Source organism: Gordionus sp. m RMFG-2023, chromosome 3 (genome assembly GCF_954871325.1).
Source record: "Gordionus sp. m RMFG-2023 chromosome 3, tfGorSpeb1-WG-v2, whole genome shotgun sequence".
NCBI lineage: Eukaryota > Metazoa > Nematomorpha > Gordioida > Chordodea > Parachordodidae > Gordionus > Gordionus sp. m RMFG-2023.
Window position 1 is genome coordinate 41,674,745 of NC_088777.1, and position 144,179 is coordinate 41,818,923.

At 26.6% G+C, this 144,179-nt stretch overlaps 4 protein-coding genes and 1 long non-coding RNA gene across 6 annotated transcripts; 1 reads left to right on the forward strand and 4 right to left on the reverse strand.

Annotated features, from left to right (window-relative positions):
- Positions 1–5,564: 5,564 nt before the first annotated feature.
- LOC135927339 (uncharacterized) lies at positions 5,565–6,150 on the reverse strand. The gene is made up of 4 exons (XR_010572047.1): positions 6,094–6,150; positions 5,918–5,989; positions 5,778–5,873; positions 5,565–5,657 (listed from the first exon to the last, which is right to left on the reverse strand). It is a non-coding gene; the product is annotated as an uncharacterized LOC135927339 (long non-coding RNA).
- A 33,392-nt stretch (positions 6,151–39,542) lies between these two features.
- Positions 39,543–56,991, forward strand: LOC135926981 (putative uncharacterized protein DDB_G0282133). Its single transcript, XM_065462914.1, has 13 exons — positions 39,543–40,078; positions 40,439–40,519; positions 41,403–41,468; positions 43,715–43,883; positions 44,041–44,197; positions 48,427–48,724; positions 49,291–49,595; positions 50,172–50,263; positions 51,979–52,753; positions 52,977–53,092; positions 54,598–55,322; positions 55,403–55,482; positions 56,577–56,991. The coding sequence occupies exons 3-13, from the start codon at positions 41,409–41,411 to the stop codon at positions 56,989–56,991; spliced, it is 3,192 nt and encodes a 1,063-aa protein (XP_065318986.1). The 5' UTR covers positions 39,543–40,078; positions 40,439–40,519; positions 41,403–41,408.
- Positions 56,992–59,622: 2,631 nt separating this feature from the next.
- Positions 59,623–92,089, reverse strand: LOC135926167 (AAC-rich mRNA clone AAC11 protein-like). Of its 2 annotated transcripts, none has more exons than XM_065461910.1 (4): positions 72,093–72,481; positions 71,801–71,988; positions 60,965–61,090; positions 59,623–60,378 (listed from the first exon to the last, which is right to left on the reverse strand). In XM_065461910.1, the coding sequence occupies exons 1-4, from the start codon at positions 72,371–72,373 to the stop codon at positions 59,918–59,920; spliced, it is 1,056 nt and encodes a 351-aa protein (XP_065317982.1). In that variant the 5' UTR covers positions 72,374–72,481; the 3' UTR covers positions 59,623–59,917. The 2 variants fall into 2 exon arrangements, with proteins under 2 accessions (XP_065317982.1, XP_065317983.1); XM_065461911.1 differs by lacking the exon at positions 72,093–72,481 and adding an exon at positions 91,966–92,089 and having other exon boundaries at positions 59,682–60,378.
- A 33,302-nt stretch (positions 92,090–125,391) lies between these two features.
- Positions 125,392–126,143, reverse strand: LOC135927303 (histone H2A.V). The gene is made up of 5 exons (XM_065463270.1): positions 126,047–126,143; positions 125,922–125,999; positions 125,764–125,877; positions 125,592–125,721; positions 125,392–125,550 (listed from the first exon to the last, which is right to left on the reverse strand). Exons 1-5 carry the CDS (start codon positions 126,047–126,049, stop codon positions 125,489–125,491), a joined length of 387 nt encoding a protein of 128 aa, XP_065319342.1. The 5' UTR covers positions 126,050–126,143; the 3' UTR covers positions 125,392–125,488.
- Positions 126,144–131,092: 4,949 nt separating this feature from the next.
- Positions 131,093–131,943, reverse strand: LOC135926982 (uncharacterized). The gene is made up of 2 exons (XM_065462915.1): positions 131,736–131,943; positions 131,093–131,538 (listed from the first exon to the last, which is right to left on the reverse strand). Exons 1-2 carry the CDS (start codon positions 131,941–131,943, stop codon positions 131,093–131,095), a joined length of 654 nt encoding a protein of 217 aa, XP_065318987.1.
- Positions 131,944–144,179: the final 12,236 nt, after the last annotated feature.

Here is a 144,179-nt window from a genome sequence, read left to right on the forward strand (position 1 = left end):
CAGCTTTCTGATCTGATAATGCCTCAGTGAATTTGGTAAAACAGACTGTATTTACAGAATTGAATCAGCACAATGTTGGTTGCGATATGTTCCTAATACCCGCCTTAGATAGAATTTTAAAATTTTAAAAACCTTTGAAAAAATATTTTTTAAATAAAGATTATAAAAGCTGTCCTAACATTTTGAAAATTTTTTTAAATAATGAATGGCAGAGGTATATTTAGAAATGATTTCACATGTAGGAAATCTACTACATGCTGTTAATGTGTAGTTGCAATCAGAAGAATCTTAACAAAGATTCACAAAATTATGCTGCAAATGTGTACATCTTTACAGTTAAAAATTGACAATAAATTTTATGGCGCCATTGCTAAAACTTAATTATATTTTATTTGAGATTTAAATAATAGAACTAAATGTTTACCGTCGTAATTGAGATATTTATAAAATTCCTGGCATGACATATTATATATTTGTTTAACCATTAGCTCGACCTCAAATGTTTTTAAAGCAATCCGATTTCTCTCCTTTTTCCAGGCAGTCCTCATCAGGCTAAAAATGCGCTCGGATGAGGCATTAGAATGAGGTAAGGAGAAGACATACTCGCATATTTTTCCCAATCATGGGGATTTATCGTTATTACGAAAAAATTCTAAAATTTTACTCATTTATCCTCTGCTTTTAGACCATCTAACTTTAAGTATTTTGGCGAATCATAAAAAATAGAGAGAATTACTATTTCCTCAAACAAGACATCAATGTCTTTCGGTATTTTTAATATATTTATTAAATTATAAAAACCAATTGATGGTTTCTGTTCCAAGATCATAATATTTATACATTTGCAAATAGAGTTATTAAAATCAAATTTTGATTGTAAATATTCTAAAATTGTCTTAATAAAAATATCTGCTTCATTTAAAAATGTATTAATTAGAGTATTATTTGAACATTTGAATATAATATTTTTAGCAATTGCACCATAAAATTTATTATCAATTTTTAACTGTAGAGATGAACATAGCTGTAGCATGATTTTGTGAATCTTTTTTAATAAAGAATATTCTGATTGTAACTGAATATTAACAGCAGGAAGTAGATTTCCTACATGTGAAACTAATCCCAAATATGCTGCCATTTCATACTCGAAAAAATTTTTCAAAATTTTAGGACAGCTTTTAAAATCTATTTAAGAAGTATTTTTTTAATGGTTCGTAAAATTTTAAAATTCTATCGATGGCAGGTACTAATGACAACCACCTGATAGGTATATATCGCAACAACTCACACCATTCCAAGTCAGACCACTTCACCAAATCTTTTAATTCAATAACTCTTTTAGTTGATGAATTCGTTAAAACATTTCATCACAATTATTTCGACATCCATAGATACTACATTTATTGCCTTCTTGCAAGAATTATGTAGTATATGTCATATACAGCCAATTGGTATTAATTCATTATTGTGCTGCCTCAATTAGGTAACTTTGGTTTTTGCCAAAATTTACAGAGGTATTATCAGCGCAGAAAGCTGACATGCAAATCATTGATAACCCTAAATCAGCTATATTTACCATTATGTGGCTAGCTACATCGTTGTATTTTTCACTATCCGAGGAAAAAATTTTAACAGTTTTATTGAAATGTTCTTAATCTTGTTGAAATAGCGAAGGATCAAGGGAAATGTTTTAATATTTCCCTTATTAGGTGCATCTGTTAGAATTGCATATGGATGCCCATCTTTCAAATCGTCTAGAATTGACCTCTAGGATTCAGGTACTAAAACACTTGTGATAGCCTTGCTCATTTTTGTTCTACCACAAGTAAGGTTTGCACTTATATTGAAATCGTTAAATATCATAAGAAAAAGATTCGACCCACATTGTGATGATATAGCTCTGTGAATGTTAAACTACATGATAGATGTATACGATTTCCGAAAATGTAGTTGCAACTGTATTATTTATTATTTTTGAGAATTTGTATTGCAATCGATGTTGATATACTCCCCTGTACTGACTTATATGAATGAAATGATGTTGATTTATTATTGGATAAAAATAAAACAGGATAGAAATAAATTTACAAACTAGACATGTTTTTCAAATAAATATTTCAAATTTATTTTAAAAATATAAAAATAATCAATTAATGTCTCTCAAAATTATTATTTATATATTAAAAACGTTAAAATACTATAAGAAAAAATTGCGGGAGAAATTAAAAAATTGCGGTAGATTTCCAATTGCGGTAGTTTTGCGGGAGAGATGTCTGCGTGTAAACTAAAAAATTGGGGGAGTCTCCCACTGATGGGGAGAGACATGGCAACCCTGGTCACGAATACCTTTTTTGAACACTCTGATGATAAAGAAATATATACATATTATAGCCAATCATACAATACATGGTGTCAAATTGTCTATTTCATTTGTTCTAGGCCGATCGGTTGGATAAAAAATATTAAAGTACTTCACCAAGTTATGTTCAATTCAGATCACAAACTCCGAATTTGTTATATGATATAGACCCTAAAATCTGGTATTAGAGAAAAAAAAGTATTGAAAGTTAAATAGAAAACGTCCCAAGTTAGATATCATGGCCTTAGAGGATCAAAATATAAAGGAGGAATATATAGAACAAATTAGAGAAAAGTTCGTAAGTTTAAAGGACTCAGTCGACACCTTACCCTACAACACACTGTAGGAAAATACTCGAGATATTTTCATTATTCCTTTCCGTTAAAGTTATTTACCCGGATTGAATCTCAACTGAATCAAAAAAGTTGATTACAAACCTTGTGGGGACAGGACATTATAGGAAGAATAGAGCTAAGTATATTCTCGAAGATATTAGCCACAAACTTCGAAGAGATAAGAGGAAGTATCTCAAAGATCGGGCTACAGAAATAAATAATTCTTTTAATACAATTGATTTATATAAAGCTTTCAAATTATTGAAATCCTTTACGTCATTCAAGAAAGAGCATTATTTCAAACTCAGGCATGATACCAAAACAATTACAGACCCCATAGAGCAAATAGAAATTTGGATATCCCACTATATCAAATTCTATAATGTAAAGAAAATTTCTCATTCATCAAATAATATTTCAACTGATTTAAAAACAATGTCTCCTCCTGACTATTCTAATCCATCAACTTATCAACTCTCTCTGCAATACCAACCTCAACGACCCTCTAAATTTTGGCCTCCAAAATCAGCACTCCCATATAGTGTTGCGACCTCATACACATCATATAACCAAGTTTCCTCTTACCAACATTCCCCTACATCCAACTTCTGGCTCCCTCAATCTTCTTCCGATCAACTACCTTCTACCTCAAACTTCTGACCTCTTAAATCAACAATTGTTTATCTAAAATATGCTCTCAGCAGCTGTAGTAATAATCTTAAATTACATAGCAACACAAATAATAGATACTGGTTAATTTGCAGTAATCGCCATGACACTCACAGTGTAAACTAACATCAGAATTTATTATGTTGAATAAATGGATAAAATAAAAACACTAAAAATCTTTGGTAGAAATAATTATGCAAATATATTGAAGCCTGGAGTTATTTATATGGCAAGGGCCATATTATAAATAAAATATTTTCTAACTATAAAATAAGGACCAGAAGGATATAATGAAACTATTAATATTTTATATATTGTCGCACCACCTCTAGTTGGTATATTATATCTTAAAATAATAGTAGTTTGTAATAATATCAAAAATATACTTGTATTAAAAATTTTACTCAAAACTGTTTTTCGGAAAAGAAAAAAATAGCTTTCCTAAGAGAAGAAAATATATTAAATTTATAACATCTAATGTAGGATGAATAAAAAATGTTTAATTTTTAAAATTATTTAAAACTAAATAGATTGCATTAAATACTTAAATGCAAATTATTACTATATTTATTATTAAAAGCATTTATTAGTATAATTTATGATAATATTAACTGAAATATATTATATAACTGTCAAATACGTCTATAAAAGTGGCATTTTATCTAATATTTTATAAACAACTGTATATAATAGAGGATTATAGACTACTAGTAGATAGCCCGTCAAAAATGACGGAGAATGAGAATTTTATTCGTTTTTTTAAGAAAGATGTTACCTTTTATTTAAAAATCATATCCAATTTATATAATTTTTAAATCCCCCCTCCCCATTTAGGTCAAGTCCAAGCAATGTCATTGAGTCCAACCCATTAGGACTAAGAGTGGAAACTATTATTTGAGTCAAAATATATTAAAATGAGCTTGTACCCAATACCAAAATTCTTTGTAAATATATTACTGGTTACATAAGACTAACATTTAACATTAAAAAATTTCAAGCCAGGTCCAAGCTCATAATATTTGAAAAAAATTTCCACGCGTTCAAGACCTTATAATTAATAAAAAAAATTCTCAAATCTAGCTCAACCCATAAAAATTTTGAAAATTTTTTCCTAGCCCGGCCCATAATAATTTGTATAAGATATTCCCAAGTCAGGTGCAAACAAATATTAATCTTGAGGAATATTTTTCAAGCCCAGTCCATCACATATTAAGTTTCAAAACTATTTCCCAAACCCGGAGGTAGTTAAATTTCTAAATAATTTATCAACACATGAAGGGGAAATCTCGGATTTACCAATTAGTGGGTTAACTCCTTTTATCAAAAAATTTGATAAGGGCTATCTATATCTTTTGTTAAGTACAAAAAAATGCTATCTATTTAAATTACAAAAATGCCATTCAATACTAATGAAACTTATATGCAATTTATTTATATATTTTTTAAGAAATTTGTTTTTCTTGCCATATAAATTTAGGTATTTTTTTTAAAAAATGCTGAGGATTAATTATTACTCTGTGTGTCTGGTAAAAATAAGAGCAAATCCTTTATGACATTTTAATTTTTGATGGAAAAAGCGACAAAATAAATCTGGGCAGTCGTCTGCAGAAGAAAAAAATAATGTATAATATCATCTTATTTAGGGTTGTAGGTGAAAGTAATGAATAATGACGGATTACCAAAGCAGTGTACAACACCCATTGCATCCTGATAAAGCTGAGGAGAAGAAAGCGAAATGATATTTCTGCCAAAGTGTCAATTTTGGTATACCCCTCTAAAATAGAATCATGAACGACATTGTCAACTCAACCATAAAACGGTCGTAAGTATTGTTATAAAGGCCATGACAAAACTATCGCATATTTTCCCAATAATGTTAATGAAATTGGCTGCACTACACATTCACGTTTGAACATCTCTCTAAATATTCATGAAAGTTCCTCAGGGAATCGGATAAAGTATTATTTATAATAACTCCTAATGAGGTGAATGATAGTGGAATTAAATGCTTATATTTGTTAAAAATTAGGCAGAGGTGGCATAGGGATTGTGGTAGTGGTGATAGAAATATCATTTGGAGAACTGGGTAAAAATAAAATAAACATAGATATAAAACATAAGATAAAAAAAACCTCCAGATGAGTTCATTTCAAGCGTAGTTCTTTATTATTTTGTCTACCAGTAACTCTAGAACGGGTAAGGCGTTTGTTTATTCGTCATTATTTTCTTTGCTTATCTTTAATAATAGAATCATCATGTTTTGTAGCAATGTGAGGGAATAAGGTTGGGTTAGCCTAGACAAATAAAAAAATCAGGCAAAAATATAAATAAACATTATTATTGAAATAAAATGAAGATTTTTTGGAATAGATATAAAATAATATATAATACTATTTATAATAAAAATAATATACTATGTATATTTTTTGTGCGTTATACAAAATAATCAGCAGGGATAATAGAGCAATGGTGGATCCGACAAAATGGTAAGCTTTTAAAAAAGTAGGATCCTTAAAAATTGTTATATTCATTTAGTTAAATTTTAAAAATGTACTTTGATATAATTTTCAATTAGACAAAATATTCATCAGAGATAAAAGGGCATATTGAGCGGCCTGACAAATATCTAAAATAAAAACAAAGAATAATATAAAGAATATAAATGCAATGAACATGATCTAAAATAAAAACAAAAGAATAAATAAAAAATAGAGTCAATATTAGGTTAACCTCTCTAGAAATAGTGGGAATACAATCATTAACTGAGGTTAGGACATGGCTTGTTATCTAAAATAGAAACAAAAGAATAAATAAAAAAAATAAATGCATTGAACTTGATGAGGAGTCAATATACCACTTGTACAAGCCTATTTGACTATCTTCAATATCTTATATTTTTTATTAAATTTATTTTTATTTAAAACCCAGATTTTTTTTATATAAAATAAGTTTTCATCTAAAAATTGAAAGGATGTGTTCGTCTTTTTTTTTTGAAATGGGCTTAACAGATTTTGGACTAAGAAACGAAACCCTATTTTGGTTTATTTTATTTGTACCATTTAATAAATATTATTTGTTATTTATATATTTCTTCACAAAAACGCGTTATCCTTTACGTAAATCTAAATATCTTCTTTCGTTTTTAAGCTGTTTAGAGGAAGCTATATACCTAGCTAAACAGACTAATGTTTAAGTTAAAGTTTTAAAAAAATTCAATTCACACCTTCCTTTGGTGAATTAATTATTCAAATATTGATGATTTTTTATTTATATTTTTGGTTTATTTTATAGTAAATTTTTTTTTACATGGATAGTTTTGAAAATGATACTGTGAAACCCTTAAATGTATATTGTATATTTATATCAAAGATGAAAAGAAGATACATTTATTATTCTTATTAATTGAAATGAAATATGATGGTAGATAATAAGGATCAAATATCGTGGTGATTCATAAAAAAAATTTTACCCTTTAAATATAGCCCGTTGTTTGGTATTAGATAATATAAAAAATTTTAACTTTTATATATTTATAGTGTACGTAGGAATAATTTTTGTTAGTCAGAATATCAAAAGTCGCTATCTTATTATACAATTTTGATTTTGACAAACAATCCTAAAATTTTGTGTCTTTTTAATTAGGAGGTATATATTATATGTCTATCTTAATTTTAAGGAAAAATATTATTCAAGCGCATAGCTCAGAATTATCTTCGAGGTGAAACAATTTTTAAAATAGTATTTAAAAAAATTCTAAAATTTATATCAGAGAGGTAATATTAAATTTATGATGGTGAAAATTTTTTTAAAAATAATATTTAAAAAATCTGACAAAAATAAAAAGTTTTTATATTTCAAAGTTAATATAATAATGAAATGAAAGAATTTAAGAATTTATTTTTGCTTTTACTTTTTATCAAATTTTTTTAATAAATTATACTTTTATATAAATTGTTTTAAAAGATTTTTTTTATAAAAGATGAAAATTAGATAAATTAATCTTTGAAAACTATCTCTTATCATTATTTCACATTACTACTTTTTAAAGAAACCTTTTATCGTAATTTATTTTATTTTATAATATTAAAAAGAGTTAAAGGCAAAATAATTGCATTGCAAAACAATATTATCATGTTTTTGTGAACCTGAGCATTATTATAAAACTTAATACTTTTAAGAAATTATTTATGCAATTTGGAAAAATCTCTTAATCTTTCATATTTCGTAGTAATTATATTTATAAAATTCTGAGGTCGATAGTTTATATCTTCTAGACCCCTTCTTTAAACGTGCTTAACAAAAAGTAAATTATACAATTTAATTTATATATCAACACTTATGGCCATGATATGTGTTAATTATCCTTAAGGTGAATTTATATTTGATATTGGCGCGATTCGTGGTTATAGCTTAAAGAAATGGTATTTTGCCTTTTGCAATGAATTATATATATACGGTCTTAAAATAATATTATTGGATAACCTAATCATTAAACTAGAAATTTTTTTTAAAAGTTAGAATTTCTTACCAATAATAGTGTAGTTCCTAGTTAAAATTTTGTATAAGATAATCTTACCCCATCCCCTGGGTTAAATGCAGTGTTGTTAAACGCTATTTTAAAAGTATGCCATCGATAAAGCTATTTGGCCAAAAAAAGTAGCGTGCTACTAGCTACTTTTTACGCTATTTTATTTTTTTTTAAAAATTAATTTTTTTTATATATCTTGCATATGTCCATAAAATTACATTTTAATTTCAAACATGTATAAAAAATTTATATAAATATAAATCTTATGATAATTATATAATTATCTCTGGGGTGATCAGAAATTATAAGCTTTGTCTTACTTAATAAGTGCTCAATAGTTTCCCACTAGGACAATGTAGTACTTAATTTTCTAAACTTTTTATATAAGAAAAACTTTCAAATGTTCATTTGAGTATTTTTAAATTTGAAATGCGCCAAGATTATAATTAATGTATCTTCGTTGAGTACAATATTAGTATAAGATCAGAACATAGACTTTATTTTATTATAGGTCCCAATAATCTCGTTGCATATATGAGACATCTGACAGATCTAATATTGAAGACTTTCTTGAAGATTATTCCTAATTCTTGCAATCATTTCTGCCAGCAGGATATCCTGGCACGAAGTGATAGTTTAACCAGACTGATAAATGAGGGATTATCCACCAAGGAAATTGGCTGAACTCTATCAGTTATAAGATTAATTATGACTTTATTACCTAATTTGAGAAATACTTAGTTCTGATGGTGCAGGATTAATCAATTTAGTTTGGATTAATTTGATTTATTGTAGTAGTATACATCAAAATTATCTAGAGTTACAACTCTCTAAAATTTTATGTGTAGACATTTTAAATTTAAAACGTAGATAATTATTTTATTTTTACGAATAATATCTTCAGATATTTTTTAGTTTGAAGCTGCTTGATTTATTGAACGATACTCTCCTCCAATATTTAATGCATCTAAATTTAAATCCTGTATTAATTTTTTTAGTTCAAATTATTTTGCAAATATGGGCTAAGATAATTCCAGAATATCATTTCCTAGTAAAATTTTATGGTTATCATCCATCTCAAGATTTGCTTCATTCACTATCTATATTGACAACATTTTTTAATTATATGATAAAAATTGGATTTAATTAAAGCATATTTTAAATATAAGTTTCAAAATTAAATTTTAAAGATTATAATATTAATCTTAGAAGTATTATGAAATTTTAAATAAATCTTAGTCTTTTTTTTACAGTATATATAGCATTTTAATACAGCGAAGTAACGCGCTTCTTACCTACTCTCTAAAAAACCTATCGCTATTTTTTTTAAAATATCGCGCTACTTGAGTCGACTTGAATTCACTAAGTCGATTTGAGTTCACGACTTGAGTTAGTCGACTCTAACAACTACAGACTCTGAGTCGGAGTCCGGCGAATTCGACTTTTTAACAACACTAGCTACCATTATTAAAGAAAATAGCGCATTACTTTAACAACTCTGATAAAATGCCATTACACTCAAGATTTTAAATGCCTAAATTTTTAACCCTTAAATTTAATATTTAACTTGTTATTACAAGTGATCAGCGGCCTTTTTAAAATATAATAGTAAAGCATTCCTCCTCCAAAATATATACATAAAACTTGAATATACATAACACATTAATATATTTGAGAATTTAATGTTTAAGGTAATAAGAAATCCTTAAAATAATTTAAATCCTTTATATAATACATTTTTTAAAGTTTTTGAAGACCTTATTTTACCTGAATTATATTTTAGCATGAGCATCGCATCTACCCTATAAATTTCAGACATTTTTGTCATAAAATTTTGAAGCAATTTTAATTTATATCAATTTTTTCCCTATAGATTTTTATCTATTAATTAAAGCGAACCCAATATTTTATTGCAAAATGGCTGAAAATCGGTCTTGCCTACTATTTTAATTTTTTTGAGATTAGTCAGCAAAGGGATCGCATTTCTTTTAAATCAAAAATTTTATGGATCTATCTCAATATAATGTTAATAGTAGTAAACCTGATGAATATAACTAAATTTTTTTCAAAAAAACAACAAAAGATATAAAGCATTCAAATTTTGTTAAAACGAACTTTACCTTTACTCTAAAAAGGTGCTATAAAAACTTTATTTAAACATAAAAATGAGATTAAAATGATAAATAATACCATTGCAATTATATTTTTTCTTGCCCTCCCAATTTTTATTATTGAGGAGCAAACTTATGTTATAGGAAAGAAAAAAAAAGAGAGACATGGACTTTATTTGGTTATTAATTTAAGGTAATATAATATCTTGGGCTGATTGAGTATTATAGGGTTCTATATCCAATTTTTAAAATCAGGTAAAAAAGTATATTTCTTCCATTTTAAATAGGAGATTACAATGTGATAATAGAAATGAAGGATTATTTACAATTACATTTTAACATCTTTATTCTGAATATATAAGAATATGGTACTAAAGAATTCATCTATAAAAAAATAAATTATTTGAAAAAGTTAGTATAGAAATAAATACTAACATAGAAATTTAGTAACCACCCCTATCTTTTATTAAAATGCAGTACCTTTAACACCCATTTTTAATATATATACTACCCAGCCCCAACTCGTATCACTGCTACCTAAATTTAAATTTTACTTAAGGAAGATGATTCGTTTCAAGCGTCCCCGTTTTAAAAACCAACTAGATCGATGCTGCCGCATCTCAGTCAAGTAATATATCTAACCTCTGAGCCACTCCAAAAAATGTATATATATAAGATTAATTATCATAAATATTTTTTAAAACCAATGGTATTACATATTGTTAATATCACAGGTTGTTAAAAATATCGAAAACTTTACTTAAAACGTGTAAATGATAATGACAAAATCCTTCTTGAATAAAAGTGGAAATTAAGGAAGAAAAAAGGGCTACAATAATTTTCTTTCTTTTAAAAATAATGTTTTTCCATTTACATATTTTGGCCAGAAATTTGCAGGCACAAAATTATGGTTAAATGTTAATTAAGCACTAAATACTAGCAACCTATTTTTTGATGGAATATAAATCATAAAAATAATTTTATATGATTAATTTTTTAATTGAAACCTTATAATCATTGAGTTTTTTAAAATTTTAAACAAATTCGTCTTGGCAAGACGAATTTTTATCGTTCAGGATTCCAATTATAGATCACTAATCGCTTATTAGAGTAATTACTTAAAAAATCGGGGTCAATCGGGCATGTATATAGTTAATTAGGTTCCTAACTCTTGTCATTTTGCCGCCGGCTAGGTTCAAATATTTAAATTTAGGATAACACCATACAATAAATTTGGACTAATTGAATAATTTGCATATTAGATTATCAACGACCGACAAAGGAATAAATGGGATTATTCGATTTAAAAAAAGCATTTGAGGGAATGATTAGTAATAATAGTAGTGAGTTGATAATTGATGTAAAACTTTAATTTATAAACTAGAACTGAATTAATTTGTAAAGTAAAAAAAAAATATAAAAAAATAAGTAACACTTTGAACAAGCACCTGGGTTTTAAATGTATAATTAATTTTTATGAATATTTACATTATCCGATTTTGATTGCCTTGGAATATAGGTTACTTAAATAATATATTTTTTTATTAAATGATTATAGATTATATAATAATTTAAATAAAAATATTTATTAAATATCTTTTTGAGTTGTAAAATACTTTTCAATATTTTTTCCAAACTAATTTTTTTTTCTCTCATCAATTTTCAAATCATAATTAATCAACTGTCGCTAATCTTTTGTGACATATTTGACCCACAAATCAATAAAAATAATATAGAAATTTATAGGTTTTGGTTATTTTTGATTATTACAAAGCATAAACAATACTAAAGAGCGGTAAAAATTGATGATAAAATCAAAAATTTATAGTCTTTATTTCACAAGCAGTATATAACTGATTAAATTTGATGATTTTTTTAAAATTTATAAGCCTTTTTTTTTATCGAAAAAAAAATAAAATTTGAAATTATAAATCAAATCAATAATCAATCACACCAATAAATTTTTAATCGAAATTATTTTTAAAAAATCTCACAGTCACACCTTTATTATTATACCTACCCAGGCAATTATGTTTATTGTTTATATGTAAAATTAGGAATTTTTATTTATTTTATTAATAAGATAAAATATTTTTCTAAAATAAAATATTGCCGCTCCATGCTAATTTTTAAAGTCATAGATAATAATAACTAATAATTAATATATTTTTCTATTAATCATAATACAAACATTATACTATATTAAAAATAATATAAACAAATCCATTATTTTATTAATTTTTTCAGAAAAAAAAGAAGACAATTTGAAACTTTGGGCTTGGAGTATGAATGACTTGAAGGCAATTCAACAAAATACACGAAATAAAATTATGAAATATATTATATCTACCATCAATGTTAACACTAAAAATATCAAATTAACTTCTCAGTTTGTGTGAAAATTAAATTTAAAATTATTTTCATCATTCAATTATAAATAATTAGGAGATCAGAAATAATTTTTTCTGCTTTATATCGTTCTTTTATTTGGGGAAGAAAAGTAATCATATTCGTTTATAATATTGTTCTCAATTACAATACTTGGGATTGCTTTATAAAGTCAGGATATATTTTTAATTCAATTTTTTTTAAATACAACATATATATTCAAAAATCGTCGATTAAAATTATTAAAATATAAATCGATTTTTTTTGCTAACTTTAAAAGGTGTCGACGTCTAAAGGAAGGTTAACTTTTTTTGAGGATTTCCGAAATATCTCATTTTCTAATAATAATTATGAAGATATAGATAATAAAAATGAAATCCAAATTGAAATTATATGCAAAAATATATTTTTCTAAATTAAAAATTATAATGTAATATAGAAGTAACATCATTGCAAAAAATAACTGCAAATAGGTAAAAAATTTTGCGATGCAACGACAAAAATTAGATACTTTTCAAGTTACTTTTTTAACATCATTGCAAAAAATAACTGCAAATAGTTAAATTTTTTTGAGATGCAACGACAAAAATTAGATACTTTTCAAGTTACTTTTTTAAAATTTGTCAAATATATTTATATCGGATAATTTTCCAAAATTAAAATTATTCTTTTTTAGATAATGCCTCATTTATATTAGGCTCCCAAATTTTTGGGAAAAAAACAAATCATGCGAGTAATATTATAATGTGGTATATTTTTTTTATTTAAATCTTTATTTTTTGAATAAAATTTGGATTATTTTGTATAATAAATTTTTTTATTAAAAATAATGAGTTATACAAATAATTTATAAATTAACTTTCAATCTAACTAATTACTTTTGAAATGTAACTGTAACTTTACCTTAAGAATATAACTGTAACAAGATACTTTCCAAAGTAACTTTTAACAACACTATAAATAACCAACATGAAGAATAAAATCATCAAACATATATAAAAAAAAAATTAGTAATAAAAATTGACAATGCTATTATTTATAGAAATCAAAATTTTCAACCTTGATTTTGAGATAGGAAAATAAAAATACTATTTTTAAATTTGTATAATTAAAGCCCAATTTTATAATGTTTTTAGGACAAACCCATTAGCGATTTTTATTTTATTTAACTGTATAAAAATGCGTTTGATTTGTTATCAATTAAAATTTTCGGCCCCGGCCAAACTCGAGTCTAAAAGAATAATTTTGAAAAATCGGTCCGGTAAAAAAAAATTAATTTGAGGCTCTAAAAGGTCATATTTTTGAAAAGGATTAAATTATATTAAAAATCTACAATTAAAATATACTGTCTCCAAAAAAAAATAGAATCTGACAAATTATTGTTCGTACTTCAGGCCGGACCTGTAAGGGGTAAAAATTTCCTTTGAGACGGGTGGCCCTTAAAAGGCATCTCTATTGTTTCGACCAGGCCTAAACCTATCCATTACAGACCTCTAATATAAGAATTTTTTAAAGCACGGAAAGCTTTAATAATGTTTTTTAATTTTAAATTATAATATTATAAAAAAAATAGTTTGTGAATTTAAAAAAAGTACATGGTTTAAAAAAGGTAATATTGTGAATAGAACCTATCATATAAAATATGCGTTAGTGATGCGCTATTAAAAAAACTGTTTAAAAAATATTATAAAAATTTATCATGTTTTTTAAGTGTTTTATTAAAATATTATATTACCTATTATATTTTAGTTTTACATAGGTTATGAAAATTATGACATATCCCCGTTAATGTGTTTTGTTCAGATGGAAAATAGAAGAAAGTATAAAAAATATTTAACATTTTTTTAGAGATTATGAAATTGTCTGAAAATGCAAAAAAAAAATATTAAAATTTGTCAAATAACATGGAGACTTTAAAAGATTTACCAGAAGTTCCAATATCGTCGTTTTATAATATAGTATATAATAAATTCCCTTCTCGGAATAATCCCCCTATCATCAATCTGCTCAAAAACCATTGCTATTCATTATCCTTTGATGAAAAATGCTATTACAATCAGTCAAATTGTCAACATTATAAGAGTTCTGAATCTCCTAGCTTTGAAAGAGAAGGATCCAATCGAGCTATTAAATCTCAATTGAATTCCAAAAAAAAATACGCGTTTTATGCCCACAACCCAATTACCAGGAAAAATTGGAAGTTTCCTTTCCCCCAACGGAAATGTGATTTGACTAAGAAGAATCAGGATCAAGTTCCTAATGAAAATAAAGAGAAAGAAGGTATATTTTTTTTAAAAAAACTTCACTTCTTTATATGAACTTTAAGTTCCTGCTAGATCAGAGATATATTATTGTGATTTCTCTCAGTTCTAAATCATTTACTAAGGACAATTTTTATTTTTAAAAAATCTCTGATAACATTTGTAATTTAAGATAATTTTATTTTTTCCTAAAACTCATTGTGTATTTTAATAATTTGTATGTAAAATATAATATTAAATTAAATATAAATTTGGCCTCCATATCTCAATACGACATATGCATCGGTTAGCATAAAATTCAAAATTTATTAATTAAGATATTTAGCAGAGACTTGGGCCAGGCCGTATTTTAATTTTTTTTAATTTACCCGGGCCGGGCCTGAAAATTTTTTTAAAAAAAATCCGGGCCGCCGTGCCATACCATACAAATGGTACCTCTGCAGGTCTCTGATATTTAGTCAAAATTTAAGAGTTCATTTTTCATATTTTATCTTATTATTAGAATATAATTTCAAATAATTCGCATATTTTAAACTAAAGATAACTTCATATTACAAACCCGACTTTTTGACATTTGTTCTGGTGCTACCTCGTTAGACACCTTTAACCAATACGACCCAAGACTGACTAATTTTCGGTTATTTGATAAAAATCACACTATAAACCAAAATTTGTACGAGAGTTTGAATAACCTGTTAAACCCTGCAAGGCCGTCGCTTAGACCTAAATTACCTACATTTAAAGAAGTTGAGTTGAGGTACACGCGAGCTTGGCCCAACGTTACTCCTCCGATATCTTTTGAACCCTTTAGGGAAGAAGCTTCGATTGTAGAGAATAAAAATTTAGACGAAACTATATCTATCGATAACAAGGAAATGGCAAAGCAAAGTTCCAATAAATCTTTTATGGCCAATATACATTTTAACTCGAAAAAGGATAATAATATTAATAAGGCAGCTATGAAACTACCAGTTAAAAATATCGTTAACAAATCCAGTGCTCCATCCTCTTTCAGTCAAAAGAGGCTATCTTTTATAAATTTATCATGTACTAAGGGCCCCGAAGATATTTTGCAAATTGATCAAGATCATGTAAAATCTGCTAAGAGCAAAGCTCAAAGACCTCATTCATATCATTTCAACGACCTTTACGAAAATTTTCAACTTACCCCGATACAGGAAAATGATAGAAATGCAGAAGAAAACCTGAAATCTTTTACCAAGTATTATATAAAAGTTTTTTATTAACTCGTAGATTATAGTTATTACTTGCTTATTCAAATCATAGATATAAAGATAATGACATTATTAAATTTATCGCTCATTTCTTGATTATCTTAGAAAAGGTATTTTATTTTATTTTACATAAGATAATATTAAATTTTCTCCTTTGCATTTGATATTTTTGCTGATGAAAATATATATTCCTTTTTGGTTTAAATGAGAGGGGAATAACTTAAAATTTTCTTTTAAATTCGTTTCATTTTTTAAATAGAGTTTAAGCTAGTTATCAAAGTTAGCTGGAAGGGGAATCTTTTTAAAACATAAATCTTGGCCTTAATTTAATCTGGCCAATTATATAAAGGTATATATCATCACAGGATATGGAATCTATAGGGATTCAGATTTTCTGTAAATTCTAATAATTTTTTGAGCGTTTTAAATTTAAAATTTTTGATTTGACTGGAAATGTACCCAGCATGTGTAGGACACCCAAACTGTAAATTTCAAATAATTTTGCAGGGCAATTTTGAACAAACTCTTAATTTATTTTAATTATGATATTTACAAATCAAAAAATACACAAATATTTATGCCGAAAATTATCTGAAATTCAGAGTAAATATTCTGCACATGCCCAGAATACATTTCTGGTCAAATCAGGTTTTTAAAAATTTAAATATAGCTCTCTTTGAAGCATTTAAAGTTAAAAAATTCATAATTCCTATGGATTCCATATCCTGTTCGACATTCTATAGTATAGTATGGTTTTAAAATAACTTTTCAAAGGCAAGATCATTACAAATGATAAGTAAAAAATAAATCAAAGATATATAACTAAACACAAATAAAATATCTATAGGTCCTAAACCCGGGTCGTAACTTACTGGAAAATAATTATTAAAAAAAGAGGGACCCGGGCCATGTCATGTTCCTTTTTATTTATTTATTATAGCAAATTAAAATTATGTATAAAATATATTTAAAAAAATATTACAAGAAAATTAGATGGATCTTTAAATGGGTGTAGCCAACTGGGAAAAAATTTTAGAACTTTATGTGAATATCGCGATGATTTCAATTCGGAAAGATCCAAAGGTATATATTTTTATATTAATCAAAGACTTTTATGCTAGAATTTAATTTTTTTTAAAAATATATCCGGGCGCGCCCTAAAAATTTTTTTTTTTAAATACCCGGGCTGGGCTTAAAATATATTTTTTTAAATATCCGGGCCTTGCCTAAAAATATAAAACCGGGCCGAATTATAAAAAGTACATTGTATGTGGGTTGGGATATGTTGCTTAATTAGTTATTTCTGATAATAACCCCAATGAAGTTTTTTTATTTGATGAAATATATTCTAAACTAGTATGTATGTAGTAGTAAAGGTTAGAGAGATATGGGTTAGGGTCTATTAAAGGTTTGAGATATATAGGTTAAATTAAAAATAGTTTTTAATAAAATTGAATTATTTTTATTATTAACTTGTAAAATTTGACAAGTCATGTGATTAAAAATGATTTCCTTGAGTTGGGCTATAATCGTTCTTATTCTAAATATTTTTTAAAAATTAGAGAAATTCAACATATTTCCTATAATTTTTTGTTTGGCTTTTATTTTTGAAAAAAATATTTTTATTAGAAAATTATAGAACAATTAAAGAAAATATCATCTATATAATGATTAATTTAAAGTATAAGAACCTTAAACACTAAAACGAACTTAAAAGAACAGATATGAATTTCTAAACAGGAACGAACCGATATAAACTTGTTTGAAAATAACCCGAAAGGCACAAAACCATTTCAAAATTTAGACCAAGAACCGGAATGGAACTTAAACAAACATTATGCTTCGACAACTGCTCTTATTTGCCTTTTTTATGATCTAAGCGTGTAGAATGATATTTTACAAATTTGAAAAGTAAAGCACTGTAGAGCTTTATTTTATGTAGATATTATATTGGGAAATGGAATTTGATGGGGATTCGGAATCTATTAATTTTAAATCAATTACCAAGGTCGATTTTAAAATTTATTAAATATGATCTAACCGGAAATGTATTTTAGCATGCGTATAGTACTGGGAATTTTAGACAATTCGCCATAACATTTAAACTACCTATTTATTTATTCTTTTATAGATTTTTAATATAAATTTTAAAATATATACAAAAAGTTTAAAAATTGTATGAAATAATAATAATGTATAATCCATTGATCGCCTGTTTGCTCTCTCACTCTGTTTCACAAAGAGCAAAACTCGTTGGCATATCGTCTCACAGGGCATAGTGATTCAAAAGCCATCGGGATTAGGGAGAATAAATATTTAATCGGCATCTTTTTTTTAAAATCGTTTGTCCATGTAGCATCACGTATTGAGTGAATTAATTGTGGTTAGATAGGTAATAAGTGAAAATGAATAATGTGTAACTATATAATATATATCTAAAAAAGGGGGACTAATAACAGGCACTGAGAAGGCTAACAAGCACCCCGGGCCTTTTTCATAATTCTTAAATTTTCATCCCCGTTCTCCCCTACTCTTTTATATTATAGTGCGCACAAATTCAACGTTGCAACGCAGCGTTTCAAAATGTAAACAATGCATTTTAAATGCATTCGTTCAAATTGAGCACATTTACGTTTTTAATTTTAAATTATTTTTTAAAAGACAAACTTGCTTTTTAAATTTTGAAGTGATAAAATTCTTCTAAATTGTAAGAATAATATTTATTAAATGATATAACAATATTTTTAGGACATGCAACGATGAAATTACCGAAAGGTTTGCAGAAATGCTGAATTCTTTTTCATGAGAAACCTGAATAAGGAGATAATAGGAAAACCTACTTAATTAAATATTCATGTTATTTATTTTATTGGTAAGTTGATAATAACTACTTGGAAAATAAAGAGTAGGTTTGTGCCAATCCTTAAATTCTGTTCTGATGTTACTACAAAGCCTATCCAATATTGATCCAAAATTTATATTGATCTTACTTACCATCTATATTTGAATAAATCCCAAAAAATATTTTACTATTCTTAAAAAATTATTTATTCTCAAAAAGTTAATTACCTTGTATAAAATATTAGAAATGTTAATTTTCATGTGGAACTCTAAACAACAAAAAAAACCTAAAATACTGAATGAATTTAATAGGTTAATAAATGTTTTGGAAGAAAGCCCATCTGGGATGCTGTAAAGCTAATTTATATTTTAAATTTATTTATATTTTATTTAGGCATTTTTTGAATAGCCCTGTAGAGGAGGCTGAATTCTTAAGCTATGAGAAGCAATTTCTGTTTAAAACAGAGGGTATGAAATATTTATATTATCTCAAGACAAATGATATATCATCAGAACCTATATCATCACAACCTGACATGATTCTCCATTAGACATTTTTAATAGCATTATATAAATTATTTATTTTTTATAAAAATGTATTGTATGTATTTTGTATATTTATAATAATTTTTTAATAAATGATGTTGTAAGATATTAGAATTGTTATTATTTTATGTTTGAGGTTCATTCCTCAAGATTTTAAATAGCTCAAGAGGCTACACCTAGAATAGTGTCCATATTAAGATTTAATATATTAAATAAATTTTTCTTAATATTCAATCTATTTATTTATATCATTTAATAACATAATTGTCTATAAAAATTAAATATGTAACACAATTTAGTATACAATATTTTCATAAATAAATTTAATACAATATAAATATAAAAATTTAATAATTTATAAAATTTTTATATTTGTCTCTAATAATTTTTGATTCCATTGAAGTAAATTTATTTTCTCTGCTAGGTAAAAAAGGTCTTGTAGTGAGGTTTATCATTATTATATCTAATTTGGATGTTTACATAAATAAGGCAGATCTGGTTCACCAACTATTAATATATTTTTAAGATATAATAAAATTAATATAATGTAACCTCTATATTTCTAAATACTCTACCATCATTCTGCTTCCCATATGCTCCCACATCTATAGGTATAAATTTCCTGTTAATGTCTGTTAGGGCTAACAGGTTAATTGAAAATTTATGCTTGCAGTTAAAAAATTGTGAGCCACTATTAAGAGGGCTCTTGATATAGATATGTTTTCCAACTATAGCCCCAAGACAATTTGGAAACTGATTGAAACAGGAATTCCTGGGAAAACTAAAGATAAGTAAATATTAATCTTGATTTATTATAATAAATTTACTCTTTCCCAATCATTTTTATTAGGCCTAGGCATCTAAATATGTACAGCAGCATTCCAAATTGCTGTGCACACTGATTTCACAATATAAGCTATACAGGATTTTAAAATCCTTGAGCTATAAGCAAGTTGTGCAAATTATACACCATAACTACCTATTATATAATTAATAATATTAAATTTATTTTACCTCATCTTGTATAATTATAAAATTGAGAATGTGTTAAATCGCCTTTATTATTAATATATTCAGAAAAAAGATTTCTTTTAACATATATTTGAGATGTCTTGCTCCTCTTCCTTTCTTTATTTTTTTTAAAGGATATAAGGCAAGTAATTTTTTTTGTTTTAAATTTATAGGTTTCATATTAAAATTAAATTTAACGCATAAATTTAAACAAGGCTGCGTTTACGTTTTTATATATGCGTTTTGAAACGCTGCGTTGCAACGTTCAATTTGTGCGCACTAAAACTTTTCATATATCTATTCTTCATAAAAATTGAAAAAAAACACAAAGATTCATGGTAAGCCTGTTTGAAATATATAAGGTAGATCATGCTAGAATAAGATTCCGGTAAAACTATGCTATAAATAATTTGTGCTTTAAAAATGGCTAAAACCCAGGATGAAGGAAACTTAGTCCTCAATCCACTTCCCGTAATGTTTTAAGTATCGAAAGACATTTGATTATAGATTAATAATCCTGAATAATTCTTTTTAAAATTATATAATTTATTTATCAATTATACATAGTCCCAATTAAAGATACCCATATTCCTATGATGGGCAGTAATGCCTTGATGCACAGAAGAAATACCAATCAAAATTACATTGGCGCTGGAAAATACAGGTTATTTTTACATATTTTTTTTCTATCCAACAAAAAATGATTAGTGAAGGTCTGCTATAAAATAAAATGTAAATAGGATATAAGAATCAGTAATTCCTTCAACAACTGTAATAAGAAGCAAATGCTTCATTAAATTTGCAAGGTGATACATATACAGTTTAAACAATTGTTTCAATTTGAAAATCTTGTAATCCAATGATAGTACCACCTCCCTCCCTCTCTCAGAGTATAAATCATTTTAATTTTATTTTTTTTTAAATTTGTATTTTTATTTCTTCATTCACATTATTTATAAAAAATATACGTAAGTGGGAATCATTTTCTAATTTACCCAAAAATGTATAACAAAAGTATAAATTTGTAATCAGTCTTTTCGCATTCCTATTTCACATTTCCCATAATAAAAAGAAGCGACAAAAATGGATGGATCATATCCGGGAAAAAAATTGGAAACAATTTTCAATTATTTTACCCTACCGGTTACTTTGTAACTTTTCCCGCTTTCCATTTATTAATCCTGTAAAAATATTAATTAACAATTCTCATAATCTCTAGATAATGATTTATAAATGGTTGTAAGCTTAAGGAGCAGTAGAATAATCAAGATGCGCATTTTTTAAAATAATTAGTCACACATAATTTTAAAATGATTTTCCGCGTTGTTTCATCGAAAATGTGCACTACTTTTAAAATTATGTCACACAATTTTTTTTCATTTAAAATAGAAAGTAAGACCTCATTTATAGTAAACGCGTTATATTCAAGCGTTGCGTTATTTAAGGCAGAATTAGGTATAAATTTATAAATTTAACACGTTATGATGAAAACCTTATGATAAAATTTAAACATCTGTTGCGATGGTTTTATAAAAATTATGCCATATAATTATAAAAATAATAGCCAATTCGGTAAAAAGGTTTATGATTTTTCTTAAATATTATATAAAATAATTATCTCTATTATAGCTTCATCTTAAATTAGTTTTTAAAACTGAATCAGCTCTAATAAGGCAACGCTTGAAGATAACGCTTACTATAAATGCGACGTAACCCATTAAAATACAAATATTTAAAGCCCATTTTTCAATATAAACCTACCATACCTTTTTTATAATATATAATATAAATAATTATATTTGCATTACGCGTAAACAGCGGGAGGGGGACTAAATTCGACTAAATAATTTACCAAAAATATTACTGTTTTATTATTATTAATTTCATCATTTCTACCTCTTATCGCAAATAAATTCCAATTTACATTTATTTATCACATTCACAGCAGATATACTAAATACGCTACCAATTTATTACATGAATTAATATTGATTTCAAAATTTCAAATCCTTGGCAGCTATATTTACCTATTATTTTAAGATTTCCCACCAAATCATTTGAAACTTTTTCACTGCAAAACTAAAGTAAAATATTTTAACAAAATTGAATGCTGAAAGCATAATATTGGAACTTAAGGAAAGTAGGGCAAATGTAGATGGAAATTTACTAAATCATATGTTATTAAGCAGAGCTCTATGAATATATTTTTCTACCTCTATTCTCAGAGCAAGCCCATCGTCCCAATATTAATATAATGTCGGTCAAAAAATAATAAAAATAAATCTCTTTAACCCTCTCTTGGATTTATTACTTCAAATGAATTAAAGGTTGTTGATTAAAGTAGCACTTACAAATCTGCAAATATTATTATCCCATAATTTTTTTACTAAATATTTCATGCCACTCTTGTTTTAAATTGCAATGAATTAGCTAGTATTTTTCATTGAGGGAAAGGGGGGGTAGTAAAAATTGGGGGGGGGGGGGCTTCGCTCTCAAACCTCCTTTCACCCGGCCTTCGGTCGGGTCCCTTTTATAATTTTTTTTAATATATTATTGATTTTTCGGTGGTCTTTATATAATCTCCATTAAAGTTGGCTGAACAAGCCCTAATTCCAAAATATGGCAATGTTTTGTGCTTTATTATGATCTGATTTTAATTAGTATAGTAACCAGTATAAAAGTAAAAATTATTAGTGACGATTTTGGCCTACCTTTTAAGATTAAAAAGCTACTGAAAGCATTTATTATGCAAATTTATCAATGTTTAGAGCTAAATTGTATATTAATTTAATCCGTAGACAGTATAAAGAAAACATTTAAATCATTAATTGAGCGAGTTTTATTAAATTAAAAGATCTGATTAACCGGAAATGCATTCCAATATGTGTCTAATACCCACCCTATAATTTTCAGATAATTTTATAATTAACTTTTAATATTTTTTTTAATTTACATTAAAAATAGCGTAAAATTATGAAAAAATCAATATAAATTAAGATTTCTTCAAAGGCTCGTCATAAAATTGTCTGAGATTTATAAACTAGGTATTCTACACATATTGAAATGCATTTCATGCATCTCTTTAAATTTAATAAAATGATCTTAATTAATTATTTAAAATGCAAAACCTAGCTTACATGTCGAGAAAACTTATTAAACTACCGCCTTACCAAAAAACTATATACCTGGCTGCACTAATATTTAATGCCTGACTAGTATAATTGGATAATAGATAAATGTCGGTTAATTCGCTCAATCTACAGGCGTGTGTAATCCGTTAACATAAAGGCGTTTACAATTTATAATTGTTTCTGAGCTGCTATATTTTTAAGAAAAACTCCGAGACCACTAATAGTTTTTGACTAACAACTAAGGTGAGCCGATTTGTGAGCCAAGCTTTTGGAAAAACACCGATCCTGAAACTTAAAACTTACACTAAACCTTAAGTAGAGCTTTATTAGTATATTTTATTGCATTGTTCTGTTTGGTATTTAGTTTAAAATGAAAAAGAATAATTGATAAAAATAAAAAAATTAGCATCATGCTAGTATAGAGAATATAGAATTTCTAACATATGGTTTTAGTTAATATTTAGTGCCTTATTAATGAATTTCGCCAGCTATTAAAAAAGTAACCGAATTATGAACCAAAACTGGGATATCGCGTCTTAAGCGGTTAGCCAAACATCTGGAAGCAATATCTCGAAAATTTAAGTCAATAATGTGCGTATTTCATACTTCTTTAGTGCTTCAACTCGTTTTAGGTAGTTTAAAAGAAAATCATTTTTAGCAAAATAAAAAATAGTTAAAATTGGTATGCTAGAAGGAAAATTAGAAGCAATGTATAATATGTGATGCATGATTAGTACTTACTAGTTCATCGATTAGTTTTTTCAGCCAATAAATAAAAACTAGTTATAAGCGAATAAATATTACGCCATAGGCTGAATCTTAAATATCGAATTTTAAATTAGGATTCAAAAATCAATTTCTAATGAATACATAAAGGTTTCTCTTTCCCCGATTCATGATATTTTTGAATCTTAGGATTCTAATGTTCATATATGTTATTTTTTCTTTTCAGTTTGTTCAATAAATATAGAAGTAATTTAAATCTTATTAAATTTTAAATAGATATATTTTCAAAAATCTGATATAAATCTTATATTAAGGCGCAGTTCTAAGCATGAAGTTGGCGGAACATATGATAGCATTAATTCGAAAGCTTAGGCTAAAATGTAATACTTAGTTATGTAATCTGTAAACAGTATAAATAAAAAAGTTATTAGCAAAATAAGAAAATTACTAAGATTGATACCAAGATTAAAGATAGAACGATTCTAGAATCTCAATAGCAATCAATTTAAAAAGTTAAAAAAACGAAATACCTAAAATAAGTTTTACTATTATCCTCATTATAAAAATTCTATCATTTTTTAAAATATGAGACTCGATATGGTTGAATGTTTTGGAAAAAACCCTCAAAATTTATAAATTTTCACAAATTTATAAAATTATGAAACATGTCCGAAATCTGGGGATTTGAACCGAACCCGGGTTCAGGGCTTTTTTCCGTCAAACCTGGACCCAAAAATATTTAGGAATGAATCCGGATCCGAACCCATTTCCTCTACCCGGGTCCAGATCGGGTTCAGGAATTTTTTTTTATACCTTATGAATAATTTAATTCCTCAAAAAAATTAAAAATATTAAGTAATATAAAATTTGCAAATTAATTATTTCGATTTACCTGGAGTGTGCATAAAATTTTTTAGTTATTTCAAATTCAATTATATATCAAAAATTTTACTTATAAATTTGAACAAAATAAAAAATAAATTTAATTTATATATTATTATTTTTAATATACAAAACGTAAAATAAAATTATATCAAAGATACCGATACTTTTTATTCTATCTGGATACAGATGCAGGCATCTCATTTTTGTATCTAGATACTTCCATAACTCTGATATTAATAACAAAAACATCTAATGATAAATAGGTTACTATAAAAAACGAAAGAATAGATATCGTTAAGTTCAAAAACATCTATGGGAATTTTACATGAAGAATAAAATTAATTTTAAAATAGTGGTTCCAAAAAGCATCATGGGGGGGGGGGTGAAAGGGTTAAGATATTCTAAAATAACTCCTATAATAATTCTAAATTTTTTTAAATTATACCCCTTCTCATATCGAATTCCTTCATAAGCCCCTGATTTGATTAGATATTTACAGATTCTAAAATAAAGAGTAGGATAAAAGGTTAGAGAGATATGGGTTAAGGTTATTAATTCATCCAGGATTTTATCTCCTATCCTCATCTATCTTATCGACCATTTGCTTGTAGATTCTAAGCATTCAGACTCTTACCTTTCAGATCAGATTAACTGTCATATCATTATCATCTTTTTCTAACCTTCTATTTTTCCTATATCTTATTTTAATACATGAATGTATACATATACAATTAATTATTTTAAACTAATCAGCCATTTTTTCCTTATAGTTTTATTACTATTTCATCAACAGGCACCATTGTTCAAGGTGAGTCATTTCTTAAATCCCTCACTCATTATGCTTTCATTTATTTTTATAAGAAAACTAATTGATGTTCTTATAGGCTTGTTGCTATACGTTTTAAAATCTTACATATCTTTGAAAGGTCTGATATAAGCTTAATGTACATTATAGGACGTGTAGAGATCGAAATTTGAGGACCGGGCCAGTTTAAAAAAATTTTTATTTGCAACCAGGCCAGAAATTTTTGGCCTTGCCTATATTTTTATTCTTGATCATTTTTCGACCAGGCCCAGAATTTTCAAAATTTTGTTTATTTTGGCATATTTTGAGCGTCCATAGAAGCAAGGGAAGTATTGCTTTATGAAATTTATATACTCTTTATGCTATGTTAAAAAAAAATTGATACTATTCTTACTACAGTAAAAATAATTTATACTATTTAGGATTATGGTTTGTGAGTCATAATTACCATTGGTTATCTTTTACTTATTTATCTATCATATGATTTGTTGAATTTTATTTATTTCTTCATTTAAATATTTTTTGTTGAATGATATTTTTATTATCGAAAACCATTGGTTGTTAATTTTTACACATATTTTTTTTATGAATTTTTTAAATTTTTATTTTTTTTAAATGAATTTTTTTAAATTTTAATATTTTTTTTTAAAATAAATTTTAATAATTTTATAATTAGTAAGAATCAATCTTTAAAATATTTATTTGAAAATAATATTTTTTTTGAATCTGGTTAATAAAAGCATAAATACCCAGTCCATAGAGGGTTCTTGGCATTGGCGTACGCAGCGCCCCCCCCCCCCCCAAAGCCAAAAAATGCAGATGCCAGATATATTTTTCAAAAATATTAATGTTATATTAATTTATATTTGTTAATATTTATTCCTATCTCATATTAAATATATATTTAATTACATTTATTTATCACATTCATTTATTAAGTTATTTTATCAATTAATTTCGATTACAAGTTTTCATTGGCGTAATATTTACCGATTATTTTTAAATTTCTAGTGGCATAATATTTATCTACCATTTTCATATTTCTAGTCAAATAATAATTTTCTGAAACTCCTTATCCAACAGGGAGAAAGAAAGTGCAAGCTTGTCCACGTGTTTAATATTTGTCTCACTCGATTTGCAGCAAGGCAAGCTCATCGTCAAAACATTAGTATAAGATCAAAAGTATTATATAACTATAATCCAAATAAATGAATGGTTTTTTCATCATGCAGCACTTACCAATCTGCAGATATTACTTCCACAAAAGCCTTTCCAATCTTTTTCAGATGGTGATAGAAAAAAAATTATATTTGTTTGATGCCTTATTAGCTGAATAACTATGTTTAAAAGATTAAACTAAGATATAGTCCCAAAAAATGTTATGGATGCTTTGTATAATTTCAAACACATTTTAGATTTTATTCCCAATGTATTAAAATGATTATATATATTATATATATATTAGCAACTCTTCCCATTAGTAAACTGAGAACATTCTCTTTTTTAAGAATAATAACAGAGACCGGCAGAGATACAATTTGCAGGGCACTGGATTTTTTTTCAAAATTTTTTTCGGCCCGGCCCGGGTTTTTTTTAAAAAAATTTTCAGGCTTGGCCCGGCTTTTTTTAAATTAAATTTTTCAGGTCCGGCCCGGATATTTTTAAATAAATTATAAATATTTTTGATTTTTATAGCTAATTTCAAATATTTGGTTTTAAAAATATAGCCGGGCCCGGATATTTTTTTAAAAAATTCGGGCCCTGCCCAGATGTATTTAAAAAATTAAAATGGGCCTGCAGTTCTCTGAAAACATACCTAAGAAGTACAACTTCTGAAAGTGGATTGAATGGTTTGGATCTTTTAAATATTTATAGGCATTTGATGCCAAGCAAGGATGAGTAATTGAAAAATTAGCTCAATCCCAACGAAGATTGATTTTACATTGTAAATATAATACAAAATACAATTATTCCTAAGAAACTTTTTGTGTATTAATATTTATATTTCCAACAATTTTTTACTTTATATATAAATTTTAAAAGCTCAAAAAATTCAAATTTCTATTTTGGGTCATTTAAGTGATTCATATGGTGGTTATATTCACTTTATATTTTTTTTAATTTCACATTTATTTTATAGTTTTTTATGTGCCGGTTTATATATATAATTTTTTTATAATTCACATTAATTTAAAATTGTGTATTAGAAATAGTTATTAGTCCTAATAAATTTATGCTTGATATTTTTAAATAACAATAATATTTCTTAAAAAAATTTATTATCCCCCCCCCCTTCCCAGACCAAATTCCTGCGTACGCGCCTGGTTTTTGGCACGACCTCAAAACAAAATATGTTAAATCTGGGAGATCTCAGTTAATGGAAGATTGCATTGCTTAATATATATATATTTAAAGAAGAGAGAAAATATAAATCTATTGAATATCTTTAAAAATGTTTAGATATTTCAAGAATTTCCTATTATATTTTAAATAAAGAGCCAAATATTTAATTGTATGCTCAGGTAATATGTAATTAGGAAAAGCTTATAAGTAATGATATAAGTGACCATTGAGGAACAATCATTAGGGAATCTAAGTATGAAAGCAATAGGAAAATGTATCTAAATTAAAAATCTAATCGACATCTTTATAATCTATAAAGATTTTTACCAAATTTACCCTTCCCTCTATTTAAATTTTATGTTTTCCATCTCATTTTTATTTATCTTTTTACAAAAAAATGGCTAAATAATTTTTTATAATAAAAAATATCATTCAACAAAAATATTAATAATTAAAATTCAACCAATCATATGACAGATAAATAAATACAACATAACCAATAGCAAATATGTCTCACAAACCTTTTACTACGTTATTATTTTACTACATTTAATAAAAATTATATTATTTTTACTACGCTAAAAAATACTTGCGGGAAGCTAATTTAAAATTGCTTATTTTTCAAAAATAAATAAAAGAGACAAAGAAAACCGTGCGAATTTTTTGTGTAAATTGTATTTGTACGTTTAAAAAATAAACGTTGGGGAAGCAAATAAAAAAATGCTAATTTTTTTAAAATAAATTAAAGAGAAAGAAAAAAAAATTTTCTTCTTTTTGAAAACAATCATAAATTTTACTGAATTGTGTTGTTGAAGATTTATTAAAAATATCTTTTTCGTTCAAGATATTTGATGTAAATTATGAAAAAATTGATTTTCGAAAAAGATCATCAACTTTACAAAATTTGAAAAATAAATCATTTCAATCCTCCAACAACCGCAAGTTCAGAGCCGGGATTTCAATATTTAAAAAGAATAAACATTTTATCGATTATCCTAATCTATCACAATTGAAAAAAAAATTTTTTTAAAGTTTAAAATCTAACAATTTTAGTTTTTACAAATTTTACTCAAAGACAAACTCTATTCATTTATAAATCTTAATATTTTGTATGGTTTGCATAAATTTTCTAGGGTATTTCAGCCCAGCTCTGCCGTGAATATTTTTATGCAGTTCTAATACTTTTTTGTTTATATTTAAAAAATTAAATACCATTTAAATAAAATTTTTTAAGATCACTTCGTTAATCCACCTTTCAAATTTCTCACATATAGTTTATATTTCCATATAAATCAAATTGTAACCGTCATAATATATCAATCTTGTTTTACAAACTTTCAATTACTTTTTTTTTGAAATAAGGATTTTTTAAAAAGTTTAGGATTTTATTAAAATTGGTTTAGATGGAAAACTAAATATCTTATATAACTACGATTGGATTCAATTATACACCAGAGATCTGAACGATCCAGATTCGGACCGATCCGCTTGTAATTTCTTTCATTAATTTAAACCCTGTAAAATTTATCAATTTCCCATCGCAAAATAAAACAATTACGCCCCGGGCTTAAAAACCTCAAATAATATCAAATGTATATATGTGGTCAGTGTTTCCTCCTAAAATTTTACAGCTATACTTCCTTACTCAAATGTCGATTCTTCCATCCTTTTAACAATCTGTTCCGTTCTCTTTTAAAAGAAATTAGTTATTTCTTTTTATAAATTAAAAAATGTTTAATAATTCAAACAAAAAAAATGTTTATTTTCACTCACTTCTTCTATTATACTATGAATGAATAATTAATAATCATATTTTTCTTATTCATAATTTAGATATAATAGTACTTTAGTAGTAGTTTGCAAAAAAAGGAGTATATAATGCTTGAATAAATTATCATCATACATAAACCATTCTTATTAATATCATGTATACAAAAAAAATGATCCATAATAGAAAAACTAAGACATTATAGTTAATAACAAATCAGAATTGAGAAGTTATAAAAAAAAATTGTTGCTAAAAGGACTGGAATCGAAATCGTTTTACTATAAAAAAAATATATATAATAAAATAACAAGACGAACAACAAGGTAATACTCATTTTTTTGACAATGCCTGTCTAAACAGGGCAAATATTATCTTTACTCCTAATTTCAAAATTTGATCATTTTTTGCATCCTGATTTTTTCATTTAATTAGAAGATTTTATTAAAAGAGGTGTCGAATTTAAAAGGTTAATCGCGATTATGAATATTTTGTGGGATGGTAAATTTTTTGAACTAACAACAATATTTTTTTTAAAGCTCTAATATCGATATACATATAGGTCAATTAGGTATTTTATTCAATAATATGATAAGTAATAAACCTTTATACCAGTATAGCAATGAATAGTATTGCCATTCAATTTCCTTGTTTTTTTTTATTCCTTTTGTGTTATATCAAACTAACCTTTAACACTGTTTAGGATTTGTAAAAGTTTTAATTATAATCTATACATTCTTTTTTAAGTAATATAAAACAGAAATTTTTGAAAATATATTAAATTACTTAAAGGTTATTTAAAAATGAATATTATATTAAATTATATTCATCATGTTTATATTTTGGTTCCGATAGTATTATATATCTTTTTATAAATGTTATCGAAAGGGTATTTAAATTTATATGATTTCCCTTTTATCAAAATAATATTATGTTATCATTAAGTTGTATTATTGAAATAGCCAAAATTTATAAGTGGGAGGGGGGGGGTTGATTATTAAAGGAAATGAGTCTAATGGAATTATTTATTCGTAAATTTTTAAGATTTTTTAACCTACTATTTTTAAATAGTAGAAGAAATTTATGAGATGATTATAGAATTAGAAAATTAAAAGGGGATTTTATCAATTTAGAAATAGAACATATTTTCGTCTAAATAAATATGACAATATAATAGAAACACAAAATTTTACCTAATCATATTTTCCATGGGGTCGTCGGGGGTTTCAACCTCAAACTCCCCCTGTTACAAAACTGAGGGCCCTATATTTATATTAACCTGTCATCTGTCCGGTTCGACAGAACTCGACAGGTCTAGATCAAACATTCTGTTCGAACTCGGACTCGGTCAGGTAAACATTGATTTATAAAATAAAATTTGAATAGGACAATTTTTCTCAGCTGGACTAAGATATCGGCTAATTCTTATTCTTTCCTCGTGACACTTATACTTTTTCCTCTTTCCTTGAAAAAAATTAATAAATCAGATTTTCTAAAAAATTAGGAAAGAATCAGACCTTATTTGTCGAACTCGTATAAGACCTATTTCTAAAAATCTAGGCAGGTTCGAACTCGAAAATTATAGATCGGAAGTCAGGCGAAAAAATTATTGTAAAGTCCTCAAATTTAGATTAGGACTCCAAGTAACCAATATTATAGCTTAGTTATACAAGTAAAGGTGTTTATTCAAATTATGGCACATAATTGGTTCCTTAGTGATTTGTATACTTTTCCAACATATTTTTTTTTTGAGTTTTTTTATATATAGGAATATAAACCGACGTTTTTTAGGATAATTATCTTAAGGGAATTGAAAAATTTCTTAACCAAGTTTTAAGCCTCAGAATAAAGATTATTAGTTATGGCTCCATTGATATAGGCATTGGAAACAGGAAATACCCTGGATGAGTAACTTTTAAAAAATCAAAGTTGATTACCATTCTCACTTCTTTCTCGCCTAAAGGGGGTGTGGCTTCCCCATTTAAAAAATTCTGGTGAAACCCATGAATTAGTGCTCTGCAGGGTCGGTTTCAATTCAGACTGATGGTAATATAATCAACAAAATATTGGTCCAGCCCGTGGCCATAAAAATATAAAATACCAATCGAATATCGAATCGAATAAATTGTTTAAGTTATAATATGGAATAGGAATTAATCCGAAATACTCTTGTGGTAAATCAAAGGCTTCCAATTTTAAACCATATATTGAGGGTGATTTTTAAATTTAAAAATCTGATTTTACCGGATATGAATGCTAGCATGTATAGATTACCTACCCTGCAAATTTCGGAAAAAATTATCTGAAATGTCTATTCATGGTGGAATTCATTTCCGGTAAAATTCAAATTTGAAAATGGTCTTCCGTTAACATTTTAAAATTGAGAGATTGCGATTCACATCATAGTAGAATTCCAGATATGTCTTATTACAGATGAGATACACTTACCGCATGAAAAAACTTTTGTTTTTCTAAATAAAGAATTTGATAATCATGTTTTTTTACAACCAGTGAGATTAGAGATCTGCAAAGTTAGGCCCGAGTCCGGCCCGAACGGGCTTCGGGCCGGTCACGGGCCTAATTCTATTTAAAATAATCGGGTTCGAGCCGAGCCGGGCCTAATATTTTTTAAAAAAATTCGGGTTGGATATCGGACCTTGGAAATTTTTTTAAATATATCTAAATTTATCAATTTTATATTGAATTTTTTATGTAAAATAAAAATATTTGATTTTATTTATTGAAACTAAACGACATATAACATATATCTTTTATTTTGGGTAATTATAAAAATTAATTTCTATATTTAGATAACGGGACGGGCCGGTAAATTTTTTTTAAAAAAATTTCGGGCCGGGCTTGAAAATTAGGCCCGATGCAGATCACTAGTTGAGATTAACGTTGTCTTTGTTAAAAATTTTAAGTATTCTACTATATTTAAACTAATAGATCGAGGATTAATTTTGTCAAGTTTTTAGTACGGATAATTATGTTTAATTTGATGTTTTATATAAATAAGCTTAAAAAATTTAATTACTTTTTTAATAAAAAATAGGATTAAAGTAAAATTATACTACAAAAAGTGAAAAGAAGGGTAGACGAGGAAATTTAAGGAAAAAAAACTTTATAAACTCAAGGCTATTTTAATGGAATTTAGTAAGTCATTATTTTCACATTGTAACTCAAATCGTAATAATATTAATTATAGATTTTTTTTTGTAAATTTAAAGTTTTTTTTCTTTTTGACGGTTAAATTTTTGTATATTCTTTTATTGATTTTAACTTTTTTTAAATAAAAAAAAAAATAATTTGACCAGGCAATTTTAAAATTAGTTTTATTTTTTTCCTAATTTTACACTTAGAATTCGTGAATCCCATTAAGGGAAGAAATAATAATTCGCACCCGCCTGGTAAAAATTTGAAGCCAACGTTTTCATTCTCCACTTATGATCTTATTTTTTGTAATTATTCCCTCAGGGTCACTTTATTTTATCTGAGGAAATCGCCTTTAAAAATAATTTTTTATTTCTTATAACTATACAAAAATTATTATTTAAATATTTTATTACGTAATTTTCCTTTATTGACTGCCTTCTATCCAAAAAAAACTATCAATTAGCTAAGGTTTTATTTTTACGGTATCATTAGGAGGTGCTTAAGTGTACTCAACACCCCAGGACCTGCCTAGATCAAAAAAGAATTATTTAGCTTGCACGTCTTTATGAAAAAGTTATCGATTTTACTGCTTTTAGTTCGGCCAGTTTTTATAAAATGTAAAAATATTCTTTATTAATTTATTTTTTTACTTTCATTTACCATTCTTTTAAACTAATCATGGCAGGGCCTAAATATATATTTTTTTTTAAATACTCGGGCCGATTATTTTAAAACCAAATATTTTAAATCACCATTATTAGCTGTAAAAATTATAAAATATAAATAAATTTTTAAAAATTTGGGCCGGGCCGGGTTTGGAAATATAAAACCCGGGCCGGGCCTAAATTCTCTGCAGTCTCTGATTTAGTTAGTTGTTAACCCTTACATTTTTTATTGTTTATTAAATGGAAAACGTGTTTATCAATCAGGTGAATTGTTAGCGTGCAGCTATGCTTATGGGGTTGCTGAAACGACTGCTTTAAACAATAAGTCCCAATTTCGCATAATATATACAGGAACCCTATTTTTGCATAAACCACGAATAAGCGGATTTGCCTAATATGAACGGAATAATAGTTGTTTTTAATGATATAAAACATTAGAAGACATTACGATTTTGGTTGTGTATAAGCAATTTAAACATTTCGCCCTTGAGTTGGGAAGACCGGGGTAAAAAGATAGGCATTTTGCATATTTGCCATAAAAATTTTAAACAAAAGTTAAATACAACAAATAAATCAATGCGTAGCCCAATCCCACATCTACAAGATAAAAAAAAGTGTAGCCCTCTACTTATAAAATTTTAGTAGCTATGATTAGTTATGTCAAACTACTCATTTTAGCCATTTTACCTGGATCCAGGGTAAAGTGGTTAAAATATATTTAACAAATATTTATTGTTGTATTTAGCAAATATTACAAATTTATGATTTTTATTTATAAACTAATCAATAAAATAAGGACATGTAAGTTAACTATCATAATTAAAGCAATCTAGAATGTGCCCACTCAAGGCACATTGTAATATTCTATAGCTAGCTGATATGCAAATGCTATTTCTTATCTTCTTTATTTATAAAATAAAACAATTTCATTTTAATAATTATTAATACCAGTTCTATAGATTATTAAAATGATATAATTAAATAAATTCAATTAAATTTATAATTTTAATAATGCTCAATTCAAATATCATTTAGTAACTTTATTAGTAATGCTAAATTGAAATATTTAATATATCTAATAAATAATACTCAATTCAAATATCACTTGGTAACTTTATTAGTAATGCTAAATTGAAATATATAATATATCTAATAAATAACACTCAATTCAAATACTAACAATGTAAACTTGTTTAGTCCCCATAAATGACTTACTGGTTTCTAATATGTATTCACACAATCTAGATTCTTCTTCATTAGTAAATATTTATTTATGATTCTTAGCATCACCTAAACTTTTAACACCATTTTTATATCTTCCTCTCAACGTTGTATAATGTATGTAATATTTTTTAGCAGATAAATTCAATGTATTTGTTATTTTGTATTTTATGGCTGCATCAATTATACTTACATCTCTAATTATGGTTTTTCTCTTATAATTTCTTTTAATACAATAAGAATTATAGTAAATGAATAGTTGAAAACTATAATGTGATTTTAACCGTTTGACCAACCGCTCTACCCCAAGGTGACATATAATATAAATATCGTTATAGCGTGACAGTATCGCCATAAACGTCTGATAAATTTTATTTTATAGCTAATACATTAAGGAACAAAAGTGTCAATTAAATATACTAGAGAATGATTTTTTATAATTTTTGGGGAAAAAACAGTTTAAGACAAAATATATAAAACCAGGTAAATTTTTTAGAAGATGAACATAGTAAGAAATTAGATATAAAAATACATCTTCGCGTTAACATTGTTACCCCGTCAATCGCTTTATCCTGGTCTCCCCTACATTTGGGTAACACCTTAAACTACATGCGCGTTTCAGAGAAAAGCTGTTAACATGAAGATGTCTTAATTTATATAGGTTACTTTTAAATTTTAACTCTTGTATATTTTTTTTTTAAAACCCCGAAGTTAAGATAATAGTTTTCGGCTAAAAACTAGCGTAAATGATTAAAAATATAGTAATTGCCCAACTATACATTTGAATAAAAAAATTAATAATTTTTATTTAGATATTCAATTCAATTTCTATCGATCACTCTAGGCTAACGATCATTTATTTATTATTTAATCTGATAATTTGTAAACGACTTTTACTTTTTTTTAGTGTTGTTAAATTACCCTTGGCCATCTCAATCGTGGCTTAGTCAAGCCTTTAGACAAAAAATTGAATTAGCCTCTAAGTTGAGTCTCAACTTGAAGATTGATTGGAATATTTTTAAAAAACAACATGGCTAGGGCTACGCTGTTTTATAGTTAACTAAAGTTAGATAGTTTAACAACATTACCTTTTTTTTATCATTGTAACAAAAACTTTTACTTCTCTTATAAATTTAAAAAATCAGAAAAACCATCATTAGACATCTAATATGTCCAAACATAAATCCAAAATAAAAACAAAAAAAATTATGGCCATATACACGAATCTTTCACAAGCAGAAAAAAAAAATGGTAAATAGAATTTGTCATCCAATTTCATCCACAAGGGATTATTATAATTTTTTTTTTTAAAAAAAATTAAATTAAAAAAGATTAGAATCATTATATTTTTTTTATCAAAAAAATATATAAATTTTTCAAGGGGAATAGAATATAAAGATGTTTTTTGAATAAAAGAATAATTATTATTAAAAAAAATAACTGGGGAAAAATTATTTTTAATAAGGAATTAAAGTTTTCTATAAATAATTCAGTGGAATATAAAACCTTAACCCATAAAAAAAATGTCTATTTTGAGGAAAAATCATCGTTAAAGTATTTTTATGTTACTTTTTTAAAAAATTAGAAAATAAAAAGGGGGTTTTATAATATTAGAAATTGCGGGGAGGTGCAAATGGAACCGAAATGCCAGATATATTTTGTAGGAACCCACATGAAACAGGAGATTAGGGTCCAACTCAGGGAAATTGTCGTTACAACAGCTGATTTATTTAAATTTCTATTCGTCTATTTAGGTTCACATGGCCAGTCAGATTTGACAGGTAACTGATTACATTTTATTTAAAAATCATTTTTAATATATCTTAATCTTAATTATTACTTCATTTCCTCCGATAATTGTGTGATTTTAATTATATCTCATCCAATTAAAAAAATTTCTCCAGTTGAACATTCCTTGAGCTATTGTGAAAACAGTAAATACCATATTTTTTACAAAAAATTCTTCATAAACGTTTTAACCCTGATGAAACTCTGAATGAGCATAATATTGTTAATAAACAAGCAATCAAAGGAAGAAAAGTTCAGACTCATATAGAAAATCCAGCACTTTCTAAAAATTTATGAGCGTCAGAAAGGGAATCGGAACTAAAAATATGTATTGTTTCTTCCTGATTTTATAGAAGCATTAAAAATATTAGCGCTTTGTTTCTTGCAAGAATTTTAAAATATCCCAGGCCCGAAATTTTTTTAAAATATTGGTCCCGACACACCTGAAACAAAATTATTTGGACCGGGCCATGATTTGCAGATATCTAATATAAATCGTGATTTAAACTCTGAAGGTCAAAATCTCATAATAGTAAAGTAAAATTCGCAGTCGATAGTCCTCATATATATGATCAATTGATTATTGCAGTGGTTAAATCACCGTATAAAAAAAATGTTTCTCCTTTAAAGATTTCGATGATCAAATAATGGACTTGAATGGTCATTTATTAGAAGCCTATTTATCATGTTGAAGTGGTCACTATTCTAGGTTTCACTATTTTTTTTGTTACAAGACGAAGACAACGGCAAGACACAACTTCATAATCGATTTTTTGATTAATTCTTATTAAATATTATGACTTAAATCTTATATAATATATAAAAATTTTAACTTTTATTTTTTCCTTTATTTTTTTACAATAACAAAAAAATGCGAATGAAATTTACTAATATTTATTTATATTATAGAAGATTAAATTTAAAAAAATATATATTATAAATATTATACAAACAAAAAGTATGATATTGGATGGTTATATTTTGTCAAATAAAACTATTTAAGAAGGTCATTTTTAATCAGGAGTTTGACTGGAGCCACACTATTGGAATCAATAGAAATTTCACTGTATAATTAAAAAGATTTGATTCATTTATTATAAAATTATTCTTTGTTAATTTATCTATGCTTGTAATTGTGTAATGTAAAATAAAATGATAAACTTCTATTTTTTTAAAGTAAAAAAACTGGCACAATAACTGTATTTTAAAATTTCTACCTTTATTTTCTTGATTTTAAAGAAGGAAGAACTTTTCAGGTTTGATAAGGGCGCTGATTTTAATGTGAATAAAAATTGGTCTAACAATTGATTAATTAGCAGTGATATTCTAGATGTTTCCAATGGGAAGCTGGGAACTTTTAAAAAATAGAAATTAAATTAGTTTTAAAAAATAGGAATTCTTAAATTAGTTTTAAAAAAGGGAAATTTTATCTTAAATTATCAAAAGGAAATTTATATCGAAAAAGATATATATATAAATTTTCAAGGGGCTCTTCAAAATTAGAGGTATTAAGCCCTCTGGGTCTTCTCTATATGACGCCGATGGGAAAACGACGAATAATATAAAGATATAAAACAATATATAATTTTTATGTAGAAGACTCATTCAAGTAAAGTCATAAATCAAGGATTTGCCCTAATGTAATGGTTCTAAAATTAAACCATTAGGGGTAAAGCCATTAACTGACTATAAATTTGCTGGTTCTAGAATGTTTAGCATTGGAGGCATAGTGAGATCATCTATAATTATTAAATTAATTGCTGCAATATGCAATTTAAGGCATAGCTCCCTTTCAATTAATTCAATTTATTGCATTTTATACTATAAGTATGTATGGACTTAACCAAGTCCCTCCAATTAGGTTGCCTATAACAACCCTTTATTGGGTTCATCCTGAAAATAGTAATTTTATAATTTAATAACAAAATCTATTGAATAAAATTCACTACTGTGTGAATTGGAACAATTAATTTGTTTTTTGTACATATCATTAGCAAAAAAAAGTATTTAGTACTTAGGTTTAGACTTTTATTCTACAATTTGAAACTTCTTATTTTTATAAATATATAATAAAATATTTATTTTTAAATTTTTTTTTTAAATGTCAAAATCACAAACCATTTTCAATAATCATGATTATATTAATATTTTATCTCACACATAATTGAACATTATATTTATGTATTTCAATCATTATTATTTAAATAAATGGTAAAAGGGGAATAAAATTGCATAGTTTTTATTTAAATAAAAAGAAAAATTATTTTTTGAAAAATTTTAATTTAAAATTTTTGTTTTATCTTTTACCCTGTGCTCTAGATCCGAAATTAACTTAAAGCTCTTGAATAATAATAACTTAGATGATAACAGCTTCGATTTCCTTCGATTAGATTCTTTTTCCGCACCTGATTCATCAACCTTCGCCAATAATGATAAAGTAAATTCGATCTATCTAATAACTTGGAAGAAAAAAAAACTTTTACTTTTAACAAAAAAAATTAAATTAAATATATAAAAAATATTAACACACATCTCATCTCCGCAAAAAGTAATACGATATTTTATATTTCTTTAATTTTGGTGCGAAACATCAAAACACACAAAATAAAATTATGATTATCATACATACTACTGAAAAGATAGAATTTTAAAAAAAAGAAAATTATTTTAAAAAAAAAATAATAGCAATATAAGAAGAAGTGATCTAATTTTTATTTCACGATATAAATATTTAAGTTTTGATTTTCATATTATTACTTTAATTCGAAAAATGATTCCTTTTATTTTAAGGGGACACATATCGTAGAACCTTCCGACGCATTAATTACTAGTAAAAAATTTATCGAATCCGAAAATTTTATTGATCATTCTCGTTCCGCAACAAGTCACCACCCGCAGAATCATCATTTAAAGAACCACGCGATTCATTTGCGATCTGTCTCAGACGGAGTGGATGACCAACAATTCGATTACAATGAATATCTTTTCAAAATAAACAAACAGGATAATTCAAATAATTTAACTAATAATTCGCTGAAATACGTATCAAATACCGATAACGGAATTCCTTTGCGTGATTCGAAATGTGTTCAATACCTAACGCCCGATAATGCGCCCCGAATAAAAGGCTATCTTTGTTCTGTTCCAATTACTACAGCATCCACAAGTCGATATAAAAATTCTTTGACCAATATTTCCTCCTCCAAAGCGTCTTTATCCGATAATTCATTAGTTGTCGACAATAATTTGTTACTGCCCCGAACTTCGAGAACCGCCATTCTGGATTTTAAACAATCCCTAAATTATCAAGTATAAACTTTTCTTCTTCTATTTTTTTTACTCCTCTTTTAATTTAGATCTCCATTCATCATAACCCTTTTCGACATATCAATAAATCTTAATTGAAGGGTGAAATATTGTATGATTTTATTTGTTAATTTTTTTCTCTGAGTTTAAGTTATATTTATATTTTAATAAAAACATTTTAGGTTTTTTTTTGGAATATTTTTTTAGTTTAACCATGAAATTGTCATTATTAAATTGAGTTATAGAATCGCAAAAAAAAATATAACAATTATGCGGGGACAAAATTTTTTTACTATATTTTAAACCTAAAGTCGATCTTTTAATATCGATTTTTTAATTTTTAATTTTGACACCATGTTTAAGGATTCAATCGGGCCCGAGTTCATATTGAAAAGCGTTCAAAAACCAATCTATTTAACCCTATTCGAATCCGATTTCAATGAGGTAAGGATTAATTTTACCTTTTCACTTTTTAATTATCATTATGGGTGTACGTTTTTCAAAAGAATTTTTTAAAAAAAAATGTCTATTGATTACCGTTTTTTAAATATTTCACATGTACCTAATTAGAATTATAAGTTTAGATTCTATAAATTATTTTCTACTTACACATCATTGATTGTAGTGATCGTCATCGAGTCCCTTGGTCTCTGTCTGGTTTTGTTTATTTTTTTAAATACCGAAATGTCTTTAAAGGTGAGAGGATGGAGTGCTTGTTAGAGTTAAAGAAACGATAGGACTCTCCCTAAAGTCTTCCGAATGATCAGAGGAGACTATTTTTGCTTCATCATAAATTGATTTAAAGATATAAAATTATATTAGGGCTATTACTTAAGTTTAATCCACGCTTTTATTCAACAAAGAATGTAAATAGATAATGTTTTAATTTTTTTTTATTACGTCTTTAATATTTAAAAAAAAATTATAACTATACTAAATTAGTATAAGTCACTAGCTATATTTTTAAGTCAAATAGAAAAGCAACATATTTTAATTCAGTAAATCCGCTTGATTTTTATATTACGCTGACCATTCATTCACAAATTTTCATTTATAATCAGTTTTGAAAGTACAAAGCAAAATCATTTTTACTTTATTTTTAAAAAAACCCAGTTATACTAAGGTGAAATAAAAATTTCTCAACATTATCATTCATTAAGGCAAAAATGGAATTTGAATTAGATTAACTTGTCAATTCAAATTCATGAATAATTAATTTTATAGATATAATTAACATTTTATATTAAAATCTAATTTTATGTGTATATTATAATTAATTATTTATTAAATATAAATTGCTGATTTAAATTATTAATATACTCCCTAGTACAACATGAATAGGCTCAAGAATGGCAGCGGAAATATAGAAGACTACATATGCTTCCCCCACAAAGTTAGTTTTTTTCAAATATATGCAATAAAAAATTCAGTAAAACTAGTTAACTTTCATTTTAATTCTATATTGAAACCGTTATTTAACATTAATTATTTTTTAATCCATCCTTATATTCGACTATTATGTTGAATTGAAATATTATATGATTCCCAATAATCAATCACATCACATTATAACTAAAAAAAGTAAAATAAGAAATAGATTTCATAATTTATATTAGCCTTATTACTCATTTTAAATCGGGAAGAGGAAAAAACTAAAAGTAGCAATTTTATTTATAATCTATGAATATATGTGTAACAAGAAGATTTATATTAAAATTTATATTTGCTGTTGCTCTGTTGTTTTTTAGTTATACTTATATAATATTTATTATTATAATAAAAAATAATTATATTAATGAGTAAAGTCATGATTCATTTTTTTACTATTCTGGAGCTAAATTTTTAATTGATAATTATTATAGGAATAAGGGAAAGTAGGTAATTGATATTAATTAAATATCCATATGCTACATATCTATCTATCTTACTATTATTATTGTATTAGTTAAAAAAAAATACATTACGAACATTATTTATCTAAACATTTTATATTCTGTGTAAAAACCCTTAAAATGTGACCTATCAAAGTTCGTAGTCTTATTTGTCGATGGTAATTACTATAAGGAACAGTTTTATGATTTATTTGGTTGACAATTATTTAATCATGATGGGTAACATTTTTTATTAAACTTTTTATTTTTTTTAACTCATACTTTTCTTTCTTTTTCTTCTCCCATTTCGTTTCCTTTTCCTCCTTTTCTCCTTTTTTAAAAAAATAAAATTATAATACTTTTTATATATTGTATTTTTTTTTTATATTTACTTTAAGTTTAAACCTTTTTAACAATATTTAATTATAGGTTTATTTTAAAAAAAAAATCAAAATTTACATAAAATATATATAAAAGTAAATATTGATTCATTTAAGTGGAATTTTTATTTTAGTTTAATTAGTTTAAATTCTAAAGGAAAGGAACAAATAGTAGCTTATTCACATTTATATGTTTTATTATTCTTTCTTAAACAATGTTCCTAAATTTTATAAGTGGCTACACCCCCCCCCCTCATTTTGTTATAATTTCAACTTTTTGTTAATTATAATATTAAATAGAACATTGATTTTTTTAAACAACTTAATTTTTTTTTTTTTATAATTTTCATATTATTTTGGTGATTTTTTAAGTCCTTCAATCAATATTATAACAATACACTATTGTATAATGTTGTAAACTATGCAAAAAAAATCATGATTTTATATATTAAAACTTTAGAGGATACACTCATCTTGCATTTTTATTAAGACATGCCGGCCCGGAACCCCGTCCGGAACGGGTCGATAAATGTTGCGATTTTAAGAATCCAGGCCGGACTCAAAATAATTATATATTAATTAATTTAATTATTTTGAAAATCATATAATGGAACTGTTAATGTGCATTTCCTACTTATATTTCAATTTCCCTTTGGAACAATTTGCATAATACAGCCCAAATTATCCAAAATAAGTGAAATTTTAAATTCCGGGCCGGGCCGTAAAATGATAGAAAAAAAAATCAGGCAGGGCATAAAAATGAGAAAAAAAAACATTTCAAATTCGGGTCGAGACCAATATTTAGACCTCTGCTTCTTTATTTCTTTACATTTCCGGTAAAATCAGATTATAAGAAAAAAATTTAAAACGTGCTAAATATCTAAAATTGGCAAATAGCACGATCTTTGTTCGTTTTTAAATTTGAAGATTTGATTATGCCATAAAAATGTATTCTAGTATACAGGTAAAATAGTGTCTATCTAGACATTTCAGACAATCTGGTCAGGAACTTTTAAGTAAATTTAACTTATATATACTGGCAAGTGGCAACACACCCATTGACTAAAGTATTAATCAGTTAAATACCAAGGACTTCTACCACAGGGAGGGTTTGGGGAAGGGGGGGGGTCAAGATATGAAAAAGATTTTCATTGAAATTGAAGAGAAGATAGGAGAAGGTTGTTAATATTTTAGGTTTTGATAATTGTGATTTCTTTCTTTCGCTAATTTTTATTTGATATAGGGGAAATAAATTGTCATTGGCTTAGGGGAGGGGGGGGGGTGTACTGTTATGCACATTTAGCATAATATATAACTATAATACGAGTATATAGTAATTAAACAATTTTTTGTTTTTAATATTTAAAAATTTTTATAAAATTTAAAAGCCCAAAAATAGGAATGCGGAAGTCAAAAAAGTTTTAATTATCCTTCTAAATGGACAAGCCTTGGAAATATCTTGTCAGCTTAATACAGCGATAAAAGATCTGTTAAACCTGGTCATGGAGTATATGAATATAGTGGAAAGAGAATACTTTAGCCTATCGTATATAAAAGGTTTACATGAATAAAAAATGTATTATAAACATAATATAATATTCTAGTATTTATTCATTCTAAAGAGAGGTCTGATGGGTTTATATTTCTATCAAAAATGTTTTGAATTACTGTATTTTTTGTCTTTTTTCTTATAGTTAATTTTTTATATTAACAGATTCTGAACACATATTTTTGGAGCCCGAAGAAAAATTGAGCAAAATATCTCCCCCAGCGTGGAAAGCGGACAAAGACAAGCACCATATTCATATACCGCTGACTTTCAACCTTTTTCTCAGGATAAAATTTTACACTGACGACATTAACATAATAACGTAAACAACAAACAAATATTTTTTATATAAATGTCCCATTTTTTTAAAAAAAAGTCTTTATAAGGGTATTTAGAACCTAAAAAATGATACATTGGTAATGTACTAGATTCATTTATTTTTCTAATATAAAAAAATTTCCTGTTTAGTATCTACTAACGGATTACAAAATTATACAAATAAAGTAGCTTATATAGCCCGTAAGTATGATGGGAAATCAGAAATTTCCCTTTTGTTTGATGATGATCTTATGAGGTTTGAATCAGAAATTTACCTTTGTTTTGGAGGGTTTATAATAAGTGTACAAAAGATTGTTTTTAAACAAATTTATTTAATATTGTGTGAGCCAACTCCAACTATTTATGCTTTAATACAATCTATCTGAAATTTTTGGTGAAAGACAATTTTTTGGACACATAACTAATCTTGACTGACCATTTTTATTATAAATTATGATATGGGTAATATCAGGCGCGTACGCAGCGGGGGAAGATCAGGGGGACAAATCCCCCCCCCCCCCTCCAAAGCCAAAAAATGCAGATGCCGGATTATATTTTTCAAAAATATTATTGTTAATTTATATTTGTTAATATTTATTCCTATCTCATATATATATATTTAATTACATTTATTTATCACATTCATCTACTAAGTTATTTTATCAGTTTTAATTTCGATTTCAAGTTTTCCTTGGCATAATTTGCCTATTATTTTCAAATTTTAGTGGCGTATTATTTATCTAAATTTCTAGTCAAATAATAATTATCTCTGAAACTCCTCCAACAGGGAGAAAGAAATTGTAAGCTTGTCCAGCGTGATCGAGTCTCTGCCATCAAGCATAACAGCTTTTATGGAGTTAGAAGAGCCGATTATTAATGCTATTACTGAAATATCACAATGGCTTGAAAGAAATATTTCCTCAGAAGCAAGAAAATTATTGGATTCAATACTTATTCCAAATTTTTTTTCTCATTAGAATGTATTATTTAATTATACAACTACTTTATGTAATATTTTTCAAAAACATGACATTGACTTGATTAAGATGAGAATAGCGGAGAGCATTTTATTAGAACTCAAGAAAATTAGAGCTAATGTTGATGAAGAACATATTTTATATGTTATTGTTGAGTCAAAAGCAGAGCTATAGGTGTTTAATATTTGTCCCCATCGTCAAAACATTAATATAGGATCTGTATAAGAGTATTATAAAACAAATGTCCCCTCTCTTAGATACATTTATAACACAAATAAATGAATGGTTTTTAATTCATCATGAATCCGCAGATATTACTTCCACAAAAGCCTTTCCAACCTTTTTCAGATGGTGATAGAAAAAAAAATATTTGTTAGATTTTTGTCATGAAGATTTTAAAGTATCTTATGATGCCTTATTAGCTGAATAACTATGATTAAAAGATTAACCATGGTTGATACAGTCTCAAAAAATGCTATGGATGCTTTGTATTATTTCAAACACATTTAGATTATATTCCCAATGTATTTAAATGGCTATATATATTGGCAACTCTTCCCATTAGTAAACTAATGAGAGAACATTCTCTATTTTAAGAAGAATAACAGAGCCCTGCAGAGGTACCATTTGCAGGGCACGGCCCGGATTTTTTTTTAAAAATTTTTTCGGCCCGGATTTTTTTTTTTTTAAATTTTTAGGCCCGGCCAGTATTTTTTTAAAATAAATTATATTTATTTTTGATTTTTATAGCTAACTAATAATGGCGATTTCAAATATTTGGTTTTAAAATATGCAGCTCGGCCCGGATATCTTTTTAAAAAAAATTTTTAGGCCCAGCCCGGTTATGTTTAAAAAATTAAAATACGGTCCGGTCCGGGGGCCGGGCCTGCAAGTCTCTGAAAAACATACCTATGAAATACAACCTCTGAAAGTAGATTGAATGATTTGGATCTTTTGAATATTCATAGGCATTTAACGCCAAGCAAGGACAGATAATTGAAAAATTAGCTCAAAACATACAAAATACAATTAATCCTAAGAAACTTTTTGTGTATTAATTTATATTTCCAACATTTAAATTTTTTATACTTTATTTATAAATTTTAAAGGCTCAAAAAATTCAAATTTCAATTTTGGGTCATTTAAGTGATTCATATCGTGGTTATATTCACTTTATATTTTATAATTCACATTTATTTTATAGTTTTACAATGCCGGTTTATAGTATATATAATTTTTTTGTAATTCACATTAATTTAAAATTGTGTATTAGAAAAGTTATTAGTCCTAATAAATTTATGCTTAATATTTTTAAATAACAATATTTCTTAAAAAATTTCATTATCCCCCCCCCCCCCCCAGACCAAATTCTTGCGTACGCGCCGCGCCTGGGTAATATGTAGTATAAATATCAGAATATATATTTATATATTTAAATAACCAACTTTTCAAATATTTGATACCCATATTCAATTTATATATTATGGAATTTTTTTTTACAAATTCTGATCTCCTAAGGTCTAGCTCTAGGCCCTCCCACTTAAGGTGATAAAAAACATTATTGTCAAAAAATATTTTAATTACCTTTTATTTGATACTCATATTGAATTATTATTATTTAATCCCCCCCCCCTCTATTGGACCTAATCTAACGCATCAAGACCAAGAGTGTATGTTTAGTCAAAAGATATTTTAATTAGCTTCTATTTGATACCCCATATCAAATTTTTAACCTCCACCCCCAGACCAAGTTTAACCTATGAACCCTAAGAGTAAATATTATTATTTCAGTCAAAAAATATTTTGATTAGCTTTTATTTGATACCCATATTATTATTTTATGTTTATAAAAATATTCTATCCTCCCCCAATACACCCGACCATTTAAAGTGATATCTAACATTATATTTGTGTTGATAAAAATTATGCTGTTAAAAGGCTCGATTTTTAAAACGGCTAACCCAATCTAGCCAAGAATATTAGGGCATGGAGATTTTGCTTATAATAGAAATGATTTGACATCTATTAATGAAATATCGAGGTGTCTTATTTTTTAACTGAAATATTGGGTTAGCCGTTTTTAAATCGAGCCATTTAACAATACAAATTTCTGACCCCCAAGATCTAAACCCCACCACTTAAAGTAATATTTAACAACATATTCAAAACAAAATATGTTTTAATTTGATACTAATATCAATTTTCTATTTTTAACCCCCCCCTCCCGTCTGGACCAAGTTCAACCCATTTTTAGTTAATACTATCATTTCAGTCAAAAGATATTTTAATTAGCTTCTATTTGATACTCATATCAAATTTTTATTACTACCCTCCCCCCCCCCCCACCCCCAGACCAAGATAATCTGAACACTAAAAGTAAATATTATTGTTTAAGTCAAAAAATATTTTCATTAGCTTTTATTTAATACCCATATCTACATTTTGTGTTGGTAGAAAACTGGCCCGTAAGGCCTAGCCTCACCCATTAAGGGGAAGAGTTGGATAGATCTTTTGATTAGCTATCGATTGATACCTCTGTTAGACATATCTACTCTTATAAAGCCAAGAAAAATTAACTAAGCTAACTGATTAATATATAGTTATATGTTGAAAAATAATTACTATTAAATTCATATTGGTATGTAATAATTGCTATTTTTTGTCTAAGGTAACATTTGTATTTTAGGTTTTCGATGTAATGCGATGTTTTAGATTTTTGAAGATAATAGATATCATTGGAAAAATATCAGTAGATTTTTTTAATGGCAAGGTTGTCTAAAATTTTGATGTGAATATTTTTTTTTCCTTTATGCTATTTAAAGCATTTATAGTCACTAACAAAGCATGAAACATTGGCATAAATCTTAAAATTAGCTCTTAACGGAGATGATATAAAGAAATTACATATTAAATAGCAAACTGCCGATGGTCTGGCAAATGGGAATCGATGCCATTCACCCCCCCCCCCCCAAGTTCCTAACCCCCCTTCCTTAAATGAATTCTGACTACGTCACTGAAGACTTGCTAAATATTATAAGAAAAGACATTAGAACTTTTAAGCGTATGTATATAACTTATATCTGCAGCATCCATCTTGATTAGTGCAAAGAATTTTAGCCATTTATTTGAGGAAGGGGGAGGAGGGGGTTGGATAGGCCCTTTATTCTTACAGTATCCGAAAAATATGCGCAATAAAATTATTTTTACATATATAATAATTATAATCTTCTTCACAAAATTTAAATTATTGTAAAAGGGATCCTAAGGCATTACACCAACATTATCTACAAGTGAGAAAAGATGTGCTAGAACAAAGGTTAGTTTGTTCAGACGACGAAATATTTTCACTGGCATCTTTCGCTCTTCAGTCAGAATTTGGGGATTTTGAAGCCTTAAATTTCGGTCCAACCTCGGCTTATTTCATAGTAGAACATTACGTTCCTCGGAGAACTATAAACAAGTATGGCATTAAAGCATTGAAGGATAAATTGGTTGACGGTCATCGCAAATTAAAAGGGTTATCTAGAGATCAGGCCGAAATCAGCTTTCTAAGGGTAATTTGTTATGTCCTTATTGTTTTTTTTTATAAGATCTGTTTTAAAGTCTATATAAAGAATCCTTAAGTTAGATATTTGCCTTTTGATATTTATTTATTTAAAGAGCGCCGTCTTGAGCCTCTCTAGCCTTGGTAAATATAATTATGGAGATTTGAGAACAAATTTTTCGGCTGGTCACAAATTAAAATCATTTTCACTATTTTGTACCTAAATCCGCATTTATAGTAAACGCGTTATGTTATTAAAAATTAAACTAATAAATAGATATATTTATAAATATTTATGATAAAATTTGAAAAACATGTTGCGATGCGCTGATAAAATATATGCGATAGATTATAAAAATAATAGCGAATTCGATAAAAAGGTATATAATTTTTCTTAAATATTATATAAAATAATTATCCTTATTTTAGCTTTATCTTAAATTAGTTTTTAAAACTGAATCAGCTGTACTGCGTTAAATAACACAACGCTTGAAGATAGCGCGTTTACTATAAATGCAGGGTAAGGGACATTTCAATTAATTATGTCCTAAATTTTTTTTGGCTTTTTAATCATAGGAAGCCCAAACATTAAGAGAATACGGGATTCATTTTTACAAAGTGTTTAAATGCCGCCATAAAACGTTCATGCCTGTTCATATGGGCATCAGCTCTAACGGTATAATCATTATCGAAGATTTTGACGTTGACATGGCAGAATTTAGGACACCCATTGCCTCGGTGCCCTGGGCTAACGTCGATAAAATATCATTCGATCAAAACAGGTTCAGAATACAGAAAAAGTTTTTCGTCAACAAAAATTCCAGTATCTCGCAAAGTAAATTACTCAATCGAGAGGAGTTCTATACAGAAAATTGCAAAAAGTAATCGAATTATTATATATTTAAAAAAAAAATTATTTTAATAGTTTTGTAATTTTGATCTAAAGAGTCAGTTTATTAAACAATGAAATGAAATTTAGTGCTCATGGGCATTAAATAATTGCTCAAAGACGCAGGTCATTAAGTCAACGGAATTTGTTCAATGTCCACAGGGATTTTAGTAAATATGAGTTGTTGTTTTTTTTTGAGAAAATTTAAATAATTTATAGTGCGGGTCAGTCTGGTCAGCGAGCTGAACCCTACTTGTGCAAAATCATTTACTGGCTGCGTCAGGCCGAAAAACCAGATCAAAAATTTCATAGGTTGGTAGATTATACCTACCCTGTCAATTTCAGTTTAAAGTGTAAAAAAATAAATCATAAGAAATTTATCAAACTATCGATTATTGAAAATCATAAGGAATTTATCAAACTATCGATTATTGATAATGGTGGTCTGTCTCTCTGTTATAGATGTTTCGTTTTATTTTGTTGGTTTGTTTGTTTATACAATAATTTTGTAGATTGTTCACAATTATATCTTAATTGTAATTCTAATTTTAAACTTCGGAAATATAAGGGGTCGATATTTACTCAAGCTATGCGAAATGCATCACAAATTTTATCTAAATCTGAAAATGCGTAAACAATACTCCGAAATTTATTCTCAAAGTAAAAAAAGAAGTTCTTTTTAATATATAAATATAAATATAGATATATTATATTAAATATTATATAAACTTCTGCAACCCAAGCCGGTGCGGGAAAATTAAAAGAAAATTGAAACACGCCGTTTAACGGGCCGGGAAATGCGTTCATAAATTAAAGAGTGGGTAGATAATTTATACATAAAATATCAGGCAGGTCCTCGCAAATCTCTGATTTTTCGTAAAATTTTAATAGGCCATTAACACTATTTGAAAAAAATACAATATGGGTATTTATTTATTTAAGAGCAGTCTAACTAAAATACTAAATCTATAAATAATATGGTATTCTCAAAAAATTAAACAATTTATTTATGATTCAATTACAAATGCACAATACAGATAAAGATATAATTGATTATAAAACGATTGTTGTAGAAATAGATAGCCCTAGAGGAAATATATTAGATAATTTACATTAGAAATGTGATGGCCGGGAAATTATTTAAAAAATTTAACAGGCCGGAGCGGACTTTCCTAAAACTTTAACGGACCGGGCCTGACTTTTCGCGAATTTTTACCGGCTATACCAGGTAAATAAAAATGATAATAGATTGGACCGAGTATTCTAATTTTTTTACAACTATAGCGTACCGGGCCTGGCAAATTTTTTTGGTCGGGCCGAACAACTTGTGCAAAATCTCAACGGCCTGAAGCATGCTGGGCTTTGCCGACTTCTTATATATACTACCAGGACTGTGCCCCTGAATACTCATGATCTTACTGAACCCAAGCTAGAGTCTTGCGCGGTAAGCTCGGACATTGACGACTTATTTTCTCGGGCTCAGGCTCCGAAGCCCGATCTAATCCTCGAAAATTAAATATTATAAATAGCCTCAATAGTTTCATAGAAGTATCAATCAGAATCACATGCCATTTTTCATCTAACACATTTCACTTTTAAATAATTTCAGCACTGAGAGAAGGGGGCGCAGGGGTTCGACCCCCCTGAAAAATATAAAGAGCACCCTCAAAATTAAGAATTTTTTGTATGTTAGCTTAAAAGAAGAAGGTAATCTAAGATAATGTTAGCCAGAAAAAAAGGTTAATTTTAGTTAATGTTAGCTTTAAAAAAAGTGTTGATTCTGAAAATAATTTTAAAAAATTTTTTTGAGCCCCCTGAAATTTTCAAAGCCCTGTTTAGTTTCTATTTCCGAAATTAACAATTTTCTGTGATTTTTATTGTAACTAGGTTAAATAAAATACATATTATATTTTACATTTAACCAAAATAAAATCTAGAATATTAATCTGAAATATTTTCATTTGTTTTATCTAAGATCTATTCAATTTAAAAAGCCTCAGATATATATATTAATAAAATTGTTTATAGAATGAATCCGAATTTAAAAATAATTTTTGAAAAGATTAAAACTCAACAATTTGAGACCCAAAGGCAATATAAATGGGAAATCTGGAGTATAGGACCCACTTATATTTAATAGACATGGTGAAAAATTCCTCGGGCTCAGGGCTGGAAAGAAAAATAAATTTGAGCGATTATTACTTGCAATGTCCAAGTTGGGTATCCCCCTAAACCAATCTAAAATATCATTCACCGTTTATGAAATGAATGAACTGATATTGAAATTTAAAATAATGACTTGAAAATTATTTTTTGGCATATATTTCTTTACATTTGATTTCAAGAATTATATTACATAATTATAATTCTTACAGAATCTCCCGCCAGATTTCAAGACTATTCTCTTTATACGGATATAAATGAACGACTTCAATTAATAAAAAATCGAGATGACGTGATTAGTCAGATGGCTGCGTCCCCAGATTATCATAGAGGAGTTAATGAGGCGTATTTCGAAAGTCACACTTTGCCAGCTCCTTTGTCAAGCCCTAGACACCATCTCTATTCCCCGATGCATTGCACCTTTCATCCCCTATCTTACGATAATAGAAATAGTAATAATAGACCGTCTACGAATTTCGGCGATAATGATGCATTATTAAAAAATATACCACCGATTGGTATGAACTCTCTGAGGAGTAACGGTCATGTTAGTTCTAATCAACTCAGATGCACATTAAATCATTACTTACCGAGTAATAACGTTGAAACCGCAGTATTAACCAACTGCAGCTGCCAGTATTGTAGGCATCATAATCAAAATACTATTGAGGCCACATTTTACGAATCCAGTATGGGAAGAGATCAGTGTGGCAAAATGATGGATAGAAGACTTTTCAAGAACTCTAGATCCCTAAACGACTTAACAGCCGTTAGAAGAATGCCGATATTTTGTGAGTCGATTAAGGAAAGGAACAAGGAAACTACTATCAATGCAGCCAACGAAAGAAATGTGATTCATGACAGAAATAATAGTATAATTAACTCGCACAATGTTAACTCTGATAACGTTAGTAATATTTGTAATATCAATAATTCTTCTATAGAACGAGAAAGTAAACAGCAATCCTCGGGATATGGATCTCAAAGGTGATAAATAATTGTATTTTCATTGAAATTTAATTATAAAATGGTGCAGATAAGTTTGGTAACTTTTAGTAGCAGAAGCAAAATCAATTTTAGAAAAGTGAATAATTTAAAAAAAATATCTTGTTGAAGTCAATTTTAGACAAAATGTATTTACAAATATTTTTTAATATAATAATAATAATTGACTTTGACGCTGTTTGTTTATAATAATATATTCCTGTAGATCAAATTATAGCTTGGACTTTAATTTACAAGATGACGCATATCCTATTACACCTAATATCGAAAAATCTAATCAGACCTTGGAATCCAAAATGCATCCAAAAATTATTCAAAACGGTATTAGAAAAAAAACCAGCTGTTTTATAAATATAATTCTTTTTTATCGAAATTTTACAACCAATTTTATAAATTCTTTAATAAAATAAAAAAATATGTTTTTATACGAATACGCTTTTAATTTTTGTAGCAAGGAATTTCTAATTTTGAATAAGATTATTGACTTGCAACTAAAATTAGTAAAATAACAAATAAATGAAGAAATTTTTTGGCCTTTTGAAAAAGAAATAGGATTGTTTTACAGAATCATAATGCTAAACAGGGACTTATACCCCTCCTTAGAGGTCTGCATTGGGCGTTTTTTTGACCAAAAGCCCGCCCATCCAATGTTTTAAAAAAAATTTAACCCGCCTGCCCAGCCCACCCATAGTTTTCAAAAAATATATACCCACCCGCCCCACCCATTTGTCTAAAATTCCTTACCCGCCCGCCCGCCCATTAGTCTAAAATTTTTTACCCGCCTTCCATTATTTATAAAAAAAATTTAACCCAAGCCCGCTTATAAAATTTAATTATGGTCATTCTTTCATTTTTTTAAGCATCTAATAAAAATATTTCAGCATTACACCTTTAAAAGTTTATAATTTAGGAAATTAATATAAGTATTAAAATAATCAATGTAAATTATGGACAATTTATTTGATCAAATTGAATATTTATGAAAAATATAAATATAAAATTAATATTATATCTAATTATAATGCAAAAATAATAATGAATTGACATTTTCTGGATTCAAACACGTTCTTTTTTGTTCTAAAAATCTTTTCAATGCTAAATCCGCGTTCGGAAGAAGCACTAGAAAGTTTTATCACATTCCCATAAAAGGAAATTTTTAATAGACAAAAATGTTTATTTATTCTAAGAAAAAAGTTTTATTGTTGTGTTTATTACATAATATAGTTAGTTAAATGTTATTCACTTAAAAAAAAACGATTGGTACAATAAGAAAAGAAATATTGTTATAGATCATTTAAACAATTATTTTTTTTAGTTTGTTTTTGAACAAAATTTTTTAATTTCCTTAACCCGCCCGCCCATTGTTTAAATTTCATAACCCGCCCGCCCAGCCCACACATAGTTTCAATTTTTTTCTAATCCGCCCGCCTGCCCATTCTCGAAAAAATTTTTTACCCACCCATCCGCCCGCCCACTTAGAAGGGCGGGCGTGGGGGGCGGGCGGGCCGAAACCCCGCCCAATGCAGACCTCTACCTCTCTTCCCCTCTCCCAGCCAATTAACCTTTAATAAAATTTAGCACAAAGCTATCCTTAATTTCCTTGCCCTCCACCCCCCCCCTTCGATTTCAATAATGATTTCGCGTCATACAACTCCCCCCCCCCTTCCCGTTAGTAGTTCCTGGTGCTATCTAACGTACTTTTAGCAAGTATTTATCATAAGATGAGGCGAGGAAGTTGAGATTTTGGTTTGAAATATATTTTGAATTTACTTTATATCTAAATTGTCTCACTCATCACTTAAGAAATTTAATTTAATAAATAAAAGCCCATTTGATGTGTCATTCATTCGACGATGACAATAATTGCAAAAATATAGAAGATGCTCAGAGAACATTACTTTCGAATCACCGTCATGATAGATTAGAGAGCTTAGATGGTCTAGTAGAAAGTCAAAATTTGTATAATTCTCAACTATCAAAATTTCTGGCCGACAATAATTTACCGGATAGCTTGAAAGATTATCACAGAATCATTCACAGCTATCAAAATCGCCTTAATAGACTCGATTGCAATATACAAAATGTTAATAATAATTATAACAATGGTAGTAACCTATATCAATACTCTAACAGTAACCACCAATGTAATAATAACACTGTCATAGGCAACGGGCTCGATGAAGGCGTAACCCCTACTAAAAATAAACTCACGAAAACACTGATTAAAAGCGTTAACGTTACCCATTCATGTGTTCAGACCGACGCGGTACAAGATAGCAAAAAATGCGTTTACGGTAACCCTAACACCAATTCCCCATTATCGTCTCCCATGATATTGAACGAAAATTTTCCCATTATTTCTTATTCGTGCGACAAATTAGATAATATCTTATCATCTTTCGCTACCACCTATCCGTTTTACCTAAACCATCGAAACCCTGAAGATATAGATGTTAAATCAAATAGTGGAGATAATATTTGTAAATCGGTAATCAACGTGGAAAGCCCTAATAGTGAGATAACAGAACACATTTCCGGGCTGGATACAAAAGTAAAAAAAAAAAATATTATACTATTATAATTAAATTTAAATAAACGTTAAATCTAATATTTTAATGTTAAATAAAATAGGAAATGAAAGGACTCGTGTCTAGTATGTACAATATGCATTCATCAAAGGCTAACATCTCAAATAAGCTTGCCTATAACCAGTTTTAAAAATACATATATCACACATAGACATAACCAAAATTTCCGTAAATAATATTTTAAGCAACTAATAAAGGATACCCTTTACACTCCCCACCCCTCCATACTCCCAGCTATCTCTCCCTCATAAATGAATACAATAATAATTAATTTTGAAATGATAAGTAAAGAGTCCTGCATGACTATTTTTTTAGGTCCCATCCAATCCGAGAAAAAAATAAAAAATGTTTCTCGGACCGATCCGATCCGGGAATTTTTTCCTAAAGATCTGAATCCGATAAGAATTTTTTTTATTCAACTTCCGAATTCGACCGAGTTTGAGAATGTTCTGCCAGACCATCGCCAAAATCTGTTGAATACGCATAGATTCTTGCAGGGATTTAATAGGTATTAAGTTAGCAACTTATTAAATTTTTATAACACTAACTTTATAGGATTTAAAAAAAGGTTATTTATATATGCAGTACCAGCAGTAGAATAATAAAAATGCGAAATGATTAGTTTCTTAGTTTTAAAATTAATTGATTCTTAAATTTCATATTTTTTTAAAATCAAAATTAACCCATTTTAGTATTTCCCATATTTGTGATAAATGTTAACTCTAACCTATACATGTCTAAATTTTTACCCTGCCCTCTTTACTAAAATACATCCTTAAGGAAAGTAGGTTTCAGAAAAAATTATACCTACTGACCCTTAAAAGCTTACTAAACTATAATATTAACTTATCAAATTGGAAAAGTAAAATACTTTTTAGAAAAAAAACCGCGCCTTTTAATTAAAAACTGTAAAAATAATTCTAAAATACTGTGCATTTCAATTGAAAAACTTGACACTTTATTTTCCATAAAAAAATTAATATTATGTAAATGGGAAATGCATCCATGATAAAAGCCGGTAAAACAAGTCTAAGACCCTGCAAAAAATTTATGGAGAGTGAGGGATGGGGGGGGGGGGTAATTTTGCTAAACCTATATGATATGATATTAAATCATATTCTACTAAAACAATTATTAGTAATTTATTCTTTTTACATTATATTTAAGAAAATATTTGAAATAATTAAAATTTGTTTTTAATTATGTATTAAATAAAGGGAAGTTCCTGAAATCCACTCTCAAAAATTTAAGAATAACAACCTAACCAATTCCCTAAATCTTCCTAAAATTCATGAACAGGTAGAAAATAGCACATTGCGAATAAGAGAAGCCTTTGATTTTTTAGATAATCAAGCTGAAGAGGTGAACCAAGTAATAGAAAATTGCGAAACTTTTAACAATCTTCCTCAGGATGATGAAAACAATAATTTACCTATTACTGAATATCAACACTATTCTTCCATCCATGTAGATTCCGTTATTAATAAAAATGTTAACCTTAATAAAGAGATGATTCTGAAGGGCAACTATTTGTACAAAAATGTAAATGAGGCAAATAATGACACTAAAAATGAGAAATTTGACAATACGAGATACGTAACATTTTTCAGTAAAACTTCCTTGGATATTTAAAAAGAAAATTCTTTTTATCATAGTTAAGTAAAATAATAAACGATGTTATTAACGCCATCTATAACATATAATTTTATGTTTTAATCAATTTTTTTTATAAAAGGCCAAAGTTTTATTATATAAATATTTTTGATTATTATAAATTATAAAAGGCGTGAAATTTGTCGTTTATAAATCAATTTTAAAAATTTTTTTGTATCAATTATAAACCATCAGGGAATTCGTTTTATTATACCAATTAGTAATTGTAAATTTAATGTTTTTATATATAATAAAAAAATTATATTAAATATGAAAAAAATGGAAAAATTAAATTATCTTATCTGAATTAATAGGTTCATCATCTCTTTCCCTCTAATTTTCAAGAATTTTAAGATTGGTAAATTTGTTATCTAAAATCAGATTTTTTTAAAAAATTAGTTTTAGATTTATATTATTTATACTATGTTTTTCTTAGTTTTATAAATATAATTAGGTCGAATTTTAGTTGAATTGACATTTTATAGGTTGTTGGAGGGGGGTATAAATTTGGATAAGGGCTTATATAAGGGATATTTGGAAAATATATATAATTTTTGTTCGAATATTTTAAAACTATAAAATTCTATTTTCTTACCCCCTACCCTGCAAGATAAAACAGGAGTCAATTTTTTTTAAATCAATTGAATCTAATGTTGTTTAAAACGGCTCGATTTCGTCGATTTTAAATTAAGAATTTAATCGAAATAATATTACGTAAGCCTCGAGATTTCGCTAATAGATGTCCAAACCTATTTGCCATCTATGAGCAAAATATCCAGGCTTGCTTAATTTTTTTGGCTAAAATCTTGGGTTAACCGTTTATAGCCGTCACTAATTGAATCTAAGGAACACTTTAATTAAATTATTTTTTCTTAAATCAATGCCTAAAAGAATTTTAAAGAAACATTTATTAAAAAAACATAAGTTTTTTTTCTTTAAACTGTTAAAATTCTATAACCAAAATTATTTCTTTTTCCGAAGTGTCGAGTCGAACCACTAAACCCTAATGAAACTTTAATATTTTCAAAATCGTTTTAATAAAATTTGAAAGGGAGAGAACTGAACCGTTTTAAATAATACTTATAACCCAGTTCATAACGGAATATAGTACATGTTAGCATTCTTATTAATATTTTATAGTATTGTTAAAGGCCTCTTTTAAAATAGCTAATTATCTCTTGATTCATAAAAAGATAGCTTACAGTTATATTTATATTATATAATTCGTCATTTATAATATAAATTTAATTATACAAAATAATATTGTGATTTACAAATTTCAATCAAAGTAATTTAAATAAAAAAAACAATTAAATAAATAATTGTACCGAAATTTTTTTTTAATGTAATAAGCACTGAAAAATAAAATCACATTATAATATTTATTTGCACCGAGAAAATATATAACACAATATATTTTTTTTTAAATTGGGCTTAATAAATTTTTAGACTATAAGCTATGTTCAAAATTGGTGTCTAATAGACGCCCTATCCGAAAAATAAATCTCTAGTCTAGTCTCTAAACAACCTTCTACAGAAGTCACAAATTTGAAACATTATATTTAATAATTAGTAATTTTAAATTTGGGAAATCATTATATATACTGAATGAGATAATATAAATATATATTTCAAATATTCTTTTTATTACTACTATCAAATAAAATTATATTTAAATTAACATATCAAATATAAAAAAAAATAAAACATTATTTTATAAAAACTATATTTAACATATTTTAAAGTAACTAGCTACTTCTTCTGTCCTCAGACTCCATAAAATGTTACTGTTTACTTCAACAGGAATATTTTGAAATTTCCAATACTTTATTGTGTTCAAAATTTTTATATGATTAGTTCTAAAAAAATTTGTGTATAATTAATTCTATGTATTTATTTCTAAATTACCATTTCGATCTTAAATTCAACCCCCAGCCCTGGTCTAAAAAGGCCCCATAAATCCCAGTTCGAACAGATCTATTTTGATTCACAATCCATATATTATTATATCGTCGGTCTAGAATTGGAGTGCTCCACTCGACATTTTCAAAATTTTTGAGTTAGAAGTGGATAATAACTTATTTATTCCCAATATATATATAAATAAAAACTAGATTAAAAAAATATTAATTTTTGCCGTTATAGCTCTGTCAAAATTGATCAATAAGCTTTTCCTATATATGATTTTAAACTTTAATGTTGATTTTCTCATTTTAAACATTTGCGCAAGTGAAGCACTCCAATTCTAGCCCGACGATATCTATATTGAAAATACCTTTTTACAAATTATTATCTAACAATATTATCTCTTGCGAGTAAAGATCAACAAGGGCAAGAACTTATCGATACAATAATTTAAAAGAGTGAAAAGATCCGCCACAAGACATCTCAGTTGTATATGATAATTGCATATTCATAATTGTGTTCAAATTAAATCTATTACATAAATTAATTAATTGTTTTAAGAATATCTTAAAAATTTTTACACATCAAAATAAATTTATATTAGACTAAATATCATTTATTAATATCTATTAATTTAAACCAATAATAATATAATAAAAATATATATTATGATGTGGTAAATAATATCGGCAAATTCAATAATCACTATATATTTATGCAATAATATAAAATGTATGAATATTATTATAAATTATGTTATCCTAAAAAATAACATATTAGTTGATCCCATGCATAAAATCGAAGTATTATAAATTTTATCCAAAGTCAATAATAAAAAAATTTAATGGTTTTTATATATTAAGTGTGGTTAATTATGAAACATATGAAGGTAACATAAATTTTTCATCATTTCTTGGTTTATTTTAAATCTAAATATAAAAAAAATGCTGGAATCAGTGAGGAAATCGAATGTTGCATATGAACAGATCAAAACAAAATTTTAAGTTCTAGCACATTTTTCAGCCTCTAACAGACATTCTCTAACCAATATGCGCGAATGAACTATACCCCTTTTTAGTCTCTCGGCAGCGACTTTACTCCCGGAGTAAGCTGGTCTTATGTCCCTGCCCATATCCTCGATAACAGCTAATAGCTGCGAGTATTTACTTGGAGTTGAATGGTTCGCGCCAGTAGAATTTGAAGGGTTAAGTTTAGTAAGGTTAGTACCGTTAGCACTCGAATTATTTGCGTTGGGCAGTTTGTTTAAGGGTCCGAAATTGTTCATGCTACCGCTTCCTAGATTAATATTTTGGAATATATTCTGGTTGTTGTGGGTTGAAGAGTGAAGGTGGCTAGTCTGGGTCTGAGGGGAAGGGGTGTAGAGATTAGGATGGTTACTGTATTTGTTATGAGGGGCCGAGTGAGCTGGATAATAATTGATTTGATTGGTGTGAGACGGAGCTTTATGTAAATTTTATAATTTATATTATAATAAAAAAAATAGTACAAGTTTTAAATTTTACTATGTATATGCAATTGCTAAATTAATATTTCTAAATGTTAATAAATTATCAGTATTTTAATTTACTTTTAATTACTCGCTTATAGTGTGGGAAAAGAACTTAAAATATATAAAATGATGTTTACCTAATATCTCTCTAACCTTTTAACCTTACCTGCCCTGACCTCATTTAACGGTTACAAATTTATAACCCTCTGATCATTAATCGGTATGATAAATTTTTTAAAAAAGGAATTGTTCTTAGGATCGATCACTAGCCAATTTCATTATTATTTAAAAAGAAATTGCGTGATTTTTTTATTAACCAAATTATATTTTTACTGGTCCAAAACTATTGCCCAATTTTTTATTCAATAGTGATATTCTTATACTGATAAAAAAAATACTAAAGAGGGAAAAATTATTTCTAGGAAGGCCTGGTCACAAAATGTCACCTGGTAGTTAGGGCCTAAGAATACCAAATCAAAGTTGAAACTAAAAATAAAATATAAAATATTATTATAACATATGTCTTTTTATAAAAACTTGGAATGCTAGAATTTGATTTAAGCATCTTGGAATTTTGAGGATAGGGGAGTTCGTCTCCGGCTTTCATTTTAAAATTTCCGGGGTCTCTGTTCACATTAGAGTCCGATTTTATCATGGTACTATCTAATATTGTTATTATGTAAATAATAGCTTTAAAAGGAAAAATTAAACTAAAATTTTTTTAAATAAGCCTTTGATTTAATTCATATCGCTAGTATAATGGCTGACCCTTTTGAATATATTCAAAATTTTCGGTATGTGGGGCATTCCATATCAAATCGATCACGATTCGGTTGACCCCTTTTAAAATTGTTAAAAATTTCTGGAATTATTTAGATTGGTAAAAAATGAGAAATATTTATTAGCTAGTTAGCACACCTGATTCTCGAGATATAGGGGCTCATAGGTGAAAAAAAGAGACACTTTGGAATCTGTAAAATGATTATATATCAAAAACAGTTTATAATAAAAAAAATACCATATTGTAGGTAAAAAAAAATCTCTGGAGGTCTATCAAAAAATAAAAAAGTTTGGCGCCAATTCGAGTCTTTAACTTTCGGACCTAAATTATACTTATGTTCTTAAGCAATAAAGTGAGTTTGTTTCAGAAAATATTTTGCCTTTTATTTAGATATAGACATACGATGTCAAAACCTTGGCGACGCTATTGGCTCTTCCGAAATATAAATTTTTACCTTAAAAAAAATAGATGACGCTTTATAAAACTACGGATTATTATTAAATTGTGTTGCTAATGTTGTTAAACGGCTAGATTTGAGCCGATTTTTAAAAAAGGCTAACTCAATATTATAGCCAGGAAAATATTGCCTAAGCGTCGAGATTTTGCCAATAAGATGTTCAATACTATGTGCCATCTATGAGCAAAATCTTTAGGCTTGCATAATATTTTTCTGGATAAAATATTGAGTTAGCCTTTTAACAAGATTAGTTGCTAATAACTTTCCAATAAAAAGATATTTTTACTTTAAATTTCATCAAATATATCAATTAAATTGAGGGGCAGTGGGGACAAATGCCCCTTAGACACTTATCATGTATGAAATTTCCAATAATAAATAATATCTTTCATATAATTTTTTTTATTATTCATTTTTATTAATGATATAGAAATATAGATAGATAATCAAATTCATTTCATAATTTAAAATATTTGAAACAAGTTAGATATAATAAATAATTATATATTTTAAGAAAATTAATTAAAAGTTTTAATTGTCTCATCCTTATGTAAAGAATATTTTTGTCCGGTGCTCATTTGTCATGAGATGTGGCTGCCACTCAGCTTTTTTTCCGAAATCATCTTCATGATTCTTATATTGATGCTGCTCCATCTGAATTTTTTGGTCGGCATTGAAATCTCTCTGTTAATTAGCGAACTAAATATTTTTGGAATAAATGAACGGCAATTGTATTATAAATGAGAGATTCAGATATTATTAGGTATACATGATTTAACTTATTAAGTGACTTGTAATAAATCACAAAAGGATGAATGGTAACTTGCGTTTTATTTCAGTGAAACCGCTGTACTTCATCTTGAACCCCAAGGGCATTATTTTCAGCAAAATCCGCCTTAACGATGTATTCTCCATCATTTTTAATTTTCAAGAATATTGTTTGCTGCCTTGTTAGAGTATAACAGTTAAATATTTAGCTTTTCGAAAACAGTACTATAAAAATAGAGGTTGATGAAGTTATAATTACAAAATTTCAACGCTCTGTAGTTACCCATTGCTTGTAGATAATATATTCGGTATCACTTGAATATAATATTTCACTTATCATGGCCTTTAAAAAAAGATCCAGGGCATTGAGCACAATTATCAAAAAAGCAATTTGGTAATGTTGGATTACAAATTTTTTTTGGCAATATATTTTTGTATGTAATTTTAATTAAATCTTTAGGTAAACTCATCAGCATTAATTCTGTGTTCAGATTGGAGCAAACACATATTGAATGGGTACCATTTCTGCCAACAAATACACAATTCTAGAAATAATAATCACAAAATTTAGAGAATCCAATCATAATAATTTAAAATATAGCACCTTATAATTTAAGATATAGCACTAATAAATTAATTAAAATGAATCTTTTTTGGACTTAACATTTTTTATTATAGAAACAAAATCCTTTTTCCCAGGCATCGATCTTCTAAATTCATCATAGCTATAAAATGTTTTGACAATAGCTACGGTGGCGGCATTTATTGTCTAGCCGGGTTTAGGATTCGGTGTTAAAAAACCCCTTTTTTTATCAAACCTTTTGATTTAATGCCATATGACATGATTTATATATTAAATTCTTTTACAATTTTTCTTACTGTCTAATTTAATGGTAATTAATAATAATCTATACTTATTTGTAATCGATAGATTTTTAAGGTATCTAGATATTCATCGAAGTTTGCTCATCATTTGATAAAGATAATAGTATAATTTTAGTCGTTAAAACTTTCTTTTACTCTAGATATTTTTTTGTTTGGATATTTCCATAAGTAATTCTTTTAATGGGAGATTCCCCTATTGATTGTAGAGATACATTAATGATATCAATAGCCTCTTGATTTCTTGATTAATGTATAAGGGGGGGGGGGTATCTATATCTACATTGTCATTTGAAGTATCAGGAATTTTTGCTAATTTTTGTCGGGATGAAGAGCATATTAAAATGTCTAAAATGAGTGGTAAATTTTTTGGGTCATGAAAGGTAAAATCTTTCTAAGATTCTTGCGATAATATACATGTCTTTATAGATTAAATAGGTTGCAACATTCTGATATTTTAACATTTGGTACGTCCATCTGTGATATAGAATAAAATTTTAATTGATCTGCACCTAAGGTTAAATGTTTTTGCACTCTCAAAATCCCGAATGTTATTGGTAGACAGACAAAGCGTGCAGACAAGTTGAATTATTTAAAATTAATCAGAATGGGCATGTTAAAAATATTATGCATAGAGAGATCGTTTTGAACAGTTTATTTTTGCTCGTAAAATTATAAAAATTATTCTTTTTTAATGCAACTGTTATACATAATCGAGCTAATAGTCATACGCTATATTAGCAAAGTAGAGATCTAAAAAAAATTTAAAACTTTTTAAGGATGGTGGAGGGGGGGGGGGCAGAACTGGAAAATTTTATCACAAAAATCCTAAGTTTCGTAGAGCGCCATCTATTTTCTTTCTTTTTTAGTAAAAATGTATAGTTCGGAAGAATCGATAGCGTAGCTAATGTTTTGACATCGTATATATATATTTATAAAATGTGTCTAAATAAGAGGTAAAAAAAAATTTCGAAAAACTCCCCTTTTTGTTTAAAAACACAGGTAAACTGGAAGTTAAAGACTCAAATTGGCGCCAATTTTTTAGACCTTTTAGAGATTTTTTTTACCTACAATAGGAAGTATTATATTATTTTTACTACTATAAGTAGTTTTTGAGATATAAAATTTTAAAAATTTAACAGATTCCAAAGTGGCTCTTTTTGGTATGAGCCTCCATATCTGGGAAACTAGGTGTACTAGCAAGCTAAAATAAACGGTTTTCTCATTTTTTTTTACCTATCTATATAATTCCAGAAATTTTTAACAATTTTAATTTGACATGGAATGGCCCAAGTATTTTTAGCCCTTCAGTTATGGAGTTGTAGATAAAGGTGGGAATAATTCCATTTTGGGTTTTAAGCTTTCGTTAATATTATTTTAAACTTATAAAAAACTTCCTATACATTCCCTTCTACACAAAAAAAAATGAATGCAGCATGTCATAAATAAAAATTGCAAAAAAAATTAAAATAAATATAAGCTCTTCTCTCCACAGATCTTTGCTAGACTTATCCTTCCTTGTTCCTAATATTTTATGCTATATTCCACCTTTATATTATTTAATTTATGAATTTTCGTTTTCGTATATAAATTCTGTGTTGTATTCAAAAGTTGTCATATAAAATGCAATATTACCAATAAATTATATTTAATAATAAAAATAAATATCATATATATTATTATACAAAATTTAAAAAAAAACCAATATTACTTTTTTTAAAAAGTATAACACTGCCAAATTTATGGGAGAAAAAAAAGCTTATACTCAGGAAAATCCTGGCTACCCCTATGTTACACAATTTAAACAAGATTTTATACATATATTTCGCGAATAGTTTTAGTCAAAAAATAGACATTGATATGAACTGAGTTTAAAAAAAAATCGTTGTAAGGATTGATTGGGCAGCCGGACCGAACTAAAAAAATATAGTTCTGCTGTGAAGCTCTAATAGAAAGGTAATACAAGTAAGAGGTATATTATTTATTGGGCACATATATTATATTCAATAATTAGAGTGTCGACAATTTTAGAGACCGTTTATTATCTCGACATCAAATAACATTACATGGTAAAATTAGTATATTAAGGAAAGGATAAGCCAAAAATAATGGGGCCATTCCAATTTCTAATAATCATTAAATTAATTTCCCATCCAATATTAACATTTAATCATGAATAAATAAAGAAAATATCTGTACAATTTAAAAATATCGACCAATATCTTATATTTTATAAAAAGAATGATCGGACATTCATAATTGGGAATTATTCGATGATAAATATTAATTAGAATTCGAATATTCGTTTGTGAATTTATAAAAATTTTCATGCACTTTTAATTAACTTGAAACTCATCGGCGCCATTATAATTTTATTGTAAACAAAGTGATACATTCTTGCTTGTTTTTTAAAAAAATTTATTTTAGAAAAATATTATTATTTACCTTTTTACAGTAGGTTAAAATATTAAAAAAATAATAGGCTGTGATGTGTTCTGGGTTCGTTTTATTTTTAAAATTTCTGGATAGCCCAGACTAAACAAATTGTGAACTAGGACACACTATTTTTGTTTGTTACTTTTTAAACGGTTTACCACTATCATGGTAAGCGCGATGTCGTGGCGAAATAAGTATACAAATATCCAGCATATTTTTGAATTTTTTTTTAAGAAAATTTACCAGCCCGGCTCAAACTTATTTAAATATAGAAATTAATTTTTACAATTACTCAAAAAAAGACATGTTATATATAGTCTAGTTCTATAAATAAAATTAAATATTTTTATTTTACATAAAAAATTTAATTAAAATTTATAAATTTAATTAAAATTTATAAATTTAAAATGTATTTATAAAAATTTCCAAGGCCCGGCCCGAATTTTATTTAAAAATATTAGGCCCGAGCCTGGCCCGAAGCCCGTTCAGGGGCTCGGGCCTACTTTTGCAGATCTCTGATTAAAATTACCTTATATAAGCGAATAATTGAGTAGTTTTTGAGTTATTACAATCGGTACAGAAAATTATTTGCTTATCTTTGCACAAGGTTTTTCGATTATTAGATGGTAGAATAAAATTTTGACATGACTTGTAAGGAATTTTAAGAAATTTATTTTTAAAGATAAGAATACAAAATAAAATAAATAGTGTTGTTAAAAGTTACTTTGGCAATGTAATGCAACTAGTTAAGTTAGTAGTTGAATTTGGGAAAATATAACAAGTTACATTTCTTTTTTAAATATAACTAGTCAGTAGTTACAATTATTTTTAGTGGATAGTAGATTCAGGGCTAGCCGGATCGATTAAATTACTTTAAATCAAATATATATAATATATTTATATTAATATAAATTCATTGACAAAGATTTAAATCACATAATAATGTAATGGAATGTAAAAAAATTATTCCAAATTTAATATTATTTAATTATATTTATTAAGATATATATATAAATTAAGTAACTAGTTAAAATGTAGCCAGCTACAGTTACGAATTTGTAAATGTAACTAGTTAATGGTAACTACTTAATTTGACAACACAAATGTAATGATTTTCATTTATAAGTTTTTTTTATCTTCAGAAAAATTTATTTTAGTTCTTAAATTATTATTTTTCCTAAAATTTTAAATTATAGATGGGACACACGGATAATCCATTTTTTAGTTAAAAGTTATTTGTCACTAAGCGTTAAACCTTGATCGTACAATACCTGAATGTGGTATATCAAGATATTTTTATGACAGTAATGTTTATCAATTGAAAACAAAATATGTTATTCTATATAAACAAAATCAATGTTTGTCACTGAAGACTTTTTTATTTAAGTAATTATTCAATTATGTCTTTTTAAATTTTGATAAATTTTTTTTTTAAATTATGGCTGAATTTATTTTAAGTAGTCGAAATAATCAGATATTACTTCTTGATTTTTACCTATTTCAAAAAGAAAAAACATCTAACCAAACAAGCTATTGGAGATGTATTCAATTCCATGTGGATGAATGCAGTGGACGTGCCAGAACTAAGAACGGAATACCTATATTCCACAATCAAAAGCATAACCATGTACCAGACATTGCAGATATTGATACAAGAAGAGAGCTAAATAGAATTAAACAAGAGGCATCTAGTTCTCAATCTCTGCCCAATAATATAATGGCCGATTTATCTAGTAATATATCCATAGCCGCCACTGGAAAAATTCCCAGTTGTTCCTTAATTAAAAGAACAATTCAAAGAAAAAGACGCCAAGTAGGAAGAGCGCCTGCCGTTCCCATGAGTCTGATTGACTTGGTCATACCAATTGAATATCAATTATCCAATAATAATGAGCAATTTTTGTTATATGATAGTGGTCATTATGATCACCGATGTATCATATTTTCAAACATCAAAAATTTACAATTTTTATCAACATGCGATAAATGGTATGCAGATGGCACATTTAAGACATGTCCTCCTCTCTTCCAGCAAAAATACACCATCCATGGGATGAAACATAATACCATTATCCCTGCTATTTATATTCTAATGGCATCACGTCACCAGATTACGTTAATATTTTCAATCAAATAAAAAATTAGCAAATTTTTTTAAATCCGAAATCCATCATGATCGACTTTGAATGCAGCGTTATCTGCTTTTAAACAGTCGTTTCCACTGACTGCAATGCGCGGATGTCTGTTTCATATGTCGCAATGCATATGGAGGGTTCAAAAAAATCCGCCAATTTTTAATGCATATAAAACACACAAATTTTGCTATGTATATAAAAATGTTAATGTCACTGGCATATGTACCAGTTGAGGATTAATTCATGGGTTCTTGCCTCTGAATTCTATCAAGAAAATATGTATTCTGTCCCCCTTGATAGAATACTTTGAAGAGACGTGGATTGGGAAAATGATAGCGATGGGAATACAAATAATTCAGTAGAGGGCTGGCATCGAAGTTTTTCGTCTCATATAAGTTCCCATCATCCAACAATCTGGAAATTTATAAAGAGTTAGTAATTATAATATATTATAAATTTTAATTTTTAGCTCTCAAAGACGAAGATAGCCTCAATTGTTACAAATTGGAACAATATTCTTTAGGATTATTGGCTCCACTGTCAAAGAAAGAATATCGCGAAAGATCCAAAAGGATTTTTCTAATTGTTGAAGATTTTTATTCAAGAACCATGCTGGATTATTTAAGGGCTTTATCCCACAATTTAAATGTTTAATTTAATCATATAATTGTATTTTTATATTGGTATATTATTTATACTATGTTTAGTTGGATTTTTTATGAATAAAAATATATTTGATATTTCGAAATGAATATTGCTAAGTTCTTATTTAGTAGATTATCTAGGTTTATCTTATAAAAACTTCACATACAAATGGTATTAATCATATTCTTTAAGTTACATCCAAAGTAACTTTTAACAACACTATATATTTTATTTAATTACCAAAAATTAATTTCGTAAAATTCCTTACAAATCATGTCAAAATTTGGTTCAACGTTTCGTGACAAATATAACTTTTAACTAAAGAATGGGTTATCCATCTATAATTTAAAATTTTTAGGAAAAATAATAATATAAGTAAGAACTAAAATAAATTTTGCTGAAGATAAAAAAAAGCTTATAAATGAAAAAAAATTAAGTAGTTACCATTAACTAGCTACATTTTTTCAAAAAATATCTATAACTAGTTGCACTTAAAAAATCGAGTATCTGGCTACATTTTTTAGAAAAGTAAATAGTTACTTAATTTATATATATCTTAATAAATATAATGATTGTAAAAATTCAAAAACTACCCAATTATTTGCTTATATAGTGATTCTAATATTTAATATTATGTCAAATAATGTAATTTATTTTCTTTATGACTATGTTAAGCCTAAGTAATTCCCAAAAATGTTATATATTATATAGATAAAACATTTTCTATAAAATAAACATATTTTATAAAATTCTTTATAAAATAATTCTCTATAAAATACATTCTTTATAAAATAATTCTCTTCTAAATCATTCTCTGTTAAAATCATTCTCTGTAAAATTATTCTCTATAAACGACATTCTCTATAATTGTTTTCTCTATAAGTGCATTCTCTATAAACGTCATTTTCTAAATAAAACTTTCTCTATAAAATATCCTCTATAAACGACATTCTCTATAATTGTTTCTCTATAAGTGCGTTCTCTATTTTTGTTTTCTCTGTAAAATACATTCTCTGTAATGGTTTCTCTGTAATGACGTGGAACCCCATTTAAGTTATGATGTGGACCCTAAATTCATTATTCGAATAATAATCGATTTCTGCGAAGCGTGCTATATATATGGTAAAAGATTTGAAGAAACGAAAAATAGATTTTAAAAAATCGCACGTAATTATTAGTAAATGCAAGAAAAAATAAAAATATATCCTTATACACCTGACAAATTTCTTTTTTAAATATTATGATATTTTTGTAACCACCAAGGGGCAACAAATAAAGTTCCAAATTTTTTTAACCAGACACTGATAATCTTCCATTTTTTAAATAAAAAGTAGGGTTCGTAAATATTGTTTATATTTATACAATTTCGCTATAAAAAAAATTTCCATCAAAAATAATGGATAGATGAAGATATTAATCTTAGAAATACTTTTATTTTTTATTCGGAGATTCCGGTACTTGCATCTCTGCTTTTATATTAATTAACAGGTGAGACTAACTATTAATTCGACGAAAAATATATCTAAAAATAGGATAAGACACCTTTCTCGACAACTCGTATGTTTAAAAACTATTTGGACTTGAGTCACGGCAAGAGCACCAGCGTTTCGAGCTGACCTCAGTGATATAGGGGAATCGACCTATGAATTTATTCGATAGTCGATATATGGATGAGCGCCATTTCTTGGCTGTCATTAAAGTACAAATTTGAGTAAGATTATTCATCCAAATAGTTATATAAAAAAAGAAGACACATGAGTACCCCACCATGATTAATTTAAAAAAATATTCTTTAAGGCATAAGCGTGATAATGATTTTTTTTAAAAAAATTGCATTATTAACAAAAAAAGAGTTTTTTTAACATCCGGTGATTTATTTATTATAAATATGCAAGTTTTATCAAAATTCAAAACTTGATTAAGGCAGTTTAACATTAATTCGAATGGGGTTTTTTTCTTCTAAAATTTAATATAGGCTTTTTTGAGAAGTTGAGTGATAATTTTTTTCTTAGTATTATAATATAAGCATAGAGGAGCAAAAAAAAATGACACAGATTTATAGATAAGTAAAATGCTGTTTTGAAAAAAAAAATGTTTTATGCGAAAAAATTCGTTGTTAGGCTATTTTATTATAATTGTTCAAAAATGATATTTTTAAAAGTTTATTACTTGTCTTTTTATGGAAAATAAAATGAAACAGTTTTTTTAACAACAAAAAATATGATGCATATAAATAAACGCTGAGATAAAAAAAAATGGCGTCCAAGATAGAGATACTCACGGTTTTATATAGGCTAACTTAAAATTTCAGCTAGTTTTTTTAAACTAATAATAAAACCTTCCTAGAGGTGGAGGAATTATTTGGACAACGTGAATGGTAGCCATTATAATTGAGATTTGGTCTTAATGAGTCAGGATAAGAACCAAGTATTAACAAACTAATCTCATCGTTCCTAAATAGAATAAAACTAAAAAATAAACTCCCCACTAGAATTATCGGAAATGATTTTATTGTCCTGAACATAGTTGGGTAATTACAATATTTTTGATCATTTAAGCCATCGAGCCGAAAGTTATCACTTTGACCTCGGGGGTTTTCTCATAAATGTAACATCTCAAATTTGAAACAAACCAATATAAATTAAAACGTTTTAATGTTACGGATCTTCTCCGTCTATTAGCCGACATTTAGCCATTACCCAACTATAGTCCTGCCTGAACATTAAAGGGTTTATCGTAAGATATGTAGTCTTAATCTAGCTCTCTGAAAAAACACATTTACAGTGTTTTAATTTTTTTAAAATTCTTATCCTAGTTACTAGAAGTAAGAAAATAGTAATTTTTTTTTATATAACAACTGCGTGTTTTGTTTTGTGGCATATAGTTTTTAGTTTAGTAAAATAGTAAGAAGTAGTCGAATTTATTTATTTATTTTTTATGTAATATTCTACAAATAATTGTTCTTTTTGTTAAAAAAAAATGAAATTTCAAGGATGTTCTAAAATAGAGATTTTTATCAAACCAAAAAAAAAGAAAACTCAAAGAGAGGCTTGAATTTTTAGTATAATTGCTTTTATTGTATTTTTTTTTATATTATATGATAAAATTATCAATGACAAATAAGGAGAGAAAAATAAATAAATCTTTCATAAAAAAATTAAGCTTTTGAATTTATAAGAATGAATTTTTATGGAACAAAAGAAAGGATTATTTCAATTATTTTTTTAGAAATCAATAAAAAAATAATAAGTAATTGAGATTAGAATTACCTTCGATTTCGGAATGGTGATCTTCCAAGGGTGAAGGTGATTTGGGAGGTTCTTGGATTACGATAACTTTTGGATTTTTGATAGGTAAAGGATGGTTGTGTTTGGGGTTAGTGCTAGTTACGTACAATTTTTGAATGGCGGTTTTATAGCTCAAAGATATGTAAGCTTTGCAATTGCATGAAGCTCCTCTAAAAAAAATTATATATTTAAACATAAAAATTGACAAATTATTCTTTTTTTTAGCAGTTAAAAAAATTAAATTATAACATAAAAGTGGGTCAAGTAAAGGAACCTAGAATTAATTTTGGCAGAACTATATGGATAAAATTTGGGGGATTTATTTATTCCGTGCCTCACACAAATGTAAGTGACACCCCCGTATTTAAACTTTTCGTCAATTTTGACGCTCCGCTTCTTATTTTCGGCGCCCACGCTCACGCTACTCTTGATCCTGAATATGGCGCCGGTTTGCTCTTGAAAAGCGGCGAATTTTCTTTCGAAATCAACGAAATCCTCGAAAGTTTGATTGCCGAATATCTCCTTGAATATAGGAGAAGTGTCATAAAATGTCATGAGAATCACGTGAGAATAAAGGTACACAGAAAGAACAAAGTTTCGTTTAAATTAGGATCGGGAGAAGTGAATTTAATATTTTTCCAAAAAAGAATAAAAGCGACGAAAAAAACAATAAACTGGAAATTTTAGAAGAATGTTTTTTTAAAAAAATAATTTTATTTTAATTTTTTTTTTGTTTTTTCTAAAAAAAGCAAATTAATAACCAAAAATGCAAATTTTTATTTAAAAAAAATAATAATGTAGTTAAAGATATTTTAGGATGAACGAATGAATAAAATGTGACTGAATTTTATTTTTGGAAGATTAACTGGATTTTGATAAATTTAAAATACCATAAACCATAAGTAATATATTTAAAAAAAATTATCTTCTTTTAAAAAATATAAATTTAAATAAATTATGCAAAAAATAAAAAATTTGTTTACAAATCATACAAAAAAAACTATCCCAAAAAAAATAGATCGTTGATTCGTTCCCCTAAAAAAACGTAAGTCTCCAAAAAATATATATTTACATTTTTTTTAAAATAAATAAACAAATATTTAAAAAAACGATATTTTTTTCTGTATTTGAAAAATAATAAATAAACAGTGAGTGAAGGAAAAATGGCGGAAAAGGAAATGAGATTTTAATATTTTTCACTTATCCAAATTTTTTCTTTAAAGACGTAAAAGTCAAAATTCCAATATTTAAAAAAATAAATAAAGAATGAGGGTAAAATAAATATTGGATTATTATTTTGTTCGTTTTTTTTCAATGAGTTATAATATGGTAATAAGACTGTCCAACTCCAAGTAATAGCAAGCAACTAAAATTGCGAGATTTTATTAGAAATTTTTTTATAAAAAAGCCATATGAATAAAAAAAACTGCAATTTATTTGGCAATAACCTATTTTGGCTCGAAAATCTTTTGTGGATAAAATTGCGATATTTTAATTGCTTTGTAGAACTAGTCTTAAACCTCTCTTATAGTAACCTCGATGTGCATTTCACCGGTAAATGATATGGCAACATTTTTATTTAAACTCCATTTTCGCGATTGCTATAAATGAGGCTTAAAATACTCACTTTTCGCGTATAGCAATTTGAAATTTGAGCAAGATAATTCTAATTCTAATCTCATTAAAATAATCTCGCTCCTTATATATTGATGAGGGGGGGGGGGTTGATAATTTAATGCTCCAGCAAAATTATAGAAATAAAATTAAAACCAGGATTGGCAAGTGGTCATTTAACCGGTCAAATTAAATGAATTGAGGTATTTGACCTGGTCAGATACTCTAAGAAATCTGAGGGAAAAAAATTAAAAATATATTTGAAAAAAGAAAAAACGATATAAACACGTGTGATCACAATACTACTTATTTAATGGGTCCCCAACCCAAATATCAAGGGGAGCATCTTTCTAGTAGTGAATTTAATAAATGTATGTGATATAAAATACAAATATTAGGCATTTTATAAGGAAAATATTTCAAGCGATATCATAAATTTCAGAAATAAAAACGGCATGTTTAATAACAAATTATGTGGAAAGCAGTATATTTCATAAGAAACAATCAAATTCCGTCCTCAAATTCGCGGAATGGGCTTTGCACAGCTTGCCCATTAAGAGAAGTGGTATTTCTAATAATTCCTAGTTCTATTTCTTTGATTAGATGATTTGGGTTAATATTCTAACTAAAACAGAAATCGATTGAAGATCACGACAACAGGAAAATTGATTTAAAAATTAAAGAAAATGATAATATTGATTAAGAATCGGAATAAGACACTGCCAAGGAGAGAAAAACATTAGTTATTGAATGGCAATGAATTTAAATAAAATTAATATTATAGATTTATTTTACTATTATATATACAAAATAAAATTAATATTCTCTTAAAAAACATTTATTGTCAAATATGGTCAACCGAATCGTATTTACACAACCCTGATTAAAACTATCCCATCCCTATGATAAGATAAATCCCGATTCTGAACAAAAACAGTTTGCTCCTATTAGGTAAGATGTTATAAAGAATGTAGATTCGTAAAAGATTTAATTTCTCGCATTGGTATCAGTAACAATTTTTTTTTTAAATAAAAAATTAGAATGCAAAACGATAAGCTCTAAGAATTCAATCGTAAAACATGTGTGAACAAATGGGCCTATTAAACTCTTACTTTATAAATGAATAGTTTGATAATTATTTAAATAATCACTAGAAAATCGAAATAATAATTTTATAAACAATTATAATAATGATATCATTTGTCCAATGACCCCGTTGTTAGTTTAAATTTATATACTACGTTATATTTTCCAATGCGGTATATTAATTATTATCTAAAGAAAACAAACATCTTTTGAAATGATTGGTGCTTTAAAAAACCATATCAACCTATGAACTTTTCTTGAGCATCTCGATTATCAAAAACGGTAGCATATCAAAGATTTTACTACGATAGAAACCAAAATTTAATTTACCATGAATTTTAAAAAGAAAAAAAATCCAAAATGTCGACCCAAATCGTTTTAGATGCTCCACAAACTGAAGTGAAAAATGCATTCAGATTTAGAAACTAAATGGAATCTATTTGTCGGCCGAATGACCGACTTTACATTATTACTTGTATCATTTCGCATGAGATATATGTTTGTTAAAATGGTGATATTTAAAAATAATGGCATAATTTAATAAAATATAGGTACCTTGTGTACGAATTTAAATTTAGATTGAGAATGAAATGATTAAATTACTTTTTACAAAATAAAATATAATTTAAGGTGATCGTATCAGAAGAAACCTTGAAAAAAATCCCGTAAAAAATGAATCCTGGAGAAAACCACTCTTGAAAAAATAATCCTCATAAAAAGCCGACATGTTTTGCATGCTTTTATTTAAATAACATGATCATTAAAATCAAACAGCAACCATAAGAATATAATTTATCTTCTAGCATGAGAGCAAGAGTTACTTAGTCCATATGAGATGACGGGTTAGATAAAATTTATTTTATTGATTTCACCCAAAACTAGATTAGGTTATGGGATATAACAGATATATTTCAAAAGTTCCCCTACAGTTTTCCCAATTTTCATTTCTTTTTTGATCAAAATTTTATCATATTAAAAAAAATCCTTAATAATAATTCTTAGAAAATTATTCTCCGAAATTGATTTTCTCAAAATTTTAAATATTTTATTTGAGGATTTTTATTCCATATATAGGGAATTTTTTCTCCTATTTTATTAATTCTGTAATTTTTAATATCTTAAAAAACGGGGATTATTTTTCCGGGGAATTATTTTCCTAGATTCTTGGTTCATATATCATAATTAAGTTTTATTTTTGTATATACGTTCATTTTCGATAATATAATAATAGCTCAACTTTAGTAATGTTCATCGGAAGGAAATTTTTTTATTGACTGCAATGTACTTAAAAAAATTTTAATAATACCGAAATAAGGTTAAGGAGTAGGATTAAGGGTTAAAGAGATATAGGAATAGGATAGGCCAACTTCTTCTTCGAATTTTAATTCAACTAATAATAATATGAAAAAATTTTTAATGAAATATATTGATAATTTCGCCAGAGCCATTTTTATGTTTAATTGTCTATTTTCCATAATGCAAAGTGTATATGGAAGAAATTTTTCAATCTTTAAAACAGCAATCTCAAGATATTTACTAAGTAAAAATTTGTTAAACAGTGAATATGGAAGAAATAAAAATATAGTAAAGATAAAAATTTGACCCTTATTAATAAGGACAAATATAAGAGTGGAATGTAGTGTTAACGGCTAACTAAATGGAAAAATATAAAGCTTCATGATTTTGTTTATAAATGTCCAATCTGCCATCTATGAGCAAAGTCTCCAGGCTTGTGTAATATTTTTCTGGATAGAACGTTGAGTTCGCCATTTTTTTAAATCGACTCAAATCGAGCCGCTTAACAACACTAGATTATAAATTTTATTATAACAATCCCAAGTCCCAATTCTATAAATTAATTGAAACAGGGTCCAATATGCATCTGGGAGAATATTTATATCTAGTGAATTTATTAAAGTAATTGAAGAAATAGGAAAAACAAAAGTTACCATCATAATAAAGGATAATGCAAGTAATGAAGAAAGCCTGGACACTTGTAAGAAATAAATATCCAATTATCGAATGCATTGGGTTTGCAACTCATGTTCTTAATTTGCTTTTAAAGGATCTAGCAAATAAAATATTGTCAATGTAAAATTTAGTAGTAAAAACCCATTATAAAGTATGTAAAATTCAACCCTCCATTACACATATACAACTACTTAAAGATAAAAAAAAAGTTGCCTAGTCCACCTAACTCTTTAGACCGTATAATTTTGATAATTAATAATATGTTAAAAAATAAAAATAATTTGCGGCGATGCTCCATATTTTTATAGAGATAAGAGAATCTTCTTGGTTCCTAATAATCATTATTCTGAATATCATCAGGATACGAAATGCATCCTAATTATAATTCGTTACAGAATATTTATTATTCATTTTTTGGTGGGAATCAGTATCATTATCCTCACAATAATGATTTTACGCGCGATAAATATAATCCTTCTAATACTATTGTTTCGATAGAACAGTCCCATAATCTTCAATATAATATCAATGTACCCTAACCCAATTTTAATAGCCTATGTCATAATTGGAAATTAATATATATGGAGTGATTATCGATTATATATTATTTTTAAAATTATTACGCCATCTAATAGATATTAATTTATTAAATTTTAATTCTATTTGGCAAAAATTACTTTTTAAATGGTAACAAAATTTTGCTCTTCTTCCAAATTCATTTCAATCAAAAACAATCCTGAGAAATAATATATGAAGAAAGAAAATTAGCTTGAAGAAAGATAATCTTGAAGAAGAAAAAAAATTGACAATTTTGATTTAACTTCTAATGAATGTAAGAATGTAAAGCAATTATCGGACTTATCGTCAGAGTCACTCATTATATTACCGCCAAAATATATAAACTATGAATAAATTTTTACTTTCATTGTTTTAATCTCAAAAAAAAATGAATTAATGAATGATTTCAGGAAATATAATTGCAATTAGTATTTGAGGGGGGCGTGGGCCGTGAAATTAGGCGTGACATGATAGGTCACGGGGTGAATACATTTTGAATAAGGCGTGACGGGGCTCCTCCAAAATCGTTACCGGGCATGAATATAAATTTCCCGTAAATCACGGAAATTTTAATTTTCAAAATTATTTTCTTATAAAATATATTTTATAATTATAAATTTTTGTTTTTAATTTCATCTGAAGAAATTTTTTTTAAATATATTTTTTTTATTATTTTATTTTCAAATTTAAATAATCAGTTTAAAATATATTAAAAATTATATAAACTAACAGGGGTGGACTGACCATAAGACCAAGTGGGTATTTTGCCCACGAAACAGCGAGAAAATATCGATTTGGGATGCCGATCAGTAAAAAATGGGAAAAAGAGGCCGATCAGAAATATTTCTTTTTATCATGAAAATTATGACTTTTCTCTTATCATATTCATATATTTTACATGTTAAAAGTTACATATCCTTTTTAGCATTTAGAATATCATATTAATGCATTATATGAGGATTATCTTTTCGATATTGCTATTTTATGGGATTTTGTTCAAAAAAAATATGAAAGTCAAGTTTTGATTGAGTTATTAATGCTGTTATAGGTAAAATTAGGAATTTAATATTATAAAAGGGAGATAGGTGAAACTATTAGTTTGTAAATATAGTACAAGACAGCAGTTGATCTTGGCGAAAATAATTATCTGGGTAAAAGAGGTTGATAAGTCTTTTTCACGTGCCCACCAGATAGTTATATTTATATGATTAAGAGTTTAATACCGATTTCTATAAAGCAAAAACAACCTTATAAGTAGCTAAATCTTTAACTGCGAATCAGAGAAAATCTAAAGATAAATTTATATCTTCACGCTAAAAAAAAATTATGAGCTTGGAAAAGATGACCAGTATTCTGATCTTTTATAACTTCACCTCCATTCGAAATAAAGCTATAAAAATGTCTACAAATTTAAATTAAAAAATTCCTAACTTAATGCCAGATAACATATGGATACAAAATGGAGTGCTAAAAACTCGAATAAGTCTAACAAGGAGGATGTGTAGTGATGAATGCAATGATGAAAGCTCGAGGATTAGATTAATCGCTATATTTTTAAAGCATTTTATCCTGCAATTGATCAAATTATAGATAATTTAACCACCATTAAATTTTCGGTGACTAAAGAGCTTATAATGAATGTGCAATATTTGCTAATTATTTTACTATTTTCTATAAATATTTAATTTTGATGAAATAAATATCTAAGGTATTTCTGGCCTTGAAGAAATTTCACGATTAGAAAATGTATTCAGTGACAAATTACGATATGAATTGTCTTCATTTGCCAGTATTTACAAAGCTTTAATAGTCAGGTTAATTAAAATATTTATGATAAAATTTATGGAATTATCATTTATGAGTCTTTTTTAAAACTGTAATATTGTGTTTAACCAATAGTTTTAGACATTTTTGTCCAAAATATAAGAAATAATAAAAACATGTATAATATAAATAAGCCATTGAAGTAGTCCAGGCCTAATGCCGGGTAGAATAGGGCAGAAGGTCCACAAATGGGGATATTCCTCCTAAAAATAAGGCCACTAGAATATTTGCCCACGAGGCCGCAGCATCGCCAGTCCTGCCTGTAAACTAAAATATTAAAAAAACAGAAAGGGGAGTGGGATTAAAAAGATATATTGTAAAGAGAATGGATTTAAAACCGGATCTGCATCGTAAGATATTCTTTGTCTAAGACATAAATTTTCTTTGGGATCTCCAGTCTATGTTGTTAGCTATTTACCTAGTTTTAAAAAGAAGATCGCTTCTTCCCCGAAGTTCCCTAATGTGGTAGTAACTATAGTTGGGTAATTAGTATATTTTTAGCCGTTTAAGCCAATTATTAGCCAGTTGAAAAATCGGCTAGACTGAGTTTTTAACTAAAAACTGTCACTTTGACCTAGAGGTTTTTTAAAAAAATATAGCAGCTCAAATTTGAAAGAAACTGATATAAAATAAAACGTCTTAATGTTAATGGATTTTCTCCGGCACACATCTGGAGATTGAGCCGAATTAGCTTTTAGCCATTACCCAACTATAGTAGTAACGAAGGGTAAAAAAAATACATTTTATAATTGGGTATTAGTGGTGTTTCGATGTTTCGGCAGCCGCAATAGATGCGTATTGTGCACTGAGACCTTCATGGCCGGGCCGGCCCACGATCCCTAATATTATACTTTCTAGCTGGCCTGAGTTTTAAATTTTTTTTAATGGGCTTGTCTAAAATTATTAAATTTAAATTTAGCTTATTTAAAACAGTTGCTAACTTAAAGAAATATTGGCATTTTTTTCTTCTAATATTAATTAATTTCAGTATTATTAGTGTTGTTAAACGCCTCGTTTTGAGCTTATTTTTAAAAACGTCTAGTTCAATATTTTGCCCAGAAAAATAATGCCTAAGCCTTGAAATTTTGCTAATAGATGTCTAGACTTTTGTGCCATCTATGAGCAAAATCTTCAGGGTTGCGTAATATTATTCTGGATTAAGTCAAATTATAACATTAATAGCAATAATATAATTGGGGTTGAAATAGTTTGAAAGTGGTAAACTAAAATAAGACACATTGATATCGAATTTAAAGCGTCAAAAAATAGGAAGAGCAAAATTTGGGATAATTTTTAACAATATATTAAAGGAAACCTACAATAATTTGTAAAATAACGTTATGCAGTTTATATAAATATGTCTTAAAAATACAAAAAGTTAAATCAGACATTATATAATATGTGTAAGAAACAAATGTCAGATAAATCAAAAGCAGCCTTACAAAAAAGTAAGCTATATTTTATATCGAAACTTCGACCTCTAAATGCAACAGAAAGTGAAGGGTTTTACTAGCTAGGCTCAAAAGTCAAAAAAAATTTTTAAATATGGGCAACAAAATATAAAAGAAAGATAAACTCGTAAGCAGACTGATGAATAATATATCTCCAAGTATTTATTATGAAATTAAGATTAAAAGTATTATCAGTAATAACTAGTCCATAGCCACCGATTTACGGACGGTACACTGTAAAAAAAAGTTTATAACTATTACAGAGCAATTATTAATATGGATTTTGAATTAAAAACATTGGTTCTGGCCACAAGCGAAGGCGACAATATTAAAAGTTCACATTTTAATGTTAATTCAATTCGGAAAAAGTAAATTATAAAATAAATGTATAGTCGTGACTGGTAATGGCACAAATCTTATAAGCGCTTTCAAAGATGATGAAAAGATATCATGTAGATGTCATATAATGCATTAATTGCTTACCCGAAATAGCTTCGAGTATATATAGTGTAAAAAGATAGTGCAGTATTATAAGCAATCTGCAAAAAATAACAAGCTAAGCCATTACCTTAAGCAAGATATAATAAAGAGATGGAACTCTTAACATATCATGATACTATAATACAGGTTTACCCTTAGAGACAATTGATATAAACATCATATAAGAGTTAGATAATTAATTAATATTCAAAGAATGCTCGAATAATCTAAGAGCAAATTCTTATCGCACAATAAATGAAGTTTATGTGTGGAAACAAAAATTAATGAAATTTTATCAACCTTCAGAAGGTAATATAATAACAATAAAACCCCTAAAACCACTTTAAAAAAGAAAATTTATCATACAGCCACTACATAAGGTGGGCTTTTCTAAATCCAATAAAAATCTTAAATTTTTAACCGATGCAGAGGGCAGGCCAGGCATATTATTTATAACAACTTTGCAAATGTCAATGTTTTAAAATTCGATGATATGCATCAAGACAATATCAATACTCATTTTTAAATTTTCTAATTCAACTTCCACCCATAAAAACCACGTATTTCTACTGAAGCATTTAGAGAATTCTTAGATTATTCTTCTAATTCTGACGAAGAGTCAACATCTACTAATGAAGGTTGTGAGGATGAACTAAAAAAGGTTCATCGGCCATAACAAATAACAATGATACTTTAAAGTGTTGAAAGCAGGAATTTTCTCAGGAATTTCCTGCTTTTTTTAAGAAAATTATATCAGCCCCTGCAAGTTCGACTTCCAGTAAAAGTTTATATATAAGACGAACACAATTTAAATATATGGGCTTTCATCTTTTTTTAAATACAAATTTTGATTTATAAATGGTAATTATTTTGTTTGTTATTTATTATATAAAATTAAAGAAATACAAAAAGCAGAATTATAATAATTTAATGAATTAAAAACTAAAAAGTAATATAGAATAAATTTAAAAAAGGGTAAAAATAATAACAATAAAATTTTGAGAAATTTAGAAGGAAATTAAAAACACCGTTAATTTTTCGGGCGTTACAGGCATGATCAAAATATTTAGGGGGTTATAAAAGAGCAGCGGAAGTGAAAGTGTGAATTTCTTTTCTTGCCACCGTGAGATGGCCGTGAATAAAAAATTATGCCAGCGCCCCCTTGTATAATTAGTATTTAAAGGCTTAAAAATGTAATTATAATTATTATTTCCTTTTTTTAGGTATAATTATTAACAGTTATTGCAAAAAAAGTAATCATAATTATGTAATTAATTACTTCCCAGCCTTCTAATACTATTTTTTTTAAAACAATAACAACCCTATATGATTCCTTAAAAATATATATACATAATGAATTGCTTAAGCAATAAATCAGGTATATTAATTCATTAATTGTCAAAAACACAACTATATCAGAAATTTAAAGTTATTATTCTTAAGTAATTATATAAATCTATTTGATTTCAGTTTTTCCAATGTGTAAAAAAATGAATTATTAACTTTATGTGATCGAGAAGATGCGATACAAAAGTTATTTATAAATATATATGTTTTAGATGATCAACACTAACATTAACACCAACAGAATTTACTTATCTAACATAGACATTTAAAATTAGCCATTGCCCTGCCCCATAAAGTTATTAAATATATGTGCAAATCTCGGGTAAGGCTTTCTTTTTGCCGAGCTCTTTTTATATAACATCCAATTGGATGGAAATAGGAGATTCCTAGCGCAGCTGTATTGTATTTTCTTGAGGTCGCCCGCCCACCTATCTAAGTGATTTTTAAAAAACGGGAGAGGTCGGGCGGGTTAAGAAAAATATTTAAACTATAGGCGGGCGGGTTAAAAAATTTACAACTTTTATTTGTTATATAAAATTTGTGTAAATATTTTTTAAAAATGCTCCATGAAATTTCAACATTTTTAATACCCGATATCTGAGGATGTGTTGATATCGAAAACATGTATTTGCATGGAAGAATATAACATCAACGTGGATGAAAATCTTATTTTACCAGTTTCTCCAAAACAAAAAGAATTCAATTAAAGGTTTTAGATTATAAATGCAATGCTTGAAATAGATAGTATCCACATCAAAATTAAACAACAGATGGGAAGATGTGGCTGTTACAGAAGAGAGCACCTTACCTAATGACATAACTAAATATTTAAATCTTAAAGTAGCTAGTTTTTGTATACATTAGCGAGATTTTAGGCTACTTAATTTAGTTTAAATTTACCACATTTATAAACAATTAATTTAAATTACTTTTTATTATTTATTTATTATATTAATGGTTTGACTTTTTATTTAAATATCCACTTAAGTAGATGATATACTTCAAATGGACATCCTACTTAGGGCAAGAAAAAGATTTATCGAAGCTATCAAGATTACCTAGTGCTTCTTTTGAACGAGGAGTTAAAATTGCTGGAAGGTTTTTAGAACATAAAAGAACGTGCGTGAATCCCGAAAATGTATTCATTATTATTTTTGCATTATAATTAGAAATAATATCAATAAATATTAATTTTATATTTATATTTTTTACATAAATATTTTATTAAATCAAATAAATTCCTTATACGTACTTAAAATTAAATATTTATTTTTTTTAATATATAGCAATTTCCTAAATTATAAAACTTTTTGTAGGGGTGTAGCGCTGAATGATCATTTTTTTAAATTCGATTTTTAAAAAATTGAAAAAATGAGCACCATAATATCGATAAAAATGTATTATTGCATACTATATTATTTTATTATCATATATTGAATTCCATATATTATAAATCAAGGATTCGTCCAGTCCCCTCAGATTTTAATTTCCAACAACAGCATTGCATATTTTAGTAATGGGTTTTTCCTTCCCGTTTTCTTTATAAAATATACTAAACTGCTTTATATTTGTAGAAAACACTAAATGGAGTCAAAGGCTGATCTAAGGGTTATGATGCTTTAAGCTTTACCTTGCGGCTACCATCCGTTTTTAATATAATTGATTAAATTATTTTCAGATAAATTTGCAAAAAATATTATATACTTAAATTTTATGAATTTTAGGCATAAGATGAATACTTTTAAGACATCATAACTCCTGGATCAGTCTCCTAAGATTTTGTACGAATATAAAGCAGTCTATTATTTATAAAAAAAATTTGAAAGAAAACTTTTTTTGGTAATAAACTAACTTTACTAATTCCTAACAATTTTTGTAAATTAAATAATTTTATTTGCAAATAAATTTAAAAAATATGAAAATGTTTTATCCATCAAATCTGCCAACACTGTATAATAAATTTTGTCTACACATTAAAAAAAACTTTTATTAAAGCTATAGGGGAGACCGGGGATAGTGTGTTCCCGGGGTAGGTATTTCCATCTCAAATAATTTAAAAATTAATAAATAGTAAGATTTGAAATTTAAGCCAAATATGTATTATAATAAGGTGCTTAAGTAGGTCCAAAATTGTTTCGGACAAAATTGCTCATGAAAAATTTTAAATGCAAATTTAAGTTTCAACATACCCAAAGTAATTTTTTTAAATTTTACAATTTCACGAATAACTTTTTTATAAAAGTTGTTCAGACTTAATATAAATTCTAAATGATAAAAAAATCTCCATTTTATCATATATAAAAATATTGACAATCATTATGTTAATTTAATATTCTAAATTTAATTTTTAAATGATCCTGTGGACCTGGGGAAGGTATTAGCGGGGTGCGTCTTTTCCTTTTACATACATTCATTAAAATATTGGTTCTGATTTTGTAAAATGGTTTAAACATATATTAGAAAAACTAACAAAGAAAATAATGATAATCAAAAGGCGAGTATTCTTCAAATGCTGAAAGATAAGATACCTTTGACAGTTATAACCATGAATACGAATTTAAATTATGGGAGGTATATTTATATATTTAAATAGTATATATTTAAGAAACTAAGCATTAAGAGGTATAATAAATTGTTCAAAAGGAATGAAGATTTTCAAGAGCTATATCTTCACAGATCAGTATTTTCTCCTATTAGAAGCTAAATTAACAGATTATTTAATTAAAGGATCAAGATTATTTTCAGGATTATGCCCTAAACAAGTATTTTAATCCTTTGTTATATCATATATCTCTGTAAAATGAATTTTTTTATAAACTTTAAATTTATGCCATGGTATTTCTTTAGTTAAATAATAATAAACTTTAGAAAAGTTTTTTAAATTATTTACATTATATGTTAATGAAACATCTTTATTAATTTTAAAATACTTTAAAGTAAGAATTTAACTTATACATTAGAATGATATTTATTTAAGTGTGTATGATATATATGTAAATAAAATGATGCTGCCATTTATGTATAAAATGATGCTGCCATGTATATATATTAATTTTAAAATGATGCTGCCATGTATTAATATCAATTTTAAAATGATTTATTAATTGTAGCATTATATATATTATATCATGCATTAAATCATATCTTACCTATATATTAAAGATTTAATTATGTGTGTATGATATATATTTAAAATAAAATGATGCTGCAATGTATATTAATTTTAAAATGATTTATTCATTGATTTAGCATTAAATTATATCATGCATTAAAACATATTTTGGTTCTTACCTATACATTAGAGGTTTAATTATGTATGATATATTTTATTATATTAATTATAAAATTAAAGAATAAAATTTAAGAATTAGGATTTTAATTAGATTGCCTTAATATATAAATAATTTAATGTCTTATGTTTAAATTTAGGTTAGAGTTTTAGCTTATCAAATGGCCAAGAGGTATAGTTTACAAGTACCAAAATCTTGGGAAATAACTCAATCAGCTGGTGAAGTCTGGTTTGGAGCATTTATTAAAAGAAATCCAACTATTTCTTTGAGAACACCAGAGGCTACAAGTATAGCTACATTGGATAGAACTGTTTTTGGACCTCTAAAAAAATATTACAACAGTGCCTTGGATGCTTGGATGAGAATTCATCCAGGGAAAAGTTTTACTATATATGATATCCCTAGAGTAGTAAAGGATGTCCTTCCAAAAGCCACCTCAGCTTCAAATATTCAAAAGGGTTTTGAATCCTCAGGTATATGGCCCCTAAATCCTTTAATTTTTAATGACGAAAATTATAATCCTTTATATTATAATAATAATAACGATCCTAAATGAGAATTTAAATTTATCTGAAATTATTTCGTAACCATCTGTCAGTGATAGTCCTGTTCCATCATCTTCTCACGTGGAAAAAGATTTTGCTCCAGAAATTATTAGTTCCCATCCAACAATATTTAAAAAAACAACACGTAATCAAATGACTTCAGCCATTTTAACCTCTTCACCTTACAGAAAAATAGCCAGATCTAGGGCTAATAATCTGGAAAAAAATCAAACCAATAATAAAAAAAGTTTAAATATGAATGCTGGCAAAAAAGAATTTTGTTTAGTGTGCCACAAAAACTATCAAACTCACCACCATAATGAAGATTGGTTCCAATGCCGTAATTGTCATTTATGGGCACATGGATCATGTTGTGATTTTAATCCATTTTTTATATGTAATAAATGTGTTGTATGTTAATATTATATGTTTGTTATGATTTTTGTATGAAAAAAAATGAATAAAATGCTTAGAAAATGATAGTCTAAAACATGCCCCACAAAAGGATAATACGTCCCCCGTCTCTTTTTCATGACTCAAAAATTTTCATTTTATTTAAATTTAAAAAAAAATATATATAACGTAGATAATTATATAAAGAATAAAATAACATCAAAATTATTTTGATAAATTATTTCTCCTCCCTTTCACAGCCTCTCAATTTTTATGGACAATATAACCCCGGTCTCCCCTAATAATAAAATTTAAATTATTGTTTTAACTTAATGATTTATTCCTGAGATATTTGTGTACACGCACATTTTCTAAATTATCCTTTATAAAAACCTCTATCTCCAAAAGTAAGGGAGTTTATTTACTAATATAACAGATGCATCGAAATTCAATGCACCGGTCAGGTAGATTTAAATGATAATTAAACTTCATAATTTTAGGATTTGAAGAATGAGTTTGTGGTGGCTATCTATTATTGCTTTTAAAAAAGAGAAAGGAATAAGGGAATAGCTTTATTTAATTCAGTAACATCAGTGGTGTTAAATAACTATTATCATATTAAACAAGCTAAAAAAAAAGTCAAAATTGTTAAGTGCCTTAAAAAGGAAAATATTTGTCTAAGAAATAAATTTTATTAACTACTTATTCTATTTTTTTTTTAAATAACTGTGCAGAAATTTAGATATTTTCTGCCTGCCACTTTAAAAACTAGCTCCTAGTGAGTTTTCATTATGATTAGAAATAATTTGTCTTGGGTTAAATTTTAAATAATTATGCAAAATTCTTGATTTCTTACTAAACATATTATATTTCTTAGAGCAACCCAATGAGAATCCTTGTGCTTACCACCTTTCGGGGAAACACATGATGTTATTTTATTGGATCTTTTTTTTTATTAGTTAAGTTTTCTTAAAAAGTAAGCCTTAAAAAAAAAAATTTTTTTAATTTAAAAAGAATGTTTAGTTAACTTATATTTAAAATATAGGTGAATATTCAATCAGTGTAAAATAAGCCAGAGCATCGCCAAAATTTTAATAGTTCTTACTTACAGGTAAAAATAAATTTCCAGATTCTGCTTTTTATTGATTAAAGGCCATCCTAGATGGCTTTTTCGGGCAGCTATTTTTCCAATCTTTATAAATAAGGAGAATTTGGAAATTTTGATCACATTTCATTTTTTTTTGGAATCAGCTTATATAAAAAAATATATAGTTTTTCCCTCAGCTTTAACAAGCAGCAATTTAAATTACTAAGTTGGAAAAAATTACGATTAAAAAGTGAAAGGTAGCCTCTTAAAATTGTATATAAAAATCAAAAGTAATATACATATATCCTATCATTGATTAGAGAATTCATTTCATAGATAAACCATAAAAGGTTTATTATATTACATCATATAACTGGTACTTAAAACGTGTATTCTAACATTTTAACAAGTCAGGAAAACGAACTAGCGATAAATAAAAAATTGACTCTTGGTGAGCAGTTTAATGCGTTGATTGGCTAACACTTACCCCATAAGCGAGGAGGACAAAGATTGTTACCATATAAGATATTTTGGGCGTATTTCTTTGATTTATAAAAAAGGTTTTTTTTAACAATATTAGTGGTTATAAGAATTGTTTAAAGTTCTTTGAATTCAAAATATATACAATTATACACTTACATTATTTAAAGAATATATACTCCTCATGAATGGAGTGTCCATATTCTATATTCTATCCTGTCCATATGTAATATTAAATAAAGAACAATGATAATAAATTTGGATAATTAAAAAGTATACTTAGTTTTAAATACAAATATAATTCGGTTGGTCTACCCACATTATTTAATCTCTTAAAAATATATAGTATATAATAACTAAAGAATTATATATGCAGACAAAATCATGTGTCCCCTAGTTTTTGCTACATATCACACGCATAACTTTTAAATTGTTAGGATGCAGAATTATTGAAATAGCCAAGGTTGGTACTTGTTCTAGAGGTTGAGATCAGACATGAATGAATAAATTATTACCAATAATTATTGGCTTTAAGTATTTGTAAGGCTTATTCAAACGAATCTAATTCTATCGAGCAATAGGATTCTGCTTAAGTATCACCTTTAATGTTGTAGATACAACATTTGCTATGCTAGGAAATCCTCATTTCCATCAAACTGGATATTAAAAAGAAATTAAGGGAAATTTTATATGAGGAGTCCTTTTTATTTATTGAACAGGTCGCATGTATGCTGTAGGAATACAAGTCCAAAACTGCTACTTTAACGTCCATTGGCTGGGTACAAAAGAAATAGAAAAAGATCACCGTTCATACTCAATCTTTCCATAATAAGACACATATTAAAATCATTTTTTATCCATAATCAAGCTATTAGGAATATTGGTATGGTTTACTCAATATTTGGAATTGGACTATATGACTATCAGATTAAAGTTAGGGAAGATATTATTAGTGAAGAGTATAGCAAGATATGAATTATCGAAATAATAATCAATTTTGTAAAAAAAAACATTAAAAAATGTGATGTATACTAATGTTAATATAAATTTTAAAAACGATCTATATATCATTAATGCAAGAAAGAAAAAAAATCAATAAGCATTATGAAAGTTCATACATAAGGTAGTTTAAGTAAGTGAAAATATATATTAATTTTATATAATATAACTCACGCAGTTTAACAATAATTAATATGGTCGCTAACTCTAATGATAATGTATATGAATAAAAATACAATTAAAATCGATCCAGGATCAATCTAAAAAAAATCCAATCTGCTTCTGATCCAAAAAGAATGGAACTCTGCTATAGAAATTAGCATAGTTCCAAATGACCCAGTCCAAAAAATATATTTTGAACAGGTTTCCCAGACAAGCCTGAAATGGCTAGGCTGATCTCAGCTCCACGGGCAATATTATAGTCAAAAAAACGAAACAATAACACTCATTAAACATTATAAATAATATCGATTTTCTAAATAATAACATTTTAAAAATGTAACCCGGATAAAGGTATATAATGCAGGCCGAAAGCCCTCAAATAAAATTCATAGGGGGGAAGCAACATAAAAGTCTAGATATTTTGTCTATGTCTCTCGAATTAAATCTCAACCAGTTCAAATGTTAAAAAGGTAAGAAGTATATTTAGTCTAAAAGAACTGAAAAATGAGTTATTGAACATTCTAATTCAAATATGGTCATCGTTGATATTTTGATGCCAATATTTTGAGAATTAAACATAAATGGGCTAAAATTTTGCCATAGATCAAATTCTACCACAGTATAATTATTGTATATAAAAAATATTTATGTCAAGAAGTGTGGTAAAATAGGATATTAACACAAAAAAATGATGTAATATATTTAATAAAAAAATGTTAATAATTGAAAGTAGAAAGAAATGGGGAAAAAAATAACAGCACCTTCTTTTATCTTATAATTTAAGAAAAAAAATATTTTTATTCCATTGCTTAAAGGCCATAGATCTGTAAAGCCTGGCCTGTTAAGATTTTTTGCATAAGATTCCCAGTCCAGTTAGTCATTTAAATGTTTGTTTGACCCATCCAGGCCAAATAAAATTTATCTATTCATTTCTTAGCCAAGCCTGACCCATTATTTAAGAAAAACAAGGCTTAATTAAAACAAATTAATTAATTTTAGATGAATTTTCTGATTTGCATATTTTTAATGCCTTATATTATATCTAATTTTCCCCAATGTTAGTTAAGGCTTTAATATGTTGCTCTAAGACTATCTATTTCTACAAAAACGATTTTTTAAATTTTTGTTTTGATATATGTATTGGATCATATTAAAGATGACTTTTTTAATTTTTTTGTAAATTTTGTATTATATTTATATTTCAAATTTTAGTTTAGCTCTTAAGATTTATAGAAATAGGTGTATTGATTTATTTTCAAATAGTATAAAAATATTAGTTTGAAATTCAGAGATATTCAAGGATTTGTTCAATTTTTTTATATATAAATTATTCAGCCTGGCTTTTTAATATGTACAAATTTTCCAGCCCAGCCCTTAATAGTTTTTAAAATATTTACCCAGTCTGGCTTATGGGCCTGGCTTTTGGACAGGTTGGACTTTGCATAACTCTAGTGAGGGCTAAAAAAATCATTTATGAAGGCTAATTTGTAGGTATCCACCTCAGTTAAATTGAAAGTAGGATGTTGAACTAAATCAAACTGTATTCTGAAGCCAAAATAAACCATTATAATTTTCTAAACTATTACATGAAAATTTTAAAAGAAGAGAACCAAAACAATATAATTTATATTATATTCATGGTATGTGCAAGTCTCTGTGTATGTTTTTAAAATATTTTGGTTTGGCATTTCTAGGTTTTTAAAATATTTCTATAAGATTATAAGGCAATTAATAAAATATAATATATGACCAAAATAAAAATTTAAATATCCAAAACTTATAAAAACAATAATAAGAAACTTTAAAAAATGACTCCAAGCAAAATGTACCATTATCAAAATGAGACTTAATTGTTTGAAAATTTTAAAGTAAAAACTGTGATATGACATCTTGTTTGAAGGTATCAAATGTTGAATTATATCTAATATCAGTGTGTCTTGGATGCAGTTCAATATTGTTTGTGCAAAAATAAATATTTATAAATTAATTCTTGACAATAAAAGTATTTAAAACATGATTCAATTTAATAGTAATAAATTCTAATATTATACAAAAATAAGATCTTTCACTTATTTTTATTTTTAATTTGGTCATCATTTTATTTAAATTTTTTTGATATCATAATATCAAATGTATAATTTTTAAGTTTTAACTTTACACATTTTATAGATTTTTTAAGATAAATAATAATAAATATAAAATTTAATTTTTCTTGGTAAAAGATTATAAAAATTACTTAATAGTGCAACTGGCAGATATGTATATATTAAGTTTTGGATTAATATTTAATAGATTTTAACAATCATGCTCATAACTTTGCAGCAAAAATGATTAAAATTTTTGAATCCTTCATAAAATGCTAAAATTATAATATTAAAAATAAAATGATATTAAAAATAATATAAGCAAAAGCATATGTTTTAAAATTAATAAGGGTAAAGTTTACTTTCATTTTATAAATCAAATCAGCTGGGTTTTCATCATTTCTGCGAGGGAAAATAGGGCCCAAAATTGTTATGGCAGAATTGAATTTTAATACGAAACTAGTAAATAGTAAAGGTTTCTAAGGCACAAATTTAAATTCAAGGCAAGGTGGAAGGTTTAGTATGATTTATATTTTATTTTTTAAGGGAAATTTTACAATAATTAAAATATGCCAACATTTATTATCTAAGTTTAATAATTGTTTAAAATTTCAGGGTTTTTAATAATTGCTTGGGAGAGTAATAAACATCATTCTATTAAGAATTTAGAATAAGCAAAATGATGCTTAAAATTATTAATATCAAATTCGAATCTATAGTTTCATGTACCAATCAAAATTTAATATATCTATATTTGAATTTTACGATTATTTGACCTCATGTCTTTGTTAAGTTCTGTAATTGCTTGGTCATATCATTGCTTCATCATTTCATTTTAAGTCATCGTTTTGTCATTTTATTGCTATGCCATGCCATTTCTTCGCCATGTCAACGCGAACTCAATTTTTGTGGAAATGTCATTGAAATGAATATCAAAAAATTACCTTAGGGATGATTTTGTGTGTCTTTACCTTTCAATCAATAATGTAAATACCGGATTTCCCTATCATTTATATAATTATTTTAAAAAATATATACAGAATATATACCTTTATTAAGTTATACATGTTTTACTCTAAATAATATATAATAAAATCCATATTTTTTCATTATTTAACAACACAAAATTTATATAAGTGAAGAAAAGAATTCACAAATTAAATAATATAAAGGTGAAATATAACAATAAAATGTTAGCAATAAGGAAGAGTGAGGCTAATGAAGATAAGTGGAGAGAAGGCTGCATTTGAACTTTGATAATTTGCCTTAAATATACCTAAGCCAGTCTCTGTCTGAGGAAGAAGCCCAGCCTCTACATGAGCGGGAGGGGTAGAAACAGTTCGCATCCTATTTTATGAGGGGGGTAGGCTGCTTTAATGGGGGTAAGATAAATTTTTTGGGGGGCTATCTATAAAATTTTGAGATGAAATAGTACAAAATTTATTGCTGTAAAAATTAATACTTTTATCATAGAATTATTATAATACAATATTCATCGACCAAATCTGTATATTGCAAACAATCATGCACATTGTTTTCCAAATAAAACTTTCTGCTTACATTTAAAGGGTTTAGATATTTCAGCAAGCTCATAATGCCATACTAAATAATTCATTGTAAATAATGGAGGTTTTAATTGAATTTATTATCTAAAAAATAAATTCTTTATATTCACAAAATATCGATAGTTGGTAGTAGAGATAGATTAATTTAAGTTATCCTTTATAAATTCTCTGAAAAGAGTATCAATAAATTAAGAAGGTAAAAATAATAATAGGGAGACACCGCCGCCGAAGGCTGTGGAATATTTTAGGGATTTGCATCCAGTGAAAATCCTGTCATGTAGACGCTGAAGAAGCCTCATAGGCGTAGCCAGGATTTTCCTAAGGGGGGGGGGGGGGTGAATTAAAAAATTACTAGGGGCTTCGCCCCCAGACTTTCTTTTGGGCGGGCCTTCGGCCTGGTTACCTTAGTCTATATATAGTCATAAAATATTTTTACAAATTTAATAAAAAAAAATAAGCCTGGGACAAATATGAAATATATTTTTATTAGTTTATATAAAATATAATAAATTACTTGTATATACATTAATATAAAAGCATGGTAATAATTTATTCCAAACAATTATAAGAAATTTATTTAAGAAAGTAAGTAGACATATAGTTGATATTCCTCTATTATATAAAATTCGTTACAAAATCCTAGGTAAAATTCCACTTTTACAGACATATTTGACAGTTAGAGAATATATTACAGTTAATAATTTAAAAAATTTTACTAATCAATGCTCTTGATAATAAATATAGCAACAATTTGCATTCAATTATTTAACGCAATCTGTTTATTATAAGTAAAAAATGATATTAAAATTTAATCTTCATATTATTCATCCCACAATGTCTTTAAAAGATATTTTCTGATGTCCTTATCAATATTTTATAGTTTTCTGTAAAATATATAATTCGCTATATTGGTAAAAATTACTTGATTGTCATATGATAATTAATAAAATTAGATACACTGTAAATCTACGACATATAATATTCCACTGTTTGTATTGTGCTTTAATATTTTTATTTAATTTATGATTTAATTTTATCAATAGTTTTATAATTATATTTTACTTTTATTAAGATAAATAAATTAAAATTACTCACTTTATAAAAAAATATATTTGATATATTATATTATTTAGTAATTTTATGGATCTATTATTAATAATTATAATACATTTCACTTTTGTCTTAAGACTTATCTTTAGCTTATATTCCTTTATTAGAAAACATTTTGGTTTATTTTATATATTTATAAATTTATTTTCCCAAAAATGTATAAATTATGATGAATATTTTTATAATAAAATATCAACTTTTACATTATTTCTTTCAAATTATTGTTTAAGATATATGCATACATTTTTGAAGGTCAGGGAATGGGGGGAGGACTAAGGGGGATATTTTTTTATTAGCTAAAAATGATATTTACAAAAAGTGATAAATTTCTGAAGGGGGGATTTTCCTTGCCCCCCCCTGGCTACGCCTATGAGAATCCTTATCAAGAATCGCCAGAAGCTTGAGGATGTGAGATCCTAAATCTTTGAAGAAAGATAATGCAAGCCTACCTAAGAAAATCAGGATATATTTGATTAAATATGATCTTCTGATTTTCGAATATTTGGAAATTTTAAGTGGTTCTTTTTGCTCGAGTAAGTTTGGAGTTAGTTTGCATAAGGATACTCTCAAATTAATGGATCTATATAAGAATACTCCCAAACCAGAAATTGGCTCCGTTTCCATAGAATTAGGGCGATTCCGGGTGATTCCGTCAGGCCACTTTCCATCGGATCTCAAAAAACCTTGTGGTTTAAGTATAGCGGGCATCTTGCAAGATCAAAGAATTGCATTGTGTTTGCCTGAGGATTTTTTCTTTACACTGTAGACTGTTTCTTCCTTTGCTGTCAATAGGGATTCTGCAGCCAGAGCAGTTGTGTGGATAGGTTATTGTACAATTTAGGCGAATTCCTAATGCGGGGGTTAGCTTGTTGTAGGTTAGCTGGAGCTGAAGATTTTTGGAAGGAATAACTTCGAAAAATTCGTGCCCGAATCCCTTAAGTATAAAAGTGAAGAGAGAAGGGTTTGTTGGTAGCATACTAGATAATAGGGATTCAACACAGTATGCTACAACAGGCCTGTCCCAATCATTCTGTCTGTTGAATTCAGGCGATGGGACATTATCGAGCGTTTCCTCCATAACAAGATATCATCATCTAAGGAAAAGTTATTTTTTGAGGTGTGGAAATGTTGTGGGTCTGGAAAGTAGACTGCTCAAAATAAAGTCAGTGTGAGCAAGATCGGTGGGAGATCTATTCTAAACCACCACTTTTGGAGGGTAATGAAGTTTGAGCCGTGCTGTTTCATTGAATTTTAGATTCAAGATAATTTCGGTTATATTCCCTTTTCATATATGCTGAGAGAGACAGGAAACTTAAAAACAGGCATTGAGCGCAGAGAATAAAGGATGCCTGGAATGTTAGAGATGTATTTTATATACTTTTTCTAATTTAATTTAGTTCTTTAAGAAAAAGGAAAATTTATGATAACAAAAAAATTGCACATTATATAAAAAACATTTTTTCCACCATCTTATAAAATTTCAATTGAATAAAAAATAATAAAAAGTCTCTCACATCTAGTTTAGCAATAGAAATTTGGTAATAAATTTAATTTAAATCCGTTTTTCTTTCATTTATCTAAACTTTACTACATGCTGATAATGTGCACCCAAATTATGATCAGTCAAATTAAAAGGAAAATTAATCTTAATAACTTATTGTTTAAATTGTTCAATATTTACCTATAAATCTAAAATAAATCGATGCATTTGCTTATACATGCTGTTTGAAATGTAATAAATATAATTGCATTCAAAGATGATGAAAGGATACCATGTTCATACCATATATGAAATAACATAATATATTATATTTTTGATAATTGCTTACCTGAAATAGCTATTACTATTATTAAATTAAATATAAAAAGTATGCCGAATAAATTGAACAAATTGTTTAATAAATAAAATTATTCAAAATCAATTAATTTATACAATATCTTTATTAAAATTTAGTTTATCAGTAAAATACACAAAAAAAAGAACTAATCTCATTTTTATAAAATTTTTCTTTTTATATCCACAAAAATTGGAATGTCCGATATATAACTATGATGAAAATAAACTTTCAACGAAAAAAATTAACCTTTATAAAAAAATATATTTCAATTATTCAAAAATATACGTTCTTCTCTACTTTCTTTATTTCTTTTATTAAAATCTTTTCATACACAACAACTAAGTATAAATATTTTAAAAATATGGTGCAATATTTTAAGCAATCTTCAGCAAACTGCAAGCTAAAACACTTATTAAGCAATATATAATAACGAGATGGAATTCTGTATATATCTTGATACAAAGTTTCTTAAAACCATATGATAAAATACAAGTTTACCTGTTAACAATAAATAAATTAACGACCATTAATATAAATACCATAGGTCAATTAAATTATTTGTTATCAATATTTAAAGACTGAAATAATCTAAGCGTAGATTCTTATATCACTATAAATGAAGTTCATTTATGGAAACAAAAATAAATAAAAATTTTTCATCCTTCAGAAGGTAATAAGGTAATAATCAAAACCTTAAAAACAGGACATAATCTCTTTTAAAATGCAACCATAAAGTAGGCTTAATTCTAAATCCAAATTCCAAAAGCCTTACTTAACAAACGATAAAAAGGCAGATATATATATATAAAAAATTTAAAACGCGAAATCATTTAAAATTCGACGATATGTCTCAGACAATTTCAACTATCATTTTTTATTTTTCTAATTTATCCCGCACAGATAGAAACCGCATATTCTGAATGAAATATTTAGATAATTTATGGATTATTCTGACGAGGCGACAACCTCTACCGATGAAAGTTGTGAGGATAAACAATTTATCTATACAAATGACAATTAAAATATTTTTAAGTTTTGAAAGCAGGAAAATTTATTTACTTTTTTGAAAAAATTTGGTAAAGCCCTGGCAAGTTCGGCTCAGAGGGAAAGATTTTTTTCTATAACCAATTGCTTATTCGTGGAAAGAAGAACAAAATTAAAGTAAAAAATGGGCATTCTTCTTTTTTTAAATAAAAATTTTTATAAATGGTATTTTGTTTATTATTTATATTGAATTTATAGTAATTACTTAGAATAAAACGTGGAATATATGGTTCCACGGGCAGAGTTCCAATATGATAATTTTTCGTATAAAAATAATAATTCTTTTATTCAATTTAAAATTATATCCATAATTTTCGTATAAAAACAATAAATTTTATTCAATTTAAAATTATATCTAAAACTTTCGTATAAAAATAATAAATATTTTATTCAATTTAAAATTATGTCCCAAACTTTCATATAAAAAAAATAATTATTTTTCTTCAATTTTACAATTATATCAACTTTTCTATAAAAATAATAATTATTAACACTATCGCCTTTTTTTCCCTTTCACATTCTCTTTTAAAAAATAATAAACAAAAATGTTAATAATTTATCAAAAATACATAACACTCTATGACATCAATCACCATATTCTTCTCTCATATAATTATGATTACAACAGAATTAAAGAAATAATAAAGTATAAAAGTAGCAATAAAATTTTGAGAAATTAAAAGAAAATTAAGAACACGGTAAAATTTTTCGGCATAGCCTGCGTGTAGTGTTGTTAATACGCCGCGAGTCGCGACCCCGACCCAAAGCTCGGGTCGTTTTATTCGACTCCGACTCAATGTTTGGGTCGTTTTTTTCGACTTCGACCCGAGTTCAAGCCGAAAAAAACGACTTCGACCCAAAATATGGGTCGTTTTTTTCGACTCCGACCCAAGTCCAAGCCGAAAAAAACGACTTCGACCCAAAATATGGGTCGTTTTTTACGACTCCGACTCAAAATTTGGGTCGTATTTTTCGACTCAAACTTGAAATTTGGGTCGTATTTTTCGACTTAAACTTGAAGTTTGGGTCATATTTTTCGACTCAAACTTGAAGTTTGGGTCGTATTTTTCGACTAAAACTTGAAGTTTGGGTCGTATTTTTCGACTCCAACTCAAAGTTTGGGTCGTTTTTCTGACTCAGACTCAAACATCGGGTCGTTTTATTCAATCCGACCCAAAATATGGATCTTTCTTTTTAAAGACGACTTAAAGTTAGGGTTGCTTTTTTTCACCCCTAACCCAATATCTAGATCATTTTTTTCGACCAAAAGTCAAATAACATTTAGTATATATTAATATTATAGGCGGGAAAGTTACTTAAAGCTTCTTTAAATTATAATGCTCTGATTAACTATTCATCATAGTTATATTTTAAAATTTTTAAGTGATGTACCATAGAAAAGTGCCATTTGTCATGATAATTATTTTTGAACTTTTTTAAATGAAATAGATAAAAATATATATTGTAGACATGTTAAATCAAAATTTCAGTGATGATGTTCCATAGATAAGTGGTAATTGTCATAATCGCTATTTTTGAACTTTTTTGAGTTTTTTTAAAGCAAATTGCTAAAAATATATATTCTAAACATGTTAAATTAAAAATTCAGTGAGGATGTATCATAGATAGGTGATAATTGTCATAATCGCTATTTTTGAACTTTTTTCAATTTTTTTAAAGGAAATAGCAAAAAATATATATTCTAACCATGTTAAATTAAAAATTCAGTGAGGATGTATCATAGATATGTGACAATTGTCATAATCGCTATTTTTGAACTTTTTTGAGTTTTTTTAAAGCAAATTGCTAAAAATATATATTCTAAACATGTTAAATTAAAAATTCAGTGAGGATGTATCATAGATAGGTGACAATTGTCATAATCGCTATTTTTGAACTTTTTTCAATTTTTTTAAAGGAAATAGCAAAAAATATATATTCTAACCATGTTAAATTAAAAATTCAGTGAGGATGTATCATAGATATGTGACAATTGTCATAATCGCTATTTTTGAACTTTTTCAAATTTTTTTAAAGGAAACATCTTAAAATATATATTCTAAACATGTTAAATTTAAAATTCAGTGAGGATGTATCATATATAGGTAACAATTGTCATAATCGCTATTTTTGAACTTTTTCAAATTTTTTTAAAGGAAATATCTAAAAATATATATTCTAAACATGTTAAATTAAAAATTCAGTGAGGATGTATCATAGATAGGTGACAATTGTCATAATCGCTATTTTTGAACTTTTTCAAATTTTTTTAAAGGAAATAGCTAAAAATATATATTCTAAACATGTTAAATTAATATTTCAGTGAGGATGTATCATAGATAGGTGACAATTGTCATAATCGCTATTTTTAAACTTTTTCAAATTTTTTAAAGGAAATATCTAAAAATATATATTCTAAACATGTTAAATTAAAAATTCAGTGTGGATGTATCATAGATAGGTGACAATTGTCATAATCGCTATTTTTGAACTTTTTCAAATTTTTTTAAAGGAAATAGCTAAAAATATATATTGTAAAGATGTTAAAATAAAATTTCAGTGAAGATGTACCATAGAAAAGTGACAATTGTCATAATCGCTATTTTTGAACTTTTTTCAAATATTTTAAAGGAAATAGCAAAAAATATATATTCTAAAAATGTTAAATTAAAAATTCAGTGAGGATGTATCATAGATATGTGACAATTGTCATAATCGCTATTTTTGAACTTTTTCAAATTTTTTTAAAACAAACATCTTAAAATATATATTCTAAACATATTAAATTTAAAATTCAGTGAGGATGTATCATATATAGATGACAATTGTCATAATCGCTATTTTTGAACTTTTTCAAATTTTTTTAAAGGAAATATCTAAAAATATATATTCTAAACATGTTAAATTAAAAATTCAGTGAGGATGTATCATAGATAGGTGACTTTAACATGTTTAGAATATATATTTTTAGCTATCTCCTTTAAAAAAATTTGAAAAAGTTCAAAAATAGCGATTATGACAATTGTCACCTATCTATGATACATCCTCACTGAATTTTAAATTTAACATGTTTAGAATATATATTTTTAGATATTTCCTTTAAAAAAAGTTCAAAAATAGCGATTATGACAATTGTCACCTATCTATGATACATCCTCACTGAAATTTTAATTTAACATGTTTAGAATATATATTTTTAGCTATTTCCTTTAAAAAAATTTGAAAAAGTTCAAAAATAGCGATTTTGACAATTGTCACCTATCTATGATACATCCTCACTGAATTTTTAATTTAACATGTTTAGAATATATATTTTTAGATATTTCTTTTAAAAAAATTTCAAAAATTTCAAAAATAGCGATTATGACAATTGTCACCTATATTTGATACATCCTCACTGAATTTTAAATTTAACATGTTTAGAATATATTTTTAGATATTTCCTTTAAAAAAATTTGAAAAAGTTCAAAAATAGCGATTATGACAATTGTCACCTATATATGATACATCCTCACTGAATTTTTAATTTAACATGTTTAGAATATATATTTTAAGATGTTTCCTTTAAAAAAATTTGAAAAAGTTCAAAAATAGCGATTATGACAATTGTCACATATCTATGATACATCCTCACTGAATTTTTAATTTAACATGGTTAAAATATATATTTTTTGCTATTTCCTTTAAAAAAATTGAAAAAAGTTCAAAAATGGCGATTATGACAATTGTCACCTATCTATGATACATCCTCACTGAATTTTTAATTTAACATGTTTAGAATATATATTTGCTTTAAAAAAACTCAAAAAAGTTCAAAAATAGCGATTATGACAATTGTCACATATCTATGATACATCCTCACTGAATTTTTAATTTAACATGGTTAGAATATATATTTTTTGCTATTTCCTTTAAAAAAATTGAAAAAAGTTCAAAAATAGCGATTATGACAATTATCACCTATCTATGATACATCCTCACTGAATTTTTAATTTAACATGTTTAGAATATATATTTTTAGCAATTTGCTTTAAAAAAACTCAAAAAAGTTCAAAAATAGCGATTATGACAATTACCACTTATCTATGGTACATCATCACTGAAATTTTGATTTAACATGTCTACAATATATATTTTTATCTATTTCATTTAAAAAAGTTCAAAAATAATTATCATGACAAATGGCACTTTTCTATGGTACATCACTTAAAAATTTTAAAATATAACTATGATGAATAGTTAATCAGAGCATTATAATTTAAAGAAGCTTTAAGTAACTTTCCCGCCTATAATATTAATATATACTAAATGTTATTTGACTTTTGGTCGAAAAAAATGATCTAGATAATTGGTTAGGGGTGAAAAAAAGCAACCTTAACTTTAAGTCGTCTTTAAAAAAAAAGATCCATATTTTGGGTCGGATTGAATAAAACGACCCGATGTTTGAGTCTGAGTCAGAAAAACGACCCAAACTTTGAGTTGGAGTCGAATAATACGACCCAAACTTCAAGTTTAAGTCAAAAAATACGACCCAAACTTCAAGTTTTAGTCGAAAAATACGACCCAAACTTCAAGTTTGAGTCGAAAAATATGACCCAAACTTCAAGTTTAAGTCGAAAAATACGACCCAAATTTCAAGTTTGAGTCGAAAAATACGACCCAAATTTTGAGTCGGAGTCGTAAAAAACGACCCATATTTTGGGTCGAGGTCGTTTTTTTCGGCTTGGACTTGGGTCGGAGTCGAAAAAAACGACCCATATTTTGGGTCGAAGTCGTTTTTTTCGGCTTGAACTCTGGTCGAAGTCGTAAAAAACGACCAAAACTTTGAGTTGGAGTCGAAAAAAACGACCCAAAATTTGGGTGAGCTCTGTTCGAGCCGACTCGGCTAAGCCGATTAACAACACTACCTGCGTGATAAAAATAATATCTTTCGTAAGCCGGGGAAGGGGGGGGCACTGGTTAAAAAAAATTTAACAGGAAGAAATATTTTTTGCCATCCGGATATATATAGATTGTTATGTTGCATAAATTAATGTTGTATGAATTATCTTATATAAAATATTGGCGCAGTCATGGATTTAAATGTATGTGTGAAAATAATTCATATAGAATTTGAAACAAAGAGACAAATAACATTTAATATAAATCTATTAGATGTTTTATGAACAGGGTTGCCATGTCTCCCCCCATCAGCGAGAGACTCCCGCAATTTTTTAGTTTACACGCAGACATTTCTTTCCCGCAAAACTACCGCAATTAGAAATCTCCCGCAAAAATCTACCGCAATTTTTTAATTTCTTGTGCAATTTTTTTTAAAAGTATTTTAACATTTTTGATATATAAATAATAATTTTGAGAGACAGTAATTGATTATTTTTATATTTTTAAAATATATTTTAAATATTTATTCGAAAAACATGTCTAGTTTGTAAATTTCTTTCTATCCTGTTTTATTTTTATCCAATAATAAATCAACATCATTTCATTCATATAAGTCAGTACAGGGGAGTATATCAACATCGATTGCAATACAACAATATTCTCCAAAAATAATAAATAATACAGATGCAACTACAGTTGCGGAAATCGTATACACCTATCATGTAGTTCAACATTCACAGAGCTATATCATCACAATGTTGGTCGAATCTTTTTCCCATGATATAAAACGACTCCAATATAAGTGCAAACCTTACTTGTGGTAGAACAAAAATTAGCAAGGCTATCACAAGTGTTTTAGTACCTGAATCCTAGAGGTCAATTCTAGACGATTTGAAAGATGAGCATCCATATGCAATCTGACAAATGCATTTAATAAGGGAAATATTAAAACATTTCCCTTGATCTTTCGCTATTTCAACAAGAATAAGAACATTTCAATAAAACTGTTAAATATTTTTCCTCGGATAGTGAAAAATCCAATGACATTAATACTATAGACTGCCGATTAATATATTTGAAGTGGCAAAAATTGAAGGGACTGGTGGCCATTTTGTGTTTGTATCTTTTACGAAAGAACCATGATAATTTCATAAATTTCAGGTATATTTTTATTATGTTTATATTTATAATATATATATATATTCTAATTAAACACCAATTTATTATTTACCTTATATATTATAGTATATATGAATCAAATAAAGATCACTACTGAATATTTTACTTGAAATATTTCTGCTCTTTATTAACATTTGCAATTTATTATTTAATAATGAATATCTTTTATAAGAATTCTATTTGATATTTTTTAATTACTAAAAGATTTAAAATGGTAGTATATTGCTAAGGAAGCAAAATTTCCTTTCATAAGTATGATATCTCAAATTAATTATTCTATTGTAAAAATTATTTATGGCAGATTTCCTATGAAAGATAAAATATTATTACAAAAGTAGACCCATGCTGTGAAGAGGGAGAACTTCAATGTTACAAAATATAGTAAATTATGTTCAAAGCATTTTACACCAGATTCATTTATTCCATCTGTTACAAATCATGTTCAATTAAGAGAGGGAGCAATACCATCAATTTTTAATTTTCCAAAGCATCTTCTAAAAGTAACAAAATAATGAATAATAAATTATAACATGCAGGTTTCCTGGAAGCCAGATTAATTCAAAAATATATGAATATTTTTTTTTATAGAAATCAATCAAGCCAAGAGGATCAATAAAATTAGCCATGCCTATTGTAAGCCTTGAAACATCAAGCATTTTAAGCCCCGTATATGAATATCCTATAATTAGCAAGACTATTGAGACTGAACATAATTATTTTGAAAGTTTTGACACAATAAAAAAGAGGTCTATTATTAAAAATAGATTTACAAGAAAGATACAAAAAAAATTAAATTTGGCAAAAAAAAAATTAATGAGAAAAAATAGAAAAATATTATGTTTAAAGTCTGTAATTAAATCATTGAAAGATAAAGACTTGATACATGGTGAAGGGCATGATGTTGTCGAAGGATTATTTACAGGTCTCCCTCTTACATTTGTAAAAACTCAACTTGCCAGTGGTGGAGTCTAAAATCCAAAGAAAATTAAATATGAAACAAATTTCAAACAATTTGCCTCAGCTATATATTTTTACTCTCCAAAGGCTTATCGTTTTTTAAAGAGCCATTTTTGTATGCTATCTGAATCAACTTTAAGAAACTGGAGTTGCAATACAAAGATTAGGCCTGGTATTATTTATATCTTTAATAAAAATATTTTATTTTATTTCTTTAGGATTTTTAAAGTCTTCTATAGAAAAAATTAAAAGTCTCCAATCAGAATCCTCAAATCAGCAATTATATTGTGCTCTCAGTATAGATGAAATATCAATCAGACGGCACATACATTGGGATAAAACTTTTTCAAGGGCAATAAACCAAGTAATATAAAAATATGTTATTTAACTTAAATATTTATAGGTGAAGAACAAATTTTCTGAAAATTTCTAATGACTTTATTGGTTATAATAAATTAATTTTATTAGACATAAATATAACATATATATATTATTTGTATTTATTATTGATTTATAAGATTAATATTTTCTTTTCGCGATACATAATTATAATAATACAATTATTTTATTTGATGTAAATATAACATAATATATATTATTTGTATTTTTCATGATATATATTTACATTATTGATTTTTATACTTTAGTGAATTAAATTTAAATAAAGAAATATATTTAGAAATGGATAGTTTATATTTATTAAGAAATAACATAATTATAAGCAAAAATAAAATGAAATAAGTTAATTTAAAAAGGTCAAATTTATTATTCTAAATTATATGTTGTATATTTTCATTTCTTTTAACAGCGTATATATATAAAAAAAATATAAATTGAATATAAAAAAGTTAATCGAATATATTAAACAAAAAATAAGCACGATCAATTTAACAAAAATAAAAGATAAGGCATTCAAAAATTTAAATTTTATTTAAATTAAAATTAAAGTTAATCATCTTTAACATTCTCTTCTACAAAGTACTAAGTTTCTTCTCGGTTAGCGCATAAGTCTCAAATGTTCTCGTTGGCTTGATTCTATCACGTAGGTTTGATAAAATCGTTTATTAGAGTTGCGTGAGTCCACACGTTTTCGTTGGCTTGATTCTATCGTAGGCTTGATAAAATCGTTTAACATTATCGTTGACTTTTCCCAATCGTTGGTTTGTTCAAATCGTTTTTGCACGTTGGTTTGTATGATCGTAAGCTTGATATCCTTATTGTAAGTTGTCCTGTCCTTATGAATCGTGAATCAGTCATGTAGCTTGCTTGTAGTACTCAGTAGTATTTATTATCAATTATTATTAGAATCCGTAAGTTCAGAATAATGAGAAATAATAGTTCATCAAATTGGATATAAGAATAAATGAAGAATGATAAATCAATAAGATTGTTAAACAATATTTTCAATGTTTTAATTTTTGCGTTTTGGTATAAGCGTTTTAGTATAAATTATTATTTTTAATTTATATTTATTAATTTAAATCCATGAGGTTAAAATATGCAAATAAGATATTATGCACACTTCCCTCTCTTAAAGTTTAAATTTAAAACCCTTATTCTTCACATAATAATTTTTCTTCATATCATAATTTTTCTTCAAATAACTTTTAAAAAATAAATTAAGTCTTAAATTTTTAGAAATCAATGTCCTCTTCACTTTTATGAAGAATTTTTTTAAATCATCGTTCCCTCTCTCAATTGGATATGACTTTTAACTAATGGAATAAATGAATCTGGTGGAAAATGCCTTGAAAATAATTAAATTTGAGTCATCTCCCTTCAAAGCATGGGTCCATATTACCATTTTCTTAAAATATATTAAATTTTATAAAAGATTTCAGATCAAATTATATTTAAATCAAACATTATTGATTATTATACTTTAGTGAATTAAATTTAAATAAAGAAATATATTTAGAAATAGATAGTTTATATTTATTAAGGAATAACATAATTATAAGCAAAAATAAAACATAAAAGACATAAGACATAAATTATAAAAATACAAAAGAAATCTAGAATTGATTTCTATAAAAAAAAATATTCATATATTTTTGAATTAATCTGGCTTCCAGGAAACCTGCATGTTATAATTTATTATTCATTATTTTGTTACTTTTAGAAGATGCTTTGGAAAATTAAAAATTGATGGTATTGCTCCCTCTCTTAATTGAACATGATTTGTAACAGATGGAATAAATGAATCTGGTGTAAAATGCTTTGAACATAATTTACTATATTTTGTTACATTGAAGTTCTCTCTCTTCACAGCATGGGTCCACTTTTGTAATAATATTTTATCTTTCATAGGAAATCTGCCATAAATAATTTACAATAGAATAATTAATTTGAGATATCATACTTATGAAAGGAAATTTTGTTTCATCAGCAATATACTACCATTTTAAATCTTTTAGTAATTAAAAAATATTAAATTGAATTCTTATAAAAGATATTCATTATTAAATAATAAATTGCAAATGTTAATAAAGAGCAGAAATATTTCAAGTAAAATATTCAGTAGTGACGTTTATTTGATACTCATATTCTATAATATATAAGGTAAATAATAAATTGGTGTTTAATTAGAATATATATATATATTATAAATATAAACATAATAAAAATATACCCGAAATTTATGAAATTATCATATGCTTCTATCATAAAAGATACAAACACAAAATGGCCACCAGTCACTTCAATTTTTGCCACTTCAAATTTGATTTTAGCATTACGATAGGCAATCTATAGTATTAATGTCATTGGAAAAATCCAACGATGTAGTAGCTAACCACATAATGTAAATATAGGATTCAGGGTTATCAATGAATTGCATGTCAGCTTTCTGCGCTGATAATGCCTCTGTAAATTTTGGCAAAAACCAAAGTCTGATAATAACAATTTTGAAAAATGATAATAATAACAACTGAGTACTACCAAGCAAGCTATATGACAAAATCATGATTTATGGAGAAAACTTACGATAAGGATATCAAGCTTAAGATTTAAACAAACCAACGATTGGGACAAGCCAACGATTACAATGACTTATGAAACAAATTGATGACCAAAACGATAAACCACTTGGACAACAAACTCTCTATGACTTCTTAGATGAAATTAAAATAAGGCTTTTTAGAAGAGGGAGAAAGTTATATTATAGGAATTAATAAATTAAAATATTATATATTTTGGTTATTGAATAGTAATATGTTTTAATTTATGTAACGCACATTCATTTAATTCTGTTTATTCAAATCGGCAGGCGCGTACGCAGGAATTTGATCTGGAGGGGGGGGGGGGGGGGTAATAAATTTTTTAAAGAAATATTATTGTTTTTTAAAAATATCAAGCATAAATTTATTAGGACTAATAACTATTCCTAATACACAATTTTAAATTAATGTGAATTATAAAAAAATTATATGTAAAGAATCACTTAAATGACCCAAAATAGAAATTTGAATTTTTTGAGCCTTTCACAAGTTTCTTAGGAATAATTGTATTTTGTATGTTATATATTTACAATGTAAAATCCAATCTTCGTTGGGATTGAGCTAATTTTTCAATTATCTCATCCTTGCTTGTCGCCAAATGCCTATGAAAATTCAAAAGATCCAAACTTTTCAATCTACTTTCACATGTTGTACTTCTTGGTATGTTTTTCAGAGACCTGCTGGCCCGGCCCCTGGGCCGGACAATATTTTAATTTTTTTAAATATACCCGGGCCGGGCTCGAATTTTTTTTAAAAAACACCCGGGCCGGACCTGAATTTTTTTAAAAAAACACCCAAGCCTGGCCTAAATTATTTTTTTTAAAACACCCAGGCCGGGCTGTATTTTTTAAAACAGCCTATAATAGAAATCGTTATTATTAGCTATAAAAATCAAAAATAAATATAATTTATTTTTTTTTTAAACCGGGCCGGGCCTGAAAATTTTATTTAAAAAAAAGCCGGGCCGAGCCTGAAAATTTAAAAATAAAAGCCGAGCCGGGCCTAAAAATTTTTTTAAAAAAAGCCGGGCCGGGCCTTAAATTTTTTTAAAAAAAGCTGGGCCGGCCTGAAATTTTTTTAAAAAAACCCAGGCCAGGCCATAAAAAATCTCTAAAAAAAATCCGGGCCGTGCCCTGCAAATGGTACTTCTGCAAGCCTCTGTTTTTCTTCTTAAAAAAGAGAGTGTTCTCTCATTAGTTTACTAATGGGAAGAGTTTATAAACCCTTTTAATACATTGGGAATTTAATCTAAAATGTGTATGAAATAATGCAGAGCATCCATAGCATTTTTTGGGACTATATCAACTATAGTTAATCTTATAAACATAGTTATTCAGCTAGTAAGGCATCATAAGATACTTTAACATTTTCATAATAAAAATCTAACAAATATTTTTTTTTCTATCACCATCTGAATAAGGTTGGGAAGGCTTTTGTGGTAGTAATATTTGCAGATGTAAATGCTGCATGATGAATTAAAAATTCATTTATTTGGATTATAAATGTATCTGCATCTAAGATATACTCTTCTACTGATACTATATTAATGTTTTAACGATGAGCTTGCCTTGCTACAAGTCGAGAGAGAGAAATATTAAACACGTATAGCTCTGCTTTTGACTCAACAATAAAATATGAAAATCTTCATCAACGCCCTAATTTCCTTGAGTTCTGATAAAATGCTCTCCGCTATTCTCATCTTCTTAATCAAATCAATGTCATGTTTTTGAAAAGTAATACTTAAAATAGTTGTATAATTAAATAATACATTCTAATGAGAAATAAAATTTGAAATAAACATTGAATCCAATAATTTTCTTGCTTCTGAGGAAATATTTCTTTCAGGCCATTGTCATATTTCAGTAATAACAAATAATTGGCCTAACTCCTTAATAGCTGTTAGTGCTTGATGGAAGAGGCTCTATCTCGTTGGACAAGGTTGCAATTTCTTTTTCCCTGTTGGACAAGAAGTTTTAGAAATAATTATTATTTGACTAGAAATTTGAAAATGGTAGATAAATATTACGCCACTAAAAATTTGAAAATAATAAGTAAATATTAAGCCGGAAAATTTGAAATCGAAATTAATTGATAAAATAACTTATGAATGTGATAATAAATGTAATAAAATATATATTTAATATGAGATACGAATAAATATTAACAAATATAAATTAATATAAACAATAATATTTTTGAAAAATATATCCGGCATCTGCATTTTTACTCTAAACTCTAAGCGAGATCAATGGTACCAAGTCTAATATTGGTGCTCTTTGAGATATCAAAATTTTAATTAAAAAGAGAAGAGTGGATGTTAAAAAAATATAATACTACACGACACGGTAAAGGTAAATGGAGACCAAAGACAAAATTTTTTAGGAGACTTTAAATCATGGATGTAGTGTTGTTAAACTGCTCGATTTGAGCCGATTTTAAAAAACGGCTAACTCAATATTTTGGCAAGAAAAATATTGCCTAAGCCTCGAGATTTCGCGAATAGATGTTCAAGTTTAATATATTAGTTAATAAATATATTTTTATGATTATATATATTTATGATTTATATAATTTTGGGTGAAGGTTAACTACCTAACACCTTTGCATCTATTATAATGTGATATCTTATCTAGATCTATATATATAGTTATGGTTGTATAAATAAATATTGTATGAATTATCCCAAATATTATACTAAGGAGTAAAATTGAATCATAAGAAAATGTTAAGATATCGTAAAAAATATGAATTGCACAGGGTAATAAAATATAATTGTAAATGGTAAAAAAAAATAGAATTATTAAGCGCCAAGCCTTTTACTTTATATATACAACAGAGCAATGCTTGGTTCTCTAAAAATCCCCATCAGGACAAAAATTAAAAAAATAATTATGAGAAGAACCATACACGATTTTTGGGCAGACCACACAGTTACACAGTGACCCCTACACTTTTTGAGGGATAGAAGCAGAATACCCCCATAAAGTACCCCACCCCCCATTGTAAATTATTTTTTGACACCAATAAATTTCAAAAATAATTTTTATTGCATCAATATTTATTATAATATAAATATAATGTAAAAAATATATGCCTTAAAAATATTATTTTTAAATTAATAATTTAGATAAATTAGGGGAAGAGAAAGCAAAAGAATTTATAACATCAATATTTAATTGTTTAAATAAATTATTTTCCATTGATAAAATGGTGAAATTATTAAGAAATGGATCTTTAATGACACTACGAAGTCTTGTTTTAATTAGTTTAATTTTACTCATGACCCTTTCGGCAGTACATGATGTAGTAGGATTAGTTAATAAATATTTATATAAAATTGTTAAATTTGGGAAAGCAGAAAAATTTATAAGCAGACGATAAGGTAAAATAAATGAATAGTTCATCCAGTCTGAATCATTCATCTCAGAATTATTATCATCATCAGAAGAAGCTAAATAATGTATTAGTAAAAATATTTTAATTAAATAAATTTACAATTCTCAGAATCTGACAAATCTTCTTTCTAGGTCACGAGTAATAATTACGTCCCCCGTTTTAGCCATTTTATAAATATTTCTAAACATCAACATTTCCTTAAAAACTTGACTTGTATTTAATTGATAAAATTCACAGATATCCTTGATATCATCTTTAAAAATTGCCTTTTCCGACATTCCCTTTGGGGTAAAAAATGATGTTTGACTCAAAAATTTTATCAATTCATCGTTAAATCTTTCACTAAACTGCATAATAATTAAATCAAGTGCAGCATAAAATACACTGATTTTAAAGCTAAAATAAAATATTATATTTAATGATGAAAGTATATATATATACCTCTCCTTTTTGGATTGTAATGATTGAAGTCTTGAACTTTCAAAATCAAAATTTCTCTTCTTCATAAAATCTTGGGCCTTTGAAAAGACATCCAAAAATTCAGTGTTATTATCTATTTTAGGATTATAAAATAATAAAAGATAATAATTTAAATTATACTTCTCATATTAATCAGGCAATCTTTTGCCAATTGAATTTGATTTATTGCAAACCCTATATCCTTCGAAATGGTTTGCAATTTTGTACAAGCCAAGCTTGTTATCAACAATATTTTATCCAAAACACATAGTGATAAAATCAAATCAAATTTTTCTATTCTATAGACTATAGCACTAGCCATAGTGGAAGTGGCAGGATCTTCAGAATCCTTTAAATTTGCCAAAGCTGCCCTCAAAGCATCATAAAGTAGGAAAAAATTTACAATCGCCTTATATGATGTTATCCAGCTTCTATAAATATAAAAAAACATTATATATCGAAACAATTAAGATAATATTACCGAGTGGTATTCTTGATGCGTAAAAATCTATGTGATTTTGTCAGTATATCACTCTGACATGTTTTGAGCACTTCATATCTTTTAACACCATTAAAATATACGTAAATTTCGTCTAATATTCCCAAGACATTTCGCAGCTCTTTTACTGATTGGCATAATTGAACAACTATTAAATTTAATCGATGACAATAGCACCAAATAAAAGCTGCCTTTGGCGCCTCTGCTCTAATCAAAGCCTGCACTCCATTAATTCTTCCACTCATGTTTGAGGCGCCATCATAGCTTTGCCCCACTAGGAATTCGAGGGGTAGATTCATGGAGCCAAGCTTGGATATTATATTCTTTTTAATATCGAGGCCCGTTGTATTTCCCGTACAATAATTGTCTATCAGCCTTTCAACGGGCTTAGGTGTCTCGCTATTTTCAACATATCTCATATCAAAGCTATTGCTTCTGATTTCGATACATCATATGTGCCATCAACTATAATTGAATAGCACCTGTTGAATTCAATCTCCTTTTGAATATTTTTTATAACCATATTTTTCATGGTTTCAATAAGAATATTTATGTTATTATATGATAACAGATTTGAATATAATTTAGATTTTAATCCCTTAATTTTTTTCTCACTTCTTCTTTCTTCATTATCTTGTATATACATTTTAAGAACAGGCTCAGAATCTGCAATAAGTTTAAGGCTCATCATATTGCCATCTTGTTGTATGTTCCCCCAGAAGGCTTGATTGCTAGATATTAAATATCCTAGGCATCTTATTATTATTCTAACGATATAACGGTTATTATCGACACATTCCTTTTGGGGTATTATAAATTGTAATATGGAATTTTTATTGTGAGAAAGCCTTCCATAATCGGCCATCATATGTGCCTGTGAAGATTCATGCACAATAATATCACGATTAATATTTTGCCATATATTAAGACCTTCACATATCCATTTTGAATTTGAGTGTGGACCTCCAAATAATAGACATGTTAAGCAAAAAACTTTAATCATTTTAATACTATATGTAATCCAATTTCTAGCAACTTTGCTCTTGTCAATATAAGTTTTCTCATAAAAACTTTCATTAAAGGACCTGTTTCTATTATTAATATCTTTGGGGAATAAATAATGTTTAGGTTGGAGAGCTCCTAATTCTAGATATTTATCAATTATAAATTTGTCAATTCTTTTTCCAACAATATTGATGGGATCATTTGATTCCTAAGAAAAGGGAGGGGGAGGGAAGATAAAATAAACATAACATATTTCACATTAAATCGGGGTTTAACTTCTTTTGCTGATCTTGATAACTCATTATTCTCCATTATTATCAATCCCACAACACCAGATCCAAATGGCATCTCTTCTTGATGTTGATCCTCTTCTGTAACTGTAGTAGTGTCTATAATATTTATCTTTGACATGATAATAATTATAAATTTATATTTATTTAAATATTATATTACTTGTTTTTCTTGAACTTTTTCTTTAGCTGAAAAAGAGTGAGTAGACTTTGACATTGAAGTATCTTTTAAAATAATATCTTTTGCCTATTAATTTTAAAACAAATATAATCTAATAATAAATATTTTTTTAAATGTTGTACTTGAAAATAATTCCTTATGGTATTACTTTTGTGTTTTAATAAAAATTTTGGTTGTGGTTCTTCACCTTGTTCTTGTTCCATAGCCATACTCAGATTAATCTTAATGGGTGTAAGTTCTTTTTCTTCCTGTTTTATTCATTAAAATTTAAAGATAAATTAATATTTATTACCAGTAGAGAGATAATAGGTATTACTTGTTCTTCATCATTGTCAAATCTCTGCTCTATATCTGCCTATAAAAAATATTAGAGTAGATAAAAAATAAGAATAATAAAATAACTTCTGGTTCACCAGTCAGATATAATATTTTCTTCTAACATATTTTCATTATTAGTACACTTTTAAAAAAATAATCATATTAATAAAAATATTTATTATACCAACAGCATTGATTTGCCAATTTTTACTTCTTTTTCCTTAAATTGTGTTTTAATACCCTTTATAAATAAGTATAAACAATTAAATATTTAATAAAAAAAATTACTTTGCTATTTGTCCAATTTTGAGAAATATTCTTAAAAGCCACTATTTCAAAGCTTTTCTTTATATCGTGAAAATTAAGCCCACCATGTCTTTTTCTAATATGATCTGTCCATTTATCATCTTTTATATTATGATATGTACAATTTTTAATCAAGCATTTATATTTTTTTTGCTTAATATTTTTGGGCATATTTTGACAATGATTTAAAAATTATAAATGATTATATATAAGATTTAATATTTAAATTTTTACTATTCCCTTTGATAAAATTTTAATTTTGCGCCAAATCTTGAAAGTAAAAAAATAATTTTATGATAAGAAATATCGGATAACAAACTAATTTGCTAAACATCGACCATAAAAATTTTTAAAAAAAATAATAAAAAAATTTTAAAATAAAAATTTTAAAATAAAAAATTTTTTAAAAAAAAAGTACCCCCATAGAAATTAATAGAAGAAGTAGCTTCGGACCCTTCCCCCCCCCCGGTTGTAGGGGTCACTGTTACATACGTGTAAGAGGCAATTACATTGCTTACACCCAAGGGAAAAAAGATATAGATAAAAAAGCCATGCGGGAAGTTAAATATTTTGATTATGGGGGATTTTGGTTTGGCTAAGTTAATTTTACTCTTATTTATCATTGTGAAACAGAAATTGAGTACCTATAACAGTAATAAGATTAAATGAAATAAAAATACAGACGATCACTTAATATAAACTAATGCTAATATCCGCACTTTGTAGATATAAGTAATGCATATTTGAAGATTTATTATCGATTCACAATGGTACAGAATAGAATTGAAATCAAAAAAAAATATTGATTCGTTGGACATATATACATAGAATTTATTAGACATATTTTATTAACTATATGCAAAAATATGCGATTTAAATCATAATACAATAAATTTATTGTGTTCTATCAATACACATACAATCCATATAATCAATAGAATTTTCAATGTCTCTTATGTTATCAAATTTGCCCCATCTCTCTTTTTTCTTATCTTCGAAAATCTACTCTGTTGATCTATGATTGTCTATAATTTTCGACTTCTTCACTTACAACAATAAAAATTATAAGAAATAATTGAAGATAAATAAAATCTCTATTGGGTAAAATAACCAATGAAGAAACTCGGTTCCTTGCCTGTGACTTTATTAGCCTAGACTAGAGCCCCTTTCTATGCCCAACCTGAAATATTGTTGCGAAGCAGGAAAATGCTTAACATCCACTGATCTATTCTCCCAGTTTTGGTTAAGTTCCATTTTTACTACAAGGTGTTCTTGCTCAGCGTCTAAATGAACGAGAGGGGTGGAGGTAGGAACAACTTGTATCCTGTTTTTTTCTAGGGGGGTAGGATAAATTTTTTGGGGGGTTAACTATTAAATTTTGAGATCAAATAGGACAAAATTTATTAGTGTAAAAATTTATTATAATACAATTCATCAACTAAATTTATATATTGCAAACAATCAGAGACATTATTTTCCAACTAAAACTTTCTGCTATCCTTTAAAATGTAATTTAAATGGTTTATAGTGCGCACAAATTGAACATTAGCTGCGTTTCAAAACGCAAATAATGCATTGGTTTAAATTGAGCATGTTTGCGTTTTGTATTTTAAATAATTTATATGCGTCGCGACGAAACGTTCACTTTGTGCGCACTATTAGACATTTTCAGCAAGTTCATAATGCTATAATAATCAATTCAATGTAAATGTTGGGAGTTTTAATTGAGTTTATTCACAAAATGTCGAATGTTGCTAATCAGTGGCGTAGCTAGGAATTTTCCTTAGAGGGGGTCCATACATATATAAGTTGGGGGCTTCACCCCCCAGACCCCCTTTAACGGGCCTTCGGCCCTTTTGCCCGGCCTTCGGCCGGGATTATCTTACAAATCATAACCATATCTTCGATAATATATAATAAATTTATTTTTTAAATGCTCAATAATATGTTATTATAATTTAGTAGATTATTCTCAATGACTTTATAATAATACTATCCAGAATAATTTCAATAGTAATATAATATCCTTCCACAAACTTCAAAACTAGAAAAATATAATTTATATAAAATTACTTTTAAGTCTTTTGAACGTATAATCTCAAAAAAAAATTTGCTCTGGGAGGGGTCCAAACCCGAAAACCACCCCCGTAGCTACACCACTGTTGCTAATAGAGATAAAATAATTTAAGTTATTCTTTTTAAATTTTCTGAAAGAGTATCATTGTAATTAAACAGGTGAAATTAAAAATAGGGAAACATTGCCGCCTAGGAGGATAGGCATAGGTTTTTGAAGGGGGTTTGCATCCAGTGAAAATCCTGTCATTTAGACACTGTTTTTGCCTATGTTTTCACTAAAGACCTGTGCATACTCATCTCTGCTAATGCAAATGATTTAAGGCAGTGGTCATTTCTAAAATAGAGAATAACCTTTCAAAACTTGTAATTTTTGACTCACTTATTAATAGAGTATTCTCTCCAAATTAATATTATTTTAATTCATAAATTTTCTTTGGAATATTGATCTTTTGATATTCATATATAAAAGATCCTTGAGTTTAATTCTCAACTGGCTTTTAGCCCTTTCTGTTAATATATCTTCTAAGCAGGGAATTATATATCAATATTGGTGTATCTTTAATAAGGTTAAGTTGTTAATTATCGATTGCATATAATTAAAACTGAATAAAATTCATAAGTATACAAATGAAATAAAATACAACATTGATTAGATTATGGGGTTTAAATATACTATTATATAAGGTGGCAATATGTGAATAGACAACTTTTAATTGCTTCTTATTCCCTTGCTCCTTCTAATAATATATATTATCCTTTTCTCAGGGCTGAGTCATTAAACTGCCAAAAATAATCCTACCTGATAGGTGATAACTATTTTGTCCCAACCATATCTATACTCCTCCTTTGGCAATCCACTTTAAATCTTTTATAAATAGTTTTGAAATCCATAAAGAAAAAAACCTATCGCTCCTTTTTATAAATTTAAACAAAACATTGATATCACAATCATTCAGTCCAATTTTATAATGTTTAAAAACTCTTGGCCTAATCATTCACTTAGCATTGTTATTTTTAATTATTTTAAAATTTAATATAGCTTAATTTCTAAATATTTTTTGTGTTCTATTTTAATATGAATTTATATATAAATTCTTTTCAAATAAAAAATGATTAATATTTAAACACAAATTATAAAAAAAAATTAATGGGGCTAGGGTTGGAACTAGTGAAGGTCAACGGTCCAGTCCTATCGGTCTTAGACCGGGGCCGATCTTTTTTTTGAGGACCATGGTCTGGACCGGTCTTTTATTATTATTTAAATGTTCATTGCAGTACCAAATTTAATGTATCATCAGCAACAAGTAACAAAATAATTGTTCATATTTTTTTAAGCAATTAATTAATCAAAATAAGCAGTATTATTATTAAAATATTTTGGTTATTATTTATTTAGTTCTATTTTTTCTTAAGAAACTGTCTGAATAATTCATTGTCAAAATAACTTAACCTTATTCATAATAATTAGGTACCTTAAACAGACATCTGATAAAACATAAAATATGGGAATGACTAAAATACGCGTCCCCAAAAACTACGCGTCCCTACGCGTCCCTACGCGTCCCCGGTCAAAACGATTTATTTTTATTAATATTAATAGGAAATCTTATTAAGCTTTATAAGATGAGTTAGAAAATGTTTTTTTTAATTTAAAAAAAATACGGTAACTATATAAAATTTACAAAAATTTATTTTTTTAAAAAATAAACTACGCGTCCCTACGCGTCCCCGGTCAAAATACAGTTTTTTTTAAAAAATCAAAACGGATTCATATTTAGCTTATTAAAAGAATACAGAATATGTAAATATTATATTTTAAACTATTTTATAACTTAGTGATTTTTTCAAAAAACACTTTTTTTTTCAAAAACACTACGCGTCCCCGGTCAAAAAACCTTTTTTTAAAAAAAATAATAGCAGATTCATGTTTAACTTTTTAAGGAGATTCAGAAAATGGTATTAATAAAAAAAAAAAAAAATTTTTCCAAAAAATTTTAAAAATTTTTTCCAAAAAAATTTTTTTTGGCTAAACTACGCGTCCCTACGCGTCCCCGGTCAAAATACACTTTTTTTAAAAAAATCAAAACGGATTCATATTTAGCTCATTAAAAGAATACAGAATATGTAAATATTTTATTTTAAACTATTTTATAACTTAGTTGATTTTTTCAAAAAACACTTTTTTTTTTCAAAAACACTACGCGTCCCCGGTCAAAAAACCGTTTTTTTTAAAAAATAAAAGCAGATTCATGTTTAGCTTTTTAAGGAGATTCAGAAAATGGTATTAATAAAAAAAAAATTTAAAAAGAAATTTTTTCCAAAAAAATTTTTTTTTGGCTAAACTACGCGTCCCTACGCGTCCCAGGTCAAAATACAGTTTTTTTAAAAAAATCAAAACGGATTCATATTTAGCTCATTAAAAGAATACAGAATATGTAAATATTTTATTTTAAACTATTTTATAACTTAGTGATTTTTTCAAAAAACACTTTTTTTTTTCAAAAACACTACGCGTCCCCGGTCAAAAAACCGTTTTTTTTAAAAAATAAAAGCAGATTCATGTTTAGCTTTTTAAGGAGATTCAGAAAATGGTATTAATAAAAAAAAATTTAAAAAGAAATTTTTCACAAAAAAATTTTTTTTTGGCTAAACTACGCGTCCCTACGCGTCCCCGGTCAAAATACAGTTTTTTTTAAAAAATCAAAACGGATTCATATTTAGATCATTAAAAGAATACAGAATATGTAAATATTATATATTAAACTATTTTATAACTTAGTGATTTTTTCAAAAAACACTTTTTTCGAAAACACTTTTTTTTCAAAAACACTACGCGTCCCCGGTCAAAAAACCGGTTTTTTAAAAAAATAAAAGCAGATTCATGTTTAGCTTTTTAAGGAGATTCAGAAAATGGTATTAATAAAAAAAAAAATTTAAAAAGAAATTTTTTCCAAAAAATTTTTTTTTGGCTAAACTACGCGTCCTTACGCGTCCCCGGTCAAAATACAGTTTTCAAAAAAATTTTTTTTTGGCTAAACTACGCGTCCCTACGCGTTTCCAGTCAAAATACAGTTTTTTTAAAAAAATCAAAACGGATTCATATTTAGCTCATTAAAAGAATACAGAATATGTAAATATTATATATTAAACTATTTTATAACTTAGTGATTTTTTCAAAAAACACTTTTTTTTTCAAAAACACTACGCGTCCCCGCTCAAAAAACCGTTTTTTTAAAAAAATAAAAGCAGATTCATGTTTAGCTTTTTAAGGAGATTCAGAAAATGGTATTAATAAAAAAAAAATTTTTTTGGCTAAACTACGCGTCCCCGGTCAAAATACAGTTTTTTTAAAAAAATCAAAACGGATTCATATTTAGCTCATTAAAAGAATACAGAATATGTAAATATTATATTTTAAACTATTTTATAACTTAGTGATTTTTTCAAAAAACACTTTTTTTTCGAAAACACTACGCGTCCCCGGTCAAAAAACCGTTTTTTTAAAAAAATAAAAGCAGATTCATGTTTAGCTTTTTAAGGAGATTCAGAAAATGGTATTAATAAAAAAAAAAATTTTTTTTTGGCTAAACTACGCGTCCCTACGCGTCCCTACGCGTCCCCAGTCAAAATACAGTTTTTTTAAAAAAATCAAAACGGATTCATATTTAGCTCATTAAAAGAATACAGAATATGTAAATATTATATATTAAACTATTTTATAACTTAGTGATTTTTTCAAAAAACACTTTTTTTTCAAAAACACTACGCGTCCCCGGTCAAAAAACCGTTTTTTTTAAAAAATAAAAGCAGATTCATGTTTAGCTTTTTAAGGAGATTCAGAAAATGGTATTAATAAAAAAAAATTTTTTAAAAAATTTTTCCCAAAAAAATTTTTTTTGGCTAAACTACGCGTCCCTACGCGTCCCCGGTCAAAATACAGTTTTTTTAAAAAAATCAAAACGGATTCATATTTAGCTCATTAAAAGAATACAGAATATGTAAATATTATATATTAAACTATTTTATAACTTAGTGATTTTTTCAAAAAACACTTTTTTTTTCAAAACACTACGCGTCCCCGGTCAAAAAACCTTTTTTTTTAAAAAATAAAAGCAGATTCATGTTTAGCTTTTTAAGGAGATTCAGAAAATGGTATTAATAAAAAAAATTTAAAAAAAAAAATTTTTAGAAAAATTTTTTTTTGGCTAAACTACGCGTCCCCGGCCAAAATACAGTTTTTTTAAAAAAATCAAAACGGATTCATATTTAGCTCATTGAAAGAATACAGAATATGTAAATATTATATTTTAAACTATTTTATAACTTAGTGATTTTTTCAAAAAACACTTTTTTCGAAAACACTACGCGTCCCCGGTCAAAAAACCGTTTTTTTTTAAAAATAAAAGCAGATTCATGTTTAGCTTTTCAAGGAGATTCAGAATAATTTTGGTAGTTGAGAATTCAAATAAAATATTTAAAAAAGCCAATGTCTAGCCCATATTTAAAATTAAAAAATTTTCAAGGATATCTATTTTAAATTTTACCCAAGTTGATTTCTATCATAAATGTAAATTATGATATTTCTAATACCCTTACATTGCAACATTTTTACCTCTTTTTCTCATAAATATTAATATTTTTATGAAATATATTAATAAAGCATATTTAGTATCGTATACACCTAACTAATTAGTAATTACCCATCAACCTCGTCATTCTGATTAAATTAAATTAATTTTATAAAAAAAAATTTTAATATATATATATACAAATATATCAAAATATAAAATTGACGGGGGGGCTCAATGGTTAGAACGTATGCCTTCCGAACGATAAGTTGCTAGTTCGAATCCCGTGTTGCCATAAAAAATTTTAAAAAAAAATTTTTAACATTAGCGTGATAATAATAGCTCTCGATTTATTTAACATTAAGATGATAGGAAAGTTGATAGAAAAAAAAAATTTTAACATTAGGAGATAGGAAAGTGAAATTAACGTTAAGAAAATATCAAAGTTGATAGAAAAAAATATCATATTAAATCAATGTGTTAAAAAGCTAAAAAATCAAACAAAGTTGAGGGTTCTAAATCTGATTGATGAATTAGAAAATATTATAATTATTAATTTATTTTTCATTTATGTTATAATAAGTTTTTTAAAATAACTTTCTAATCTTACATTAATAGTTAAAATTTATCATTTTATATGTTTTGTATATGGGAGACTGGGGTTAGGACCCCGGGCTTGGCAAACCACTTAATCTCATTTCAAAATTAAATATCCTAATATAGTTTTTATTAGTTTACATCTGACAAAAAATCTTTTGAAATATTTAATTTATTAAAGATTTTATTTAAGAAATAAAATTTTGATGAAATTTTCAAAAAATTTTTACATGACAAAATTTTAATTTTTATTAAAATATATAATCATTTATATCTAAATTAAATTTTATAGTTAATTTTAAACACTCTTCTATAATTTGGAAAAGTTCAATGTGTATTTATTATATCTAGATAATATTTCAATCATAATTTGTCAATAATAAAATACCATTTATATTACATATTATTATATACAATCGTAATAGGTAAAAAAATGTAAATATTCGTTTGTTGTAAAATAATGTGGGTGTTTCAATCACGGTAGTCTTTATAGAATGTTGTTTCCGACGTATCACGATTTAGTTTTCCAATTTCAATCATTGACCAAACTATAATATGATGTTGTTTTCATCTTCGATATCTATTTATAGTTTATATAATAATATAATATATTTATTTTTATATGCCTTTTTACCTTCAATAATTATAGTCAAAAATTTCAAATTATAGGACTTTAATAATTGGTAATATTTAAACTTAAAAATAACTATTTATATTGTTATTACAAAAAAATAATTGGAAGCATTGTTCTAACTGTACAAACTTTCTCTAATATTAGCTAAACAATATTACATTATTTATACTATATTAATATATTAATATATTTTATAGTTATAATATTATGGTTTTAGCCATAAAAATATGAAAATTATTAATTTTAATATTTTTACGTTTCCGCTCTTAGCCACGTGGAGGCAACCAGTTGAAAGAGCTTTTAGGTCTTAGTTTAAAAAAAATACCAAGACCATGGATATATAACAGGTTTAAAATTTTAAACCTGAAATATAACCAAAATATAATATATTAAAAAGTTTACATTAATTTAAAAAAAAAATATTAAACAAAAAATTTATTTGTCATAATCTACTTTTAGGTCTTAGTTTAAAAAAATACCAAGACCATGGATATATATTATATATCCATGGTCTTGGTATTTTTTTTAAACAAAGACCTAAAAGCTCTTTCAACTGGTTGCTCCACGTGGCTAAGAGCGGAAACGTAAAAATATTAAAATTAATAATTTTTATATTTTTATGGCTAAAACCATAATATTATAACTATAAAATATATTAAATATAAGATCAAAAGCAATAGCGGGACAAATCATTAATATAGTATAAATAATGTAATATTGTTTAGCTAATATTAGAGAAAGTTTGTACAGTTAGAACAATGCATCCAATTATTTTTTTGTAATAACAATATAAATAGTTATTTTTAAGTTTAAATATTACCAATTATTAAAGTCCTATAATTTGAAATTTTTGACTATAATTATTGAAGGTAAAAAGGCATATAAAAATAAATAAATTATATTATTATATAAACTATAAATAGATATCGAAGATGAAAACAACATCATATTATAGTTTGGTCAATGATTGAAATTGGAAAACTAAATCGTGATACGTCGGAAACAACATTCTATAAAGACTACCGTGATTGAAACACCCACATTATTTTACAACAAACGAATATTTACATTTTTTTACCTATTACGATTGTATATAATAATATGTAATATAAATGGTATTTTATTATTGACAAATTATGATTGAAATATTATCTAGATATAATAAATACACATTGAACTTTTCCAAATTATAGAAGAGTGTTTAAAATTAACTATAAAATTTAATTTAGATATAAATGATTATATATTTTAATAAAAATTAAAATTTTGTCATGTAAAAATTTTTTGAAAATTTCATCAAAATTTTATTTCTTAAATAAAATCTTTAATAAATTAAATATTTCAAAAGATTTTTTGTCAGATGTAAACTAATAAAAACTATATTAGGATATTTAATTTTGAAATGAGATTAAGTGGTTTGCCAAGCCCGGGGACCTAACCCCAGTCTCCCATATACAAAACATATAAAATGATAAATTTTAACTATTAATGTAGGATTAGAAAGTTATTTTAAAAAACTTATTACTAACATAAATGAAAAATAAATTATAATTATAATATTTTCTAATTCATCAATCAGATTTAGAACACTCAACTTTGTTTGATTTTTTAGCTTTTTAACACATTGATTTAATATGATATATATCATCTATCTATAAATGTAATCAAGAAATGAACGTTTTCGTATCTTGGTAATGTTAATTTTTTTCTATCAACTTCTTCTTAACGTTAATTTCACTTTCCTATCTCCTAATGTTAAAATTTTTTTTTCTATCAACTTTCCTATCATCTTAATGTTAAATAAATCGAGAGCTATTATTATCTCGCTAATGTTAAAAATTTTTTTTAAATTTTTTTATGGCAAAACGGGATTCGAACTCGCAACTTATCGTTCGGAAGGCATACGTTCTAACCATTGAGCCCCCCCGTCAATTTTATATTTTGATATATTTGTATATATATATATTAAAAATTTTTTTTATAAAATTAATTTAATTTAATCAGAATGACGGGGTTGATGGGTAATTACTAATTAGTTAGATGTATACGATACTAAATATGCTTTATTAATATATTTCATAAAAATATTAATATTTAGGAGAAAAAGAGGTAAAAATGTTGCAATGTAAGGGTATTAGAAATATCATAATTTACATTTATGATAGAAATCAACTTGGGTAAAATTTAAAATAGATATCCTTGAAAATTTTTTAATTTTAAATATGGGCTAGACATTGGCTTTTTTAAATATTTTATTTGAATTCTCAACTACCAAAATTATTCTGAATCTCCTTGAAAAGCTAAACATGAATCTGCTTTTATTTTTTAAAAAAAACGGTTTTTTGACCGGGGACGCGTAGTGTTTTCGAAAAAAGTGTTTTTTGAAAAAATCACTAAGTTATAAAATAGTTTAAAATATAATATTTACATATTCTGTATTCTTTCAATGAGCTAAATATGAATCCGTTTTGATTTTTTTAAAAAAACTGTATTTTGGCCGGGGACGCGTAGTTTAGCCAAAAAAAAAATTTTTAGAAAAATTTTTTTTTTTAAATTTTTTTTATTAATACCATTTTCTGAATCTCCTTGAAAAGCTAAACATGAATCTGCTTTTATTTTTTAAAAAAAAAGGTTTTTTGACCGGGGACGCGTAGTGTTTTTGAAAAAAAAAGTGTTTTTTGAAAAAATCACTAAGTTATAAAATAGTTTAATATATAATATTTACATATTCTGTATTCTTTTAATGAGCTAAATATGAATCCGTTTTGATTTTTTTAAAAAAACTGTATTTTGACCGGGGACGCGTAGTTTAGCCAAAAAAAAATTTTTTTTTAATTTTTTTTTTATTAATACCATTTTCTGAATCTCCTTAAAAAGTTAAACATGAATCTGCTATTATTTTTTTAAAAAAAAGGTTTTTTGACCGGGGACGCGTAGTGTTTTTGAAAAAAAAAGTGTTTTTTGAAAAATAAGTTATAAAATAGTTTAAAATATAATATTTACATATTCTGTATTCTTTTAATAAGCTAAATATGAATCCGTTTTGATTTTTTAAAAAAAACTGTATTTTGACCGGGGACGCGTAGTTTATTTTTTAAAAAAATAAATTTTTGTAAATTTTATATAGTTACCGTATTTTTTTTAAATTAAAAAAAACATTTTCTAACTCATCTTATAAAGCTTAATAAGATTTCCTATTAATATTAATAAAAATAAATCGTTTTGACCGGGGACGCGTAGTTTTTGGGGACGCGTATTTTAGTCATTCCCTAAAATATATACCTCTAATGATGAAAATATCTAAACACAATCTACTCTTAATTTTAATATCTCCATAAGCACAAAATCACTTTCTTCAATACCATTGGATAAATTAAAATGATAAAACAAATTAAATTAGGTTAAAAAAAAAAGTTTTTTTATTTAGGACCAAGGTCTGGATTGATCACTTTCTTAAGGACCGTGGTCTGGTCCGAGGGTATTGGTCCAGTCCATGACCTTCACTAGTTGGAACTAAAAATGTGTGATCGGAACCAGGCTTGAACAAAAAAAATTCTAAATTCAGTCTAAGGTTACAAAAATATCACTTTGCAGACCTCTGGTTCCATATACATTATACGCTCTATTTTTTAAAAAACCAAGTCAATATTGAATAAATATCAAAAAATGGTAAGAATAATAGAAGATAAAATTTTGGAACTCCTAATATATTCGAAAATATAAAATTTTCAATTGGAGATAAGATGATCAATATTTATAAACAAAATTAATTTAGATGTTTCCCAATATTCAACATTTGAAATTATCTCAAAATATAATTGCTAATGAGCAAAATTTTGTATATATATAACAACTCTTTATTGAAATTTAAAGAGGTCAGCCAAAAACCTCAATTCTTGCTCATTTAATAATTAATTTTTTAAAAAAATATTAACTATATGTTCCAATCCTATATTAAATTTGGCAGAGCACTAATTAAAATTTAGGAATATCATTTTCTATAAAATGGTGAATAAATTTATTATTTTATTTAATTGTTATTTCATCAAGGACTATTAGTCTAATTCAAAATAACAGATTTGTGAAGATCAGTTTGATTTTTTATGTATAAAATTGGTCAAGTTGTAGTTGTAAAAAATAATAATATTAGCCATCTTAAAAAAAATGTTTAGTTAATTGTCATATCAATTCAAACATATATTTATTTATAAATAATATAAGCTATTGATATCTTTATACAATTTAAATCTTTATTTTAAAAATATGTACAATATAAATGATCATATAATTACAGCATTTAAAAATTCAATTCTATATCTATTTGAACACTTTGTATATTTAAATATATAAAATTTACAATGATTAAATAAAACATAAATACTTAATTTATAAAAAAATTATGGAACTTTTTGTATTCCCTTTTTGCCAATAAGTGATTTATGAATATGAGGAATAACACCTAAATTATATATAAATATTGTAATTAAAAAAATTTTTTACCTCCTCCTGCAATAGTTGCTTTAATTAAAGAATCTAATTCCTCATCTCCTCTAATTGCAAGTTGTAAATGTCTTGGGGTAATTCTTTTTACTTTCAAATCTTTACTAGCATTGCCAGCTAATTCTAATACCTAAATAAGATTAAGTTTAAGATTATAAACTAAATGATTTACCTCAGCAGTGAGGTATTCTAGGATTGCTGCACTATATACAGCTGCTGTTGCACCCACTCGCCCATGACTTGTAGTTCTAGTTTTGAGATGCCTATGTATTCTACCTACTGGAAACTTAAATTTTTGATGTCATAAATTTAATGCATTTTTATTTTTACTTGAAGGCCAGCTCTTGCAGATCTTGTAGTAGCTTTCGATTTTACTTTTCCAGAATCTTTGCCTGCTTTACCTCCAGCCTAGTAATAATATAAATATTATTTTAAATGATTGGTGGATGACATACCATTTTTTATTGTAAAGATAAGAAAATTATAAAATCGTTAATGAAGCGGGAAATATAATCATGTGACTTCATTTCAAATTCATTCCTTGAATTAAATTAAAATTGTATCAATATTTATAGTTTCTTGTATAATTATTATTTCGTTAAATAAAATATAAAAGACATAACTGTTAATAAGTCAAAATTATGTCAATTATTCAAAAGAAATGAATAATGGAAAACCATAAAAAAAATAGACTTTATAGCTTTAGAAAAGTTCTTATTTAATTATCGAAACATTCCAAAAGAGTAATATGATACCAAGCAATGTTTTCAAGAACAATTTAAATTAAATGTAAGTTAATTAAACCACTTGAAGAGTTAATAAATTAAAAAGGAAAATATCGTCAAATATAAATATTGAGATAGGTTATAAAGTTTGGTATAAAACTTTCAAGGAAAACATATGGGATATAGTGACACATAAAGATGGAAATTTATCATACAAAATAAGACCAGTTAAGAAAGAATGAATATCAGATTTGAAAATAAACACTAATAATTGAACCCTTGCACACTAATTTTTATAAGGAAGAGAAGCAGTGGCGTAATTTTAAAGTTAGATTTCCTTTATAAACCTTTTTATAGGTTTACGATAAAAAAGTAATGCGGCAGGCGCGTACGCAGCGGGGTGGCATGGGGACAAATTCCCCACCCCTTTTAAAGCCAAAAAAATGCTGATGCCGGATATATTTTTCAAAAAAATTAATGTTTATATTAATTTATATTTGTTAATATTTCTCCCTATCTCATATTAAATATATATTTAATTACATTTGTTATCACATTCATAAGTTATTTTATCAATTAATTTCGATTTCAAGTTTTCCGGCATAGTATTTACTTATTATTTTCAAATTAGTGGCGTAATATTTATCTACCATTTTCAAATTCCTAGTCAAATAATAATTATTTTTGAAACTTCTTGTCCAACAGGGAGAAAGAAATTGCAACCTTGTCCAACGAGATAGAGTCTCCGCCATCAAGAACAGCTTTTAAGGAGTTAGAAGAGCCAATATTTGCTATTACTGAAATATCACAATGGCCTGAAAGAAATATTTCCTCAGAAGCAATTATTGGATTCAATGCTTATTACAAATTTTATTTCTCATCAGAATGTATTATTTAATTATACAACAATTTAAAATATTACTTTTCAAAAACATGACATTGACTTGAATAAGAAGATGAGAATAGCGGAGAGCATTTTATCAGAACTCAAGGAAATTATGGCTAATGTTGATGAAGAATTTCATATTTTATATTTTATTGTTGAGTCAAAAGCAGAGCTATACGTTTTTAATATTTGTCTCACTCGATTTGTAGTAAGGCAAACTCATCGTTAAAACATTAATAGGATCAGTAGAAGAATATATCTTAGATACAGATACATTTATAACCCAAATAAATGAATTCTTAATTCATCATGCAGCACTTACCAATCTGCAAATAATACTTTCACAATAGCCTTACAAACCTTTTTCAGATGGTGATCTCTAACAAAAATATTTGTTAGAGATTTATTATGAAGATGTTAAAGTATCTAATGATGCCTTACTAGCTGAATAACTAAGTTTATAAGATTAACTATGGTTGTTATAGTCCCAAAAATGCTATGGAGCTCTGCATTATTTCAAACACATTTTAGAAATTCCCAATGTATTAAAAGGGTTTATATATATTAGCAACTCTTCCCATTAGTAAACTAATGAGAGAACATTCTCTTTTTTAAGAAGAATAACAGAGCCCTGCAGAAGTACCATTTGCAGGGCACGGCCCGGATTCTTTTAAAGTTTTTTACGACCCGGCCCGGCTTTTTTAAAAAAATTAGGCCCGGCTCGGCTTTTTTTAAAAAAAATTTCAGACCTGGCCCGGCTTTTTTTTAAATAAAATTTTCAGGCCCAGCCCAGATTTTTTTAAATAAATTTTATTTATTTGATTTTTATAGCTAATAATAACGATTTCAAATGTAGGCTGTTTTATTTAAAAAAAATTTTGGGCCAGGCCCAGGTATATTTAAAAAAATTAACATCTGAAAGTAGATTGAAAGGTTTGGTTGTTTAGAATATTCATAGGCATTTGACGACTAGCAAGGATGAGTTAATTGAAAAATTAGCTCAATCCCAACGAAGATTGGATTTTATATTGTAAATATATAACATACAAAATACAATTTTTCCTAAGAAACTTTTTGTATAAAGGCTTAAAAAATTCAAATTTCTATTTTGGGTCATTTAAGTGATTCTTTACATATAATTTTTTTATAATTCACATTAATTTAAAATTGCGTATTAGAAATAGTTATTAGTCCTAATAAATTTATGCTTGATATTTTTAAAAAACAATAATATTTCTTAAAAAAATTTATTATCCCTTCCTCCTCCCACTAACCAAATTCCTGCGTACGCGCCTGATTTATATCATTGAATAACATAGTTTACTAGAGTCCAAATTCTCATTTAATAGATTAAGGGATATATCAATTAAATTTTTCTTAACATTTATTTATATCATTTAATAACATATTTGTGTATAAAATTAAATATATAAAACAATTTAATATAAAATATTTTTATATATAAATTTATTATAACATAAATATAAAAATTTAATAATTTTTAAATTTGACTCTAAGAAGAATTATTTTAATTGCTAGGCAAGAATGGTCATATTGTAAAGCTAATGAAAAGGTATCAGAATCATTTATTATCAACTATTAATATATATATATATATGTTTAACAATTTTTATAAATTGTAAATAAATTGTCGCTTTAAGCCAATATAAAAAAATCAGTTTATTTAAATACATTACAGTTCTCCCCACTATAATTTGAATTCATCATAATAACGTAATGGGGGTTTCGAAACTCTTTTTTCTAGAGTTGTATTTCCATTATGTTCTGCAATGTCCAAATCCTCAGTCATTGTCATCCTCAGTCATTGTCATGGGTTTCTTTAGCTATGACGTGAGCTTCCCTCAGTTGGTCGGCATGCTTGTTTTTTACAATACCTCAGACTTAACATCATACAATATCGCACTTTTCCGTTGAACCACTGTTCCTTCATGCCATCCCGCAGTCCTTTCGTTTTTTACCTAAACCTTTTGCTTCCCTTTAAATTCACGGGGCTCAATGTTCCTATCATATTTTTTTGTTTCCATAACGCGTTTTCAGTCCTTTCTCTCGTAGATAATTTCCATTGATCTAACGTCTTCCTGAGCGGCCTTCCAAACATCATTTCGGCAGGGAATTTACCGTAAATTGCATTTGGAGTATTTCGGTGAGTAATTAAAACATTCGCTAAATTTAATTGGTCCGGAGTCCCACTTCTCCTTCCAACATAGAAACGCGTCTTTATCGTACGTATATAGCGCTCAGCCAAACCATTCGATTTGGGGCTATAAGGGGCCGATCTAAAATGTTTTTTATTATTTTTAAAAAGAAACGTTTTGAATTCAGATCCAGTAAACTGAGTATCGTTATCTGAGACAATGTAACGAGGTAAACCAAATCTAGCGAAATAATTACGCAGATTATTTATTACACTCGTCGAATTAATATGTGTTATGCAACTTCAACCCATTTGGTGAAAGCGTCTACGCAAATTAACCAGTACTTTCCAGACACGGGGCCTGTCAAATCAATGTGTATTCTTTCTCAAGGTCGGGTAGGAATATTACAATTGTATAATGATACTTCTCTGGCTCCCGGTCTTCCTTCCTGACAACTTTTGCAGTTTTTTACGAATTCTTCAACATCTCGATCGAGATTTGTCCAAAAGACATAGTATCTGCATAAGGATTTCATCCCCACTATCCCCGGATGTTCTCGATGGATAACATTAAAACCTCTTTTTTTAAGTTATCAGGAATGATGATTCTATCATTATAAAATAATAGCCCTTCTTCGAAAGAAATATTATTTTTAATTAAGATGAATTTTTTTAAACTTTCCGAATAATTATTCATATTATCAATATGCCAATGATTTTTTATTAATTTAATGATCTCTTTTAGACTTATATCATTGATAGTTTCACTTATAACTTTACTTCGAGTGAACAATAAATCTTCAATTAAATTGATCCTTACTTCTCTAATTTCATTTTCAAATATTTTTTTTTATTCATTCATTTTTCTCTCTACCCCCAAACGGGATAGAGCTTCGGCTCATCTGTTTTGATTACCCGGCTTATGAATTATCTAATCATCGTAATTTAAAAGCTTCGTGGCCCACCGTATTAAACGGTTATTTGTTATCTTATTTAGGTCTCTTTTATCACCTAAGATAAATTTTAAAGGTTTATGATCAGTAACCAAAATAAAATGTCTTCCATAAATATACTGATGAAACTTCTCGATGGCGAATATGATCGCCGAAGCCTCCCGATCAATAGTGGCGTAATTTTTTTTCAGCTGCCGAAAGTGTCCTCGATGCGTAAGCAATCGGTTTCTCCTGGCCAGTAAGAAATCGGTGTGCAATAACAGCTCCTAGACCATCTTCGGAAGCGTCACAAGAAATCACGACAGGAATATCGGCTGAATAAGGAATTATTGTATCTTCTTTTGATAATATTTTTTTACTATATTAAATATTTAAACTTCTTTAGCTGACCAAAACCAACTTACATTTTTGCTCCTTAGTCGGTGTAAAGGTGCACAAATAGAATGTAAATTTTTAATAAACGATTCATGATAATTTACCATTCCCAAAAACGAACGTAATTCTTTAACATTAGATGGTGTTTTACAATTTTTTATAGCATTAATCTTATCTTCGGTCGGGTGAATAACATGACCTAAATAAGTAATTGACTTTTCTCCAATTTTAATTTTATCGGTCGTCGTTTTCAGTCCAGCCTTATCAAATCTTCTTAATACTTCTTCTAGATTAACCATATGATCAAAATTATTCCGCCTGCAATAATTACATCGTCTAAAAATACACTAACCATAGGAATTCCCTTTAATAGGTTTTGCATAAAGCGTTGAAATATTATCGGAGCGCTAGTCAACCCTTCTTTTATATCGGTAATAACCGACATGAGTCGAAATTACTAAAAGGTCTCTACATTCTGGACTAACTCCGAATTGTAAAAATGCATCTCTTAAATCTATCGTTGAAAATATTTTACCACCCGGGATCCTATTTGTCAGGTCGACGAAAGTTGGTAGTAAATCGTTATCTATCGCGAAATATTTGTTGATTGTTAAACAAAAATCTCCGCATATCCGCACGGCACCGGATTTCTTTAAAATATTAACCGTTGGCGTAGCCCAAGTAATTGGAGTCTTTGTTGGATCTACCTTCTCGATAACGCCTTCATTTAAAAGTCTGACCAACTCAGCTTCAACGGTTCGACGCAACGGAAATGGAATTCTTCTAGATGACAACGCAATTGGCACTATATTTGGTTGTATCTTTATGACGGCTTCCTGTAATTTTATTTGTCCTAATTTTTTTTTAAAAACTTGCGGAAATTTTGAAACAATTGTAATTAAACTGGAATCTTTCATATTTATATAATTAATACAAACTTCTTCAGGAAGTTTTATATCAAATTCTATAAGAAAGGGAATTCCAAAAATGAGAGAATTCTCACCCTTAACTACCCAATATTTTTTACTTCGATTTTCACGAAACATTTACCCAATACTTCGATTTTGATATGGTTATATCCTACTAGTTTATAAGCAAGTGATAATGTTGGTTTGCCTATGCGACTACAGGTAACCTCGTCTATTACACTACACGCCGCGCCAGTATTGAATTCCATAGTAAGCTGCAGCCCATTTATCTTTGCATCGATTGTAACTTTATTAGCAAAAGACAGGCGAGGTGTGCGTGGTAAAATCATTCTACACTCTTTTGCTATGTGGTTTGCTTTTCCGCACCTAAAACATATTACTTTTTTTTGGCTGAAATTAGGTTTAAAACTTGGTTTATAAAAATTATGGTTGAGTTTGTTAGCATTATAATTATAATTATTATTATCGAATTTGTTTACGTTGTTATAATTATTCCTAAAATAAGTATTTTTGGAACCTTGCATAGGCTAACGTTTAATTATTTAATTAAATTCTGCCAGGGTTTCCATCTCCAATGAAGACAACGCAATAGACGTACAGTATCTTCAAAAGTAATATTTCCTTCGGCATATTTTGACCGAAGTTCTTTGTCCAGCTCAGGTAACCCTACTCCTAAGATGAAAATATCTCTTAAGAGTTCATCAACCGGCGATTTAAAATTGCATAAAGAGCAAATGCTTTTTAATTTAATTGAAAAGTCAATTATACTTTCGTTATTTCTTTTTAATGTAAAAACCTATAAAGAAAAATACTCGAGACATCCTTAAAAATTTTTTCTAAATTCTCGAGTAAAGTTAAATAATTTATATTATTCAAATTATTTGGAAAATAATAATTTTTTATTTTAACTAGATTTTCTCTGCCTATATAGGCCAATAAAAAATCTTTTTTTTTATTTTCATCGAAAATATTTTTTACTTTGAAAATGAGTTCTAAATTATATAGGTAATCCTGAATATTAACTTTTTCTTTGACAAATTCTGGAATATGAAATTGAGTATGTTCTTCAATCTTCTTCAAAGGCATGTTATAATTTTAATCTTTTTATTTTAAATAATTCGTCGTCGTCAAAAATGGCTGAAAAATAAATCGTCGCCAAATGAAATGAAATGGAAATGTATCAGAATAATTTATTATCAACTGTTAATATATATATATATATATATGTTTTACAATTTTTATAAATTGTAAATAAATTGTCGCTTTGCCAATATAAAAAAAATCAATTTATTAAAATACATTACAGTTCTTTATATCTATATATAAAGTTATAAAATTGGGAGGGTTCTTGACAATATGTTTGCCATTTATTGCTCCAAAATAATTTGGGAATCTTGATTGAAGCAGGAATTCCTGGGAAATCTAAAGATAAGTAAATATTAACCTTGATTTATTATAATAAATTTCAGAGTTGTTCTAGAATCGAGATTAAAAGATCGAGGACCCACGAATCGATCATAATTTTAGCAATTTACCCGGATTCATGATTTCCTCTTAAATTGAAGTTATGATGTTCATTCTCAGTTTAGTCATTTTTTTTCATTTTTGGGTTTTACAAAAATTATTTTTTTAAACTCATTTTGTGTATATATAAACATATAAAGAAAAAAAATAGAAGTATCCTATATTATTTTTAGAGTTATAATGTTCAATCTCAGTTTACTTATTTTTTTAGACTGCATAAATTGTATTTTATTTTTGACTCATTTAAAATAAACACAATAATTTAAAATTGTTATTGAATAGGTAAACTAGTTTACTTCAATTAAAATTTAGGGGTCCTAAAAAAAGCCTTTGGTTTGGATATTCATTGGTCTTAATAAAAACCTTAGGGTTTTTATTTAAAAAAGACGTTCGCCATAAATGTTAAATAAAGATATGATAATAAATAATGATAAAATGTTTAAACCAATTAGAAATAGCAATATTCCACAAATAATTTTATAAAGATATTTAAGATAAATAGAAACTCATTATAAATTCCATAACAAGATAAGAAGGTTTCTTTCTTACATACAATTAATCTTAAAATATGAATTATTTGTAAAAGCCAGGAAGATCGACAATTGTTAAAAATATATATTAATATTTATTAATATAGGGAAAATTATTTAGTTAATTACTGGGTGTATTAATTGTTGGCAATTAAATATTTATAATAAAATAAATAGTTCTATGGCCTTATTGTTTTCGTACTCCGCTTTGGCTCTTTTGACTTGATTAGGTTTCTGATCCTAAAGGTTTCACTATAGCTAATTGACCACATGTTGATGTTATTATTTCCATTACTATTTTCTTTTAGTATTTTCAACAAAATTGCCTTATGTTCAGCATTTGTCATCTCAGCCCAGCTATGATGCATGATATATCTAATGCCTTTGTTAGATATAAGGGTCCAACCCACATATGACTCTTTCGAAGTCTATCAAAATAATATCATTTATTTTATTTATCATTATATTATTTTTCCAATCAAATTTTTTAGTACATGTATACTTTCACAATTATTGTTGATGTAGGGTGATAAATTTATTTTATTTTAGGTAAATGTTCCATATTATATAATTTATCTATTAAATGATTATCTAAATAATTTCCAAATTTTGTATAATTTTTATTTAAGCAAAATTGTTTTAAATTATCAATATTTTTTTAAAAGATTTCATCGGTTAATGAAAATAATATTCCATCTTTATTGAAAATAAAATTTATAATTATGTTTCTAATTTTTTTTCAATTCTTTCTTTATTAGTTTAAAAATGTATTAAATTTCCTTTTAATTATTTCTACGCAAGGCAGATACCATCCCCAATTCTCCGTCACTACTTAAATTATTAATGGGTGTTCGATTTATTTAAAAAAATGATTTTAGGTGGGAGAATATCATTAAATGTTTGATAATCCGAATTACCCTGTAAAAATATAGGTCTAAAGTAGACATGTGCGCCGAGCATTTTTGGCGGCGGCGTTTTTTTAAATAATCGGCTGGTGGCGGCGAATCGATTTAGACGCCGCCACAAAAATCGGAGGCGGAGCGGCGTCAAATATTTTTCTAACTTAAATTTTTTAAATTAAAATTATAAATTCATTGGAGACACTTTTAAAATAAAATTTATGCTTTATTACGTTTATAACTATAATTTAATGATTTTATTAAGTTATTAAGTTATAATTATTGTGTATAAATATTATTTTATTTAGATTTATAGGACATAATAATGATCCTTTAGAGTCTAGAGTGAGCCCACCTATGGAAAATATACGCCCGCTGGGTGTGCTTGTAGCTGGATCGCGCATGATCTTTCTAGCTAATATTTAAAGTTTAGGAAGATCCAAGCTCTTATCTTCCAAAAATCTAAGACATCTTTTATCTCTAAATTATAAGGCGAAAATAATGTATAACACTCTTTTTCTAAACTAGTTAAATAGTCTTGTTGTTCCAGGTTATTCTTATGAATAGATGAATGTTTTGTAGCAAATGACTTGAGATAATCGAATTTTGAAACAACGTCCATCGTTTCACATTCGGTTAATTCATCCGTGTAAGACCGTAGAGAGGTAGTGACATAAAAATTACACCGGAGTAATATATTTTTTACTTTAAATTTCATTTACTATGTTTATAGATTGAAAACGAGGATCCAAAAGTGCTCCTAACATTTAAGTAAAAAAATAAACAAAGAGAAATAATATAAAAAAAATAATTTATGTATTTTAAAATATTACCTGAAGATCGGTTATTAAGAATCTATGATCAAATTTAGCAAATATTTTGTTTAAGGGATTCTATGGGAGGATTATCATATTCTTTTATAATTAAATGATTTTTAATTTCACCAAGAAATAAGGATAAATTTATAGTAACTCCTTTATGGACCGATAAAAATTCAATAGTTTTTTTGAAGGTTTTAAGAAAATTTAAAAGTTCATGCACCAAGTCCCAATCGGAGTTAAATAATTTTAGATCCGGTTTCTCCATTCTATTTAATAGAATATTTATAGGATTTTTGTTATTGCCAGTCACCTTTCCAGTATTATTAAATACTATGCCAACGTGTAGACACATTTAATTTTTAAGGTTTTATGTTTTTGATTTGCACTATCAACATCAAACCCCAAACGATCTTCATAAAAGGGTTCATTATCATCCAAATCTAAAATATCCGATGTATATATGATATCGATTCAAATTTTCTATTTTCGAAATCGATCGTTTATATTTTCGATATCGTTTATATTTTCGATATCGTTTATATTTTCGATATCGTTTATATTTTCGATATCGTTTATATTTTAGATATCGTTTATATTTTCGATATCGTTTTCAAAATCTGCTGTTTTTAATCTTAAGACAACTATAACTTCTCTTACTTTTTTAATAAGATTTTCTATTTTATTAACTTTTTTTATTCCATCGACTGTCACTATATTATGTAATCCATGACCCAAACATAGATGATGGTCATATTCTCCTAGACGAACCCTTTTCTTTAAATTCTGCATACGTAAACATTTGAATTTTCTTTGACTCTAAATCAAATTCATTTTCAACTTTTCCTATCTCGGAAAGAATAGTTTCAGCGGTATGTTTTTGAGTGACATGATGTATCGCCAATGTAAATACAATATTAAAATTATTGTCTATTTCGTGAAATATTTGTCGGTCCACATATAAAAAGTTATAGCCCAAAATTTAGGACCTATATTAATTTGTTAACATATGTATGCTTTCATTGATAAATACATATCATATAATCCACTCCTGCTAAGTGTTGTTCTATCTGGTAAATCTTTTGTATCTGAAATAATGCCATATTTATACATAATAAAAAGCTAATAATAAAAATATGCCATAAAAAATTCTAAATGTGGGATGAAATCAGTTTTATTTAAATACTCTATTATAAAATAATTAAATATATTAATAAAAAATTAAGATTGCCCTATAAAAAACTATAATGATTTTACAAATAACCTTTAAAAAATCTTGCATTCCAGTATTATTTATAGAAGAATGGCATTAAATCCTTGCAGCACATGAGATAATTCCTTACCAGAATCCATTTTTTTTAAATAGGGTCAATTGTATCTTTTACAATGGGTTTGAAAAATAACTTTAATTTTGTTTAGATATTTCTTCTTTATATGATAAGTCATGTTTGTCAAGTAAATGTTTTATTATGTTTGATGTGCTGATATTTTTTGAAAAAGATAATTGGATAACTAATTATAAAATTCACAAATATTTTCGAAATATTCAAAAAATTTACTCTGAAAATGAATAATTATTTTCATCCTCACCATCTTTATCAAGTGCTATTAACAAGCATATACTACAAAAGGCTTTATCTGTAGCAACACTGGTTCTCTTATTATTTGTGTCAGTTTTTAATATTAAGGATTCAAAATATTTCCATGCAAAAGAAGGTTTTGCTTGCAAGGATATACTATATTTTGTTACAGGGTATTGTAATGCTGCATCCATTATAATTGTTTTATTCCTGCTATTTTTATATATGTTATAATCACAACAAAAGAAATCATTAATTAAATTTTCTTTTATGATAAAAAATAAATTTTATATAACCAATTGTAGGTTAAAAATATTGTATTACCTTTTATATAATAATTTATGATTTTATTAAAAATATTTAAAGCATCAAAAATTAAAAGAATAAAATATAGAATATTATCAATACCTTTTTTGTTTTAATATCCTAATCTTATCTTATTGGTCACAGACCTGCCCAAAGTGGCGAACGTGATTTTATGGATTGTTACAAATCAAATTTATAGCAAATTATATTTATTAATTTTAAAAAATAAAATCGCATTTTTTATTAATTCAAAAAATATTTATTTTTCTTTTAATTACAATTCATAAATATAAATAAATAAAATAAATATTATTTTTAATAATAAAATATATGTATCACGCCGCCACGCAGCCGAATTTTTACATCGGCGTCGGTGTAGTCAATAACCGGCGGCGTGATCGGTGGTGCACATGTCTAGTCCTAAGAAATTGGGTGATCATGTAAACGTGTGTTTTTATGCATTTGTGTTTAAAAACGGTGCATGTGATAAACAATTCTCCTAAATTATAAATTTTATCTATATTTATAATGCTATGATTATTATTTGAGCATATATATTTAATCCTATCTATCATGAGGCGAGTATATAAAATAAGAGATATTACTTTATCGGGGTTATTATTAACCTTTTGTACCAATGGGTATTTTTAAATTAAAGGAAGGAAATGACACCACCTCTTTTTATAAAAGGTTTACAATTATGATAACCTCTTTTATAAAAATGTGAGGTGACCTCCATAATCATAAAATGCTTTATTGAAGCTAATTTTTTTTGATAAGTCTATGACATTTAATTGGGAGAGGAGAACGATATGGCACTAACTGACAACAAAGAAGATGAATTTGATCCCATATTTGTAGAATATGCGTTACACGATGATGATGCTAACTGTAATTGTATATTTAATGATCAGAACATTTGAAATCAAATAGGATTAGAATTGGAAGGTTTAATTACTTCAAAAATGTTAATTAATCGTAATTTTTAAAGTAGTTTAAAGCTCTAAGAATGATAAAGGGAATCTAAGGATATCAGATAATTTAATTATAAAAAATCAAGCTCTTAATGATTATTATACTTTTCTTGAATATGCTCATGGGTACAAGATTTACTGAGATATCTAGAGAATATAGTAGAAAAAGAATTATTTACCCCAGAGTCTAGCCAAACCGTTCACAAAATACTTTTATTAAATCTTATTTTTTAATAATTGTGATGGTGGTATAATAATACCTGCAAATAAAATATTCTATTAAAACACAAATTATTAGTAAACCTTCCTTTAGGAATGGCCTGTTAATACAATTACATTCATCATATTATGAATTCATAAGTTTTATTATTTTAAAAAGATTAGTTTATTTTGTAGTAGGTAATTAAAATTTTGAAATGGCAAAGGAATCTAGAGTTATCTGATAATTTAATCCAAATAAAATCAAGCTATTATGAATATACCTTTTTTAAATAGGCGCAGGATAATCCAAGGGAACAGGGTTCACTAAGAAAGTTAGAGAATATTTTTTAAAAAAACCAATCAAGTCTATAAAGTAGAAATAAATTTATCTTTATTTTAAAATCATATTATGTATACAATAAAATAATTTTAAATCAAATATTATTAAAATTAAAACAAAACACCTTTGATTAACTTAAATTTCCAGGCTTAGCCTGTTTTTTAATATTTATGTCCTCTTAATTAGCCATTAGATATTTTATAAAAATCAATAAATATTACAGAAAATAAATTGAATATCTTTATTGTATCATAATATATGAAATTTAATCAAAGATAAAAAAAATTATATAATAATAAAGTTGGGTTTACTATGTGTAAAGTCTAGATAAATGTATAAAATATAGTATTTATAAAATTTATTGTTTGAATATGGAATAAGCTTAGTATTTAAAAATTCTTGATATTTGCGTGGGAAAATTCAAATTCATATTTTAAGCATACTAGACAAATTTTAAAATGTATTTTTTTTATTCACTTTGAAACATATTCAAATTTAAATAGGTAGTTGTTTTAATTAAAAATTGTATTTATTACTAATGGGTGTAAATATTTATAGATGATAAATATTTTTATAATGAACACAAACTGATTTTTTAATAAATAAATTATTAATTTTTAATCGTATAATTACCAATGACATATGTCATTGATAATTACAAAAAATGCACTTGGGAAATTTTGGAATATTTTGGTCCTAAGCTTTCGTAATTAAACAGTTTTGTACTGTTTTTTTTTAAATCTATCTCCATCATATTTTAGCATCTTCCGTCATATTTTATATTTACTCATAAATTTTATCAAGACAACATTTACGAATTTGATTTACAACCTACAAGTTTTATATATTAAATTAAAAATAAAATAAATTACTATTTACTAATTTTTATTATTGATCTTGATGTAAATATTGATAATTGTAGTAACAGATATAAATGAGAACATATATCCTTTTCCTCAGCGAATTTATAATAATGTTAATTATTATTTCTTAAAATATAGCTTTCCTTCACTGTGTGAGGGCAGTAGCATATTAGGCAATACCTAAAATGTACGCTTAATTAGCCTTATATCAATCTGCCGCCTAATCTATTAACAAAAAAAGGTTAATTACCCATTTGGAACAGGATCAATCATCTGCAGATGCTTATTCAAATGATTGTATTGATAAAACTGATACTCTTTGGGAAAAATTCTTCGCAAAATAAGCTATTTCTTCTTATTTTATTTTATTTTATTTTATTTTATTTTATTTTGTTTTATATTTAAATGATGATTTAATTAATATTTTGAATACTGATATAATAAAATATATATAACACAACACCTTCATCAAGCGCTCCTGTGGAGGGCTTGTTTAAAATTAAATATGCTCTTAATGAAAAACGTGGATGTTTGAATGGCTATAATTTCAAATTTTTTGTATTATTTATTAGCTAATTTTGTTTATAAATATATTAATAATGTTATATTATTCTTTTCTATTTCAATTAATTTACCCTATATTTAATTTATTTTATATCGTGATAGAGATTGCGATCCTTTTCTTAAAAAATAGTCGATCCAGGATTTCTATTCGATTTTGTGAAAGTTCGTGATTTAAATACGATTATTTTTTATGGATCAATTAACTAGCCTTAGTAAAACTATCATTTGAACTCACACAAGGCCTTCTTATTTTAGATTTTTTTAAAATACCTCATTATATTTTTTAAATATTAATATTTGCATAAAATTTAAAAAAAATGGTGTATGAAAATATAAAACACTATAATCTTTCATATATTTTGATATTATAAAACATAATATTGTATAATTTATTCTATTACAATTTAAATATTATTGGATTAATATGCATAAAAATATTAGAGAATATATTAGAACCAAGGGCGTCACTAGCCTCTACAATCTCAGGAAAGTCAAGAAACCCTTTTTTGGATAACATTATCCAAAATTACCTTTTTTTTTTAGCTAACATTATCAAAATTATCATTTTCTTTTTATCTAACATTATCAAATTTGTTTTGATTTAAAAAAAATCAATATGTTGAGGGGGCTCTTTACATATTTCAGGGGGCTCGAGCACCTGTGAGCCTCCTCCTAGTGACGCTATTGGGATATATATTATTTATATACCATTTTACTAATCTCGCTTAAATCGAAATAAATAGCTTCAGAGAACCTCTCAAAGTGAACATGCTCAAAAGTGGGTCAGCCCGTGATCATCCCATATCATGGCATTACTACCAGGATATGCTATTCATGGTAGACACAGTAACATCACGATTACAACAAACATTAATTTTCATAGAAAAAAAAATATCTGCCAACTTTTTTAAAGCGTGTAAATAATATTTAGTAATATAATTAATTTTTAGAAATTAAATTAATCGTAGTCATTCATTTTAATCCCAAAACCAGGGATGTAAACCCAGCTAAATTTTTGCACGGGTTCGGTTCGGTAAAAATAGTAGGTTCGGTTCTGGTTCGGGTTCGGTAAAAATAGTAGGTTCGGTTCGGGTTTGGTTCGGGTTCGGCGGGGAAATATTTTTGAACCCGCGTTTGGTTCCGGGTTCAGCTCGGGTTTAAGAATTTTTGAATTGATAGTTAAAAAACTAGACATAAATTTTGTATAAAAAATTAATTTTTTATTTTATTTATAGGCAAAATATAGTTAAAAATACAAAACATAGTCATGTATAGATTTAAAAATTTATATTTAGACGTATTTCTTTAAATTAAACTTTGACTTGTTCACTTTCATTTTCCTCTAATTAATAATCTTTGAGAATAATTTAAAAATTAAAAATAAATGGTGTAAATGAATTTAATTGTTTATTAACAATCCAATAGGAATCTTTAAGAATAAATTTAAAAAAATTTAAAAAGTAAATGAATTAAGTTGTTTAAAATTTATTAACACTTCACTTAATTGGTTTGAAAATATAATAAGGTGTCAAGTAAATTATTAATATTTGTATTTACAATTATAATTTCATATATTAATTTAAACAATACACTGAACCCAGTTGAACCACGGTTCAAATAAAATTCCCAGGTTCAGTTGGGGGTTTTGAAAATTTTATAAATGGGGATCTATTTTGGTTCGGGTTCAGATTTTTTACCAAAAACCCGGGTTATTTCTCCGGGTTCGGTTCGAACCCCTGCCCAAAACATTTATTTTTATTAACAAAATGACCGCCAATATTTTTGAAGTAAAAATATATAGCAGCAGTCATTTCAGCAGTTGAAACGGTATACCAGGTAAAACAAATTTATTCCAAAAGTGCCTGGCCGTTCAAATTATCGCATGTCTTCTACTTGGGCCCTATACAAATCTTTAATATGGGGCTATACATATATCTTTCAAACACTTTAAACACCTCCGCTAACTCAAGCAAAACAAGAAAGATAAATAAATACAACATCCAACTTCTTTTTTATTTCAATAGTCATTTCAAACGGAAAATATTGGCAGCAGACCTCGATATTTTACCAAAGAAATCAACTTTTATATTTTCGTCAAAATTAAAATAGAAGTTTTTAATATAATTATGGTTCCTTTTGGGAACACAATTATTAAATAGTACTTTGATTTTTTATAATTATAAAAAAATGCCAAACTTGTATATAAGTTTTATAGATTTACATGGTTTCCTTGCATTTTTTATCTCATCGTTTGAAACTCATTTTTGTATTTCAATTTTTTGCCATAGTTTTCTTTTTGTTGGTTACTAATATCATTTTTTTTCCTCTTTCTTTCACCTTTTCTGATGATAAGCTCTTTCAATATCTCTCTCCACTTTATGTTATTGAGACTATCTCTTTTATCTAATTTATACTTCTCCATATTGGCTCTAACTTTATGGCCCCATTGAAGTTTTAGCCTTCCTCTTTTACGTTTGCCATCACTTCCAAACTCTCAACCTTATTTCCTATCTAGTTCATAGCCCTTTTGTGTGCCCATACCACCTAAGTCTGTTTACCATTATCTTAATCTCAGTGGCGTCACTAGGGAGGGGCGCGCAGGGGCTCGATCCCCCTGAAAAATTTGAATAGCCCCCTGAAGCAAAAAAATTTTTTAATGACTCCTTAATATCCCCTTGAACTAAAAATAAATTTTTTTGATTGCCCCCTGAATGATTTCTTTTATAATTATATTAAGTAATATATATATTTAATTTTATTATTTAGAAATTGATAAGACTGTCTAAATTATTATTAAATGAATACTATTTTAATTATTAGATTAGATTAATACATATAAATTATATTTTCACTAAGCCAGCTTGCAATCAAATTCTGTATTAAAAATAGATAATCAATATCACTCACTAAATATATATTTATTTAGCTTTATCAGTTGAGCTTAATTGCCTTTTATTATTTAAATTATTATATAACCATAATTAAATAAATTTAATCATTTGTTAATTGAAAATTAACCGATTTAAAATTGTAATTAGCCTAGTTTAAAATCACTAATCAACTATATTATTCATTTTTAAATGTAATTATCATGCCGCTTTCTAAAAAATATTTCCAACGTCAAACAAGTAAAATAAATTTCTTTATAAAAAGTTAATAGACATATAATTGATAATCTTCTATTATATGGAATTGGTTACAAAATATAAGGTAATAACTTTTACAAACATATTTGACAATTATGGAATATATTATAGTTAATATTTTAATAAATTATACTAATAAATGCTTTTGAAAATAAATATAAGTAACAATTTGCATTCAATTCTTTAACGCCATCTATTTATTTAAAACAATTTTTATTAAAAATTAAACATCTTATTATTCATGTCACAATGGATATTATCCTTATTAAATCATATATCATTAAAAATGAATGATAATAGAAATTTAATATCTCCAATAATTTTCTCGATTACTTATCTATCTTCCATCATGTCATATAGAGGAAGCTCTAACCACCATATAGTTTTATGATTTGGATTAGTTGTTTATATTCTCTTATTCAAGAATTGTTGATTTGGTTAGACCTATAAATTTTTCCTTATTAGTCCATTCTATACAACATTGTCTAAAATGGTAACAGAGATCTATATTGGTTAATGACCTTTTCTCAATGCAAGTTGCTAAGAATTATTTTATATTATTTGGTTTTTAAAAACCATTATCAATTGAGGAATATGTATAAATTAATTAACCTTTTTTTATCACTTATAATTCTTTAGACACAAAATTTTTTATATCAACAATCGAAAATGTTTTATATTGTAATAAATAGATTTTGTATTAAAAAATATTATTTTTAGAAATGTCTTTTATTGTTTTCATTATTTATATGCTAGTTTATTTTGTATGCATAATATAATGAATGAAAAATATAAAATTTGGAATAATTGTTTAGAGTTA

What these genes read in the sequence shown, in the direction of transcription:
- LOC135926981 (XM_065462914.1), top strand. Translation starts at nt 41,409, where the DNA reads ATGAATAGGCTCAAGAATGGCAGCGGAAATATAGAAGACTACATATGC. An exon ending in ACATATGCTTCCCCCACAAA is followed by an intron (nt 41,469 to 43,714) that starts GTTAGTTTTTTT and finishes AAAATTTAAAAG; the next exon opens with CCCAAAAATAGGAATGCGGA. An exon ending in CCGAAATCAGCTTTCTAAGG is followed by an intron (nt 48,725 to 49,290) that starts GTAATTTGTTAT and finishes TTTTAATCATAG; the next exon opens with GAAGCCCAAACATTAAGAGA.
- LOC135926167 (XM_065461910.1), bottom strand. Translation starts at nt 72,373, where the DNA reads ATGACATTTTATGACACTTCTCCTATATTCAAGGAGATATTCGGCAAT. An exon ending in TCTGCCAAAATTAATTCTAG is followed by an intron (nt 71,989 to 72,092) that starts GTTCCTTTACTT and finishes AATTTTTTTTAG; the next exon opens with AGGAGCTTCATGCAATTGCA. An exon ending in ATCAAATTCTAGCATTCCAA is followed by an intron (nt 60,379 to 60,964) that starts GTTTTTATAAAA and finishes ATTTACATAAAG; the next exon opens with CTCCGTCTCACACCAATCAA.
- LOC135927303 (XM_065463270.1), bottom strand. An exon ending in CTGCAAGAGCTGGCCTTCAA is followed by an intron (nt 125,878 to 125,921) that starts GTAAAAATAAAA and finishes CAAAAATTTAAG; the next exon opens with TTTCCAGTAGGTAGAATACA. An exon ending in AGCAACTATTGCAGGAGGAG is followed by an intron (nt 125,551 to 125,591) that starts GTAAAAAATTTT and finishes TATATAATTTAG; the next exon opens with GTGTTATTCCTCATATTCAT.
- LOC135926982 (XM_065462915.1), bottom strand. Translation starts at nt 131,943, where the DNA reads ATGATTTTACCACGCACACCTCGCCTGTCTTTTGCTAATAAAGTTACA. An exon ending in TATCAAAATCGAAGTATTGG is followed by an intron (nt 131,539 to 131,735) that starts GTAAATGTTTCG and finishes AAAAAAAATTAG; the next exon opens with GACAAATAAAATTACAGGAA.